Source organism: Adiantum capillus-veneris, chromosome 5 (genome assembly GCF_014529385.1).
Source record: "Adiantum capillus-veneris isolate H3 chromosome 5, ASM1452938v2, whole genome shotgun sequence".
NCBI classification, from domain to species: Eukaryota; Viridiplantae; Streptophyta; class Polypodiopsida; order Polypodiales; family Pteridaceae; genus Adiantum; species Adiantum capillus-veneris.
The window spans coordinates 170,408,412-170,552,590 of NC_140935.1; the positions used below are offsets into that span (position 1 = coordinate 170,408,412).

At 43.3% G+C, this 144,179-nt stretch overlaps 1 protein-coding gene across 3 annotated transcripts; it reads left to right on the top strand.

The window, feature by feature from the left end:
* Nucleotides 1–27,099: 27,099 nt before the first annotated feature.
* LOC147458546 (uncharacterized) lies at nt 27,100–104,859 on the top strand. 3 transcript variants are annotated; one of them, XM_086513201.1, is made up of 4 exons: nt 27,100–27,234; nt 71,061–71,274; nt 71,365–71,605; nt 103,996–104,859. In XM_086513201.1, the coding sequence occupies exons 2-4, from the start codon at nt 71,065–71,067 to the stop codon at nt 104,232–104,234; spliced, it is 690 nt and encodes a 229-aa protein (XP_086369327.1). In that variant the 5' UTR covers nt 27,100–27,234; nt 71,061–71,064; the 3' UTR covers nt 104,235–104,859. The 3 variants fall into 3 exon arrangements, with proteins under 3 accessions (XP_086369327.1, XP_086369325.1, XP_086369326.1); XM_086513199.1 differs by having other exon boundaries at nt 27,171–27,319; nt 71,053–71,274; XM_086513200.1 differs by having other exon boundaries at nt 27,172–27,319.
* The last annotated feature ends 39,320 nt before the right edge of the window (nt 104,860–144,179 follow it).

Here is a 144,179-nt window from a genome sequence, read left to right on the forward strand (position 1 = left end):
AACGCATACGAAGGCAAGAACTTGAAGATAAATTATTGCACTCTGCACGCACTGAATCTGCACTAGCACCCAAGAAAAACAAAATTAGCAGAAAAGCCTTCACTATCAAAGATTTTGATGGCACTAAAGATGCTAGCACGGTTCTAGCATGGGTTAGTCAACTAGATGACTATTTTCATGATGAAGACTTTCCCGAGAGTGAAATGGTAAAGTGTGCATCAAATCATCTCACTAGCAGCGCTGCATTGTGGTGGAACGCCACCAAACAACATGGAAGAAGACCACGCACCTGGAATGCATTTAAAAAAGTGTTTTTACCCCAATTTTTGCCCACATAGTACAAAGCTAAAGCACGACGTCAATGGGATTTAATTCGACAGGGTAGAAATGAAGATGTACAGGGTTACACTGACCGCTTTTGGAATTGTCTAATTCAATTGCAATCTATTGAACATGTTAGTCGCAGGAAACTGAAGCGAAAGTACATATCATGCTTGGCACTACAAATTAGTGCTGAGGTAGATATGTTCGAACCAGATTCTCTGTCAAAGGCCATTAATTTGGCTCTCAACGCAGAAAACAAGAAAGGTGGACATTCCTCTCACACTGATCAACCTGCTAACACTAATTGCAACAAGAGACCTCCTTTCTCTACTAACTTTGACAAAAACAAACACCAAAGCCGTACCTTTTTCAAAAGACATAGATTCGATAATTCTCCTAAAACTACTCAACCTCATACGAGCAACAACAACAACAACACCCAGCAACGAGGCAACCAAAATCCTTTCAACCAGCGTTCTCCTCCAAATTCTAATGGTAACAAAAAGGTGAAGTGTTTTAAATGCTTTCAGTATGGTCACTATGCAGATAAGTGCCCAAATGGTCATGCTAAAGACAATGGTCAATCCAATGGCCATTCAAATGGAGTCAACAGGAATTCAAGTAAAAAACCCTTCAACAACAACCGCCCCAACGGAGCTACTTTTTAACCTCATCGAAGATGCTACACCCGACGGCAATGAAGTGGAAGTTAACTACGGTGAGGGATATGATCCTGATTATGATAACGATGACAACCCATCCTCAGATACTCCTTGAAGTCGTGGAGCGGAGCGTGGATCGACTCACACACACACACACACACACACACACACACACACACACACACACACACACACACAGATACACAGAGAGCTTACACGGTACGCAGAGAAGTCGTTGAAGGGTTATATCCCAAAACCTTATTATCCACAAAAGTATAAGTGAGTATATACAAAGAGTTAGTGATAAGTGAGTTAGGCGGGCGGGCGACCATATCCGTATAAGAGGCCACTTGGGCTTTAATCCCAACAACCTCCCACTTAAAGTCCAATGTGGCACTTTAAGTAACTGTAAATCTATGAACATAAATGTACAAAGATTTACATGGCTGCCATCTATCCAATGCCCAATAACTCACAACAATGCACAAAGCCCTCTCCTGGAAGTCCCTTTGTGAGTAGATCAGCAGGATTGTCCTTGGTGTGGATCTTTAGTAGTTGTATCTGCTTGTCTTCAAGTACTTCCCTAATGAAGTGATATTTCACATCAATATGCTTAGTCTTCGAATGGAACACTGGATTCTTTGCCAATTGTATAGCACTTTGACTATCACAATATAACTCTGGCATATCTACTTTGATTCCCAAGTCTGCTACCAATCTACGAAGCCAAATAGCTTCTTTGCATGCCTCATTTGCTGCAACATACTCAGCTTCTGTAGTAGACTGCGTAACACAATCTTGTAATCAAGATCGCCATGATATGGCACCTCCAGCCAATGTAAAGACATAGCCTAATGTAGATCTCCTCTTATCCAAGTCTCATGCATGATCTGAGTCAGTGTATCCTCTGACACTCAAATCCTGACTACCATAGCATATGCGCATACTCTTTGTATGTTTTAAGTATCTCATGATACCTTTCACTGCCTCCCAATGTTTCTTACCGGGATTTGACATATATCTGCTAACCACTCCCACTGCAAATGCAATATCCGGACGTGTAGCAATCATTGCATACATCAAACTGCCCACTGCAGACGCATATGGAATCTTTTCCATTTCAGCCTTTTCTTCCTCAGACATAGGACAATCTTGTTTACTAAGTTTCACATATGGTGGCAATGGAACACTCAATGTCTTTCCCTTCTCCATATTGAAACGTTGCAAAACCTTGTCAATATACTCTGTTTGACATAACCAAATCAACTTCTTTGATCTGTCTCTCTCAATGCGCATACCAAGTATATGACTTGTCTCACCCATGTCTTTCATGTCAAACAATTTTGCCATCTTTGACTTCAAAGCTGAATTTTTTTCCAAGTGTTTGCCAGCAATCAACATGTCATCCACATACAAAATAAGGATCAGCCAATTGCCATCCATAGCGTTCTTTGTATACAGACAGTGATCGAACTCACTACGTTTGTAGCCTTGAGAAAGCATAAAGGTGGAACTTATGGTACCATGCCCTCGGTGATTGTTTTAAGCCATAAAGACTCTTTAACAACTAGCATACCAAATCTTCCTTGCCTTTCTCAACAAACCCTTCTGGCTGCTGCATGTAAATTTCCACCCTAAATCACCATGCAAGAACGTTGTCTTGACATCCATTTGGTGCAACACCAAATCCAATATAGCAACCAATGCAAGAAAGCATCTCAATGTAGTCATCTTGACCATTGGAGAGAAGACTTCATCAAAGTCAATGCCTTGTTCTTGCTTAAAGCCCTTGGCAACAAGCCTTGATTTGTACTTTGGCTGACTATCATGAGTGGTGATCTTATACCTGTAAACCCATTTACAAGGTAGAGCCTTTTTGCCCTATGGTAAGTTAACTAGCTTCCATGTCTGGTTTTTATGCAGAGCTGTCATCTCTGACTGCATGGCCAACTGCCATTTTTTTGAGTCAACCACTTGTAATGCTTCCTTGTAACAAGATGGTTCTTCGCAATCTGTGAGCATGACATAATTTAGAGATGGCACATAACAATCAGGTGGTTTGGAGACACGCTCAGAACGTCTCATCACAACTGATTCTGGCTCTCTAGCCACTATAGGCTGTTCCTGAGCCTGACCATGCTGTCTTGATGTGCTAGAACTAGGTCCATCTTCCTTGAAGACAACTCTTATGATCTCCTCTATCTTCTCTGGCTTAGGATGAAACTTGGCTTCATTGAAATACACATCATTGCTACAAATAACTTTTCTGGACTCAGGATCCCAAAGCCGATAACCCATCTCGCCCGATCCTCCGTAGCCAAGAAATATACAGTTCTTGCTCTTTGGTTCTAACTTATTCATGAACTCCTTAGGAATATGGCTATAAGCTTCACAACCAAAAAGTCTGAGATGCTTATACAAATGTGCCTTGCCTGTCCATAGCATCTCGGCCACTGCACTCTTATCCAGAACCCTACTAGGAGACCTGTTGATCAAATGGACTGCTGTAGCCACTGCTTCCACCCAAAATCCATCAGGCAACTCAGCATTTGACAACATGCTTCTGACCTTCTCTTGTATGGTCCTATTCATACGTTCTGCAACCCCATTCTGTGAAGGATTATATGGTGCAGTAAGTTCCCGCTTAATCCCTTTTGCTTCACAAAAGTCTTGAAAAGCTTTGGAAACGTACTCTCCACCATTGTCAGTTCTCAAGCACTTCAGCTTCTGACCACTCTGATTCTCCACAAGCTACAAGAACATCTTAAAGACCTTGAGCACCTCATCCTTGTGCTTCAAGAAGTAAACCCATACTTTGCGAGAATAGTCATCTATGAATGTACAAAAGTACGTTGCTCCCCGTAGTGACAAACTAGGCATTGGTCCGCATAGATCACTGTGCACAAGAGCTAATCGTTCGTCCCTACGATTCCTCTTTGATCTGTGCGGTTCCTGTGTTTGCTTACCATAAACACAATGCTCACAAAACTCAAAATCTTGAAATGAAAAGCCAGGAAAATAACCATAATGAGAAAGTATTTCCATTCCTCTTTTTGACATATGTCCTAGCCTACGATGCCATAGTGACACACTTGGCTGCTCAATCACATTAATTACATGGTTTTTAACCTCTGAAACATGTAAAGTGTACAGAGTTCCTGACTTGCTGCCATGTGCTACAGTCATTGAACCTTTGGAGATATTCCAAGCGTTGTTCCCAAAAACTGTCACATAACCCGCATCATCCAACTTCCCTGTACTGATCAAGCTCTTTCGGATTGCTGGAACATGTCTGACATTCTTGAGCCATAAAGAAGAGCCATTCTGAAACTTCAACTGCACATCTCCCACTCCAAGTATGTCACAAACCTGCTCATTGCCAAGTCTGACATAATCTTTAGTAGCCACATAGATGTAAACCACTCTTTGTGCAGAGAAACATGTAAAGATGCCCCTGAGTCGATAATCCAATCACTCATAGCATGTCCATCCTCTGCAGTCAAGAAAACAAGATCAAGATTGCTTGTGAGGAAGATGTCACCAGTTGCTATACCAGAATCACTGTCTGAACCAGATCCTGTGACATTCACCTCTTCAATCTTCACTGAACTCTTCTTTTCATCTTGCTCAGAACTCTTTGTTTGCCTTTTTCTTGTTTCCACTTCGTACAGTCTCTCTTCATGTGACCCTTCTTGCCACAATGGTAGCATTCTATGTCATCCTTTGACTTCGAGTCACGAGACTTACTTCGGTTTTGTGCCTTCTTACCCTTCTCTGTTGTCTCTCGGAACGCCGAGTGTGAATTTCCAAGCTCCGGATCCAGAATCCGCCTAAAAAGTGCGCGCGCGTGTGATTATACGCACTCAACTTGGCTCTGATACCAATTGAAGTCGAGGAGCGGAGCGTGGATCGACACACACACACACACACACACACACACACACACACACACACACAGATACACAAAGAGCTTACACAATACTCAGAGAAGTCATTGAAGGGTTATATCCGAAAACCTTATTGTCCACATAAGTATAAGTGAGTATATACAAAGAGTTAGTGATAAGTGAGTTAGGCGGGCGGGCGGCCATATCCGTATAAGAGGCCACTTGGGCTTTAATCCCAACACTCCTATATCTCCTCACACTTTGTTTAAAGTGCAAGGCAGTGTTAAGGGTGAAAATGTCACCATCTGTTAGATGATGGTAGTAGCCATGATTTCATTTCCACACGATTGGCACAGCAACTATCACTCTCTGAAATCTCATCACCTCACAAGGTCAAAACTATTTTTAATAATCAACATTTTAATTGTAAAACTCAAGTCACTGCTGAAGTTTGCATTGGTGAGTTCACTCAAGCAAGTACATTTTGGGTAGCACCCTTGCATGGTCCTGATATGATTTTGGGAATGCCATTTCGTCATGAATTTGACCCGTTGATTAATTATAAAACACGTACAATGTCTCTCACTCATAATAATAAAAATTTCTCCATCCAAGCAACACTGGCACATCAAAAATTTCCACTCCTCTCTCACACTCAAGCCAAACGAGCAATTCAAAAATAGGGGAAAACATATCTAGTGTTGGTAAATCAAATTTCTGCTGAAACAGAAACTTCACGTAACTCCACCCACGATGAATTTCTCTCACAATTTAAAGATTGTTCCATGCATGATCTGCCACCTGGAATTCCACCATCACGCCTTGAAGACCACAAAATTGACATCATACCGGGTAGTGAACCTCCTTGTAGAGCACCTTATCGTGTAAATCCTATCGCACACACGGAAATACAAACTCAAATCACTGATTTACTTGACCGAGGCCTAATCCGACCTAGTAGTTCACCATACGGAGCTCCAGTACTTCTTGTCAAGAAGAAAAATGGAACCTTTCGTATGTGTATCGACTACAGGGCTTTAAACAAGATCACCATTAAGAATAGGTTTCCTATTCTTAGGGTGGATGATCTATTAGACAAACTGAAAGGGAAAAACATCTTTAGCAAAATTGACCTTAAATCAGGGTATCACCAAGTCAAAATGTTTGAACATGATGTCTACAAAAATGCTTTCAGAACACAAACTGGACACTATGAATTTCTTGTCATGCCATTTGGTTTGACAAATGCACCAGCTACATTCACACGCATGATGAATCGAATTTTCATTGACCATCAAGATTTTGTGATTGTATTTTTGATGACATTTTGGTATTTAGTAGATCTGAAGAAGAGCATAAACAACATTTAACACGTGTATTCGATCTGCTTGCACAAAATCACTTGTATTTGAATCCTGAAAAGAGTTCATTTTTCCAATCTGAAATTGAATATTTGGGACACATTGTATCGGGTAAGGGAATACATGTCGAACCAAAGAAAATTGAAGCGATTCAATCATGGCCTAGACCCAAAAACTTGCATGAGCATTCTTCCGTTAAACACTCACAAGAACTTTACACCAAGCATGCTAACAAGCACCGCAAGGCACACCAATTCAAAGAAGGTGATCATGTTTTACTTCGCATCGAAAAACGAAGGATCAAAAGTGTTGATACTAATGTCTTTGTTAAGCTTGCTCCTCGTTTTTATGGACCTTTCAAAACTTTCGATGTCATTAATGATGTTTCTTTTCGTTTAGAACTACCTGCACATTGGCTCATTCACAATGCCTTTCACATTAGTCTTTTACGCCCATTCCAAGGACCCCTACCTACACACCACATTTATGAAGACCCACCTTCACTTGTAGACCAAGAAGAGCAAATCATCCCTGATAAAATAGTTGACCATGAGACCACCACTACACGCACTGGAATGGTTTATAACCGTTACCTTTTGACCTTCAAGGGCCACCCTAGAGAGGATGCCAAATGGATGCCTGAAAAGTTTTTTCACAACTTTCCCGCCCTTCTCCACACTTTCCATCACTCACGGTCCAGTTGATTTCTCTATTGAGCAACTAAGGACAGTTGCTATCCCTGGTGGGAGGGATGTTGCGAGACTGGGCACCCTCCTGTTATAGTGGTTAGCTGCAATTGGGATAGCTGGCGTAATGGTTAATTATGTGCTGTCTATTTATTTTACTAATTGAGTTCATGATGATTTTGTAGAGTGGAATGCGGGGAGTTGATGAAGAGGCGACGGAAATTACTCTTGGCCATTTTTTATTTGCACAGTATCTTAGAACATCATTGCAATAAGCCACTATGGCTCTGTAAATAGTTGTAGTGGGAACTCCCCTTATGGGTCATGCAAGAACTAATGAGCTTCACTCATTTACAAAAGTGAAGTGGTTGTAAAAAGAGGGGCCTCAATTTTTGGCACCTAAAACTCAAACATAATATATTACATACCAACTCCACAAGAGAGGTGCAGTGGAGTTTGGGGCTAGATTTAGGCCTTTCTCTTGTAGATTCTCTTCTCTACTCTCTTAAGCTATGGTTATTTGCTGTGTACTCTCTAATCTAGTCTCCATCTCTTACACATCTCTTACAATCATGTCTATGTCAATTTTATGTTTACTGTGTGTGTGTGTGTGTGTGTGTGTGTGTGTGTGTGTGTGTGTGTGTGTGTGTGTGTGTGTGTGTGTGTGTGTCATAGTCTAGGTGTGAGTGTGTGTGCTTGGAAATTGGAGAAGAGGTGGATAGGTTGATGGTGATTGCTTGGAAGCTTGTGTTGAATAGTTTAAACGGTCGATCTCCCCCTCTTCTCCCAACATTCAACTTTAACTTTTCTACACATGCTAATCCCTTTGTAATCTACTTCTAATTTGAATTGCAAAACCATTGAATGGTTGCTTTCCCATGGACGTAGCCCACACTTGAGTGAACCACATATATTGTGCTCTCTCTCTCTCTCTCTCTCTCTCTCTCTCTCTCTCTCTCTCTCGTGTGAAAATTACCTCTATCCATTAAGTAAGCCACTCTAATCTCTATTTAGCTACACCTTTATACCTAACACAAGAGTAGTAGATTGATGTATTACAGAGCTCTAAAGGCCTTTCATTTTTGTAAGCTTTGCAAAAATTAGTATATGATTCTACTTTTATTAGTACTAAGTAAATAATGTATAGTAGAGTGTTAGTACTAACTTAAACGGATAACTCTTAAATGCCATGTGTATCTTTGGAAACTACCTAGGAAATGGGAAAGAAACAAGTAGCATTAGCACATGGTTTTGGTTTTGTTTTTCCTAGTTTTCTCACACCCTTAACACTAGAATGGTAACAGGACACTTTTATGTCCTTGGACACTTTTGTGTCCTGTTAAGTGACCATTTTGCTTGAATTATTTGAAGAGTATGAAAATGAATTTCTAGGTGTTATATATCCACAAAGTTGCCTTATGAGCTGAAAAAAACTTAGTATTTTTTTTGGAGTATCGATCTCACCATTAACCTTATTCTTGCACAACATTTTTGAACCTAAACTGTGTGGAAAAACGGGTCCTGTTTTTGGCTTTTTTTCAATGTTTGGCAACTATACCACTCTAAACTTCATGTCTGTGAGGTTTAGATGGCTAGAGGTTAGGCCTTCATAGTTCTTAACATGTTTTGATGCTTGTAGGGAGAGCTAAGTGTTAAAATTGAAAGTTATAACCAATTTACAAGAATTGCATAATCCTGTTTTTTGGCCAAAATTAGCACTTTTATTATTTTTTTGGTGGCTTTCTTGATATCCAAATTCAATTTTGATTGTGTAAGTGTAATGTATAACATAAAGCTAATCTTCCTGGATTTTTGGGGGACCTAATATGATATATAGCATAGTATATGATGATGCTTGAGTTTCTTGATTGCTGAAGAATACGATACATTTTAGAGTAGCAAGTATAACTTTCTCAATATTGCTAGTTTCTTAGGCCAATTGTGTGTATTTTGTAGGTAGTAACCATATCTAATCATAGACTACAAACTTGGCTAGATATTGAGTAGTTTCTATGGGTTTCTAGAGGTCATAATGCTAAACCCAATTTTTTCATGTTTGCTGTATTTACCACTTTATCATTGCCCCCAAGGTTCCAATTGTAAGAGATCCATTATCCTTTTGACATGCTCCATGGATCCTTTTGAATCAAAAGGCCCAAAGGGAATTAAGAAAACATGTATATAGTATCTGTATTCAGCCTTGACTATAGAAACTTTGATGATAGGTCTGCAAAATGGCAAAAATGCAACTTTTTTGTACCTATTTTTTTTGCCCCAAAAAAAAATAGTGAGGTAAAAGCAACCATATGTTTTGGTCAACAACCCATTGAAGTTAACGGGGGATTTTATCTCATGTCCTACCAAAATCCCCACTCTTATTTATATGCAATCAACCATAAGAAATTGTTGTTTTGGGCAAAATGCACTGGTCCATCAACTTTGGAGGCTTGTAGTGACCAAGGGATGAGAAAAATTACAAGATTCTCATTTTTTCCATATGTAGTAGTTATTGAACTATAAGCTCATGAAAGGATTTTTCAAAATGAGTGGATCTACTATGGTTTTGAAATTTTTTCCCAAAACCCTGAAAGGACACTTTTATGTCCTGTTAGGTTACCATTCTAGTGTTAAACTATATAAAGCCCCATAGTTTGTAGTCTTATTTATTGTCTCTCTTAACATTCCACTAGTTGATTCACTCATAAGTAGGACTGCTCAAAACACCCAAGGCAATGAGGCCGCCCCTCCAAATAATCTACTTTTTTCTGAGGATATGTCTCAGAATTGGATTGATCCCTTATAATCGATAATGACTAGGAGCCCCCCAAGGACCCCAAGCACAAGGGAAATAGAACATTAATGAGGGTCGGGAACTTATTGTAGATTTCAAAGCAAGGGTATTTGGGCAGGTAACTCATGAGGGAGAGCAATAGGAGAAGAAGAAGAAGGATTTTTAGCCTTGTCTCCCCTTCTCTCATTTGGACTGGTGTCCACCTCTTTTTGAATGTATATTTTGGTTTTCAAATGCATCCCATCTACCCCAACTTCCCCAAAGTAACCCTTCTCTTGCCTCTATGCAATTAAAAGTCGTAAATTTATATATTCTTAAAATATATTTTTCGTTCATTTAATCTCTCTCTCTCTCTCTCTCTCTCTCTCTCTCTCTCTCTCTCTCTCTCTCTCACACACACACACACACACACACACACACACACACACACACACTTTGGTAGTACTAATTCACAATGATACAACAATGTTTGTTAGTACTTATTATCAAAAAGATCACAATTTAGCCAATAGCAAAATGAACCACAACATAGACACCTAGTCAGTGTTAATACTAATTCATCATGACAAAGCACAATAGAAATTTTAAAATCATTTAAAAACCTTACAAACTTTCTTCTGATGAACCTTTCAAAAGGAAATTTTGAAAAATCTTCCCCAAAGTCTAGGTGATTTTTCCTTTTCCTATGAGTCCTCTTCCTCTCAATTGGCACATTCCTAAACATTGCACAAATTGTCTGTTAAAATTCTTTGAAGACACCAAATTTAGAATTCCTAAACATTGCATAGAAGTGTCTCTTAATATCAGTTCTAAAGACACCCACTATTTTTCCTAATCTATGGTAATCCAAACTATGATGACTTCTGCTTGTTTGTGCCTTTGGCAATTCTCTGCAAACAAAAATATTTTTCACTTTTCAACACAGAAGGGTAGAGTAAGGGGATGGCTTTAAACCAATTGATTCAAGAGATTTCAAGATGATAAAGCTCTCTCTCTCTCTCTCTCTCTCTCTCTCTCTCTCTCTCTCTCTCTCTCTCTCTCTCTCTCTCTCTCTCTCTCTCTCTCTCTCTCTCTATGTTCTCTATCTATATCTCATGGTAGATTTACCGATTCTAAATTACTGGCCGTCTCCATCTACATCTAAATCTGAGATTAAGGGGTAGGACTGTTTAATTAGTAAATGATTCTGTGATTAATACCAAGCAAATGATGAAGCCACGAATTTCCACACCTGCCTACGTAGCCTATACTACGAGAAGTTTCCTATTAAAATAAAGTAATGTAGCACGTGCTTGCCTCCACGCTTTGTTGGCCAAAGTTACTGCAGATCGCAGATCGCAGATCGCAGTGACCCGTGTACTTGGTTTCAATTGCCACCTCTAATGGCCCCAAAACAATCTGCACTGCTGCGGATTATTTTGAGGGTTGTATGAGTGCCTACTAAAGCAATACACACTTCATGAATGGATCACAAAATGTATGCTCACGGCGCCCTGCCTGGATGCTCGTAGCCTTGATTTCAATTGCCACCTCTAATGACCCCAAAACTGTCTGCGGCACCGCGGTTTGTTTTGACAGCTTTAGGAATGCCTACTCAAAGCTTAATGAACAATACATACTCTTTTAATGCCTAATCAAATCGTTTAAAGACAGCAATTGGGCTGATTATTAATATTTTGGAATTAGAGAGAATCTACATAAGATTTGGGCAGTGAGCAAAGGTAGTAAGCTGGTTTTGCAAAGAGAGTAGGTGGAAGGCTTATGCGTCACCATCGTAGATCATGGAGCAGAAATTATTTCTACACTCATGCATGAGCACGTTGTCAAACACTTACATGGAGTGGTGAGGGTAACAGCTTGAGCTAGCTCAATGAAAGGTCTCTCCCTCTCTTCACATACACACACAATGATGATAGACGACATGAGTCTTCGACGGGAGGTGCAAGACAAACTATAACATCCGCATAGAACATCATTCATAGCCTCGTAAGAGTTGTAGCCCACAGCTTGTAGGAGTCACTTGTTGTAGGGCTGAGGGAAGCATGAGTTGCAGCTCGTAGCTTGCTCGCCATGTTGAGAATATTATGAGCATGCATGAGGTTGATGGTAAGGCACGCTGCTATGTAAAGTGTAAGGGACCCAATCATGAAAGTGTTAGGGTGGATATCAATTTGTGTGAAACTTACGGTAATGAGTTGGATAATCGTATATAGAGATTTCATAGCCTAGCATGTGTAGATGGAAAATTTATGAAGGTGAGGAGAAAAATGAATCTTGGGAATTAATAAAGTAATCTATATATAGATGAGCCCGTAGGGGGTGCAAATTTTGATAACTGGTCTAATTATAGGATAAAATTTTATTTTTATTCGAGAATTATAGGGAGTCTATGCATATGCAATGGCAACTACGAACTTGTAGTGGACTCGAAAGTGACAATGTTGTGTCGACAGTCACATGCCATGCATTAATCATCCAATTATTGGGACTAATGGAAGGTTGAGTAGGACCTAGAGAAGCCTCAAGCGCTAGCTATAACCTACTGAAACCTCAAGGGTGGTAGTGTCCCCAGAAGAAGGCTCGAGGGGATCACAATTTAAGAAGGTGGCACCCAATAGAGAGGCGGTAGGAATAGAGGCAAGGTTAGTTGAGGTGCTAATTATTGTGGTGCCATTTTTTTACTTAACTCACAAAATCATTTATTTCTCCATATCATACATTAACGTTAGATTAATTGAGTAATTTCAAGTATTGATTAGTAGTTTTATGCCTAGTATATAGTGTGTACCTAAGGGAAATTGTGGGGTTTTATGCTCTCTCTCTCTCTCTCTCTCTCTCTCTCTCTCTCTCTCTCTCTCTCTCACACACACACACACACACACACACACACACACACACACACACATCTGTGGAAGAGAGAGAGAGAGAGAGAGGTGGGAGGGGAGGAGCGAAGGGAAGAGCTTTGCAGCACAATGGCATGCATGTATGTAGCTATAGCTTTGCACACGAGAATAATTACAACGCCTCTCTTGCTTTGGGATGCTAGTAGCCAGCTGTGCAACTTTCCCAACTTAGCAAAGTCATGGGTATTTTGGGTTTTTTTAACTTTTAACTAAGCACATACTATCTCAACATGGGCTCAATGTAAGTGATGACCATAAAGTAATATTAATATTACATGCACTTTAGAAACTTAAATGGCATTATCAGTGCAAGTTGGTACATGAAATTTTTATCTTTTTAACCTTTGTGTTTGCACCTCTGCAGATAAAGTTTTTTCAAATATTGAACTTTTCAAATCAACATAAGTGGGAAAAAAAAGATGACACTACAAAGGCAGACTCATTTGCGTAAGCATTAGAGTTGATGAGAGAGAGAGAGAGAGAGAGAGAGAGAGAGAGAGAGAGAGAGAGAGAGAGACTTTGACTAATGAAGCTAAACATGGCATGAACAATACTTGTAAAAGAGAGAGAGAGAGAGAGGGTTATAGAAATTGACAACAGTTGAGGAACCGATTTATGTAGAGCCGGTCCCCCCTCCAAAAGGCTTTTGTATTATAGCTTCTCCCATAAAGAGAGACTTGGTACAATACAAGCTTTGTGTTCCTTGAGACCTTGATGGTGCAATGAAGATAGAGATCTTCATGACCTTTGGTCATATATACTCTTACTTTTCTATTTTTAAAAGGAGCATGAAGTAAATTATGAGATTTGACAATCTATTTTTTTCGCTTTCTTTCTTTTTAATATACCATAGATATTCTTTTGCCCCACGATAAAATTTCCCATCAAAATACCATAGTAAAGCTTTTCGTGGTTATATTACTAACAAAGAGCATCATCTTACGTCAATAGTGGTTGTAATTTTTAACATATTTTCTCAAGCTACACAACTATTCATTGATTTTCTTTCCCAATATAAATTTTAGTTCTCCTCTATGGATGTGTGCTTTGGATGGATTCCCTTAGAAATTTTCATGTTGTAGATTGAATTCTATCAATATATATATTCGAATAGAGCTGGCAAGTTTTCATGAATTCTTCACTTTAATTTTTATTGTTTTTGCTCGATTTTTTCTTTGTTAGGAAGATCTTGCTTGATCTTTGAAACTCCTCAAGTAAAACAATGGAAAAAGATTAATTGTGGCCTATATTTTCAAGGAAAAACTAATCAAAGAAGTAGGAATGACATAAAACGCCAACCTTGTTTTTGCTTAATACTTGACCTTGAAAATTAATGTCCAATGAACTTTTCATTGTCAACCCGGAAATCTACACTACAAATTAGATTTCTTAGTTATGTGAGCACTGAATCAAACAATTTGCTAATAAGGGTTTGTAGTCTTGTCTCAAAAGTAGCTCATTGGCCGACTCCTGGGGTTGTGAGCTTCAAAGATACTTAGCTTGCCAAGGTTTAAAGATAGCGTCTTTGCATGAATATAATTTGAGCCCCAACTTGCAGAGGAACCCATCATGAAGTGGATCCCTTGACCGCCTTTTTAAAAGGCACAAATGATTTCTGAGTTCTTGCATGACTCTTCTCAAAAGCACAAACCTTTCTCATTGCTTTAAGAACTGTCAACTTCAAGTGGCTTGTTAAACATTGTCTCCAAAATTCTTTCAAGAATGTCCTCCTCCTATCTATGTATGTAAACGAAGGGACAAGACAGTAGCTTCCTAAGGTCCACTTTTCTCTAAAGAGTATCATGTACACACAAATGATGATATCAAGCTCCTAACTCTCCCCATTAGAAAAAAATGGGGATATAGGTCTTTTCATGTTGCTATGTTGTTGAGTATAGGCACAACACTCCGTGCAACCTTGCAATGTGAGTTTTCAAACCTCAATATAAATGTCAAGCCCTACCCCTTGCTCCAAGAGCTCCCAAACAAGCTTTTGTGCCTGCTTTCATGTCCCATAAAATTGGCTTTTGTAAATGTTAGATCTGCATACATACTCTGACTTTTGCTTTAGCCCAACCTCAATATAGATTACACTCCTACAACATAATCCCAGATTTTACTCGCGCAAATAAAACTTGTGTTGGCATTATTGATTGGGGCATGATGCTTAGAACCCTAGACAAATGCGTATCAAATAATTTTGTGCATCTTGTAGCTCAATCCAACTTTGCAATTTTGGAGGCAAAGGAAGTAGGGGAACGAGAGCTCGCAAAGAGGCCGTGGATTGCTCTAGAAATATATGATCCACAGTGCGCAGATGCATACTCAAAAGCTAGCAATATTTATGCAGTAGGTTTTCTATTCGATATGTTGATTGACTTTTGGAGTGCAGCTAGGAAAGTGTACTTCCCAGAAGAAGTATTTTACCACCCCGACCAAGATGCCATGAGAGCTATTCAGCAAAGAGTGGACAACTGGATGAAATTAAGAGGGCGCAAAGCTAGAAGAAATGCATCTAATATTTTGATATTCTATAAAGAGCATTTAAAGACATACCCTAATCTGATTCAACCACCGCTCATTGAACTTACAACATCTTTTTATCCGGCTTGAACATTTTGTAACTTGCTATTGACTTGTCATCTGTATATTTTATTTACATTCAAGTCTATAATTTACATTTTGTAATTTTATTTACAATCAAAACATGTTAAATACAAGCTCTTGAATTTCATAATTGCAATCTTCATTCTTTTCTCAAGCTATGTTGAATCTGTGTAGCTATTGTCTTGTTTGAGTATTGTTGGTTTTCCTGTAATTGAACTTCCATATCTATTTTTAGGTTCTCTTTGATTTTGTCTATAGTGCATTGAGATACATCGACATTGAGCTCTTCTTCGTCTTCGTTTTCATAATCATACACCCAGCTAAGAATTTCTTCCTCGTAGCCAACACTTTTGATGTAATGCAATATCTTTTCATTGCAAAACATGTAAACTAATTTTTTCACTATGTCTGCCAATAATATATTTCGAATAGTGCTATGAACATACTTGTTTATACTCCAGTTTCTCTATGATCTTGAGTTTGTTGCACATTGTGCCAATACTTTCATTGCAAGAAGTAATGCTCTTCACCATTCATCATCCACCACTTCCATGCAAGTTGCCCTTTTGCCATTGGTTGTACAAAATTGTTTGCAAAAGGTCCTTCTTTCAGTCTGAATGCACTCATTTCTTTGATACAATCAATTTGCTCATGAACATTGGATTAAAACGTATTGACTACATGATAGAAATCGCTAACCACCTCTGTATTTGGCATCAAATTTGAATTCCAACACTCTGGATCGAGCATATAAGCCACACTATAGAGTGGACTATGAGCGCTCGTCCACCTTGTATGAAAGTACTTAGCCAAAATTCTTCCAGAGAATGGTAGTCGCCACTCCTTCTCTACTACATACTCTTTTAACTCCTCAAGATTTTCTAGACTTTGTTGAACTGACCACCAGGTCATTAGCACTTTTCCCATATTTGGTGCCTTCTGATCAAGGTTGCGAATCACAAACATAACGGGCATCATTACATGGTATGCATCTATTACACTCCTCCACCAAGTATGCTTGTTTATGGACCCACATAGACATGTAATTTTCACTTTCACTTTTTGGTAAGTTGCCATTCGTCAAAGATCATGCATTTGAAAGTGTCAATCACACCACACTTATTGCGTAGGAGTGATTCCAATGTCTAAAAGTGCGTGCAAAATCGAGTTTCAATAGGTAATTTTAACATATTTGACATGCGCATCCTGTATAAATCAAGCACTCTTTGTCGTTTCAAGATGAACTTCACAACTTGTCGTGTCATGTCAATTATTTTGACAAACCATGTGGTTTCTTCACTAGTATACCAATCATTTAGCACTGCATATTGCAACCATTGGCAAAAATGTGTGAAAAGCACTTTTTTTATTATTTTGCTACCATTTTTACAGTTCTTTGCATTGTCCATGACTACTTGAAGACATATTCGACATCAATTTCTTTAATTACATTAATCAAGACCTGTCATAAAATCTAATATTTAACCAACCCAACTGATTTTCTCATATTAAATTGATCATTTAATGTGGGAGAATAAACAAGAACAAGGGTTAGAATATAGATATGTGTTTATGGATATGTCTCAACACGGGGCCAAGGTTAAAGGGGTCCAAATGAGAGATGGTGTGTTAAAGAGAAATGCTACCTAATGGAGCTTGAAGACCTTAGGGTTAACTTCATTAAAGACCTCTAAAAGTTAGTGTTAAAAAGTCCTTTGACCTTAGGCAAGCTAGGGGTGACCTTGAGGTGGGAACCCTACCCAAGCATGAGGTGCTTGTCAGCTTGTTAACTAAAGTGCTTAAAGTGTTTGTGGGAACCTTGCTCAAAGCTTGAGGTGATTTTTATGCTTAAAATGACTAAGGTTCTTGAAGTGTTCAATTCAAAGATAAACTCTCAAGAGGCATAATCTGTTTCCATGCTTGATTGACTAAGTTCTTGAAGAGTTCAATTCAAACCAAATGACTTAAGAAGCATAAAAGACACATGGCCCAATTCTCCACATGTGGCCCTCATGATGTGCTTGAATCCTATTGGATAGGCTTTAAAGGGCTCCAATGAGAATTTAGATACATAAAAATAAATAATTAAGTTCTTTCCCTCAAAGAGGAAAAAGAGGACACATGTCCCAAATGATATAATTAAATATTACTATAGAGAGAGAGAGAGAGAGAGAGAGAGAGAGATGTGGACCAAGCATGAGAGGGGGGTATACTCTCCCACACACAAACATATACATGCTCTCATTGTATGGAGTGCAAAGTGCAAGAGCTCCATCTCCTTCTCCAAGCTTGTTGAGAAGTGGAGAGCCTACACCAATACTCTTGGCTATGGAATACAAATCCAACCAAGAGCCATACTTCAATGCTTAAGATTGCCATCTTCTTCATCTTCATTACTATGCTATTATGCTATGCTAAGCAAGAAGAGTGGTGATAAGTGAGGAACTATTTCTTTCTCCTATGGATGATTCTTCTTCCTCTTTCTTACCCTCATTCCCCGCTAGCTCTCTCCACCTTTGAAGTTGTTTGAGGCCTTGGGACTGAGGCTTGGGATAGTTAATGCTTTTTGCAAAGTTTATGTTATGCTCGTGATGCATGAAGCTTTTCATCTTCATAGCATCACCAAGGTCACAAGGAACACAAAGACTGTATTGTAACAAGTCTCTCTTGATGGGAGAATCATTAATACAAACACCTTTTGGAGGGGGGACCGGCTCCAAGTAAATCCCGTCCTCAATTATTGTCATGTTCTCTAATACTCTCTCTCTTGCAAAAGTATTGTTCATGCCAAGTTAATTAAGTACTATGTTTATGTTGCTACCATCAATTAAGTTCACCCCCTATGTTCTCAAAGTAATCTCACAAAAATGCTCACTCTAATTCTCTTAATTCCGCTATTCTCAAAGTTCATAGGCCATTTCCATTAGATTGGTATCAGAGCATTTGGTTTTTCTTTTCTTGCTTAAGAAGAGAGGTCCTTAAGTAGCCTATTAATGGTTGATTTTGTTAATTATATTAGGGTAAGTGGGACTGGGATCTATTATCGGTTTTGTTGAGCCCACTGTGTGGGATATGGTGCACACCTCGGGAGCTTTGGTCTTAACAATGGGGTCTTTTTAGACTTGCCAACGGTTTTACCATTATTGAGCCATAAGAAGTTTGAAAGGAGCTATTCCTCGACAATTTTTCTATGTTAGACCCACCCCACTACTTTTTATTATTAACCAATTCGAGCCGTGGGTGTAGATACTTAAGTGCTTATTTTCAAAGGCTAAGAGGAGTAGCAACTAAGGCTTTGAATTGCCAAAGAATACACTAAGTAAACACATAAGTATAATTAGCATGGCTGACAATAACCAAGAGAGTAGAATGAACATTGATATTTTGATTTTGCACATGAGGTGCTAATGATGATGCCCCCATGTTTATCAATTATCTTGTTTACTAGGTTGCATCAAGCTATGGGCAACCCTACTTTGCAAGCCGAAGTTACTCAACAACTTCGTGCTTATGGGATTTTTCTTCCTCTCTAAGAGGAGAGAGAGCTTGGGAGGCCTCTTGATGAGACCCCCAAAACAAGACTCTCTCCCATATGAGAGGAGGAATCCAAAGAACAAGAAAGTAATGAATCCCTAAGTTCCTCTGAAGATGTGGCTCCATGAAAACGGCGGTCTAGACATTGCCAACTCCTCCCATGAGGAAACGGTCAACACATAGTCCTTCTCCTCGTCACTCCGAAAGGGAAGAGAGGAAACAAAGGAAGAAAAGGTCAAGAAAGAGATCACACTCTTCTCCTTCTTCTTCACCTTCCTCCTCTTACAACAAAAGCTATGGCTATTCTCCCAGAGAATACAAGAGGGGAGGACATTGCAAATCATACCTTGCATGGCGAAGATCATCAAAGCTCAAGAAGTTCAAAGAGGGAGGAAAGAGTATCTCTTTTCTCACCTATGATGGCACCTTTGGTGCCACCGACAAAGTATTGGCCTTCATCCACAGCAACATGAGGATACTATCCTAGGAGCACCATGGTTCAATAGCATGGCTGCCAACATGAAGTTCCCTGAAAGGAGAATCTACTTCACCTATAGGGAAAAGAGCATGTATATAGATGCTAATGAGTCTGGTCGTACTATACCACTTGTAAATTCACCAGCTTTTGATAAGTCAATGAAAAGCTCGATTTCTACATACATGATTTTTTCAAGATGTTTTCATCGATGATATCCCTATGGGCTTACCTCCAAAACGAGGGGATGATGACCATCAAATTGAGCTCCTACCAGGAAGCTCACCCCCTAACAAGCCTCCTTATCGAGTTTCCCAAGCTCAACAAGAGGAAATCATGAGGCAAGTACAAGAATTGGTAGACAAAGAGATGGTGAGGCCTAGCTCCTCTTCCTTTTGTTCTCCAGTCCTTTTAGTGTAAAAAAAATATGGTAAATACCGTACGTGTGTGGACTATCGAGCACTAAACCATATCACTATCAAAAATAGATTTCTCGTGCCTCGGGTAGAAGATCTGTTTGATAAGCCAAGGCTCTACCTACTTCAGTAGGATTGACCTTAAAAGTGGCTATCATCAAATAAGGATAGTGGATAAAGATATCCTAAAGACCGCGTTTCGTACAACGTTTGGTCTTATGAATATATAGTCATGCCTTTTGGCTTGACCAATGCACCAGCCACATTCAATTATTTGATGGAGAAAATATTTAGACCCTATCGCAAGTTCACTGGAGTGTTCTTTGATGATATCATCATCTACTCCAAGTCCTTAGAGGAATACAAGCAACATCTCCAAGTGATTTTTCAAGCATTGAGGGAGAACAAGCTTTTTCTCAACAAAAGAAAAGCCAATTTTTCCTTCAAGAGATTCAATACTTAGGTCATATTATCTCTATCATAATAACTAATATCTAATTCTCCTAAATGCTTTTCTCATGTTAAACTGATCGTTTAATATGGGGAAGTGCCAGGGGAGAAAAAGCTAGAATATTGGTTAAGCTGGCAGACTGGCCACAATATGGATTCAAAGGAGGGAAAATAGGGATCCAAAGGGGGGGGGCCATCTGCAAAAGAGCAATGTGCAACAATGGGCTTAAAAGACCCTAAGGTTCAACCCATTAAGACTTCCAAAATGCTAAGGTTCCAAAATTCAAAGGTTGTGTCCAAAGGTCAAACATTAGGGAAATTGGATGCTTTGTGTGTGTCCCAAAAAGTTTTCATGCATCCCTACATAGGAGGGGGCGAGCTCTAGTTGTAGGAGATGAGAGAGAAACTCTCTCTCACACACACACACACACAAGCTCCCTTTACACAAAGGGAATGAGGGACACATGCCAGCTCCCTAGCCCAGATGCCCACAAGGTGTACTCAAATCCTATTGGATGGTCATGGAGGTGGAACAATGAGAATTAGGCTAGAGTAAACCTAGTTTAATTAATTAAAAAACACTTAATAAAAGAACCAATAGGAATTAAGCTCTCTAGAAGACTATTGGACAGTCTCCCAAGGGGTCCAATGAGCATTCAGTAGCCCAATGGCTTGCCTGATTCATATTGGCTAGTAGACAAAGGGGTCCAATGAGACTTTATTTGAATTAATGAATTACCTAAATCTCTCACAAAAGGGTAAAGGGGGACACATGTCAGAAGGCTATCACTTATGCTGCTTAAATTTCATTGGCTAAGCCTGGGGAGGTCCAATAGGGTGTGAGCATGAGAAAATAGCAAGAGGGGTCGACCAAGAGAGAGAGGGGGCTGATTTTTCAAAGGCATTATTGCATGCACACACACACACACACACACACACACCACACAAGTCTATGTGTGGAGTAAGAAGGCTCTCTCTCTCTCTTCTTCTCAAGCTTTAATGGAAAGCTTATCACCTACTCCAAGCTTGTGAGAAGGGAGGCCTACACCAACAACTCTTGGCTCCAACCAAGAGCCAAGCTTCAATGCATGCTCATCTCCTCTACCATGCTAATTACTAAGCTAAGCTATGCTAATATGAGTGATTATGTGAGGAGATGTACATCTTTCTCGTAAGACTCCTTCTTCCTCTCAATCTACTCTCATACCCCGCTAGCTCTCACCATCTTTGAAGGTGTGTGAGGTCTTGGGTATGAGACCGTGAGGGAATTGATGTTGTGTTTGATAAGTGTTTTGCTTAGTGCTTGAAGTTTCCATCTTCATTGCCCTAGCTAGTATTGAAGGAACACAAACAATTGTATTGTAAAATGTCTCTCTTGATGGGAGAAACCATAATACAAATCCTTTTGGAGGGAGGACCGGCTCCATGCAAATCCGGTCCTCAGTTGTTGTCAATTGCTTAATTTCTCTCTCTTTTGAAGTATTGTTCATGCTATCTAACTAGGTGTTATACTTTTTTTTTCTTTGTACACCCAAGCACTCTTGTTATTCTCATTAGGAATCTATTCTAATGAAATGCTCACTATGTTGATGCTATTTTCCGCTACACACAAGTTACTAGACCATTAAATGTTACAATCTCTCAAGATGGTATCCGTATGGGTCCATCAAAGTTAGAGGTAATCAAAGTTACAATCTCTCAAGATGGTATCCGTATGGGTCCATCAAAGTTAGAGGTAATAAAAGCATGGCCTAATCTAAGGAATTTGCATGAGCTAAGAAGCTTTATTGGTATGTGTGCATACTATAGATGCCTCATAGCAAAATTTTCTCAAATAGTAGGACCATTAAATGACTTAACAAAGAAGAATGTTAAGTATTCATGGACTGCTAAGGAGCATATAGCTTTTGACAAGCTTAAAGAGAGGCTTACCTCTCAACCAGTCCTCATGCTTCCGGATCTCTCAAAGGCATTTGAGGTCCAATGTGATGCTTGTGTTGATTGCCTTGGAGCAGTCTTGCTTCAAGAAGGGCATGCCATAGCATATGAGAGCCGAAGGCTCAATACGGATGAACAGGTCTTGGACATATATAGCTGTTCTACATGCCCTAGACACATGGAAGCACTATTTATTGGTGCTCCATTCATTTTACAAACAGACCACCAAAGTCTCAAGTACTTCATGATGAAAACCAAAATTTCCGATAAACAAATGAGGTGGGCAAATTATCTTTCATAATCTTATTTTCAAATTACTAACATTGCTGGTAAGCACAACCAAGTGGCCGATGCACTTTCACGACGACCAAAAGTCAATGCGGTATCTATAGAAACTCACAATGATCTATCTTCTATGATAAATGAGTATGCTACTGACCTTGACTTTAAAGATGTAATGCCAGCCCTTGCTTTGGGGAAGAAAGAGGAACCATTCACCTTGCAGAATGGTTATCTTCTCCATGGAAATAGGCTGTGTTACCCACTCCCTTCGTGAGAAAGTCATGTATGAATCCCATGTTCCTCTCTATGTGGGGCATAGAGGCATTCAACCTACTCTTCGAGGAGTAGAGACGTACTTCTATTGGCCTACCATGAAAGTGGACATACAAGAGTATGTTTCAAAATGTGTGGTATGCCAAAAGACTAAGTATGATAGAGGGAAGAAACCTGGATTACTCCAGTCATTGACAATCCCTAATTCACGATGTGAGAGTATATCGATGGATTTTATCTTTGGATTCCCCAAGTCTATCCATGGGAATATGGCAATATGGACAATAGTCGACAGGTTTAGCAAGGAAGCACACTTTCTTCCTGTCAAAAAGACTATTAAGGCACACCAAATGGCAACCATCTTCATATCTTAGATTTTCAAACACCGTGGATTACCAGCATTCATCGTGTCAAATAGAGATCATAGAATGACCATTAATTTTTTGGGGAAAGGTGTCTTTGAAAATCTAGGTACAAGATGAATTTCTCTTTGCCCTATCACCCACAAACGGATGGCCAAAGTGAGATAATCAATCTTACAATACTCAATCTATTAAAGACTTATGTTACAGAAGTAGATCAACGCTCACAATGGGAGAAGTACTTAACCCTTGTAGAGTATGCGTACAATATTACTACCCATACTACTACGGGAAAAGCACCTTTTGAGATCATAGAGGTAAGACCTAAAAGTCCCTTGCTACTTAAATTACATGGGAAGATCTTCGTTGCTGATGAGTATAGCCGTGACCTACAAGAATCTTTTCAAAAGGTCAAGGAGGCTATATCCATCTCTCAACAAAGGCAAAAAGCTACTGCTGACAAGCACAAAAGGGCATTAACGTTTAAAGAAAATGATTGGGTCTTACTTAAGTTTCCCAAAGCTCGAATGAGGCAAACGATGGGCAAAAGTCCTACGGGCCCCATCAAAAGCATTATGCTAAATTAGCAAAAAGATATTATGGCCCTTTTCAAATCTTGAAGCCAATCAATGACATGGCTTATCAACTCAAGTTTCCTAACCATTGGCTCATACACAATGCTTTTCGTGTGAGCCTACTTAAGCCCTACAAAGGAGAGTCACCAAGAGAACCAATTATTGAAGACCCTCCAGAAATCAAAGACCAAGAAGAGGTGCTACAACTCGAAGCTATCCTTCGGCATGAAGACAAGGTACTACAACATGGTAAGATTATCAGACGATATCTTATTAAGTTCAAAATTTATCCTTTTGAAGATGCTAGATGGATGCAAGGAATACAACTTAAGGATAGTATAAACCTTGTCAATGCTTACAATGCTGCACTAGGATAGGCAAATGTAAATGCTTTCTAGATGAACAATGTTTTTGTCTTATAAGAGTAATCCTCTTTTGTGCATAAATTTAAATAGTATGCATGCTTAGAATCATGTTTGTGATGAGGAAGTCACTAAAACACCAAGTAGAATTTGTCACTCTACTTTGGGAGTATGATATGGACTAAAGAGCAGACATGCTTGCGGTAGCTATGTCTCCCAAGCACCAAATGGACTAGTCATCCATTTTGGAATGATGTCGTAGGGTGAAAAGAGATCCTCTACCCACTAAGAAATGTAGACTAATGACTAAAACTTTATCTCTTCTACCTCATAGTCGAGGACGACTATGATTTTAAGAGAGAGGTAATGTCATAAAATCTAATATCTAATGAACCCAAATGATTTTCTCATATTAAATTGATCATTTAATGTGGGAGAATAAACGGGAACAAGGGTTAGAATATAGACATGTGCTTATGGAATTGTCTCAACACGGGGCCAAGGTTAAAGGGGTCCAAATAAGAGATGGTATGTTAAAGAGTAATGCTACCTAATGGAGCTTGAAGACTTTAGGGTTAACTTCATTAAAGACCTCCAAAAGTTAGTGTTAAAAAGTCATTTGACCTTAGGCAAGCTAGGGCTGACCTTGAGGTGGGAACCCTACCCAAGCATGAGGTGCTTGTCGGATTGCTAACTTAAGTGTTTGTGGGAACCTTGCTCAAAGCTTGAAGTGATTTTTATGCTTAAAATGACTAAGGTTCTTGAAGTGTTCAATTCAAAGCTAAACTCTCAAGAGGCATAAACGGTTTCCATGCTCGATTGACTAAGTTTTTGAAGAGTTCAATTCAAACCAAATGACTTAAGAAGCATAAAAGACACATGGCAAAATTCTCCACATGTGGCCCTTATGATGTGCTTGAATCCTATTGGATAGGCTTTAAAGCGGTCCAATGAGAATTTAGATGCATTAAAACAAATAATTAAGTTCTTTCTCTCAAAGAGGAAAAAGAGGACACATGTCCCAAATGATATAATTAAATATTACTAGAGAGAGAGAGAGAGAGAGAGAGAGAGAGAGAGAGAGAGAGATGTAGACCAAGCATGAGAGGGGGGTATACTCTCCCACACACACACACATACACATTCTCTCATTGTGTGGAGTGCAAAGTGCAAGAGCTTCATCTCCTTCTCCAAGCTTGTTGAGAAGTGGAGCGCCTACACCAATACTCTTGGCTATGGAATACAAATCCAACCAAGAGCCATGCTTCAATGCTTAAGCTTGCCATCTTCTTCATCTTCATTACTATGCTATTATGCTATGCTAAGCAAGAAGAGTGATGATACGTGAGGAACTAGTTCTTTCTCCTATGGATGATTCTTCTTCCTCTTTCTTACCATGATTCCCCGCTAGCTCTCTCCACCTTCGAAGGTGTTTAAGGCCTTGGGAGTGAGGGTTGGGATAGTTAATGCTTTTTGCAAAGTTTATGTTATGCTCGTGATGCATGAAGCTTTTCATCTTCATAGCATCACCAAAGTCACAAGGAACACAAAGATTGTATTGTAACAAGTCTCTCTTAATGGGAGAATCTATAATACAAACACCTTTTGGAGGGGGCACCGGCTCCAAGTAAATCCGGTCCTCAATTATTGTTATGTTCTCTAATCCTCTCTCTCTTGCAAAAGTATTGTTCATGCCAAGTTAGTTAAGTACTATGTTTATGTTGCTACCATCAATTAAGTTCACCCCCTATGTTCTCAAAGTAATCTTACAAAAATGCTCACTCTAATTCTCTTGGTTCCGCTATTCTCAAATTTCATAGGCCATTTCCACTACAAGACCTTAGCAATGTATTTACCAGTTTTAATTGCACCAGAATTGTCAATCATCTTTATGAACGTTTCTCCCCTTGGACAAACCAACATCACATTGATCAATGGTTTTCTTTGAACATTAGACCAACCATCACTCACAATTGTGCATCATGAAAGTGATATATTTCCAAGTATTATTTTGAAAATACGCTCTGACTTCAGTGTAACATTTATCCAAGAGATCATTTCGTATCGTGTGATATGAAGGGACTGAAAATCCTGGACCGAACTCACCCATTTTCTTCCATCCATGTTTCCAATGATTGCTGTCTACCATGACTAGAGCATTCCCAACGAAAAGAATTGCTTTGTTGAGTGCATAATCACACGAACGTGATCACGTCAGTGAAATCCCTGGCTGCGGGTGCTAAGGCCTAAGATAATCACGGTCATATATTTCGAAGCCTTGGAGGGGAGCATGGGGACAATGAGACAGCAATAAAATTACGAGCGTTTCGATCATCATTGATTTCAAAAAAATTGAACTTTTTAATGGCAACGACTGTTGTCAAATCCGCAACAATGCTCGAATTTATCATCGCCCAAAGTTGAGCAGCGAGAGGGGGGCATTGGAGAGTGGAAGAGTCTCTCGCACCTATCTACCCACAGTGCAAGAGAAGTCTCTCTCTCTCTCTCTCTCTCTCTCTCTCTCTCCTCGTCGGATAGATCTTTAAGGTCTCTTGGGATAGTTTCCTACGACGTTAAAATTCTCTTCTTCTTCTTCTCTCTCTCTCTCACCACGCGCCCAATTTTCCCTACAAACTTTTTTCTCTCTCCCATAAAAGGTAACTGTTGAATCCTAATAGGCTAGCCTCTCGAGATCTCCTACCACATTAACTTATGATAGGCTAGAGTCTTGAGATCTCCTGCCACATTTTGACCTCAAAAAACCAAAACGATGTATTGGCACATGCCTCCGGCAGTGCCACTCGTCCAGTGGACACCTTGTTTTCTCTTACCCTCGGACTCACTTCAATAGCACTCTAGTTTTTTTATTTAAATCTCTCCAAACCTCGCGTAGAGTTGCGTTCAATAGGGTAGAGGAGCCAGTAGGGAGACGGGTAACTTGGGGAGCTTCAATCTCTTTCCTCCGAGCTCGAATTCTTGCGCTTAGCTGCTCATTTTAATCGCCTTCTCACAAGCTTTCAAGAGAATTAATTTGGGGCTGGTTGGATTTGAGAGCCGATGGTTGCGGCACCATTTTCGGAATCATGTGTATAAAAAATCGGCATGAATAAGAAGATCAACAAAGACCAAAAGAGGTATAATGAGACCACGGAGGCTTAAACCCACACCCTGGCCAATGAAATGACATTTTTTCAAATCAACTAGCCGTCTTGGCTGCTCTTTTTCCTGCTTCTTTAGGTCATCAAGTGTGTTATATTATGGTTTTATTTGTCCTTCCTCTACCTACTACGATTTTGTGAGAGAGAATTTGGAAGTTTCGACACGTGATCGCCAGCCGTGCAAAACAGTTAAGTTCCTTGTCTCACGCACGCAGAGAGAGAGAGAGAGAGAGAGCGCTCAGCGCTAAGCTTTAGCCACAATCGACACGGCAGGTTGGACTTTTCTTCTTCGAGTTGTCTCTTTGTGCGGGGAGAGAGAGAGAGAGAGAGAGAGAGAGAGAGAGAGAGAGAGATTTTGACATGTTGCCAGCCACTATCTCTGCTTTTGAGATGCATCCTTGCGAGAGTGTTTTCTGCACTGTGGTTGCAGGTGCTTTATGCATGATATGGAAGGTTATATGCATGCACAGCCTTCCATTTCAACTGTATGCAGCCAATTCAATGGCTAGTGTAGCGGAGCAGCATCGTCAAGTTTCGTGAACTGTTGTCCGACTACATTCCTCACACCTCACAGTATCATAGAGTTCGATTACATGGCATTATTCTCCACCACCTTGCTTCACTCTACATGACTCCTAAGGGCACCTTGAGCCAACCCTGCATTATAAATAAATAAGTATATGCATGTGTGCGCGTTGAAGATGGTTTTGAAGAGATATCAAGTGAAGAGGATTTTCAAGAGGACAATGACGATTCTACATCGGATAGCAGTGGCTCTATGGAGGAGGAGATATGTCAAATCAATAGAAAACTTTATGGCATTTCTTTTGATGTCTTGGAAATATAAATAAATAAATAAATAAACATATATATATATAAACACACATACATACATATGGTAGATTTGTTCATCACCGACCCTGATATTGCAGACATCTTTAGCCAATTACAGAGTGGGGAGACACTATTCTGTATGAGAAGGCTATTTGATGCGAAAACCGATGTTGTGTGTTACACAACCGTTGAGGGATTAGGTTATGACAGAGTGCCATTGCTTACCTTTTTCGGGTCACTGCGGCATAGATACATACCACTTTGAAAGGTGTTGAACATTACTTCTATTGGACAAGGCTCAAAAAAGATGTGGATGAGTTTGTTCGCAGTTGTTTACTATGTCAAAAGGTGAAGTTTGACAGACATAAGGCACCAGGTCTTCTACAACCTCTATCATACCTTCTCGACCATGTGAAAGAATAACAATGGACTTTATTTTGATCTACCCAAGACTTAGAGTGGGCATGATGGCATTTGGACAATCATCGCCAGTCAGAAGCATGCTCACTTCATTCCAGTAAAGAAGACAGTTAAGCCGGATCGTCTGGCTAAACTATTTGTCTCGCAGATTTTTTGATTACATGGTATTCTTGAGTCTACTGTTTCAGACAGAGATTCCCGGTTCATAGGCACGCGGTTGTAGCTCTCATCCTCATTCCACCCATAGATTGATAGGCAATTTGAGATAGCCAATTCAGTGGTTTTGGACTTGTTGAAGTTATATATTTCATATCAAAAGGCTCGGTGGAAAAAGTATTTGTTTTTGGTGGAGTTTGCCTATAAGAACACAGTTGATACATCTATGGAAAAGACACCATTTGAGGTAATCGAGGGTGCTAAGAAGGTTCCACCTTTTCTAAGCACCAAAGATAAGATTTTTAAAGCAGATCACTACACTCGAGATCTGGACATTGCTTTTGCTAAGGTACACGAGACTTGAGAAGCACTGCATAAGAAGGCAGCGGACAAGCATCGACGTTACTTACAGCTGAAGGAGAATGATTGGATGCTTTTACGGTTTGAGAGGGAACGCTTACGGAAACGAAAGGGTAATGAGCGGCTTTTCTAAAGCTAAGTATGTGACCCTATGACCCTTTTCAAATTCAAGAGTTACAAGATACTTGGAAGATTCACAATGCGTTTCATGTGAGTCGGTTGATACCTTTCAAATGTTAGGTGCTAGTGAATAGAGAGTCTGAGGAGCAACTTGAAGTGGAAGAGACTGAGGAGATTCTTGTTCCAGAACAGATACTTGCTCACAAGGAAATGAAAGTCGAAGGTAAAGTGATGCGGCGGTTCTTAATCAAGTTTAAGAACTATCCAACATTGAATGCAAAGTGGATGGGGAAGAAGGACCTAGCAGATACTCCTCAGATTTTGGAACTTTATGTTGAGGCTTTTGGTTTAGCTTCGACTATTCCAAGAGTTCCAGATGATCAACGGGTTGAATCTGGTATAGCCAAGATTGCATAAGAGGGGAGTTATCCCGCTTCTTTGTCACAGATTACTCAAATGGAATAAAGTCACTGACTTCCTTTGTGATTTTAGGGATATTGACGGGTTGACATTATTTTGCTAAATGATTTTATGAAAGAAGTACTTCAACATGGAAATTTCTAAAATGATTCGTTATATGTGCTCTCTCATGTGTGCAATGTTTGAGTGCATGTTTGAAAGACGAAATGATTGGAGCATTTGATAGTAAAGAGATCGGTGAGATTTGGATGTGATTGCTAAATACGTTACAATAGATCATTATTCTCATCTAAGATCTCGACGGGGATAGTGATGTGAATGTTCAGTGACTGTCGTCTTTGTGCAAGTGTTGGATATGTGTTGTCTAGTGCGTCAGTGTCTATTGAACTAGTTTCTGACTTATGTTGATTTTGCAGGCATAATCGAGGGCGATTACAATTCTTTCAAGAGACGGGTATCACAAAGTGATGAGGTGACATGGCCGCTTGGATGTACTCCAGACAGAGGGAGGTCCAAACCTCAGTAAAAGATGCAGATAAAGTTTTACCAACTTACATGGCCTAGCGGAGCGGCCTAAATTAAAGAACTTGAAACTCATAAGTTGGCCAAGGGGCCTAAATCCTATTTTAAAAAAAAGCGAGATCCAATCACACGGGGATGCTGACGTAGCAGGCTGTACGGACGACCCGCGATTTGTGTTGACTATTGATGTGGCACGTGTACAGATTTTCGTGATTTACGTTGGAAGCTTTCGGCTCTAGGGTTTGGAGCCAAGATGCTTTTGAACCGGATGCTTTTGGGGCTTTGCTTTTGGGCATCCCTTGTTCTCTTTATAAGAGCCCCTGGGGCCTCACTCTACAGAGCATCTGGACGCAGAGTCTGAGAGCAGAGGACCCTTGGGAGTTGTACCTTGATGTGATCAATATTAAAAAATTACCGAAAGGGGCGCCAATCTTTGGGACCAATGCTTCGGGGGCGGAACTCCGCCGTGCCGTGTTGACTCTCTCTCTCTCTCTATTAAATTTCAATGATTTTGAAGTTTTTGTTCATGTGTTGCTATTGATTTCTCGCTTAAGAGTGTCCAAGCCTGTAACACCATGGGTAAAAACAACACTTTCCAAACATTGCACCCACCACATGGGTATACTTCAAGCAAAATGATTGCATCTGCATGGCTGTCAAATTAATTTGAAGCTAAGGTCATGACGGATTGGCACCAACTTACTACGGCTACTTGCAAGAGCCTACAGGAGTACGATCGGAGGTTTTGTAAAGCGTTGCTCTCAGTAACCTCCTACAGGTTTGTACAACTGACAAAGCAGATTGAGAAGTATTGTTATGGGTTGCCTAAAGGGTTTCGAGATTATTGTCCAATGAACAGAGTGGCTACCCTCACTTAGCTTATGGAAGTTGCCAACACTAGCCTTGCCTTGTTGAAGGGAGAGGACAGTGGGTTTTCGGGCAACGTGAAAGGGGGGCAACAAAAGAAAAATTCAGCAAAGAAGCCCTTTGTGAAAACGGCTCCTGAAGCGTCGTAGGGGTTAGAAAAGGTCAACAAGGACAAGGACTCAACAGAGACTTTTGGTGCGCAGACGCAAAGAAACAGAAAAGAAAGCCTTTTGTGCGTAAGTCGCTCGCGGAAAAGGTCTTGATGGCTGAGAATAAATGCTATATATGCGAGTAGCTTGGTCACTTTGCTACAGATTGTCCACAAAAGACCAGCTGACTCAGATGATAAAGAGGACAAGAAAGGGAAGACGCCCAAGCCTAGGGCAGGTTTAGTGCCAGACATGGTGGGTGAGAGAGCAAGCACGGATGTCAGCGAGTTATGCAGAGCATGGGGAAAAGTCAGACACCAGACCTCACTTATCTTTTTCGATCCAGGTGCCAAAGCAAACTTTATCTCACCAGAACTAGCTAAGAAGCTGGGCATCATAGCTGAAGAGATGGGTTACACAATAGAGGCAGGGTTGGCATGTCTTGGCTATTCAGAGTATATTACTCCCATCATTGGAAAGCTGCGTTTGCAGATTCAATCGTATGTGGACGCAAAAGAGTTTTATATCATGCCATTGGAAGGGTGCGATGCGTTGTTGGAAATCCCCTGGATGTTTCGAATACATGGCGTGTTGGATGTCTTCGACAAAAAGATCACCCTTCAACATAGCGGTAAAACTCATGTTTTGGATGTAAAGCTCAAAGGGGATTCTGTCCCTATTGTATTTGCTTCTACTATCACTTTTGTAATTAAGAATCATCTTTCTGCGTACTTGATTTTTGCATGTGATGTTTCAGATAATTGTCAGTTAAATTATATGTGTTAGCTTTCTCGGTTGGTAGCGCTCCTATGCCCAATTGGATGCCAAGTGAGGGTTTCAGGTGGATTCCCCCAGGGACTGCAGTTCGTTACTTGGGCTGTTAGGTTGGTTTGGACTTGTCTCCTGAGCAGCAGATTGCTCCCCTCCTCCTGTCTATCAGGAGGAAGTTGCTACATTTGAGCGTTGTAGTGGCCAACTAGATGTTGTTGGCTACTATGTGGTACATCACTTCTTGCTGGATCTTCTCGAGTTCTTGTATCAGCCAGATTGAGAGGCTGATCAGGAACTTCCTTTGGTCACGGAGTGACACTCAGATGGCCCGGGCCAAAGTGGCTTGGCAAGTCATCACTCTTCCTTGTTCTCGGGGAGGGTTGGGGATCATAGACCCAGCACAGGAGAGCAGAGCCCTTCTTGGGAAGTTCATCGTCAGAGGACTTCTTCTAGGTGAGGAGCCTTGGAAGGAGTTCCTGCTGCAGCGACTTCGTGCTAGGGTGCCTCTAGCTGGAGGCCCCTAGTGACCTTCGACCATATGCGTTTTCACAGAGATGCGCAGAGTTGGCTTGAGCAGGAGACTGGAGGACCGTTTCGCTGTGAGTTTGCTCCGATCTCGGGAGCATCTGCGGCGTGGCTTGGAGCAGTGTCAGCCTACTTGCATGGAGGAGCGCTTGAGACAGCCCCTGGTTTGGAACCCCATGGTTAGCACTCAGAGAGGCCACTTGGTTGGTAGTCGGCCTCATGTTTCCTGGGGTCCCATGGTAGAGGGTCCAGTACGCTCTTTAGGTGATTGGTTACAATTTTCAGGCTTGTCAGAGGAGCTTCAGGGCTTGCAGTTACAGGACATGAAAGGGACGCAGAGCATGTGTCAGGACATCTCAGAGGCAGCACCAGATGAGTGGCTCACACCTCTTGAGTCAGCAGCGCCCAGATGGATGGGAGCCTTCACGCGACTGGAGGTTCTTATCTCAGTTTAGGCCTGCGCAGAGACTGTACCCTCCCTGTTTTTCGAGATACAGGGTGAGGGACATTTACACCGAGTTGCAGTAGAGGCCCCGCAGATGGCAGAGTGCTGTTTTTAGAGGATCCGAGTGGTGGGCCTCTGTGGGAGAACTTGTGTCATCGATCCTCAACTCGAGACTAGACACTGGAGACTGTGGGCTTGGGAGAGCTGTCCACTGACACGAGTACAGTGGGACCCTGGAGAGTGGCTTTGGAGGGACCCTTTCTCCTATGTAGACCACCCTGGTGTCCCTTTCTTTCATTACACTATTCGATGGGACATCACATATTGGCAGCACAGAGAGAGGTTCGCCCTGCTGCAGCACCTCATTGGCAGGAGGAGTGTCTCACAGCTGAGTTCTTAGCAGCTTTTTGGGAGCGGTTGTGGGACTCTAGACAGTCGAGGCGAGTCACTTTGTTCTAGTGGCTGGTCGCACATAGAGCTACAGCAGTTGGGAGCTGGCTTGTACATAGTGGTCTCTCGGCCGCATGTGCAGCTTGTGACCATCTCGGGGAGAGTCAGCGTCATTGTCTTTGGGACTGCCCTTTGGCACAGCAGGTGTGACTTCGTGCTCTTCGGCTGATGCCAGCTCTTTCCACGGCTCGGAAATACACTTGGGGGGCAGCTTTTTGGTCCACTCTCACGGGCCCAACACTTCAGTTTGAGCTATCTTCCACTAGCAGGATGATAGTGATGCAGGGGGGGGGGGGGGGGGGGGGGGCGACCTACACTCCAGCTTGCCACAAAGCTTACTCCTCATGAGTGGTGCAGTGAGAGAGAGGATTGTTGGGAGCTTATCAGTGGCCTGACACTGTGGTTCATCTGGGGGGCCCGTTGCTTCCGCATCTTCGAGGCTCGCCCTGTACCACCAGCAGAGACTGTTTAGGATCTTTGGCTAGAGCTGATCCATGCTCTCAAAGGACAGCTCGAGAGACTCCAGGGCAGCTCTGACCGCATGCGGGAGCGCAGAGAGGCTTTCCTTCGACTCTGGCGTCCTGGGCCTTTCTTCACCATGGTCCAAGGTGTACTCCGATGGCATTACCGTCCACTTGTGTGGCTTTTCCCTCCTCCCATCTCTTGATTTAGCCTCATTGTACATATGCTGTTTTTTCATTGGGAGACTCTCCCCACCATGATTGTTGTAGCACTCTCTTGTAGAGGTGGTTGTAGCCCCATGGGCAGATTCATTAACTAATAGAAGGATCTTTTTATCGGAAATTTTTTTTAAAAAAATCTGTGTTAGATAAAGAAAGGTCAGCATTTTTGGGAGAGTTTAATGACTGTTTTTTTGATTCATTATTGTCACAATTGCTGCCAGAGAGGCTTGAGGACCATGCGATAGATTTGGTGCCAGTGTGTAGCCCATCAAACAAACCTCCCTACAAGGTTAGTGCAGCACAACAGAAAGAGATTATTGGCCAGGTTGTGGAGCTTTTAGAGAAGGGGCTGATTCAGCCTAATTCTTCACCCTTTTGCTCCTCAGTGCTCCTAGTGCAGAATAAGGATGGCTCTTGGCGCATGTGTATTGACTACCGTGCGTTGAATAAGAATACCATCAAGAACAGGTTTCCTATTCCAAGGATTGATGATATTCTTGACCTTTTAGAGGGTGTACAATTTTCAGTAGGATAGACCTTAAGTGCGGGTACCATCAGATTTGTATAAGGCCAGAGGATGTGCACAAGACTGCGTTTAGGATGACATTTGGTCTCTATGAGTTTTTAGTGATTCCACTTGGTCTTCCAAATGCTCCTCCTACGTTCAATAGGATGATGGACCGGATTTTCCACTCGCATCAAAAGTTTGTTGGCACATTCTTTGATGACATGATAGTCTATTCGAAGAATGAAGAGGAGCATATGCGTCACTTGATCATTGTATTCGAAGAGTTTCGTAGTCACAGGTTACTCGTCAATTCTAAGAAAAGTGAATTCTTCTCGGAAGAGATCCACTTTCTTGGCCATATAGTGTCAAAGAATGGTGTCCGGACTCCGAATGGATCCCACAAAGGTTGAAGCTATTAAGACAAGGCAAGACTTGAAAACTGTGCACGATGTTCGAAGCTTCTTGGGATTCTGCTCTTACTATAGAAGGTTTATCAAGAATTTTGCAGAGATAGCTTCACCTCTTCACGCTTTGCAAAAGAAAGGGGTCACTTTCAGATGGACCCAAAAAGAGATTTTAGCTTTCTGTCTCTTAAAGGAAAAGTTGACTTCAGATCCCGTGATTGTTTTACCTGATCTTAGGAAGTCATTTGTGGTCCAGTGTGACGCGTGTGGCAATAGCATTGGGGCAGTGCTAATGCAAGATGGTTGAGTAGTAGCTTACGAGAGCAGAATCTTGCAAGGTGCAGAAAATACTATGCAAATCTATGAGAGAGCTACTAGCCGTCATTCATGCACTCTCTAGCTGGAAGCACTACATGTTAGGTGCTGATTTTGTTGTCCAGACAGATCATCAGACCTTGCGATACTTCTTGACATAGTCAAAGTTTTCCGGAAATCATATGCGATGGGCAAACATTCTTTCTATGTTCCACTTCTAGATTATGCATGTGGAAGGCAAGAAGAATGTGGTGGCGGATGTGTTATCAAGGAAGCCACAAATTGCAGCTGTGTCAATTCCTTATCATCATGAGCTTGATGACTTGAAGGAACATTATGCTACTGATGAAGATTTTGCAAGGATCTTTGAACAATCACAAGATGGGCAACGCCATGAGCACTACCCCCTCAAGGATGGTTTTATGATGATACATGGTAGAGACTGTGTCACTAGGCCATTGCGACATAAGGTTATGGTAGAAAGCGATGTCCCACCATATGCAGGGCATCGTGGTATAGATGCGTCAGTGAAAGCGGTCGAGACATTCTTTTATTCACCTACTTTGAGGAGAGATATGGATGCCTTTGTGCGAGCATGCTGATTTGCCAAAAGGTCAAGTTTGACAGGCAAAAGGCACCAACGTTATAACAGCCACTACCTATTCCAGATAAGCCATGGGAAAGCATTCCTATGGATTTTATCTTTGATCTTTTAAGAACGCCGACATTGAATGATGGTATATGCAGGTTTAGCAAGCAGCTGTTAGAAACGGGAGTGCACACAAATAATCAACAAGATGAAAATAAATAATCTTTCAACTAAAGAGAGTTGAAGGAGAAGCTCGACATAGTATTTGGGACCAAAAGATGGGCTGGTCCCCCCCCCTTAAAAGAGAATCCTTTATTAGGGAGAATCTTTTTACAAACACAAGAACCTAAGAAAACCCTCCGTTCTATTCTCATACTCTACAGTCGTTCTTTTCCGTGAGGGAGATCCGAGAGACGAGCTCTCAATCCTTTTTCCGTCTGTATCCGGAGTCGAGGCTCCGCTGACAATTTCTGAATTCCGTTCTCGGAATTTCCAAGCGTAGGCCGAGGCCTTCCCGCTTTCTCCTTTGCGATGAAGTACTTGCAAATAAACACAAACACGGGACAACAATTCGTATGGCGAATCCACAATAGATACCCGTCGCTCTTTGCACGGGAAAAGCGACCTCCGTGCTTTGTAGTCTCGCGATCTCTTGCGTCTTCTGGCGGCAGAGTCTCCTCTTGCTGGCACTGGCAACTCCTCCTTTGAGAGAGAGCGTGTGATGCTTTTATAGCTCCCTGGCCACGACAGGAATAGTTGAAGGTTGACTGTCCGCGTAGAGATCGTTGGCCGTTTTTTATATTTTTATTTTCGTGCTTTTGCAAGAAAGAGGGAGAGAGAAAGCGTTGGCTGGTTTTTGGTGCTTTATTTTCCAGGTGGCTATCCACTTATGAAGTAGGAGGTCGGCGTATTCTAAAAATGGTTTGAATTTGCCCAAAAACTCAATAAAACCTTATAAGTTAAAAACAATGCTTTCACAGCACTTCCCAAGTGTCCTAGGATGCAACCACATGCACAAATGTAATGCAGACATAGATTCCTCGCAGGAAAGTGTCTGCTCTTCCCGGAAAACACATTAAAATATTCCGCTTTTTGAGAAAAGCTTCTCAGAACCCTTCTGTATTCTTGTGCTTGTGTCTTTACGTGTATTCTTTTTTCTAGTTCGGGTTTCTGCAAGACCCACCGAATATTCCCTTTTCGATGCTCTCGTCACCCATCACATGACGCATCACGAATATCCGTTTCCCGGTCTCTCCTACCGAACTAACAGTACAATCCCTTCGTGATGCTTAGTGTCACCCATCGTATGACGCATCAAAGTTTTTCGTTCCTGATGGCTTTTAATAATTCCAATAGATCTATAGTTCCTAATCTTTCGGTTCAAGTGCACATATTTAAATATCCTAATTTCAATAAAAAGAAATTACGCTAGAACTAAGAAAATAAGAAAATAGTCCATTAGCAACATCTCTCTGGCTTCTAAACAGTTGTCCTCAACTGTAGTGCTTGTACATATCCTTCCAGTTTTGTGGGATAGAGTGCTTATTCTTGCTCGGTTGTCCCTTGAGCATCCAAAGTGTAATCTTTCCAGACTTAAGTGTTCGGTCCTAATGATGGATGGTCTGCTCCGGTCGGAGTATCTCTTATGTAGTTAGCGTGTAGGTTCTCAGCAATGATTGCTGACTCCATCGTCCTGTGAAGGGTATTGTGAGGATACACCTTCACGCTCTTCCAAAGCTATGGTAGGAGACCCGCTTCGAATTTTCGCATCTTTTCCTCATCGGAAATCTTCATGAAAGGAGTAACCTTTAGAAGAACCGACCAATACTTGTCAACATAAGTGGTGACTTTCTCATGTTCTCTCTGGGCGAATCAATCCCATTCCTTCTGGATGTCCTTCTCGAAATCTGTCGGGAAATCTAACTGCCGTGCATTGCATAGCTAGTGTGGAACTGTTCAGAGGGAGTCCAGGCCTGAGGGCAAGAGAGCACTAAGGTTGGACAAGGACTATGGTTAGCCAAAGTGGGGTCATTGACTAGCCAGAGTGGAATCCTTTGCTACAGAGGCTACATTTCAGTTCTTGGTGTGGTTGCAATGTACAAAGAGGGTCAGATGACCTAGAAAGATACAATGGCAGCATCTCCTAAAATTTAGGGAACTGCTATTTTGGGACCTGAAAATGTGTTCGCGTCATTACCTCCGGAATGACAAGGGGAACATTTTATTACTCTTCCGTGAAGTCAACTGGACAACCGGTCGGGAGATTTTTAGGCGGCAACCCCGAAACGGGAAATAGCCTGTAAATGTGCCAAGTGGCACATTTCTGTGCACTTTCCTCATGCAGGAAGAAGTGGCGCTGATTTTAGGAGAAGGGAGGCTCATTTTCAGTCTATCACAAGTTGAGAGCTATGGAGTGCTTCCTTTCCCTCTTATGTACAGTGCGGTGCCATGAGTGATGCCCTGCACGCTACGCACTGCCCTCTCTCTCTCTCCCCTATGGCAGTATGTTATGCCCCTCTAGTGGGCTTTTCAATTGACCAATGTACAGTTGTGTGGGTTCATGCGTGATTGCCGAGGCAAGAGCCTCTTGCACAGGTACTAGATTAGCTAGCGGCTAATCCCCCGCAGGTACAGGTGATTCGGAGAGGTTTCACGTGCGAAATCTCGTCCGATTCAAAGGGCAAGTAGCCCTACAGGTGCGGGAGCTCGAGGACTTGCTACGGATGCGACCGGCACGCAAAACGGAGCCCGAAACAGTGAATTACAGCCTGCTGTGTATTTTCTCAGTTTTAGGGTTTTGGCCTTAAACGGACCCTAATACCCCCAGGAGGTTCGGGGACGCGAGGGGACCGCTGTACAGGCGATCTGGCGCATTTTCGGGGCAGAAAACAGAGAATTCAGCGTGCTGCAGATTCTCGCCAGGTTTTGCAAAGTGTTCGTATGCGTCGGGAAAGTCGTCCAATGCGTGGGAATACTAACTGTGAAGGGTCCTAGTACAGTTATGTTGCCGAAATCGGGCCAGAACAGTTGAAATTCAGCCAAGGTTGTGCTGGGCAGCTTGTAAGGAACCACAACGTTTATTCCCTCTTTTAAAGAATAAAGAAATACCAAAATGGCTGCCTATTTAGGGGCCAATCTGGTGTCAGTCTTCTCATACAGGTGCAATCTAGCAACCTGTATCCCTTTCCCCTTTGTTGTGTCTTGAAAGTACAAGTAAAGTGGGCGACAAATTAAATGGGTGAAAGCAAATAAGGTTTAAGTCTAAGGTCTACCGCCCTTTTTGGATTAAACAGGCCGGTTTCATGGTTCCATCGCCGGGATTAAGTCACTTTTTCCCATAGAAGTGAGCCTTGGTCAGTTTGGGCTTGAAGACACAGGGGATCATAGACCAGACACAGGGGATCATAGACCAGACACAGGGAATTGCAATTATGGCTGACAGACCAGATGATGTGGACTGAAGAGGTTTCCTCTTCACAAGGTCAACAGACACATGAAATGGGTGAGTCTTCAAGACCACCACAGACGGATAATGATATAGTCAGGATCCAATTGGCTACTGCTGTGGCTATGTTCACACAAGTAATGCAGAACCCGAGGTTTTTAGCCTTTCTGCAACCTCCTCTTCCGTCCCAGCAAGTTGGGTCACTGGATCATATTCAAAAGCCTGCTAAGGCTCAAGCACAGGTGATTCATACTGCAGAGTCAATGGAAACACCTGTACACTTGACGGAGAACATGTAGTCTCCACAACATGTGCCTAAGGTGCAAGAACAGGTGGCTAAAATGCCAGTCTTTCAAGCTGTATCAGTTCAGCCAGCCACCTTTCAGCAGCCTATAGCTGGTTCTAATGGGCAAGGAAGCAACTTACAGGCTATGCAACAAGTCTTCCCACCACCTTCAGTACACCTTGGCTATTTTGGAGGTGGATCGGTGTTCCAAAGCATGGCTGGTCATGCACCTAGAAATCAGTTTTACACGCCAGGAACAGTGTTCGGGGGTGCTCAAACAATGATGCCTAACCCCATGTATGGTGTCACGGGCATGCTACCAGGGTTTCAAAGCGCTCAGGGCCAATTTGGGATGCCACAGGCAAATTTTGGTATGGCTGGAATTACAAATCAATAGCCAAATATGGAATTTCCAGGTCAACTTAATAGCGGTCAAGGAACACAGATGAACCCTAACAGTGTTCCCATGTTTCAGTCACTTCCATATGACAACTTAACGCCGCTGGAAAAGCCAACTCCGTACAAAGAAGGTGGCAAAGGTGTGGCATTCACGACCTTTACAAGGTTTGATGACAGGAAGAAGGCTCTCTCATTCCTCCAGCAGTTTGACAAGGCCTATGCAGGGGGAAACTTTACAGAGGCTTCAAAGGTCCACAAGGCAGCCACTTTCTTGACAGGAAATGCGGGACAATGGTGGACAACTTTATTGCTTCAAGGGCAAGCTCCGTCCACATGGATTTACTTCAAGCAGATTTTTGCAGCAGCATGGTTATCTGATGACTTTGAAGCAGATGTCATGACAGAATGGCACCAGCTTAATGCTGCCACTTGCAAGAATCTGGATGACTACAATCGGAAGTTTTGGAAAGCTCTACTTCCAGTAACTTCGTATATTTTGTGCCATTGACAGAATAGATTGAAAAATACTGTTGTGGCCTACCCAAAGGATTGAGAAAGTACTGCACGAAGACCAAAGTCACTACTTTGACGCAGCTCATCAAGGTAGCAAACACTGACAATGGTTTGCTCAAGGGAGAAGATTGTGAATTTATTACTGGCGTCAAGGAAGGATCAGCCAAGAAAAATTCAGAGAAGTACGTTCCCAATGAGGTTCCTAAAGGGACTCAAGAGCCAGCCAACGCAGAGAAAGGCAAAGCTACGGCTGAATCAGAAAAGAACCAGTAAAGAAATGGAAAAGACGCTTTCCTCGCAAGTCGGAAGAGCAAAAGAAGGTCCTGAGGTCAGAAAACAAATGCTTTATCTGTGAGCAACCTGGCCACATTGCTTACAATTGTCCTCAAAAGAAAAGGCCAGCTGATTCTGAAGACAAGGAGGACAAGAAAGGAAAGAGGCCCATGGCTGGTCTAGTGCCAGATATGGTGGGCGACAAGCCAAATTCAGATGCAAGTGAGCTTTGCAGAGCATGGGGAAAGGTCAGGGGTCAAACAGTGCTTATCTTCTTTGACCCAGGTGCCAAAGCCAACTTCATTTCCCCAGAATTGGCTTCAAAGTTGGGAATCAGACCTGAAGAGATGGGGTATACAGCAGAGGCAGGTTTGGCATGTCCTGGCCATACGGAGGCTGTGACACCTATCATCAGAAAGTTGCGCCTACATATCCAGTCCTATGTAGATACTGAAGAATTTTACATCATGCCACTGGACGGATGTGATGTGTTGCTAGGTATTTCTTGGTTGTTTCGTGTACAGGGAATCATGGATGCCTACAACAAAAAGATCACTGTACAGAGCAGGGGAAAGACTCACATTTTGGATGTAAAGCTTAAAGGGGAGTCTATTCCCACTGTATCATCTTCTGCTATTACTTCTGTAATGAAAAAGCATCTTTCTGTGTACTTGGTTTTTGCACGTGAAGTGTCAGATTGTGATGAATCAAATTTATCTGTGTTAGATAAAGAAAGGTCAATGTTTTTACAACAGTATAGTGACTGTTTTTCCAATTCATTACCGTTTCAATTACCGCCAAAGAGACCCGAGGACCATGCGATAGATTTGGTGCCAGGCAGTAGCCCACCAAATAAGCGTCCGTACAGGGTTAGTGCGGCTCAGCAAAAAGAGATAATGAGCCAAGTACAGGAGCATACCATCAAGAATAGGTTCCCTATACCTAGAATTGATGATATTCTGGACAAATTAGGAGCAGTAGCTATGTTTAGCAGGATAGATCTAAAGAGTGGGTACCATCAGATCCGCATTAGATCAGAGGATGTGCACAAGCTTTAGAACGACGTTTGGCCTTTATGAATTTTTAGTGATGCCCTTTGGTCTCACAAATGCTCCTGCTACGTTCAATAGGATGATGGACACAATTTTCCGTCCACACCAGCAGTTTGTTGGTACATTTTTTGACGACGTGATAGTCTACTCAAAGAATGAAGAGGAGCATAGGCATCACTTGGCCATTGTGTTCAAAGAGCTATGCAGCCATAGGTTGCTCATCAATGCAAAGAAAAGTGATTTTTTTTTGGAAGAGATTCACTTTCTGGGACACATTGTCTCAAAGGATGGTGTCAAAATGGATCCTGCTAAAGTTGAAGCTATCAAGTCATGGCCAGATTTGAAGACGGTGCACGATGTCCGAAACTTCTTGGGACTATGCTCCTATTACAGAAGGTTTATCCGAAATTTCGCTGAGATTGCTTCACCTTTACATGCTCTTCAAAAGAAGGCAATCACCTTTAGATGGACACAAAAAGAGATTTCAGCTTTTAATCTCTTAAAGGAAAAGATGACTTCACATCTAGTCATTGTGTTGCCAGATCTTAGGAAGTCATTTGTGGTCCAGTGTGACACCTGTGGTAGTAGCATTGGTGCAGTGCTAATGCAAGATGGCAGGGTAGTAGCCTATGAGAGTAGAATCTTGCAAGGGCCAGAAAAGACTATGCAAGTCTATGAAAAAGAACTGCAGGCCGTCATTTATGCTCTCTTAAGTTGGAAATACTACCTGCTAGGTGCAGATGTCGTTGTCCAAACGGATCACCAGACCCTGCGATACTTCTTAACACTGGCAAAGTTATCTGAGAAGCATATGCGATGGGCAAATATCTTGTCCATGTTTCATTTTCAGATTGTGCATGTGGAAGGTAAGAAGAACGTTGTGGCTGATGCCTTGTCAAGGAAGCCACAAATTTCAGCTGTGTCAATTCCTTATCATCATGAGCTTGATGATATCAGGGAACAGTATGCAAATGATGAAGATTTTGCAAGGGTCTTCGAGCAGCTAATGGATGGACAACGTCATGAACATTATTTTCTCAAAGATGGCTTCATGATGATGCATGGCAGATTGTGTGTCACCAAGCCATTGCAACGCAAAGTTATGGAAGAGAGTCATGTCCCACCGTATGCAGGCATAGTGGTATCGATGCTACAGTTAAAGCGGTTGAGACATTCTTCTACTGGCCTACACTGAGAAGAGATGTGGATGCCTTTGTGCGAGAATGCCTAATATGCCAGAAGGTCAAGTTTGACAGGCAAAAGGCACCAGGGTTATTGCAACCACTGCCTATTCCAGATAAACCATGGGAAAGTATTGCTATGGATTTTATCTTTGATCTTCCGAGAACGCAGACAGGAAATGATGGTATTTGGACCATCATATGCAAATTTAGCAAATAGGCTCATTTTATTCCTGTCAGGAAGAAGATAAAGCGAGATCAGATGGCACGCTTGTTTATGAGCAATATTTTCAAGTATCATGGCATGCCATTGTCGATTGTCAGCGATCGTGATCCACGCATGACAAGTTTGTTCTGGAGAGGCTTGTTTGAGAATATGGGCACCACGCTCAAATTCTCTTCGTCATTTCATCCTCAAACAAATGGGCAGTCAAAAGAGGCAAATTCTACTGTCCTAGATCTGCTGAAGTGCTATGTGTCAGAGCATAAAGGAAAGTGGGAGCAGTATTTGCCATTGGTGGAGTATGCATACAATAATACAGTGCATTCATCAAATGGCAAGGCACCTTTTGAGATAGTTGAAGGTGACAAGAAAGTTCCTCCCATACTGCATACAAAGGACAAGATATTTGAAGCAGATAAGTATGTTCAGGACATGGATGAAATGTACAAGAAGGTCAAAGTGGCCTTAGAAAAGACTCAGGCAAAGCAAAAGAAAGCAGCTGATCGTCACCGTCGTGAAGTGGTATTTTCACTTAGTGATCGGGTGCTTCTACGCTTTGAAAAGGCAAGGTTAAAGAAGATGAAGGGCAAGGAAAGACTGTTTCCAAAGCTCAGCATGCGTTACTATGGGCCTTTTCAAGTATGCGACATAATCAATGATGTTGCATATAGGCTGAAATTGCCTGAGACTTGGAAGATTCACAATGCGTTTCATGTGAGTCTTCTCAGACCCTATGTGGGTGAGGTGCCAGAGGATATACCAGCTGAAGATCAACCGGAAGTCGAGGAACTTGACGAAATCTTGGTCCTGGAACAGATTTTGGCACATAAAGAAAGAAAAGTGAAAGGCAAGGTTGCTAGGCATTACTTGGTGAAGTTCAAAAACTATCCACCAATGGATCCTAAGTGGATGGAAGAAGGTGAACTTGCAGAGTCACCAACTGTGTAATCACTTTACCTTGAAGCTTTCGATTTGCAACCTACCTTGACCCCTTGAGTATCAAAGCTACATGGATTGTCAATGTGACAATGGCTTCTGAAAGAAATAATGTACATGTTATTTAAAGTGAGCTCAAATCAAGTACATGTTACATGAATGTTAGAGCTGTACAGATTGTCAGTTTGGCAATTGCTCTTATGGAAAGTCCAAAAGTTTGGTTAGTGCTATAGAAGTGAGTATTTCTTGTCAGTTTGTCAAGGATACAATAATTGCTTCTATTAAAGGGTACATGTGTAACTGCATTCTTAAACTGTCGGTTTGGGTGTGCTCGAAAGTATTACTGGATCCAACGTGTACTAAAAGACAGTGGCAAAATGCGTAGCTACCATTTTGTCATTGGAAAGTTAATGACTCAAAGTAATGGCAGAGTGCGAAGCTACCACTATGTCATTGGGACAGGGTTCACACGTAGGCAATACATTTGTCGACGAGGTGTTGAATACACGAGGGTTGACAATGAGTCGTACATGTGTCGACAGGTGTTGAACACACCAGTGTTGACTGTGAGCATGTACGACATAGATGCAAACGAGGACGTTTGAGATTTCAAGAGGGGGGTATGTCACCAACGTGTGACTACTATCTATCCTTTTTGTTGATTTCTTTCTTATTATTTATTCCTTTTCACTTTTTGGAAACACCCCTCGGGAAATCTAACTGCCCTGCATTGCATAGCTAGTGTGGAACTGTTCAGAGGGAGTCCAGTCCTGAGGGCAAGAGAGCACTAAGGTTGGACAAGGACTATGGTTAGCCAAAGTGGGGTCATTGACTAGCCAAAGTGGAATCCTTTGCTACAGAGGCTACATTTCAGTTCTTGGTGTGGCTGCAGTGTACAAAGAGGGTCAAATGACCTATAAAGATACAATGGCAGCCTCTCCTAAAATTTAGGGAACTGCTATTTTGGGACCTGAAAATGTGTTCGCGTCATTACCTCCGGAATGACAAGGGGAACATTTTATTACTCTTCCGTGAAGTCAACTGGGCAACCGGTCGGGAGATTTTTAGGCGGCAACCCCGAAACGGGAAATAGCCTGTAAATGTGCCAAGTGGCACATTTCTGTGCACTTTCCTCATGCAGGAAGAAGTGGCGCTGATTTTAGGAGAAGGGAGGCTCATTTTCAGTCTGTCACAGGTTGAGAGCTATGGAGTGCTTCCTTTCCCTCTTATGTACAGTGCGGTGCCATGAGTGATGCCCTGTACGCTACGCACTGCCCTCTCTCTCCCCTATGGCAGTATGTTATGCCCCTCTAGTCGACTTTTCAATTGACCAATGTACAGTTGTGTGGGTTCATGCGTGATTGCCGAGGCAAGAGCCTCTTGCACAGGTACTGGATTAGCTAGCGGCTAATCCCCCGCAGGTACAGGTGATTCGGAGAGGTTTCACGTGCGAAATCTCGTTCGATTCAAAGGGCAAGTAGCCCTATAGGTGCGGGAGCTCGAGGACTTGCCACGGATGCGACCGGCACGCAAAATGGAGCCCGAAACAATGAATTACGGCCTGCTGTGTATTTTTGTAGGTTTAGGGTTTTGGCCCTAAACGGACCCTAATACCCCCAGGAGGTTCGGGGACGCGAGGGGACCGTTGTACAGGTGATCTAGCGCATTTTTGGGGCAGAAAATAGAGAATTCATTGTGCTGCAGATTCTCGCCAGGTTTTGCAAAGTGTTTGTATGCGTCGGGAAAGTCATCCAATGCGTGGGAATATTGACTGTGAAGGGTCCTAGTACAGTTATGCTGCCGAAATCGAGCCAGAACAGTTGAAATTCAGCCAAGGTTGCTGCCCCAACGTTTATTCCCTTTTTTAAAGAATAAAGAAATACCGAAATGGGTGCCTATTTAGGGGTCAATCTGGTGTCGGTCTTCTCATACAGGTGCAATCTAGCAACCTGTATCCCTTTCCCCTTTGTTGTGTCTTGAAAGTACAGGTAAAGTGGGCGACAAATTAAATGGGTGAAAGCAAATAAGGTTTAAGTCTAAGGTCTACCGCCTTTTTTGGATTAAACAGGCCGGTTTCAGTATAATGAGAGTAAGATGGAGAAGAGATAGAGACATCCCTGCTTTCATCTAGCAGAGAGAGTTCCTTTTCCTTGCCTTTGCTCTTTGTAGGCCGTTTGTTCCGATCCAAAGATCCCTTGTGCGTATCGGTACCATCCTCAACATGTTCTCCTACGGTTTTTTACCACCCGCAGTATTTTCATAATGCCCACCGGCATCTGTTCCTTGCGTGTTCTTAAGTCCTCCAAAATCTTCTTGACATCTGGCAACGTGAGAAGTTGTTGCAATTCCGCAAGCTGAGCTTGCACTTGCTGAAGTTCCTCTTCAGCTCTTCTCCCTTGGCCTGACATGGTTATTCCCATTCCTCCCGGAATTGTCCTTCTTTGGAGAGAGAGAGAGAGAGAGAGGAATCCGAGCTCTGATACCACTGTCACAAACGGGAGCGCACATGAATAGTCAACAAGATGAAAATAAGTAATCTTTCAACTAAACAGAGTTGAGGGAGAAGTTCGACACAGTATCTAGGACCAAAATATGGGATGGTCCCCCCCCCCCCCCAAAGAGAATCCTTTATTAGGGAGGATCTTTTTACAAGCACAAGAACCGGAGAAAACCTCTCCATTCTATTCTCAGACTCTATGGTCGTTCCTTCCCGTGAGGGAGATCCGAGAGACGAGCTCTCAATCCTTTTTCTGTTTGTATCCGAAGTCGAGGCTCCGCTGACAATTTCCGAATTTCGTTCCCGGAATTCCCAAGCGTAGGCCGAGGCCTTCCCGCTCTCTCCTTCGCAATGAAGTACCTGCAAATACACACAAACACGGCACAACAATTCGTATGGCGAATTCACAATAGATACTTGTCTCTCTTTGCAGAGGAAAAGCGACCTCCGCGCTTCGTAGTCTCGCGATCTCTTGCGTCTTCTCGTGGTAGAGTCTCCTCTTGCTGGCGCTGGCAACTCCTCCTCTGAGAGAGGACGTGTGATGCGTTTATAGCTCCCTAGCTACAACAGGAATAGCTGAGCGCTGGCTGTCCGCGTAGAGATCGATGGCGTTTTTTTTATAATTTATTTTTATTTTTATTTTTATTTTCGCGCTTTTGCCAGAAAGAGGGAGAGAGAAAGCGCTGGCTGGTTTTTGTTGCTTTATTTTCCAGGTGAAAGTGGGCGACCGGCGTATTTTAAAAATGGTATGAATTTGCCCAAAAACTCAATAAAACCTTATAAGTTAAAAACAATGCTTTCACAACACTTCCCAGGTGTCCCTACATGCACAAATGCAATGCAGACATAGATTCCTCGCGGGAAAGCGTCTGTTCTTCTCGGAAAACACATTAAAATATTCCGCTTTTTAAGAAAAGCTTCTCAGAACCCATCTGTATTCAAGTGCAGATATTTAAATATCCTAATTTCAATAAAAAGAAATTACTCGAGAAAATAAGAAAATAGTCTATTAGCGACAGCAGGCACATTTTATTCCTATCAGGAAGAAGATAAAATCTGACCAGATGGCACAGTTGTTCATGTATAATGTGTTTAAGTACCACGGTATGCCACAATTGATTGTCAATGATCGTATCCTCGCATGACCAGTTTGTTTTGGAGAGGATTGTTTGAGAACATGGGCACTACGCTCAAGTTCTTGTCTTCGTTTCATCCACAAACTGATGGATAGTCAGAAGAGGCTAATTCTACTGTCTTGGATCTGCTGAAATGTTATGTGTGAGATAAGGGCAAGTGGGAACAATATTTGCATATGCTTGAGTATATGTATAACAATACGGTGCATTCGTCCATATGCAAGACACCTTTTGAGATTGTTGAAGGTGGCAAAAAGGTTCCTCCTATTTCGTCCATACGGTGCATTCGTCCATATGCAAGACACCTTTTGAGATTGTTGAAGGTGGCAAAAAGGTTCCTCCTATTTTGCATACAAAGGACAAGATCTTTGAGGCAGATCGATATGTTGAGAACATGGATGAAATGTATAAGAAAATCAAAGTTGCCCCGGAGAAGACTCAGGCAAAGCAGAAAAGGGCTGCTGATCGTCACCGATGTGAACTGTTGTTTTCACGTGGTGATTGGGTTCTATGGAGGTTTGAAAAGGCAAGGCTAAAGAAGATGAAGAGCAAGGGACGATTGTTTTCTAAGTTCAGTATGCGTTCCTATGGGCCTTTTCAAGTGCTTGATAAGATTATCGATGTTGCTTATAGGCTGAAATTGCATGACACTTGGAAGATTCATAATGCGTTTCACGTGAGCCTTCTAAGACCCTTTGTGGGTGATGTGCCAGAAGATATTCCACAGGAGGATCAACCAAAAGTTGATGAACTTGATGAGATCTTTGTACCTGAGCAGATTTTGTCACATAAAGTAAGCAAAGTTAAGGGAAAAGTTGCAAGACGCTATTTGGTGAAGTTCAAGAACTATCCACATATGGATGCAAACTGGATGGAAGAGTGTGAACTTTTGGAATCACCAATGTATTGCAGCTCTACCTTGAGGCCTTTGGGTTACAGCCTACTTATGCCCCAACTTAACGTATTCAAAAGAGGGGTTATGATGGAGCTAGCACATCAAATGTACATATGGATTCAGTGCAATAGAAGTGTGCATGGCTCTTCAAGTGTCAAAGGTATTATGCTCACTTGTATCATAGATAGATAGAAGTGACAAAAGTATGAGGTCTCATTAAGTCATTTTTATCTATGTGTTATGACCTTTCTTGCGGGTACATGCAATGATAAAAGGGTGCTAACAACACAAGACCATCAATGGCATGTATATATGGCATGCAATCGAGAGGGGGGTATGTCACGAGGCTGTGGCAACCACTAACCTTAGTTGTTGGTTTCTTTCCCTTGATTTTTATTTAATTTTTGGGACCCTCTTTCTGAAGTCACAAATGGCCGGACATTGTGTGGCCAGTGTGAAATGGCCGATGGCCGAGAGTTTCACCAGCAGTCGAGAAGGGTAGTCGCCACGAGATGGTCGGGCCAGTCGGCACTGAAATTCGAGCAATAAAAGGGTGTCTCGCTACACTTATAAGTTGGTGGGTTCTAGGAAATTAACTCAAAAGAGGCATACTGGACACATGACGGCTCCAGATGCACTTTCCCAGTCTGCATGAAGAGGGGGTGCCCATTTCAAGAGAGGGGGCTGATTTTTGCTCTTTAAGTGACTACAATGTGTGTGTGAGTAGTGGGTGCAGGTGATCACAGCTTTAATGGAAAGCTTGCCTTCTCCCTTGCTCTATGTAGCCCGACGATTTGCTCACGCATCTCTCTCTCCCCTTGGCAGATATGGTAATGCCCCACTAGTTGGACTTCTTAGATGACCATGTATAGTTCTGGGGGTTTTATGCGTGTTTGCCAAGGCAAGAGCCTTCTGAACAAGAACCGGATTAGCTAATTGCTAATCCCCCACAGGTACTCATAGTTCGATTGCGAAGGATTGCGAAAACGGAGAATTTTTTTGCGTGAAAACTCCTCTGTTTTAAAGGGGAACTGTCCCATTGTGTGCGGGAGCACTAGAGACACGCGTAAACGTGTTCGCTCTGCCCAAAACAATCCTAAACAGAAAATCACAGAGTGCTGTGTTTTTTTTCAGGTTTAGGGTTTCGTACCTAAGTTGCAGGACAACGTCAGGGGAGCCTCGGGAAAACCTCGGGACGCTTAAACAGGGCTTTGGGCACCTAAAAGTGTCAAAACAGGGAATTACAACATGCCGAAATCGACCTACAGCTCACTGGAAAGCTTCCTAACCGCAAGGGAAAGTGTCCTTGACGTGTACTGACCTACAGAGGGCTTTACCTTGTTATGTTGGTGAAATTGGGTCAAAAACCTGCAATTGCAACCATGTACAAGTTTGGACAGCTTGGTGAGATATAGGTGAAAGTGTTCGGGTCTATCCGCAATAAGATTAAAGAAATACCGAAAGGGGCGCCAGTCTTTGGGGCTAACAGGTTGTCAGTGTCTGCTTGGTATCGCTCTAGCTCCCAAGCTGTGTGTTCGAAGTGTTAATTCCAGTTTTACAGGTTTTATTTGCAAAATTTCTCTGTCCCCCAAACTCTAAAGTAAATTTTCGGGTGAAAGCCAAAGTCTACCGTCCTACGGGCCGGTTTCAAAGGCACCCTTTAAAATTCTCTATGGTAAGCCTTTGCTTCCATCGATCTTTGTAACTAAGGATAAGATTTTTGCGACAGATGAGTTTGTCTCGGATTCGGACACGGCCTACGGGCAAGTTAAGAGAGCAATTTTGCACGCTCAAGAAAAACGTAAGAAAGTTGCGGCCAAGCATAAAAGGAATCTGGGCTCAATTGGTCTTACTCAAGTTTGAGAAGACAAGACTAAAGAAACAAACGACTCATAAAGGAAGAGTGGTAAAACTTTCCAATCCTTATTGTGGGCCGTTTAAGATAATTGACCAAAGTGAACGATTTGACGTTCCAATTAGAATTACCATCTAATTCGAAGATCCACAATGCTTTCCATGCTGGTTTACCCAAGCCATATGTGGGACCGCGTGGAAGTCAGCCTTTTGCTGAGGAATCTCGTGAGGTTGAGGAAACGGAAGAAATCCTCCAATCGGAGGAGATCATTCATTGTCAGGAGCAGCAACTCAAATCCGGGAAGATAACTCGGAAGTATTTTGGTAAAGTTCGAGAATTATTCTACTCTAGATGCTCAGTGGATGACCGAGCAGAAATTAGCATCTTATCCCGAGATTTTGGAGGATATGTACAAGCTCTACAGTTCAGGATAACTATTTAGAGGCCAGAGGGATGTTGCTAAATGGACTATTTTCTTATTCTTTTGAGTAATTTCTTTGTATTGAAATTAGAATATTTAATTGTGTGCACTTGAACCATAAGGTTAGGAACTGTAGATCTACTGGAATTATTAAAAGCCATAAGGAACGTACAACTCTGATGTGTCATATGATGGTTGACATTAAGCATCTGTAGCGCGGATAATGTGTCGTGCTCTCTACAGTGTGGGTGACCCCCAGTGCAATGTGCGTGACAATCTCACTCAACAAACAGAAACTCTCTCAACAGAATGAAATACAAGAAACAATGGATAATAACAGAGACACAGCAGTAGACCAGAACATGTGGACTCGACTAACTCAAAGGACCTTGTACAGACTCTGGAGTGGCAGCACACTCAGCTCCAGCCCAGGACTCACAGGTACAAGATGGGGTGTCGAGGCTCAGATGTGCATGGATGGTGTAGCAGTGCTCTGTGTAAGACTCTCTAGATGACTACGTGCAAGATAAGCCCCCACTCCCCCAAAACGACTACTGATATGTACAACCATAAGAGCCACCAACGGCCCATAAATGTCCAGCCAGCTAAGTCTATCTCCAAACTGAGTGGTGGTGGTGACCTGGCCACGACGTCCACTAGACCACCGTAGGTACCCTGCCACGTGTCACTCCCAGCCAAAGGGTCCGTCCAGTGTGAACCAGACCAACTGTAGCTAACTGTCCAACTGCCTATCCTGTGAAGTGACACTGTAGCAGGCTACAAGTTGCCCGCCACAAGACTGGTCACCGTCTCGGTGAGCCAAAACTGAATGAAACTGCAAAAGTAACTATATGTACGATGAAAGATGAGGTAAGAGCACAGTCCTGTCACCCAAGGGAAAGGGTCGTCCCCACTGCTTTTCCAGAAGCTTCCGGATCGAGAGGAGCCATCAGATCAATAGTGTAACCATGCGGTTGTTGTCCTGTGCTTTGCATACCTTGATTTCCTGTGGTTGTAGCAGCCATCTGCTGCACAGCGGATGGGAGTACCTGCCCTGAAGTGAACTCCGGACGCCTAGTAACGCAACCATGGCGGTGTGCACCAGCAACACCGTCACAGCAAGGAACACTCTGGCTCTGCATGTGTGGCATCTGGACCTGAGACTCTTGTTGAGTGAAGTACTGGACCTGGGGTTGTGGGTAGTGTCCCATGAACTGCTGAGAGGGCTGAGAGGGACCTGCTGGGTAGTGTCCCATGAACTGCTGAGAGGGCTGAGAGGGACCTGCTAGGTAGTGTCCCATGAACTGTTGAGAGGGCTGAGAGGGACCTGCTGGCGTTGCAAAGGTAGCTGGACTCTGGACCTGTATCCCTGGCCTAGTCCATCCATATCCCACAGTAGCCTGGGTAGGCCTGTTATCATACATAAGCATTTCTTGAAATCCTTGCACCTGTGCTTTGAGGTCATCAATAATTCTCGACTTTATCTTCAATGCCTGCTGTAGTGCAAAAATGGTTGCATCTCGATCTGCGATGGCACTCTCGGCAACTCGCAGGGATCCCTCCATATCTGCGTATGTGGCGGAGTGATGCTGGTGGGTTGCAGCTAGCTGCTCCACGCCTAGCTCGATGGTGGCAATAGCAGCTCTGGAGTCCTGAAGCAACTTCTCTGAAAGCTGAAACAGAGAAGTGGAGTCGGTCCTACCTGAAGATCCCTCAGATGGATGTGATGCGGGAGGGCGCACATGTGGCACTCCCGGCGAGCTAAAAGTAGGTGCAGATGGTGGCACAACCGGCGAGCTAGAAGTAGGGACACTCGGTGTAGAAGGTGCCTCAGAGATTGTTGTTGTAGGTGCAGCGAGTGATATGTTGACCGGTGTATGAGTGAAGATGGGAGAAGAAGGAAGAGGATCCTGTAAGGGTGAAGTGACCATCCTGTCCTGAGGAGCGGCAGTAGACACTGGTGTCGGCACAGCAGAACCAGGTGTAGCAGTAGACGTATGACGCTGAAGATGTACCCTAGTCTGCTGTCTCTCAGAAACTGGCAAGGAGAGTAGAGACTTCACTGTATCCTTCATCACTTTCGCCTTGATCTTCTTTTTCTTGGTGACTGTGGGGTCTACTTGCATGCTCACGGGTTTCCTTTTCCCTTTCGAGGTTCCCTGTTCCTCATCCACTTCATTTATGTTAATAGATATGTTTATGATCCATGCCAAGAGAGGCGCCGCAAAACATCTAAAAGTTAACTACACAGACTGCACTTAGGCCCGAAATCTTTTAGCCCTAGACTGCAGAGAGCTGAAGAGAATTTGGTGGAATCCACATGGGATAGTGTGGATTAAACAGTATAGCCCGTCGCAGTGGGAGAATGTAGTGAGAATATGTGTTTGTACCTTGTCTTCTTTGGCATCCCGAGCCAGAAAGTAATACCTGAAGATTGCGAGAAGTCGTCTGTTTCGCTCATAATTTGGGTGATCCGAGCTCAATAGTGAATTGTCGCGTCCTTGGACAACAAAGAGAAAGTGCGAGTAGTAGAATTCACAGCTGGAAAGTTGGTCATACCCATGGCATGGCCAAGCCTTGTAGCTGTTAGATTGTGGCCCCGGACCTTTGGAAAGTTTTTTAGCAGTTGATGTATCAGTTCTGCTGGAATAGTATCAAGTAAATTTGCATCAGCCAATTCTGTGAGGCCCAGAGTCCGTAGCTGAGCCGTCGACAGCACCTCGCTGAGAGATGGTCGAGGTTGCTGCATATGAAAATGTAATGAAAATGCTGTGTGATTTTTTGAAGAAGCAGGCCTCTTGATTTGATGAGTGATAATTTGCTGCTTTTCTTTTTTCTGAGCCACCTTTGAGTGTTCCTCTTGATCACTGGATGCACCTAACTCAGAATTGACATCGGAATCATCAGATGCTGCTGAGTCTGCTTTGTAGCTCTCATCACTTGGGTCACTGGAGGTAAAGTCCTCTATGTCATGGCTGTTGCTGCTTGCAGATACTTCATCTGCTTCGCTCTCTGATTCTGCAACCAGAGCTTTCCTCCTCTTCAACTCTACCTTTTTCTTGCTACTTCCTTCTTGCTGTTTCTCCTGTTGCTTGCTACCCCCTGCCATGTTGAGGTCGGATGACAAACCGAGCCTCTGAGTAGTAGTGAAGTTGACAAACAGAGCCGTTGAGTAGGCAAGTGATGGAAAAGCACTCAGATACAGGCCAGGTTGGAAGAAAAGGCCAGGTTGGATTTTCTTCTGCAAAACGATTTAGGCTGGCAATGGAAAAGCACGTGATGCTTTAGTTTTGCTGCAAAACACAATTTAGGGCAGCAAATTCGAACCAGTAGGGCGAACCAGTAGGGCAAGTAGAGGGCAGGTCGAATGTGAACTTTGCGAGGGTATGGCGAGAGGGGTGCTGAGAGAGAGTAGGGGTGAGAGTGGGAGGTTAGGGGCGAGGGTTGCTGTGAGAGGGTAGGTGAGAGGGTGTGGGAGAGGGTAGGGGCGAGAGGGGAGGGTAGGGGCGAGAGGGGGTGTGGGAGAGGGTAGGGGGCGAGAGGGGAGGGTAGGGGAGGATAGGGTCGAGAGTTTAGGGTAGGGGGCGAGAGGGGAGGGTAGGGGCGAGAGGGGAGGATAGGGGCGAGAGGGGGTGTGGGAGAGGGTAGGGGGCGAGAGGGGAGGGTAGGGGAGGATAGGGTCGAGAGTTTAGGGTAGGGGGCGAGAGGGGGTGTGGGAGAGGGTAGGGGAGGATAGGGTCGAGAGTTTAGGGTAGGGGGCGAGAGGGGAGGGTAGGGGCGAGAGGGGAGGATAGGGGCGAGAGTATAGGGTAGGGGCGAGAGGGGGTGTGGGAGAGGGTAGGGGGCGAGAGGGGAGGGTAGGGGAGGATAGGGTCGAGAGTTTAGGGTAGGGGGCGAGAGGGGGTGTGGGAGAGGGTAGGGCCGAGAGGGGAGGATAGGGGCGAGAGGGCGAGAGGGGTGTGGGATAGGGTTGGGGCGAGAGGAGAGGAATTGGGCGAGGGTAGATAGTGGATAGGGCGAGGGTCTGGTATAGAGTAGGGGCGAGTGTGTTTGGGAGAGTTTAGGGGCGAGGGGGTGTGGATGTGTAGGTAGTGACGATGTGGTTGGGGTTGGGATAGGTAGGGCGCATGATCACACTCGGTACTTCGTACAAAGTGATAGCAGAAGCAAAGAGAAGGTACAAAGTGCTAATTTTTTAGCAGCTACAATTTTCGAGCAGATAAAAGGGAGGGTAATTTTGACTCATTGGGAGATTAAGGTTCCTGCAGTAAAGCCTATATTCTTCCCATAGACAGTATGGCATTGGGAGTCCCATCAAGTCAAGTCCTTGATTACACCTTGCTCATTATCCCAATTGCCATCTAAGCAGAGTCCCCACGAGTCCCCAAGCAGATTCTAGTTGTCAGACTGAACAAAGTCACGCAAGAAGCTTGACTGAAAGCAGTTCGGAAGGATCTTAATACTTAACTGCAAATAACACTGAGGATAGAAACCATTAGAGGAATTAGAAGAGTGACTGATTAGAGGAGTCGTCCAGTGAGGAGGAGTGACTCTTGCAGAAGTTCCCGATAATACCCAATTACCAAGAGGACTTAGTGGAGAAATGATATCTTAAGAGGAAAGGCGGAAACTTACAAACATAGCAAAAACTGAGACAGTAACAGAACATCTATTCTGGTGGAAAGCTCGAGGGGAGGAGAGAGATGGGCCATAGAACCTACAGATGGCGGAAAGTTGCATACCCTTTACTCAGAGGAGTAATAGCACTTGATTCTGGAGCCATTTACCAGTGGCAAAGGGACGCCTTCCAAAGTGACTAACTGGACAGCCCCTTGTGGCAAAACCTCATGTACTCTAAAGGGCCCTTGCCAAGCTGGAACCAGCTTCTTTGCTTTTTTCAAAAACTTGGCCTGATAAAGTAGCACCAGTGCTCCTTGTGTTATTTGCGGCTTCTTGAGATGGCGATCATGCCAGGCTTTACGATGAAGCTGCTCTGCTTCTAGAGCCAGTGAAGCCAAACCTCGGCTTTCCTCCAAAAGGAAAAGACGAGAGATTGCTGCCGACTCCAAATTTCCATTGGCACGAAGACTTCCCACTCGCGGGGACCCTGAGTTGAATTCGAAAGGTGCTATCGCTTCCAACCCGAACGCCAATTGAAATGGAGTGTGATTGGTTGTGGCTTTGAAAGAAGTTCGATATGCCCAAAGTGTACCGTGGATAGCTTGAGCCCAAGTTGATGGATGAAGATGACATGCTTTCCGCAGGAGTGCTATCAGAACCTTATTAGTGCTCTCTGCCTGCCCATTTGCTCTAGGGTAATAAGAACAAGATTTTCTGTGAAAAATCTTGTAGTTGGCCAGCAAGGTAGAAATTGTTTCATTCACAAAGTGACTACCCCTGTCACTTGTGATTTCCAATGGACATCCAAACCTGCACAAAATATTTTCATAGAGAAACTTGGCTACTGTAGTGCCAGTGCAGTCCGTTGTGGCAAGTACCTCTGCCCACTTTGTTGCGTAGTCGGTAGCCACCAAGAGATACTTCCTATTGCCGGGTTGGGCAGAGGGAGTAATTGGGCCTACAAAATCTATGCCCCACCTCTCAAAGGGTTGCCATGCCATAGAGACCTGCAGAGGACGGTTTGACTGTTTGCTTGGTTTAGGGCCACAACGCTGACATACATCACATACCTTTACATAGGCGATTGCATCGCGGAAAATATAGGGCCACCACAAGCCACACTGGAGAATCTTTTGTGTAGTAATATGGCCAGGGTAATGGCCACCAGTGGGACCACTATGGGCATCCTCTAAAATATACTCGACTTCGTGAGGGGAGACACACCGCCTTAGAACACCGTCTTGCCCTGATTTGTATAATTGGCCCCCAATGAGAGTGAAAGGTCTAGACTTTAGCAACAGGCGTCTCTTCTGTAGGGGAGAAGCATTCTCAGGGTAAAGGCCCCTAGAAAGCAGATGCAAAACATCGCCGTACCATTCTGGTGTGGTATCCACCTTAAAAAGACTGCTGTCCGGAAAGTCGTCAGCAACCCCTGTTGCTTCTTCACCAGTGTAAATGCGAGAAAGATGGTCGGCGAGGACATGATGTTTGCCGGGCCTGAGTACCACTTCGAAGTCGAACTCTTGAAATAAGAGTAGCCATCGCCATACTCTACCTGCAACCTGCGGCTTGTTGAGCAGATATCTGAGGGCATGGTGATCAGTAATAACTGTGAAGTGGACCCCTAATAAGTAGTGCCGAAATTTTTGCAGAGCATACACAATGGCTAAACCTTCCCTTTCTGTGGTGCTATAGTTACACTCTGCCTTGGTGAGTAGGCGACTTGCATAGTGAACAGGGTGATCCAGGTTATACTCCTTACTAGGCTGAGTCAGCACCGCACCCACAGCCAGTTGACTGGCATCTGTATGCACATGAAAGGTGAGAGACCAATCGGGAGCTACTAAGATAGGCGCTGCTGTGAGGCGTTTTTAAAGGTATGCAAAAGCTTCTGACTCTGCCTTTGACCATTGAAAGGGAACAGCAGCACTGGTTAGACGGGTCAGGGGTTGAGCCACCTGTGCATACATGCGTATAAACCTGCGATGATACCCTGTGTGGCCTACAAAGCTCTGTACCCCTTTTGGGTTGATGGGAGGTGGTAACTTTAAGATTGCCACAATCTTCTCTGGGTCAGGAGCCAACACCACATGGCCTAGAAGTGTGCCTTCAGTAACCAAAAAATGACATTTGTTAGGATTTAGCTTTAGACGCGCCTCTCTGCACCTGAGGAAGACAACAGAGAGCTGAGAGAGGTGTTCCTCTAGGTTTTCCACTGGGGTTGAACATTGAGCACCTGAGAAGGTCGAAAAATCGTCCATGAAGATGCGAAGATGATCCGTAAGCAGAGGACAAAAGATGAGATATACCGCCCTATTGAAAGAAGGTGGAGCATTTTTCAACCCAAAAGACATTCGAGTGTACATAAAAATACCCCAAGGAGTCACAAAAGCCGTTTTCAGTTGATCACCTGGATGGATGCCCAACTAATTGTATCCACTAAACCCATCCATGAAACTGTACAATACATGCCCTGCTACATCTTCGAGCACACGCTCGGTGAAAGGTGTTGGGAACCCATCTGGGATAGTTACCTTATTTAGAGCACGGTAATCGACGCACACGCGGATTTTGTTGGATTGCTTCTTCGGCGCTATCACCATGGGTGATAACCACTCAGAGTGCTCGACAGGTACTATGATCCCTGCCTCTTGCATTTTTTCTAACTCTGCCTTGACCGCCTCAGCATACTTCGGGTTGAGCTTGTAAGCTCGGCCTCTTACAGGCTTAGCCCCTTCGACCAGAGGTATAGTGTGGACACCCAATTCTGGTGGAATCCCCTCTAAATCCTTGTAGGACCAAGCGAAAACATCTTTAAAAGAGTGAATGAAAGAGACGACCTGATTGAGTAATGCGGGATGCTCCCATAACCAAGCTGCTATCAGTACGTGCTGAGGGTTGTCAGGATCTCCCAGGTTGACTTCTCTGACCGGGTCTGGGGTTGTAGCTGGAGAGGGTGCTTCTGAAGATGAGAGGTGAGCTGCCTCTTGGAGCTTCAAGACATCATGAGCAGGGGTTTGATCGATTGGAAACTCTGCATACTCTTCTTGTAGCCATCCCTGTGGGAGCTCCTCGAAGGGCAAATCTTCCGATAGAGACAACCTGACAGAGTGCTTTTGCATGGGGTCCAACTTGGGAGATGCTCTAGAAAGAGGGAAATCTTTGGCTAGTGCATGCAGAGGAGATTTCTTCCCCCTTCGGTGATGTGTGATAGGTTCCCCAAGACCGAGGGCTTCCATCGGCGGTTCATTCGACGCATGAGAATGTGGAGCTGACACACTTACTTCTTCGACTGTTGTACTATCTGCTGTAGGACTTTGGACATCGGTGTCCTCCTAAGGATTTTGAAGAGAGAGTGTAACTGGCGGCACAGGTAAATTTGGAGTAGAGACCATGTAACATGGCATTGAAGTGGTAGCTTCCAATTACTGTAGCAGGTCCTCGTCAGGCCCGTCAGGTGCGATGGGCTGCTCAGGGTCAGGGTTGGACTGTACTGTCAGTGAGCTGTGTTGGGCCACTGGATCCATCCCTCCTTCAAGCCGGATTGGTTGCATTTGGGAGCCGGGAGTGGATATCCACATGGCGTCGTTTCCCCAATCATGAAGTGCCTTAGTATGCCGTAACCAGGGTCTACCAATCAGCAACGGAAATCCTCCCTCCACCTGAGGAAGACACCACAAAATCCAAGCTAAAGGTGAAGTCTTGTACCTTCAAAGGTACCTTCTCTATTATGCCCACAGGATAGACTGTCCGTTGGTTTGCCAATGTAACAGTGAACGGAGCAGGGCGAGTAGGCTGCAGACCTAAGGCTGACATGGTAAATTCAGGCATTAGGTTGATTCCAGACCCACCATCCACTATGACGCCTGAGAACGACTTCCCTAGAATAGATACAGTAAGACGTGGACTTTTATAGTCGGTGAGGGGAGCAGCCGGATAGGAAATCAAATACGACTCTGAGGGCTGTACAGGGAGGTGCCCGCCACTAGGCCGAGCCCCCGGGTACAGAGACTGAATGACTGACAGGGTGTCACTTCTAAGTGTTACGTCGAGCCTTAGCATGTCGTATAGTGACACCTGCTGAAAAGTATTTTTCAAGATGGCTTCTGCTGTGGGCTTGGCACCTTCGAACTGGGCTCCTTTTGTGACCTTAATCTGTTCCAAGTCAGCCACTGCTTCAAAGAAGGCTCCATCAATGTCAGATAACAAGGAAGTTGGTTTGCTCTGAGCAATTTGGAAGGACTTGTCCTTTGGGTCAGGTAGACCAGAGTGAGGAAGTGGAGACTGGCGAGGTGGACCTGTGGGTAGACTGAGACCAAGAGCTGCTCTTTGTGCCCGAGTAAGGACACCAGTAGGCTCCTCCACTTGCAGAGGCTTAACCACATGAGTAGCAAGTGAAGGTTGAGGCACGGTGTTCACAGTGATCAAATTTATCTTCGGAAAGGTGAATTCGGGCTGGTTCTGAGTCGAGCCTGAAGACGTGGATGCCCTTTGCTTAGGACAATCCTTACTGTAGTGATCCTTCGAATCAGGGCAATGACGACAAGGAGGGGACCCCTCGGGTAAAGGACACTTGCTCTGATAATGCCCATATTCTCCGCATCTGTAGCAGAGTATGGGCCGATTGGAAGGACGAAACGGGGGACGAGGTGGTTGCTGCATGGAATTGGAGGCTGAGGTGTAGAAACTTTGGGGAACTGAGGGAGTACTAGCATGATAAAAACTATGGGGTGCAAAATTGTTGTGCATACCTTGCTGCATAGGGGGTGTTGTCAGCAGAGGAGGCAACTGGTTTTGATGGCCGTAGGGTGAGACCATGTTGGATACAGGTGCTAGCCCTTGTTGGAGAGAAGGACCAAGATTTTGCTGTATTTGACGCAATCCCTTGAGGTAGTAACACTCTTTATCCTCATGTCCAGATTTTTCACAGAAGTGGCAGTAAACGCAAAGGGGGCATTCCTGTGGGGGGTGCCCCGGAGAGCGGCATGAGATACACCAAACCATAGCCTTAGTCTCTTGCTGACACTTGAGCTCTTCTAACTCGCGCTTAATCTGTTCCAATGCCTCATTATGTGTAGGCTTCTCTTGTCTAAGAGAGAAGGACCTCTCCTCTTGAAGAGCTCGTTGTAGCTTTAGGGCTTCCAATTCCCTGCGTAAAGAAGTTAAAGGATCGGTAGGACTACCTTCTGAGAACACAGAGGGAGTATCTATTTGAAGAGAGTTGTTGAAGAGCTTCCTAGCTCCCTCTATTCTAGTAGCAGCTGCGATGAACTCGTCGAGAGTGGCGTCGGGTCGGAGACTCTCTCGGAGTTTTTGCTGAGAAGTTTTGGGAAGCGCCTTCTCCACCCACTTTTTAACCATAAATTCACCGGGTTGTTGGGGAAGCTTGGCCACCAATGACTTAGTTTTAGTCATAAGCTCCGCAAAAGTCTCCTCAGGCTTGAGCACCATGTTGGCCAACTCATCCAACACCTTCTCCTGGTAGTCACCCGGCCTGAAGGCTGCACAGAACTGCTGTCTTAAGGCTGCCCAAGTTGCAAAATGGTTCTCTGCAAATTGGCTGTACCATTTATCTGCTAGGCCATCCAGGGTGGATGGAAATAGTACCAAGTAAGCATCTTCTCTGTTCAGCCCACGTCCCCTACAGAGAGATACAAATCTTCTTGCATGGTCGTCAGCATCTTCTGAGGACAGCCCTTTGAAGGTAGGGAACTTGATGTTCACCTTGGCCAAAACACTAGCTAGTGGCTCCATGATTCCTTGCTGAGAGCAAGTCTGTTGCACAATAACTTGCTGTAGCAGAATAGGAGAGAGCTTTTCTGGAGAAGGTGATCGCGAAGATGGGGAACCTGATGACGAAGGAACAGGTGATGTGATATGTGGAGGTATAGGTGATGAGGTTGAAGGATTTCTACACGGCGTCAAAGGTCGTCTTCTGTGATAGTACTTCAGAGGGCTCAATAGTGGGCTTTGACGCTCAACTGACCTCCTTGTATGTGTCATGCAGTGACCTCCAATCCAACCAAGCTTTGGGTAAGAGAACCTTGAACTGGCTGAAGACTGGTCTAGACTCTACTAGACCAGACGAGTGACTAGACCAGCTGGACCAGGGACGAGGGACGAGGAGGACTAGACCAGGGTCGAGGGGTCTAGACCAGAGACGAGGCAAGTTGGACCAGGGCGAGAGGGGACCAGGCCAGCAAGGCGAGAGACTAGACCGGCTAGATTAAGCTATCAAGGGTGAAACTGGACCAGACCAACAGGCTGCACAGGCGAAGCGAAGAACCCAGCTACTCAACAGAGTGAGACTTCAGTTGAGGTCCCACCGTGATCGCCAAAATGAGAGCACCTGTAGCGCGGATAATGTGTCGTGCTCTCTACAGTGTGGGTGACCCCCAGTGCAATGTGCGTGACAATCTCACTCAACAAACAGAAACTCTCTCAACAGAATGAAATACAAGAAACAATGGATAATAACAGAGACACAGCAGTAGACCAGAACATGTGGACTCGACTAACTCAAAGGACCTTGTACAGACTCTGGAGTGGCAGCACACTCAGCTCCAGCCCAGGACTCACAGGTACAAGATGGGGTGTCGAGGCTCAAATGTGCATGGATGGTGTAGCAGTGCTCTGTGTAAGACTCTCTAGACGACTACGTGCAAGATAAGCCCCCACTCCCCCAAAACGATTACTGATATGTACAACCATAAGAGCCACCAACGGCCCATAAATGTCTAGCCAGCTAAGTCTATCTCCAAACTGAGTGGTGGTGGTGACCTGGCCACAACGTCCACTAGACCACCGTAGGTACCCTGCCACGTGTCACTCCCAGCCAAAGGGTCCGTCTAGTGTGAACCAGACCAACTGTAGCTAACTGTCCAACTGCCTATCCTGTGAAGTGACACTGTAGCAGGCTACAGCATCACGAAGGGGTTGTACCGTTAGCTCGGTAGGAGAGACCGAGAAATGAATTTTCCTGATGCATCACGTGATGGGTGATGGGAGCATCGAAAAGGGAATATTCCATTGGTTTGGTAGGAAACCCGAACTAGAAAAAGGAATACGCGTAAAGACGCAAGCACAAGAATAAAGATGGGTTCTGAGAAGCTTTTTTTAAAAAGCGGAATATTTTTAAGTATTTTCCAGGAAGAGCAGATGCTTTCCCGCGTTGCATTTGTGCCTGAGAACCGCATCCGGGGACGCCTGTAATGTGACTGTATAGCATCAATTTTCAGCGCACTCAGTTTTATTGAGTTTTGTCTATGTTCACATTTATTAAAAAAAAGTGATCGACAGCCTACTTAAAAATAAAAGCAAGGCCTCTTCTAAAAAAGACCAGCGCTACCCATCAGGCTGAATTTAATGCAAGCGATCTCTCTCTCCTCACGCCAAATGTGTGGCCATCTCCTCCCCCTCTCTAGCGCTACCTCTTGCCTCTATTCCGGCCGGCTCCGCACCTCCGCACCGGTTATTTGTCACAAATTGATGACGCGGCATGACCCATGACATTAGAAAGGCTATAAAGCTGTTCCAACTTATGGGCAAGTGCCGAGGGGCCAAAGGGACACAAAGGACTAAGTTGTGCAGAACCTGTTGACGTGGCTGGCTGTACGGACGTTGCAAATTGCACTGGCTGCACGATGGCTGCTTTTGGGGCGACTGCTTTTGAATCGAAGGCTTTTTGTGTAACTGCTTTTGGGACTCTGCTTTTTGCATCCCTTGTAGAATAAAAGGAGCCCAAGGGCATTACTCTACAGGGCATTTGGACGCAGAGTCTAAGAGCCGAGGACCTGCGGGAGTTGTACTTTGCTCAAGCATTAATATAATAAAGTAATATCCAAAGGGGCGCCAATTTTTGGGGCCAATACCTCTAGGCACGGAACTATGCCGGGCCATGTCGACCAAATTGAATTGTGATTTTGAACTTGTGAAGTATTTTCAGTGATTCTCTCGTGTGTCGTGCCAAATTTCGGACTTGGGGTGCCCAAGCATGTGATAGTGGTATCAGAGCATCAGGCGTGTGCTTTTCTGAAAGCATACCGGTCCTATCAAAGAGCAGACAGGGCACTTGGGCACTTTGGAAATTGTTATTGAAGTATCTTCGTGCCCCCACCCCGGACTTATTAGCCACTCCCACCCTTACTTCATCACGCATCGGGCGCGCTCCCGTCTTCATCGCTTTGTCTTACAAGGCATAAGCCAAAAAGAATCCCAGATTACACACGGGTTCTCGTGGAGAATCTAACAAAGGTAACACCTTTCAATGGGAAGGCAAAGAAGAGTTGAAACCCAGCGCGGGAAATGAAGAAAAGAATGAAGATTTGGGCAAATTTTTTGGTTGGAGAAGTTTGCCAAAGTGAAGTACAAGCATCAACTGCAATGTGTGAAAAGGTTGATCAAGTACTTCAGAGACCCGAGATTTGCGAAACACTTGAAGAATTACCCGATTGATGAGATTCACTTGAGATGGCGTAACGCCATTGAGTCTCCTCTCAGGATGGGGTTGAAAGCTTAAAGGATAGACGAGTGCAGAAAAGCGGAAGCTGTACTCGCAAGAAGAGCTGGAATAGAACTGTTGACTAGAAGATGAACCAGATACTGCAAAGGACACTAAAAGGGATATTGATGTACTGACAATCTGGTTGTTTGTGATAGATAACCGGAAATAGGAGCGAGGAGCTCGCATCTGTATAGATTGGGAAGCATGGAGCTGGACATTCACTCTTTTGCAACGAGGTGAGCCATCTCCTTGCCTGTTTTGCAGGTGAAATCGAGAATGAGATGGTGAGATCGAGAGCGACGGAAGCTCAAGAATGGATCTGTCGATTCAAGAGGAATTTCCCAAGGTGAAATCCATGATAATGGATGACGAATTCAGAGCAATGACAGCTCCCGAATGAACTTGACAGCGATAAGTATCATGATTTTTGAATGAAACTAATGTTTTATAAAAGATCCTGCTATTTGTAAACAGATAACAAAATTAAGAATGAGATGATGATTTTGGAGTAGTGACAGCTCCCGAATGAACCTGAAGTGGAAGAGAGCGAGGAGATACTCGTTCCGGAACAGATACTAGAAAGGAAAGAGAGAGGTTAAGTGAATAGTGGTTCTTAGTTAAGAATCATCCGGCATTGAATGCGAAATAGATGGAGGAGAAGGACCTAGCAGATACTCCTCAGATTTAGAACTTTACCTTGACGCTTTTGGTCTAGCATTGGGTATCCCAAGAGTTCCTGGAAGTCAGCAAATTGAATCTGGTGCAGGTGGGACTGCACAAGAGGGGAGTTACCCCACTCCTTTGTCACAGATTACCTGGATGGAATAAACGTTGCAAATTGCGATGGCTGTTGACGTGGTAAAACGTACGGATTTTCGTAAATTGTGCTGACAGCGTTGACGTGGCTCAGCTGTACGGATTTCCTCAAACAGCGCTGGCTGCTTTTGGGCCGATTGCTTTTGAATCGTAGGCTTTTTGTGTAACTACTTTTGGGACTCTGCTTTTTGCATCCCATTTTAAGAATAAAAGGAGCCCAAGGGCCTCACTTTGCATGGCATCTGGACGTAGAGTCTGAGAGCCGAGGACCCGCGGAGTTGTACTTTGCTCAAGCATTAATATAATAAAGAAATACCGAAAGGGGCGTCAGCTTTTGGGGCCAATAGCTCTGGGCACGGAACTACGTCTAGTCGAGTCGACCAAATTGAACTGTGATTTTAAAGTTATGACATATTTTCGGTGATTCTCTCATGTGTCGTGCCAGATTCCCGACTTGGGGTGCTGAAGCCTGTGACATTATTCCTGCCAGGTGCGGGTGCCAGCACTTCCGGCAGAGAATCTGCAAGCGATTAAGAGAAGCCGCTCGCTTTACTGCACTCGAAGCGACAGGTACCAATTGTGAATTTGTGATACAAGTTGTTTCGTGTTTTTGCTTTTGCAGATACTCCATCACGGAGAAGGAGCAAGGAGGCCTCGGCCTATGCTCGGAGATTCCAAGAACGATATTAGGAACGGTCTGTGGGGCTTCACGCTCTAGGTACAAACGGAAACCGAATTGAGAGCTCGTATCTCGAGAATTTCCCGCACGGGAAGGAATGGACCATCGAGTCTTATAATTTAGAACGGAGGGGTCACTCCGGTTCTTGTGCTTGTAAAAAGGTTCTCCCTAATAAAGATTCTCTTTAAGGGGGGTGACCAGCCGATCTTCTGGTCCCAAATACTATGTCGATCTTCTCTCTCATCTCTTTTGAGTTGAAAGTTTATTCATTTTCAGCCTGTTGATTATTCGTGTGCGCTCCCGTTTGTGACATCAAATGAGGCCTTTGAGGTTGACTTCCACGAGAATCTCGGGGAGTTGTTTGTTGTGGTCGAGGATTCTAATTTGTTGCCGGAGTCTCTTTTGTGGTATACTCGAGCTTTCCTTTCATAAGCTTGTAACCGACCGCAACATGGTCCATAAGTTCTTGCATTGTTGTACTTGATTGGAAAGACAATACTCTTGTAACGATGATGGTAGTCAAATTATATATTGCTCGCACTGGTCTTTCAAGGGAATCAACTTGAAGAAAGACACCGGAAGGTAGACGTTGATGAGGAACCTTTGATTGTAGTCTTCCATGGTCCCCGTGGGAAGCATTTTCAAGTTTCCCCATTCCGACAAAATCTTGACTTTGAACAGGGAGGTCATGTAATTGCGTGCAAAAGGAGTCTTGAAAGCTTGCTAAGTCCTTGGGAGCATGCGGTTGGGTAGCGATTGAACTCCACTGCTTAGACACTCCAAGCGGGAAATCAATAGCAACACACGAACAGAAACTTCAAAATCATTGAACTTTAGCAGAGCGAGTCGACATGGCACGGTGGAGTTTCGGGCCCAAAAGACTAGCACCCCTGTTGGTATTTCTTTATTATTGCTCACTACAAAGTACAACTCCCGAGGGTTCTCTTCTCTTAGACTCTGCATCGAGATGCGCTGCAAAGTAAGAGGCCCAAGGGCTCTTTTAAACTTATAATGGATGCCCAAAAGCAGCGCCCCAAAAAGCTTCAGTGCTAAAAGCACATTAACCCAATAGCATCTGCTCTCAAAAGCTAGCGTTGGGCTCTCCAAAAGAAGCCATCATAATTTGCGAAAATCCGTACAGCCTGCCACGTAGCACCAACAACGCAAATCGCGGTCATCGTCTGTACCAATTGCCATGTCAATGTCAGCTCGATTTACGAAAATCTTTTTCAGAGTTAAAGCTTCTGTCTTCTAGGGTTTTGCGACCCACGATCGATGCTCGTAAGTTCTTCAAGTTGGTCGGTTCAGTTTCTTTTGTCCACTCGGCCATTTCTCTTCCAGTTGGTCATATCACATCATCACTTTGTGACATCCACCATTGCATAGCATCATCTTTGAGGAATCCAGCACTTCGACAAATCTTCGATTCTTCAGTGTAGTTCTCCAAAGCATAAATGTTGTGGCAACGGCTGTGGCAGAGACGGTTGCACGGGATCTAGGTGAGATGGTTGTACGATATTCCTAAAGACTCCCCTGATTGGAACAGAACGGTGAGCAGCTTGTCCGTTGGAAGCTCTTGTACTTTTTGGTGCCGGAGGAGGTGGTACTACTTGGGGCATCAGAGGGGGCGACATGTAATTCAGAAACTCCTAGAAACTTTGTAGCATCGGGAGATTTAGCTGAGGATAGTGCGAAAGTATGTTGCGAAGCTCGTGAGGAGAAACTGCAAGTACTCTGTAGAATCCAGAAATGCCATTGTACTCCTTTTGTTCTTGAAAGGACCGGTATGCCTTTAGAAAAGCACACGATTGGAGCTCTGATACCATTGTAACGGGAGGACACCACGTGCCAACGGAAAAGAACAGATTGAACAGACTTTAGACGCTTCAAAATAATTGAACTAAAAAAGATGCATGACACACGAGACATGGAGTGGCCGAGTTCCACCCCAAGAGAGCACTTGCCCCAAACCCTAGCGCCCCTTTCGGTATTTCTTTATATTGCTTCAACTCAGTACAATGCCTGCAGGACCACTATGCAATCTCAACGTGGAAGCATGCCGGAGAATGAGCCCTGGGCGCATATTTAAAGGGCCCTTGGCCATCAAAAGTAGTTGCATGAAACGCTTTTAGTCTAAAAGCATGTGATCTCCAAAAGTTAGCGCCCCATGGGCTGTCCATACAATCTACCACGTCAACAACTATAAGCGTAAAACGTGGTGCGATTTGCGGAAGGTCCATGCAACAGCCACATCATCGGCCTTTACCCGATTTCGTGGAGGTGTCAGTGAGTTCTGCATTATTTTATTAATTTGGGTCCCATCACCGGTCATTTGTGGACAAACGCAGCTCATTGGTTTTATAGAGTACGTTCAAAGCATCGATGACCTCTATACAAACCTGCACCTATTCTTGGGCACTGACGACGTGAGTAGGAATGTCATAGCTGTTGTCCAAGCTATGCATGATCTAGGTGATAATCTTATTCTTCTTGTTTGGACAAATAACGAAGTTGAGGTCACATATTGTCAAGTTTGGATCTTTGTACTTCTTTGGTTATTTCCAACCTCTTCTTCCTAGGTTTGTAGTAGTATTCATTTCTAGTAATTTGCTTAATTAGGACTTAAGAATTTGTTCCTTTAGAAGTTGTTGTGTGGAGTCTGATTTCTAGGATTAATTCTTTGAAAAGTCTTATCCTTTTTAGTTTAAATTTGAGTACTTGTTTCAAGTTTTAGCCAAGTAAGCTGCTTCAACTAATGTTGCGTATGCCTTTTCTAAAAACATTTCTAAGTAAATAATGGTTTGTTTTATCTAATTTTGTTTTTAGTAGCAAATAAAATGATTTAGTTTTGTTTTCTTATGTCCCTTTCTTTTGTAGTTTTATGAGTGTTTTATCCCCTCTTATAATTCGTGATTTCAGACTATTCTGAACTTATGAAGGTATCTACCTTTTTCGACGACGTCATCGTAATCTCCAAGAGTGAAGCAGAGCACAGACGTCATCTATTACAGGCTTTTCAAACATTACGGAAACATAGATTGGTGGTCAACGGAAAAAAGAGAGTTTTTTTTGCTAGAGATACACTTTTTGGGGCACGTCTCTTTAGTGGACGTAAAGATGGACCCGGCCAAAGTCAAAACTATCAGAGATTGGCGAGATTTGAAGAATGTACATGAAGTTCGCAACTTTTTGGGCTCTCTTACTACAGACGGTTCATTCGAAAGTTTGACCTTTTACGAGATTTGCAGATACAATTTGAGGTTTACTCTGATGCGTGTGGATGCAGTCTGGGGCCGGTCTGGGGGCGGTCTTAATGTAGGAGGGCCATGTTGTAGCTTATGAGAGTAGAATGTTCTCGTGACCTGAGCGTGTTGCAGAGATTTACGAGAAGGAGCTATTGGCAGTCATACATGCTCTTACTCAACGGCGCCATTTTGTACTCGGAGCAGACTTTACAGTGTTCATCGATCACTAGAGTTTGAGATACTTCTTGTTGCACGAACAACTTTCGGATAAGTAGATGATATGGGTAAACATTTTGTTGCAATTTCTCTTTTAGAATGTCCACGTTACGGAAAAGAAGAACTTGGTGGCAGACGCATTGTCTTGAAAGCCACAGATATTGGCTATTTCGGTGGTACACTATCAAAATTTCGAGGATATGATTGATCAATATGCCATAGATTCAGATTCCGCAAACACCTGTGACCAGGGAGACAGTTGTAGGCTATGCTCTAAAGGAAGGCTATCTAATGCGGAAGACAATGCTATGTGTTACACAAGTATTGAGGAACAAGGTTTTGACAAAGTGCCATAATCCACCTTTTGCTGGGAGCTTGGAGGCTTTGGAAAAGTCTCAAGCACGGCATAAGAAGGCAACAGACAAGCATTGACGTGACTTGTAGCTGAAAGAAGATGATTGGGTGCTATTCAGGTTTACAAAAGCGGAAGGGTAAGGAGAGGTGTTTTCCAAAGCTAAGTATGTGCTACTATGGCCTTTCCAGATACAACAGAAGATAAATGAAGTATCCTTCAGAAGATTGCACTTGTCAAGCTCGATCTTGTGTATGAGGTTCTTCATAGGTTTATAGTTGACAGCGGCATGGTCCATGATTTCCTGCATAGTAGTTGCTTGTTTTGAAAGGCAATTATCTTGGAGTGGGAAGGAAATCCAATAGGTTAGCGCTTGCACTGATCCTCGAGGTCAAATTTTCGAAGAAAGAAATTTGGAAATATACATCCTTGTATCTTTGATTGTAATCCTCCATAATGGTAGTGGCTATCATCTTCAAGTTACCCAATTTTTCTACAAATTGCACCTCAAATGAAGATGTGAGGTAAGTCTTGCCATGTCCTTGGAGCGTGAGGATGTGTGGATAGAGAGCTCCACGATTGCATAACATTGTCCTTGAGGAATGCGGCTGCTCGAGAAGTTTTGGATTCTTCAGTATAATTTCCGAGTGAATCAATTTTGTCGAATTGTTGGAGGAACTGTAAAGCTTTCTTCTCTAGAGAAAGCAAAGAACTTGACTATAGATCCTTCTTCCTTCAAATCCTTTTGGTGGATCTTACAGGTAAGCATAAGGGTTCCAACTGTGGAATACAACAGGGCTTCACATGACTTTTGTTTGTGGTAATTGTACTACTGGCTTTGTTGTAGAAGCTGTGGGTTAAGGCTTGCCTTATGATGATTTTGCATCAAAGTAGTCCTGTCTTAGATTGGACAATGTCGTTGGCACTTGCTTTAGAGGCATGACTGCTGGTTCTTGCCCAAGGAACATCTTCACACACTTTGGATAGTATGCATAGCTATGTGGCTGCAATGAAAAAGTTTTAAGTATCCCCGAGGTGAAGATGGGGATTCATTCCTGATTTCCTGGTAGGAATGGAGGTTTCCAGTGAAGCCAGGCCTGCTGCCACTCTTGTAACTTGTTCATGTGCAGCCTGCTGACGATGAATATATGTCCCAGCTTAGCGGGTTGTACTTTTGTAATTAATGACTGAGGATTCCCATCTAATATAATGGTAATCAATATTGAAATTTACAGTTTGAGTGGATTTGTACCGTTCATGCTCTCTCTCATTCTTTTTTATTAAGCCTTTCCTTCCAAAATCCTTCTTTCCTTATTCTAAAATCTACTTGTTCCTAAAGGTGTTTTGACTCATATATTGGAAATTCTTTAAAACTTGTTAGGTACCTAGCTGCATCTCTTTGGGCAGTTGGTCATGCTGGCAAGATTATCAAAAAATTCTTATGGTTACAGTCATGTGCAGTAAATCCTCACATAAAAATCTTTGATGGTTTGCATGTTTAAGTCACTATTCTATGATATTCTGATTTGCTGTTTGTAACCTGTTAACTTCATGATTACGCATTATCTGGCTACTTAAAGGGTGGAATAGCACAACAAAGTTGTTTTGTGGTTTTGTCTCTAGTCTCATCCAGATGCAGTTGCAATATACTATACTTCTTGTTAGTAAAAATGTGTTAAGAGTTATGCCATGAGCATTTTGACTTTATGGTGTGTAAATCATCATGATGATCATGTCCCTCAACAAGGGGGTCAAGCTCTCACTTTGTGCAACTTTGGAAGCCCGATGTGAGGTTTCAAGTTGTGGAATACATTGGTATGCTTGTTATGGTTTATTTTCTCTTGGAGTACATCTTTGATGCAGGTCTGAATGTGAAATTAGTTGTACAAGGGTTTCCTAACTAGCTGCATGCTTTCTTGGGAAAGGATAACAGGAGCATGGGTTCTTGTATACTCTTGGTTATCTGCTCGTGTTATTTCATCCTCTCAGGTCCAGAAAATGTTTCAACCTCAGAGGATTTAAATTCTACACATAGGGCCTCAAAGAAATTTCAAAAGCATAGACTCTCAAAGCCAGAGTCTGCAAATTATGCTCGAACTACAAATTTTTCGAGATCAGAGATATTACGATTGCACAGAAGGTTTCAAGTAAGTTTCTCAATTCACCTGCAAGAACTGGTTGGACGAACATGAAAGAACATGCTGGATTCTCCCGTGTTGACCATCTTGTTTTAGCAGAGCATGACCAAAGGTAAAGATGAGCTCACCTTCGAAGACATTGGAAATATTGAAGAAATGAAGGCAAACCCCTTTGCCCACCGTATCTTCGAACTGTTTAGTGAAGATGGCAGTGGGCATCTTACATTTGATAAGTTTCTGAACATGATGGATGCCTTTTCTGATGATACACCATCCGAGGTGAAGCTGGTATGGGCTTTTGCCATGTGGGATTATGATGGAGACGGTGTCATTGGGACTGGTATGACTTCTTTCTCTCCCCCTTCCATTTTGTGGGCTGATAATGTGTGCGAAGCAAATTTGCTGGCTAGTAAGGCATTACAATTTGCTCCAATTAGAGACACAAATCATGGCTTAGCCATGGAGATGATATTTCAGCATTCAGATGGCCAGCCTGGCTTGGCGCTCGGATGCCCTCTCTCTCTGCCGATCTGCTCTGCTCATGCTGAATGATGGATGCATATAATCTGGCTAGTGTGTGTCCAATCATGATAGTGCGGTAATTCCCAGGGTCCCCAGATTTGAAAATAGATACAATTGTGGACAGGCTCCAAGTATGAGGGAAACCCTCACACATAGCTGTATTAAACATCAGTGCAAGAAGATTAGCCAAAAGATCCTTCGCATGTATAAATGCTAGCTCCCAAGCCATCATGATCATATGCTCTCCCAGTCTTCATCCTATCGATAGCCTTCTTTACCATCTCCGCAGTAGAGAAGGGCAAGTGCGTGGGCATGCCTCTGGTGGATCTGGCAATGATCGCTTGAGAAGTAGCATACTCACCCCATATGTCTATAGATGTAATAACTGGTGCTCAAGAGTGCTCACGAAACAATCTCCAAGCCTCACTTGAGCCCTGGCTCAAGAATAATTGATATAAATCTCTCCAACTGAGCCAGGTAAGCTCTCTTCTTTCGTCGCCCAAAAAGTAATCCGTGATTGTCTATGAGTGATGACGCTGATGAGCACCTCCCTCCATAGTTTGACTCTCGTCTCTCTACACTTCTCATCATACCAACTGTTCTGGGGCATCTTCCAAGAATGAGGTCTCTCTGAAGGGTGGCTATGTGGGAAGGCCTGTGCTGCTGCTTCATGTAGTGTCTTTGTGTCAGAACCTGTGTGAGCTCATGAAGGGAGCGCCATTGTTCCTTCACATAGAGGCGCATGTATATCTCATCAATATAGACAGAGTGTCTCTCCCTTGTAAATATATAGCAAGTGAGACTGGGTGCCTGCGATGGGACAGTTATATTGTAAGAGATCATAAGTGTAAAGGTTAGGAGAGCATGATCCACTACCATCCCAACTGGCCTAGGGCCCACCACAAAATCGTCAATACATGGAATGAACTAGGTGTAGTCATGACATAATCCACTATACTAGATCCATGAAGATGGGGGAAACAAGTAAAACTGCTCGACTCAGGGAATCTCTCGATACCATTCAAGATGGCTAAATCATGTGTACTACCCATCTCAGCAAGAAATCTGCCATCCCAGGTGCTATTGGCTACTATGTGCTACATCACGTCTTGCTCTATTTTCTCGAGCTCATGCATCAGCTAGCTGGAGAGGTTGATCAAGAAATTCTTGTGGTCAGGGCAAGACACATAGTCAGCCGGGCCAAGGTCTCTTGGCAGGTCATCACTTTACCTTGCTCTCAGGGAGGGTTGGGGATCATCGACCCAGCACGGCAGAGTAGAGCCCTCCTTGGGAAGCTCGTGGTCAGAGGACTTCTTCCAAGAGAGGAGCCCTGGAAGGAGTTGTTGCTACACTAGGGGATCCCATGGTAGAGGGTCCAGCCCGCTCTTTTGGGGACTGGCTATAGTTTGCAGTACTTTCTGAGGAGATTCAGGGCATTTAGCTGCGTGACATGAGGTGGGTGCAGAGCATGTGTCAGAATATTGTATATCTGCAGAGGGGTACACCCTTATGGAGCCGGCAGCTCCCTGTTGGATGGGGCTTTCAGGCGAGTTTAGCTAGGGCTTGCTCAGACAGAGGTTCCTGCATGTTCTTCTAGGTTCAGAGGGAGGGCCGCCTCTAGAGAGTCACTACCGAGGTACTAGAGGTGACTGAGTGCCTCTTTCAGAGGATTAGAGTTGTGGGCATCAGTGGGAGGACTTGTGTCATAGACCCCAACCCGTCAGATCTTGAGTCACGACATTGGCGGCTATGGGCTTGGGAAAGCCGCCCTTTGGTGCGAGTGCAATGGAACTCAGGGGTGTGGTTTGGCGCGAACCCTTTACTCCAACTGATCACCCGGGGATCCCTTTCTTCCAATACACAGCTCGGTTGGGTTGCCACATACTGACAGCACGGAGAGAGGCTCGTCTTGTTGCAGCAATTCACCGGCTAGAAGAGGGTCTCACGTTCGAGTTCTCGGCAGGACTTTGGGAGTGCTTGTGGGACAGCAGACAGCCGAGGCAAGTCACCATGTTCGAGTGGCTAGTTGCACATCAAGCTACTGCGGTCGGGAGTTGGTTGGTGCACAGTGACCTCTCGGCAGTATGTGGCGCCTGTGACCACCCACTTGAGACTCAACGTCAATGTCTGTGGGATTGCCCCATGGCACAACAGATTTGGCTTCAGATTCTTCGGCTGATGCCTGCACTCTCTACAACCAGCCAATACACTTGGGGTGTTGTAGCTTGGTCCACACTCTCGGGCCAAGCACTTCGTTTGGATGGCTTCAGTTAGTAGGATGATCGTGATACAGCAGGGCCCGCCTACACTCCAACCAACCACCAAGCTAGTCCCGTAGGAGTGGAGCAGAGGTAGAGAGTGGTGTTTGGAGCTCATATGCAGCCTGACACAACACATCTAATGCCATGAGATAGGTGGGTGTCCATGTCACAAAGTGATGACATGGCGTAGCCTAAAGGACGGAACCTGGCCGAGGGGCCTAGAAAAGAAGCAGAAGTTGTTACAAATTACAGGTTCCGGCCAAGTAGCCCAAAAAGGGAGAGGCCTAAAAGCCTAATCTTCCCAACTTAAAGAACTTGGCGGAGGGGTCCTAAAACTGATTAAAATAAAGCAGGACTCCAAAAATTGCGTAGAAGTGTTGACGTGGAAGGCTGTACAGACGTTCTGCAATTTGCGCTACTGACGTGGCAAGCCATACGGAATCCTGCGATTTGCTCTGGGAATATTGGAGCGCCAATTTTTGTTTCTATAGCTTTTAGAGCTCTTGCTTTTCATTGTAACTGCTTTTGGATAGCCAGGGCCTTTATAAGTGTGCCTAGGGCCTTAGTCTTGGCAAATTAGCTTCGGAGCATCGTCAGAGAAAGGACCCGGACATTGTACTTTGCAAAGCATAATAATAAAGAAATACTGAGAAGGGACGCCAGTCTTTCATGCCAGTGCATCTAGGGACGGCGGAATTCCGCCGTTCCGTGTCGACTCTCCTCTTTTCAAGTTCGGTTCGGTTGCTTGCAGTTTTCTCACGTGCGCTACTGTAGATCTTTGGCTTGGGGTGTCCAAGTCTATTACAATGGTATCAAAGCTCAGACGATTCTTCTTTTGCAAAGGATCTGATCCCTTTTTGCGCAACACACATGGATTCCGACATGAAAATGGTAGGGAGGAAATTGTTCCATCTACTTGCATGAGTGAGGAGACCAATGGAGGTTCCAGCGAGTGTCGGCCTCTTTTCAAGTAATCGGGAGCCCAAGTATGGCCCGACCTCGGCAAGATGGAATCCAAACGTCAACTGCAAGTTGACATCTGCGCCAACGAGTGCTCGAATACGCCAAGAATCCACACCATGCAAAGTTTCCGAAGAATCATCCACTTGACGAGATCGATTCAGAATGACACGCGGCCATTCACTCACCTCTCAAGTCGCCAATGAAGCAGGCATCAAAGCCGAGTGTAGATAAGCAAAAACTGTACTCGCAAGATGAGTCTGTCAATGCGATAGAGCAACAGGTCAACAAAGTAATGAAGACTTTGAACAGCTCTCGAAAGAAAAGTCGTGCAGCAGATTACCTCGGCTACCTAGGTCGGAAATCTATATTCAAGGCAAGTAGTAGATTGAAGAAGCGTGTACGCTTTGCGGATGATCCTAGTTCGTCTTCACCTTCAGATAGCTCGGAGAGTTTCTCTTCCTCCGACTCCAGTGAAGAGGACGGGAAGCACAGGAAGCGGAGAAAGACTCAAAAGAGCAAGCGGAGCAAACGAACCAAGTAGAGTAGATGTCGTAAAAGGTCCTGGAAGCATCGAAAACATTCTGACAATTCTGACAAGGATACTTTGTCCTCTGATTCAGATGAGCCAATGTTTGGAAAGAGGTGGCGACACGAGTACCGATTTTTGTGACGTCCTTTTGGGAATCCCTTGGTACCACAAGAACTATTTCGTGGTCTACTATCGGGCAAGAAAGGCCATGTTGGAGAATGAGGAGGGCAAAGCCATTATTCTTGATGTGAAATTAAAGGGTGAGTTTGTCCCACTTGTATCGGCTTCGGCTGTTTCAAAATTAATGAAATTTAGCCTTTTTGTCTACTCGATTTACTTGAATAATCGAAATGAAAGTAAGACATCAAATATGCCAGACTTCGAGAAAGAACGACAAGACTTTTTGCAAGCTCAAGCCGATTGTTTCTTTGAGGGTTCTCTTGGATAGCTACCTCCTCAACGACCTGAAGATCACACGATTGATTTGATTCGTGGCAGCACGCCTTTGAACTGACCACCTTACAAAGTAAGCAGAGCCCAGAATGAGGAAATTATGAACCAAGTGAAAGACCTTCTTGAAAACGGTCTAATTAAGCCAAGTACATCACCTTATTGTTCGCCAATGCTTCTTGTATTAAAGAAAGATGGATCTTGGAAAATGTGCATTGACTATAGAGCTCTCAACAAAATCACCATTAAGAATAGGTTTCCATTACCCAGGATCGATGATATACTGGACGGTTCTACATGCTTTAGTAGAATCGACCTGAAAAGTGGCTATCATCATATCAGGATTACTCCCGGAGATGTCTACAAGACCGCGTTAGGACGTCCTTCAGATTGTACAAGGATTTGGTGATGCCTTTTGGTCTCACAAACGCCCTTGCAACGTTCACTAGGATGATGGATATGATTTTCAAAAAGTACAGGTCATTTGTGGACACCTTTTTCGACGACATCATCATGTTCTGAAGCAAAGCACAAACATCATCTCTCATAGGTTTTTCACGCATTACGGCAACATAGATTGGTGGTTAATGAGAAGAAGTACGAGTTTTTCTTGCCAAAGATACACTTATTGGGACACATCGTCTCTTCAGAGGGTGTAAAAATGGACTATCACAAGACGGGCACCACGTGCCAACAGAAAAGAACATATTGAATAGACTTTTAGCACTTCAAATAACAACTGAACTGAAAGAGAGACGACACGTGACACGCAGTGGCAGGATTCCACCCCAGAGAGTATTGACCGCAAACCTTGGCGCCCCTTTCGGTATTTCTTTACATTGCATCAACACAGTACAAGCAGGTACTCCAGGCTCTGCACCTTCTGTAAGAAGCATGCCCGAGAATGAGCCCATGGCCTCATATTCAAAGGCCCTAGGCCCCAAAAGCAATTTTACATGAAAAGCCTTCAAACTCAAAAGCTTCTGGTCCAAAATCAATGCCCAAAAGCTGCCAGCGTAAATCACAGAATTCCATACAACTGCCACATCAGCCCTGTTAGTGCGTTTTGCGAAAATATGCCACGTCAGCATTGTGAGCGCAAAATCCGAAAACTGCCCGTACAGCTGCCACGTCATCAGTTTTTGGCGCAAGTCTTTCTTTGTGTGTGTGTGTGTGGGTCCTGCTTTATTTTAATCCTTTATGTCACTTGGGGCCCCATCGGATGGGGTCCCCATAAGTTGGTAGGACTTCTTCTTTTGTTACTTGTTCCTCTTAGGGTTTAGGTCCCTCGGCCGGCATCTGTAAGTTGGCTCCATTCTTCAGGGCTTTGACACCTCAGCAGTTTGTGACATGGACTCAATCAAAGTAGAAACTATCAAAGTTTAAAAAAACGTACATGAAGTTCACAACTGTTTTGGGCTTATGCTTATACTATAGGTGGTTCATTCAAAAGTTTGTGGAGATTGCTTCTCTCCTATACATTTTAACTCAGGAAGGAGTTCCCTTTGCTTGGGGACCATCAGAAATTGCTGCATTCAAGACTCTTAAGGGAAAATTGACAATTGGTTTTGTGTTAATTTTACCAGATTTGCAGAAACAATTTGAACTTACCGTGATGCTTGTGGATGTAGTCTTGGGGCGGTCTTTATGCAAGAGGGCCATGTTGTAGCCTATGAGGGTAGAATGTTTTTGTGACCAGAGCGGGTTGCACAGATCTACAAGGAGTTGCTAGTAGTCAAACATGCTCTTACCTAGTGGCGACATTTCCTATTCAGAGCAGATTTTACAGTGTCCACAAATTATTAGTGTGTGAGATACTTCTTGTCCCAGAAACAACTTTCAGATAATTGAATTGCCATCCCCCAAGAGTCTCAAGGAGGTCATTTCATTCATTCAAAAGGTGAAGTGCCAGTGTTCACAGATTACTAGAGTGTGAGATACTTCTTGTCCCAGAAACAACTTTTGGATAATTGAATTGCCATCCCCCAAGAGTCTCAAGGAGGTCATTTCATTCATTCAAAAGGTGAAGTGCATGTCATATGTCATTCCTTTATTCAGAGTTACTTCATACCTTGCAAAAATTGACACAATAAGTAGAGTTTGCATGGTTTGATGAGCTTGAGGAATATTTTTTTAACATTAAAGTCATTTTGTGAGAACTACCAACACTCATGCCTCCTTGTTGGGAGTACACATTCCTTGTTAACTCGAGTGTTGGAAAGGAAATAATTGGTGTTGTTTTGTTACAACAAGATCCCCACAGTACCAGGATGCAACCCATCTACTTTGTTAGTAGGGTCATGAATGCTTTCAATCAAATGAGATAGGCAAACATTTTGTCCCGGGTTCACTTTCAAATAGGCTGTGTTACGAGAAAAAAGAATTTGGTGGCAGATGGGCTGTCTTGAAAGCCTCAGATATGGGTTATTTTGGCAATACACCATCATAATTTTAAGGATATGATGGATCAGAACACCACAGATCTAGATTTCGCAAACATTTTTTGACCGGTTAGGCTATGCTTCAAAGGAAGGTTGTTTTATGCGAAAGACCATGATGTGCGTTGCACGGGGGTTGAGGAACAAGGTCGTGACAGAGTGCCATAATCCACCTTTTGCTGGGCATAGAGGTATTTAGAGCACCTTGAAGGGTGTGGAAAGTATTTCTACTACCTCAGCATCCTGTCAGCGCGTTTTACGAGCGTCTGTACAATGAGCCTGCCAGCGTGTTTCACGGACAATCCATACATTCATCCTGTCAGCGTGTTTCACGAGCAGTCCGTACAATCTCTGCCACATCATCACACCTACCCGCGGGTGGTCATGCCACATCACCATTTTGTGACATACCCCCCTCTTGAAAGAATTGTAATCGCCCTCGATTACGCCTGCAAAATCAGACATAAGCCATAAACCAGTTCAGTAGACACCGACGTACTAGATGACACAAATCCAGCACTTGTACAAAGACGACAGTCACATCACATCATATTTAGATCACATTCAAAGCACATCACATAGAATCTAGGACAGTGATTCCTGGCAACGTATTTAGCAATCGCATCTAGATCCGTACCGGAGCTCATTGATGTCGATTTAACTAATTCCATATTGCGATCACGTCCATGGATTCCGTTCTGATCTAAGACCATGATTCTTGGAAACGTATTTAGCAATCGCATCTAGATCTATCCCAGATCTCATTGATGTCGGATTGACTAATCCCATATTGCGATCATGTCCATAGATTTTTGCACTCAAGCACTGTCATGTGCAAGTGATCATTCCTTCTACACTTAAGCATTGTCGTGAGCGAGTAATCATTTCCGGGGATCCCAATCCATCACTAAGTTCATATTGAATAGAGTGGTTCAATCATTCAGTTCTAGCTATGCAGCCATCTCACCCCGCAGGAACTCTTGATGCGCGCACGACAATTCCATTGAATCATTCATGATTCAAAATTGGATATCAGGTTCATTCGAGAGCCGTCACTGCTCCAAAATCATCATCATCTCATTCTTAATCCTGTTATTCACAAATAGCAAGTTCTTTCATTAGTTTCATTCAAAATTCATGATACTTATCGTTGTCAGGTTCATTCTGGAGCTGTCATTGCTCCGAATTCGTCATCCATTATCATCGATTTCACCTATTATCTGCACACATCTAGCAAGTTCTTCTAGAGAACATTAATCTCATACATAGATCAGAATCATCTTTGGAAATTCCTATTTTAAAGTTCTTCATTCACACACTTAGTTCATGTAACAAACTTGGACACTCCAAGTCGAGAATCTACCACGACACCATAATAAATCACTTCAAAACAGTTCACAATTCACAATTGATTCGACACTGGCCCGACGGAGTTCTGTGCCTAGAGATGTTGGCCCCAAAGACTGGCGCCCCTTTCGGTATTTCTTTTTGTATTAATTTGTTGCAAAGTACAAGCGAGTGGGAGGCTCTCACTCTCAAACTCTGCGTCCAAATGCTCTGTAGAGTGGGAGGCTTGCCCTCTTATTTAAAGAGTTTACAAGGGATGCCAAAAGCAGCCTTGCCAAAAATAAAGCAAAAGCTTTTTGTCTCTCTCTCACAAGCTCTCTCTCTCTTTTAGAGAAGTAAAGCAAAAGCTCTCTCTCTCTCTCTAATTGCGTAGCCAAAAGCTCGTAAAATCTGCCGCCAAGACTGATCTGCTTTTCCATACATTGCTGCCACGTCACCTTCCCGAAAAAGGCGCCGCAAATTCCGGGGTTGTCCGTACGGGCTTGCCACATCAGCAAGACAACGCAATTTCAGCCAGCCTCCATTCCATTCCATGCCCAGAGAGGATGTGTGTGTGTGTACTAGGCAGCTACGTCACCAGTTTGTGACATACCCCCTCTTGAAAGCATTGTAATCGCCCTCGATTACGCCTACAAAACATACAGAAGCCATAAACTATCTTAGCAGACATTGACTATTAGTACCGATGCTTTAGGAACACACATCTAGCACATGTACCAATCGACAGTCACATCACACGACATCACAGGACATCACTTGACAAATCACATTCAACATTCATTCGGATCTCAGACCATGATTTATCGGCAATGCAATTAGCAATCGCATTTAGATCCACTCAGGACCTCATAGATGCCCGATTGACTAATCCCTATTGCAACCATGTCTATCGAGATCATTCTGACCAAAATGTTGCAGTCATTTCGTCAATCAATTTGTGCACTTACACAAGTCAAGAACAAATCAGTATCATATTTTTCGGAATTCCATTTCATAAAGTCATACAGCAGAATACTGTCAGCTCTCAGTATCCCTGAAGCTCAAAGAGACATCAGTGACTCTAGTATTGAAAATTCGAAGCATCTGTTGACAAAGGAGCAGAGTAACTCCCCTCTTGTGCAAACCCACTGCACCAGATATCCGGCCAAGCTGAATTCGAGGTTCCAATTGGAATATACTATGCTAAACCAAAAGCTTCAAGGTAAAATTTCACAATCTGAGAAGTATATGTTAGGTCCTCCTCCTCCATCCACTTCGCATCCAATGCAGGATAGTTCATGAATTTAACCAAGAACCGCCTTCTTACTTTACCCTTAATCTTTTTGTCCTTGTGTGCCAATATCTGTTCTAGAACAAGGATCTCCTCATTTTCTTCCACTTCGGGTTGCTCATCAAGCTCCCCATCTTCGGGCACATCGCCTTTAAAAGGCTTCAAGAGACTCACATAAAATGCATTGTGAATCCTCCAAGTATCGGGCAGCTTCAGTCGGAAGGAGACATCATTGATCTTTTCGGAGATCTGGAAAGGTCTGCAGTATCGCATACTAAGCTTTGGAAAAAGCCTCTCCTTTCCCTTTTTCTTTCTCAAGCGTGCCTTCTCAAAACGTAAGAGCACCCAATCATTCTCCTTCGATTTCAAATCGCGACGATGGCGATCTGCTGCCTTTTTCTGTCTTTCCTGAGAATTCTGCAAAGCCTCGCGGACCTTGGCAAAAGCCATGTCCAAGTCGCGCGTGTACTCATCGGCTTCAAAAATCTTATCTTTCGTGATTAGGAAGGGTGGAACCTTCGCAGCACCTTCAATAACCTCAAATGGCGTCTTCCCCGTCGAAGAGTGTATCGTGTTATTGTAGGCAAATTCCACCAAAGGTACATACTATTCCCATTGAGTCTTCTGATCCGAGATGTAAGACTTCAATAAATCTAAAACCACTGAAGTGGCAATCTCAGATTACCCGTCAGTCTGCGGGTGGAAAGATGACGAGAACTGCAACCGCGTGCCAATGTTCTCCCGAATTGCCTTCCAAAACAAACTCGTGAATCTGGGGTCCCTCGTCAGAGACAATCGTCTCAGGCATGCCATGTAATCTAAAGATCTGGGCCACAAACAGTCTCGCTAAGTGATCTGGCTTGATTGTTTTCTTCATTGGAATGAAATGAGCCTGATTGCTAAATCCGTCAATAACAGTCCAGATACCATCGTGACCACTCTGTGTTCTCAGGAGATCAAAATGAAATCCATTGCAATACTTTCCCAGGGGCGGGTGGGTATGGGCAAAGGCTGTAACAATCCTTGTGCTTTATGCCTGTCAAACTTGACCTTGTGGCATACCAAGCAACTGCGCACAAACTTGTCCACATCCTTCTTGAGTCTCGGCCAAAAGAAGTACCTCTCTACCCCTTTCAAGGTGGTAGCAATGCCGCGGTGACCCGTAAAAGGAAGGGATAGTGGCATTGTCATAACCTTTTCCCTTAACGGCTATGTAACGCACAACATGGTTTTCCTCATCAAGTAGCCATCCCGAATGGAGTATCCCACTACTGTCTCTCCATCCCATATCCGTTTGAAAATGTCTGCAAAGTCTGTATCTATGGCATACTGATCGACCATATCCTCGAAGCTCCTATGATGTATCCCAAAAATAGCCAGAACCAACAGCTTCCGAGACAAAGCATTTGCCACCAAATTCTTCTGTCCTTGCACATGGACAATCTGGAAGTGAAACTGTGACAAGATGTTCGCCCACAGCATCTGCTTTTCCGATAGCTGCTTCTGTGACAAGAAGTAGCGTAAACTCTGATGGTCTGTAAGGACAGTAAAATCCGCTCCGAGTAGGTAATGTCGCCACTGAGTAAGAGCATGGATAACTGCCAAAAGCTCTTTCTCATAAATCTGTGTTGTCAATTCCGGCCTTGAGAACAATCGGCTCTGGTAGGCAATGACATGGCCTTCTTGCATTAAGACCGCACCCAGACTACGACCACAAGCATCACAATATACCTTAAATGACTTCTGCAAGTCCGGCAAAGTCAAAACTGGTCCTGTAGTCAATTTCTCTTTCAATGTCTGAAAGGCAGTCACCTCTGTGTGTCCCCACGAGAAAGGGACTCCAAATATGCAAAGGGGAAGCACACTCTGCAAACTTTCTAATGAACCGCCTATAGTACGAACACAATCCCAAGAAGCTTCTAATTTCATGGACATTCTTCCAATCGGGCCAATCACGGATAGTCTCTATCTTGGCCGGGTCCATCTGTACTCCTGTTGTTGCTGAGACAATGTGTCCCAAAAAGTGTATCTCTGGTAGGAAAAATTCACTTTTCTTCGCATTAATCACTAACTTGTGATCTCGTAATGCCTGAAAGACCTAAAGCAAATGTTCTGTATGCTCTGCCTCATCCTTGGAGAAAACTATGATGTCGTCAAAGAAAGTGCCAACAAATAGTCTATACTCTCGAAAAATCCTGTCCATCGTCCAGTTAAATGTCGCAGGAGCATTGGTTAAGCCAAAAGGCATCACCAAAAACTCAAATAACCCAAAAGTCATCCGAAAGGCTGTCTTGTAGACTTCTCCCGGCGTGATTCGGATCTGATGATATCCACTCTTCAAGTCAATCCCGCTAAAGCACGAGGATCGCTGTAACCTGTCGAGTATATCATCGATTCTAGGAATCGGAAATCTGTTCTTGATGGTGATTTTGTTGAGAGCTCTACAATCGATGCACATTCTCCAGGATCCATCTTTCTTCAAAACCAACAACACTGGAGAGCAGTACGGTGAAGTACTAGGCTGGACAAGACCCTTTTCCAAGAGGTCTTTCACTTGGTTCATAATTTCTTTGTTCTGGGCTTGGCTCACACAGTAAGGTGGCCGGTTTGGTGGTGTGCCCAGGTATCAGATCAATGGTATGATCTTCAGGACGAGCGGGTGGTAACTCGCTTGGCAGGCCCTCTGAAAAGCAATCGGCATGAGTGTGGAGAAAATATTGGCGTTCTTTATCAAGTTCAAACATATTTGTCCTATTCTCATCATTTATCTCTCTCAACAAGATCGAGTAAACAAACAGACTGGATTTCATGAATGTTGAAATGACTAAAGCCGATACAATAGGGACGGACTCGCCCTTAAGTTTTACATCGAGTACAATAGTTCTGCCCTTCTTTGTGGTCAAAGTCGCTTTCCTCGCCCGATAGTCGACCACGGCGTTGTTCTTGTGGTACCAGGGAATTCCCAGGAGGACATCACAACCTTCCAAGGGCATCCCACATGGCAGGGATAGGGTGGTCTAGTGGACATCGTGGCCAGATCACCACCGCCACCCAGTGGGGATAGACTCAGATGATGTTCTTTATGAGCCGTTGGTGGCTCTTGATGATGGTACATATGAGTAGTCGTTTTGGGCCAGTGGTATGATCTTGTACGTAGTCGTCTAGAGTGGGTCTTTACACAGAGCACCTCTTCACCATCCCGGCACATCTGAGCCTCGACACCCCCATTGTACCTGTGAGTCTTGGGCTAGAGCTGAGTGTGTTGCCACGCTAGAGTCTGTATCAGTCTTTGAGATAGTCGAGTCATATGTTCTGGTCTACTGTTGTGTCTTTGTGAGTTCTGTTGATGTCTATGGTTTTCTTTTCTGTTCAGTTTGTTTGAGTGAGATTGTCACGCACATTGCACTGAGGACCACCCACTGTAGAGAGCACGACACATTATCCGCGCTACAGGTGCTCTCATTTTGGCGATCACGGTGGGACCTCAAAAGAAGTCTCACTCTTGTGGAGATAAAATCTTGAAGCTAATCGGTTGTTACCTGGCTCCGCACACTTGCTTACACTGTGTAGTAGTCTGCAAGTCTGGTCCTCTCTCGTCCTAGTCCTCGTCCCTGGTCCTTGGTCTTTGGTCCTAGTCTAGTCCTTGCCGTGGTCCAGCCCTCCTCGTCCTGCCAGCTAGGTGGTCTAGTCACTATCCTCACTTGTTCTGTGTTAGACTTGTGTGGTTCACTGCATGACATATACAAGGCGGTCAGTTGAGCGTCAAAGCGCACTACTGAGCCCTCTGAGGCACTATAACAGAAGACGCCCTGTGATATCTAGTAGAAGTCCATTAACCTCATCAACCATACCTCCACATACGACATCCCCCATTCCTTCATCCGGTTCCACATCTTCCAGATCACCTTCTCCAGTAAAGCTCTCTCCTATTCTGCTACAGCAGGCTATTGAGCAGCAGGCTCAACAAGGAGCCATGGAGGCGTTGGCTAGTGTATTGGCCAAGGTAAACATCAAGTTCCCCACCTTCAAAGGACTCTCCTCAGAAGATGCGGACGATCCATGCACGGAGGTTCGTATCTCTCTGTAGAGGACGTGGTCTTAACAGGGAAGATGCTTATCTGGTACTTTTTCCATCCACCTTGGATGGCTTAGCAGACAAATGGTACAGCCAGTTTGCAGAGAATCATTTTGCAACTTGGGCAGACTTAAGACAACAGTTCTGTGCAGCTTTTAGGCCGGGCGACTACCAAGAGAAAGTGTTGGATGAGTTGGCTAACATGGTGCTCCAGCCAGAGGAGACTTTTGCAGAGCTTATGACCAAAACCAAGTCTCTGGTTGCCAAGCTTCCCCAGCAACCCGGTGAATTCATGGTTAAGAAGTGGGTGGAGAAGGCGCTTCCAAAAACCTCTCAGCAAAAACTCCGGGAGAGCCTCCGACCCGACGCCACTCTCGAGGAATTCATCGCAGCTACTACTAGGATAGAGGGGGCTAGGAAGCTGTTCAAGAACTCTCCTCACATAGATACTCCCTCTGTGTTCTCGGAAGGTAGTCCTGCTGATCCTTTGACTTCCTTGCACAGGGAACTTGAAGCCCTCAAACTACAACGCGCTCTCCAAGAAGAGAAATCAATCTCTCTGAGACAAGAGAAACCATCGCACCTTGAGGCTTTGGATCAAATCAAGAGAGAACTAGGAGAGCTTCGGTCTCAGCAGGAGACTAAAGCTGTGGTATGGTGCAGCTCTTGTCGCTCTCTTGGACATCCTCCACAAGACTGTTCCCTTCGGGCTTATTGCCACTTCTGCGAAAAATCTGGGCACGAAGATAAGGATTGTTACTATATCAAAGGATTGCGGCAAATATAACACAGTCTAGGTCCTTCTCTCCAACAAGGGCTAGCACCTGCATCCAACATGGTCATTAGGCAAAATTTGGACTCACAAAGGGGCCCTTTAAGGAGTTTGACTTTACCTCTCTCTACCAAAACGGACGCATGGATAAATTTTTGCAAACAAACTCTAAAGTTGGCGGAGGTTTGACAGTTAGAATGTCCTCTTCAAGCTCTATCTACTGATATATAGCACGCCATGAGATTCCTCATATTTTAGAAGATTCTTTTTTTGATTCACCTATGATGTGACAACTCTGTCGGAATCTAAGTGAATCAAAAAAAGAATCTTCTAAAATATGAGGAATCTCATGGCCTGCTATATATCAGTAGATAGAGCTTGAAGAGAACATTCTAACTGTCAAACCTCCGCCAACTTTGGAGTTTGTTTGCAAAAAATTATCCATGCGCCCGTTTTGGTAGAGAGAGGTAAAGTCAAACTCCTTAAAGGGCCCCTTTGTGAGTCCAAATTTTGCCTAATGCTCACCCTATGGCCACACCAAAACCCGTTGCCTCCTCTGCTGACAACACCCCCTATGCAGCAAGGTATGCACAACAACTTTGCACCCCCCATCGTTTATCATGCTAGTACTCCCTCAATTCCCCAAAGCTTCTACACCTCAGCCTCCAGCACCATGCAACAACAAGAGCAGCGACCACCTCGTCCCCCGTTTGGTCCGTCTAATCGGCCAATCTTATGCTACAGATGCGGTGAATATGGCCATTACCAAAGTAAGTGTCCTTTACCTGAAGGGTCTCCTCCTTGCAGACATTGTCCGAAGTCTAAGGACCACTACAGTAAAGATTGTCCCAAACAAAGGGCATCCTCATCTTCAGACCGGAATCAAAATCAACAAGAGTTTACATTCCCGAAAATCAATCTAATCACAGTGAACACCACCCCTCAGCCAGCACCTGCTACTCATACAGTTCAACCACAAGCAGCAGAGCCTGCTCGGGTGCTCACTCGAGCACAAAGAGCAGCCCCGGGTTTAAGTTTGCCAACGGGACCATCCTGTCCAACCCTTCCGCAACCTGTTCAAAATGTCGCACCCGTAAGTGGTGCAAAGAATAGGCCAATCTCTATCTTTCGGACATTGATGGAGCCTTCGTGGCAGCAGTGGCTGACTTGCAACAGGTCAAAGTTTCCGAGGAGGCCCAGATTGTAGGAGCTAGGCCCACAACGGAAGCAATCTTGAAGAACACCTTTCAGCAAGTGTCTCTTTATGAGATGCTCCTGGCTAGATGCAACCCTTAGAAGTGACACCCTCTCAATAATTCAGTCTTTGTACCCTGGTACAGGGCCTAGTGGCGGGCACCTACCTGTGCAACCGTTGGAGTCCTACATGATTTCATAGCTCCCCTCACCGACTATAAAAGTCCACGTCTTACTGTATCTATTCTTGGGCATCAATTCTCGGTGGATGGTGGGTCTGGAATCAATCTAATGCCCGAATTTCCCATGTCAACCTCAGGTCTGCAATCTACTCGCCCTGCTCCATTCACTGTTACATTGGCAGACTAGAGGACAGTCTACCCTGTGGGCATAGTAGAGAAGGTGCCTTTGAAGGTACAAGACTTCACATTTAGCTTGGATTTTGTGGTGGTCAGTGTAACTAAGTCAGACTTTGTAAATAATTAATTTATTTACGAGAAAAGAATTATCTAATTAGTTGTGTGCACACCAGAATAGACCTAGCAGTTCTAAGGCCTCAGGTGAGCCTAAATGCGGGCTAGAACACCTCAGAGGGACCTTAGCAGAAATTACCTTGAAGCCCTAGTGATTGGGAAATCGGGTCTTCAGAAAGGGGTAAGCAGTAGCCTCAGGTTTTAGGCTCAGAAAAATACGCGCATCAGTACAAGCACATGAATGAGATGGGGTCCTTAGAACAGTGACCCTAAGGCTAATAAAGCTAATAAAGCCTTAGGGTAAGTTTCGTTAAATTAAATTTAACGGTCCATGCTCGGGCGGGCGGCCGGACAAGTGTGAACAGGTAAAGGCAGTGCAATGCCCGTGCGGCATTGCGCCGGCAGACCTTTGGTGTTCTCATAAAAGAATCATTGGTAGCATTTGTTAGTTAGTTGCACATTTTTAATTAATGAGCTAGAAGTTTTTAAAGTCAAAAGTTGAATGGTTTTTAAGTTTTTAAAGTAAGTGTGCCAAGTGGCACACTTACCAATGCAAACTAACTCTCTCTCACTCTCACTCTCACCCTCTCTCTCTCTTCCTAGCGCCCCCTCTCTCTGATGGCTATTTAGGAGCCCCCCTCCCCCATTTTCAGGGCTGGCAGTGCACCTACCCCCCCTAATGTGAGCATGCTCTACGCGGTGGAGCCCTCCATTGAAGCTTAAGAGCAGCCCCTTGCGACATATGTGGTAGCCTTGTGCTCCCATTGTCAAGAACAAGGGATCTCACAGTCATAGACACCTTCTGGTGAAGTTTCATCGCGAGAAGCTGCCGTAGACGCTCTCTTAGCAGAGTGCGGCTGTTGTAATTCTCTGTTTTCAGCCCCTAATCACCTCGATTAGGGCTGTTTTCAGCAGATCAGCCATAGAAATTCTCTTCTCTCTCCTTATCCTAAGTCTACATCAAGTTTTGCGCGATTCCATCGCGAAGAAGACCTCTGTTCCGGCGTAGGGGTGTGCACAGGTAAGAATTTCAGGTTATGTGCAGAAAATTACAGCAAGCATGTGCGTGTGCATTTTGCTTGTTTCTCTTTTGTGTTCGATGCATGAATGAATGAGCATGAAGGCAACACATAACGGAAGATGGACTCTCCTCTGTGAGAGCTTCCGATGAGCTGTTTTGGAAGATAGACTCTCTTTTCGAGATCTTCCATCCAGTCTCGCAGAAGAGGGGAAATCCCCTAAGCAGAAAGAAAGTGGAAACACTTTCTCAGTCAGTAGTCAGAACAGAACAGAAGAAAGAATAGAGGACGGGCGTATGCCCCGTTCGCGTGCTTGTAAAGATTTTCCCTTAGTAATAAAGATATTCTCTTTATGGGGGGGGGACCAGCCCATCTTCTGGTCCCCAATGAAGTGTCAAGTTTTCTCGCTCCCTCTAATTCTCTTGAGTATTTGAAGTGCAATTAAACGTCAGTTTACGCTTCCATATTTTTGTGACAGTGGTATCAGAGCAAGGTCCTCTCTCTCTTCCTGAAGGGATTGACGACTATTGGCAGACTGCAGAAATGGGAGGACGCGAGATAGAGTTCTCTCTCCTTCAACAGCAGGTGGAAGAGTTGCAGAAAGCTCTCTCCCATCCAGAAGTCCAAAAGATTCTCCATACTCTTGAAAAAGGGAAGGAGAAAATGCCAATGGGGTCGGGAGAAATCCCGCAGAACCCAAAGGCGCCACAACCAAGAAAAGATCCTTTGATTGGAACTTCCCACATGCACGAGAGGCAGAAGAAATCTCCAGAATGTCATGTGCGGTTTAATCCAAAAGTTCAAGAGCAGGATCTCCCTGATTCCCCTCGGTTCTCTTTCATGAAGGATCTGGAAGACATAGATTCTCCGGAAGACATGTTTCTCGACGATTCGTCGCAGCAAGAAGTACATTCAAGGGAAAGGACTCCTGTCCCCAAGGAGTCTAAGCATCGAAAGAAGGAGCACCATAAGAAGAAGCACCACAGGCAGAAAACATTCAAGTCGGGAGATAAAGATGTGAAATTCGACACCTACAATGGACAGCGTGATAATGACAAAGCTTTGGCTTTCATCCGCCAATTTGAAGTTGCATTTGTTGAAGGGAATTTTAAAGAAAGATCCAAGCTTCGCCATGTTAGTTTGTACCTGAAAGGCACCGCCAGCAATTGGTGGTTAACCCTTATCCTGGAAGATCGCAAACCCCAAACCCCAAGATTGGACCGCTTTTAAGAAGGAGTTCTACGCACAGTTCCTTCCTCCAGACTATGAGGAAGAGGTAAAGAAAGAATGGGATCGACTTTCACAGTCAGAGAACGAAATTGTTCCACGCTATGTGGATAGGTTTTGGGACGTTCTCTTGAAAGTCACTCCATTCAAGAAGATTGACGATTCGGAGAAGATGTGCAAGTTTGAAGCAGGTTTGCATGAAGCCTTGCAAAAGGCTATGAAGCTTTACCCTCGAGGTAACTTGCAGATACTTATGGAATCAGCCCACATAGCTAATGGAATACATGACAAGGGTACTCCCAGGAAGATGGAGCAAAGCACTTACCATGCCAAGCAGAAGGCTCTCCATGAGCAGCCTACCTCTTCTACTTCTTCTCAAAAGAAGAAAAGAACCGCCTCCGAAGCAGAAGCAAAGCCAAATCAGCCCAAGAAAGGGAGATATCTCTCTCCTGCTGAGTTGCGAACCTACATTAGTGAAGGAAGATGCTTCAAGTGCGGACAAGTTGGTCATATGAAGGGTGACTGTCCAACCAAACCTCCACAACCACCCTCTTCCAATGCAGTCCCAGATGTACAGGGAAATACAACCAAGGATGGAAAAGAAAGAGCTCTTCTCAAAGCATGGGGTAGTATCAACAACCAGCGGGCTCTTATTTTGTTTGACCCTGGTAGTACAGACAACTTCATCTCTACCAAGCTAGCTGACGACCTGAACTTGCAGCCCAATCGTTTTGGAGTCTCTATTCAAGCGCAATCTGCTTTCAAAGGGCAGAACTCAAACTCTACTCCAATCATAGGGAAGTTGAATCTAAAGGTCGACGACTACAAGGATCAAGAGTCTTTCTTACTAGCTTCACTTGAAGGATGCGATGTTATCTTAGGAATGCCTTGGCACTACAAGATGCATCCCATTCCTGACTATGTTCAGAAAACCTTATCTTTTGCTCATAAAGAAAAGGAGTATCTTGTACTTGCAGATGCAGGTGATTGGCGTATTCCTATCGCCAACCACATTGCCATCAAGAAAGAAATGAAAAAGTGTGTTTCAGCGTACTTGATTTTTGCAAGAGAGAGAGATATGTCTGTTTCACAACTTTCTTCCTCTTTAGAGCAAAAAAGACTTAAGTTAATAGAAAGTTATAAAGATTGTTTTGCAGATGAACTTCCAAATGAACTCCCACCTTCGCGACCTGAGGATCATATCATTGATTTGATCCCAGGAAGTTCTCCTCCAAATCAGCCCCCTTATCGAGTTAGTCTAATGCAGCAAGAGGAAATTCTCAAGCAGGTTAACGAACTTTTGGAGAAGGGCTTAATAAGGCCTAGTACTTCTCCATATTGTTCACCTGTCTTGCTAGTACAGAAAAAGGATGGCACATTCCGCATGTGCATAGACTATAGATCTCTAAACAAGATCACAATCAAGAATCGATTTCCAATCCCTCGGATTGACGACATTCTTGATAAGTTACAAGGAGCCAGTGTCTTTAGTCGTATAGACTTGAAGAGCGGTTATCATCAAATCCGCATAGCTCCTCAGGATGTGCATAAGACTTCATTTAGAACAACCTTCGGGTTGTATGAATTTCTAGTGATGCCTTTTGGGCTCACTAATGCACCAGCTACATTCAACAGAATGATGGATAGAATCTTCCACTCATACAGAAGCTTTACAGGCGTTTTCTTTGATGACGTCTTAATCTTCTCAGAGACGGAAGACGAATACTATAAGCATCTCGCCTTAGTGTTTGAAGAATTACGCAAACACAAATTATTTGTGAATGCTAAGAAGAGTGAATTCTTTTTAAAAGAAATCCACTATTTGGGCCATATAGTGTCTCACAATCAGGTGAGAATGGACCCTGATAAGATTCAAGCAGTTGTAGAATGGCCTACGCCAACTACAGTACATGATGTACGAAGTTTCCTTGGCCTCTGTTCTTATTATCGGCGTTTCATTCGAGCTTTTGCCGCGATAGCAGGTCCCCTCCATGACCTGACAAAGAAGCGGATTCCATTCCATTGGGGGTCTGGACAAAAACAAGCTTTCGAAAAGCTTAAGTATCTACTCAGTCACGGACCTGTTCTCACCGTCCCTGATCTTCGCAAACCTTTCGAGGTATACTGCGATGCATTTGGAGATTGTGTAGGAGCAGTTTTGAACCAAGAGGATCACGCGATAGCCTATGAAAGTCGGCGCCTTAAAGATGCAGAGTTGCATGCCTCCATATACGAGAAAGAGCTAATGGCAGTAATTCATGCTCTTTCCATTTGGAAACACTATCTATTAGGAGTTGATTTTATTATCAAGACAGATCATCAAAGTCTTCGCTACTTCCTCACACAAAGAAAGTTATCAGAAAAGCAGATGAGATGGGCCAACTTTCTTTCAATGTTTCATTTTCAGATTTTACACACTTCTGGAACGAAGAATGCAGTTGCAGATGCTCTCTCCAGGCGTCCAAAGATCAATGCACTAACAACAATTTATCATGAGGAACTAGAATCTCTCAGCGAGATGTATCCTCAAGATCCAGACTTTGCCACAATTTGGGCAGATCTTCAAGCTGGTCATTCAAAGCCACCTTATTGTATCAGGGATAATACACTCTATCGTCAACAAGCAATATGCATAGCTCAGCCCTTACGACAAAAGGTGATGGATGAAGCACATAATTCTCCTTATGCCGGGCATCGGGGAATTGCTTCCACCACTAGTGCCCTCGAAAGGTATTTCTTTTGGCCAACACTCCGTGCGGACATTGCAAAACATGTACGTGAGTGTTTAGTATGCCAAAAAGTGAAATATGACAGACATAAAGTTTATGGCAAACTTCAGCCGCTCCCCGTGCCTAACACGCCATGGGAAAGTATTGCCATGGATTTTATTACGGATCTTCCTCGATCCAAGAATGGAAATGATGCAATCTGGACTATAGTAGACAGATTCAGTAAGCAAGCCCATTTTCTTCCAGTAAAGAAGACGATCAAAGCTGATCACATGGCTAGAATATTTCTAGCTCAGATTTTTAAACACCATGGATTGCCAAAGACTATTGTCAGCGATAGAGATCCCCGCATGACTAGTCTATTTTGGCAGGCATTGTTTGAAAACTTGGGAACTAAGCTTGATTTTTCATCAACTTATCACCCTCAAACAGATGGTCAAAGCGAAATCGCTAATGCCACTGTTTTAGATCTCCTCAAGTGCTATGTTTCGGAACGACAATCCGAATGGAAACAGTACTTACCAATAGTTGAGTTTGCGTATAATACTACCATACATTCCTCAACTGGTAAAGCCCCCTTCGAAATTATTTACGGGAAGCCACTCTTACTTCCTATTATGGTGACCAAAGAAAACATCTTCGCCGCAGATGAATTTGTGCGCAATATTGATATTGCCCATCAACAAGTAAAGCAAGCGATTCTTCGTACTCAAGAGCAACAGAAGAGAAAAGCAGACAAGCACAGAAGGAATCTCAATCTTGAAAAAGGACAATATGTCCTGCTTCGGTTTGAGAAAGCTAGATTGAAAAAGCGGGTCGGCAAAGGGAAAGTTGTCAAACTTTCCCATAGATTCTACGGCCCTTTCAAAATTACAGATAAAGTCAATGATGTGACTTTCAGATTGGATTTACCTTATAATTGGCGAATCCATAATGCTTTTCATGTCAGTCTCCTCCGACCCTATGTTGGACCTCCTCCAGTGGCGCCCGTACAAGAAGATCCTCCAGAAGTCGAAGAGACTGAGGAAATCCTTCAACCTGAACAGATAATACACCACTCGGAGAGACAACTCAAGTCGGGGAGTCTACATCGAAAGTATTTAGTCAAGTTCAAGAATTACACTCCTTTAGATGCAAAGTGGATGACTGAGTCCGATCTAAAGGACTACCCTGACATCTTGCACAGTTATGTTGACGCTCTACAGTTGAGGTCAACTGTTTAGAACCAAGAGGGATGTAACTAAGTCAGACTTTGTAAATAATTAATTTATTTACGAGAAAAGAATTATCTAATTAGTTGTGTGCACACCAGAATAGACCTAGCAGTTCTAAGGCCTCAGGTGAGCCTAAATGCGGGCTAGAACACCTCAGAGGAACCTTAGCAGAAATTACCCTGAAGCCCTAGTGATTGGGAAATCGGGTCTTCAGAAAGGGGTAAGCAGTAGCCTCAGGTTTTAGGCTCAGAAAAATACGCGCGTCAGTACAAGCACATGAATGAGATGGGATCCTTAGAACAGTGACCCTAAGGCTAATAAAGCTAATAAAGCCTTAGGGTAAGTTTTGTTAAATTAAATTTAACGGTCCATGCTCGGGCGGGTGGCCGGACAAGTGTGAACAGGTAAAGGCGGTGTAGTGCCCGTGCGGCATTGCGCCGGCAGACCTTTGGTGTTCTCATAAAAGAATCGTTGGTAGCATTTGTTAGTTAGTTGCACATTTTTAATCAATGAGCTAGAAGTTTTTAAAGTCAAAAGTTGAATGGTTTTTAAGTTTTTAAAGTAAGTGTGCCAAGTGGCACACTTACCAATGCAAACTAACTCTCTCTCACTCTCACTCTCATCCTCTCTCTCTTCCTAGCGCCCCCTCTCCCTGATGGCTATTTAGGAGCCCCCCTCCTCCATTTTCAGGGCTGGCAGTGCACCTACCCCCCCTAATGTGAGCGTGCTCTACGCGGTGGAGCCCTCCATTGAAGCTTAAGAGCAGCCCCTTGCGACATATGTGGTAGCCTTGTGCTCCCATTGTCAAGAACAAGGGATCTCACAGTCATAGACACCTTCTGGTGAAGTTTCATCGCGAGAAGCTGCCGTAGACGCTCTCTTAGCAGAGTGCGGCTGTTGTAATTCTCTGTTTTCAGCCCCTAATCACCTCGATTAGGGCTGTTTTCAGCAGATCAGCCATAGAAATTCTCTTCTCTCTCCTTATCCTAAGTCTACATCAAGTTTGGCGCGATTCCATCGCGAAGAAGACCTCTGTTCCGGCGTAGGGGTGTGCACAGGTAAGAATTTCAGGTTATGTGCAGAAAATTACAGCAAGCATGTGCGTGTGCATTTTGCTTGTTTCTCTTTTGTGTTCGATGCATGAATGAATGAGCATGAAGGCAACACATAACGGAAGATGGACTCTCCTCTGTGAGAGCTTCCGATGAGCTATTTTGGAAGATAGACTCTCTTTTCGAGAGCTTCCATCCAGTCTCGCAGAAGAGGGGAAATCCCCTAAGCAGAAAGAAAGTGGAAACACTTTCTCAGTCAGTAGTCAGAACAGAACAGAAGAAAGAATAGAGGACGGGCGTATGCCCCGTTCGCGTGCTTGTAAAGATTCTCCCTTAGTAATAAAGATATTCTCTTTATGGGGGGGGACCAGCCCATCTTCTGGTCCCCAATGAAGTGTCAAGTTTTCTCGCTCCCTCTAATTCTCTTGAGTATTTGAAGTGCAATTAAACGTCAGTTTACGCTTCCGTATTTTTGTGACAATTAGTCTTCCTCAGGTAGAGGGAGGATTCCCTTTGCTGATTGGTAGACCATGGTTGCGGCATACTAAAGCACTTCATGATTGGGGAAACGACGCCATGTGGATACATACCTCGACCTTTTTTTGTATCTGCTTTCTACTGGCCTCTACCCAGAGAATGCTTCTCCCCTGCAGAAGAGACGCTTGTTGCTGAAGTCTAGGCCTTTCACTCTGATTGGGGGCCAGCTATACAAATCAGGGCAGGATGGTGTTCTGAGGCGGTGTCTCTCCCCTCATGAAGTCGAGTATATTTTAGAGGATGCCCATAGTGGTCCCACTGGTGGCCATTACCCTGGTCATATTACTGCACAGAAGATTCTCCAGTGTGGCTTATGGTCCCTATAGTTTTCGCAATGCAATTGCCTATGTAAAGGTATGCGATGTATGTTAGCGTTGTGGCCCTAAACCAAGCAAACAGTCAAACCGTCCTCTGCAGGTCTCTATGGCATGGCAACCCTTTGAGAGATGGGGCATAGATTTTGTAGGACCAATTACTCCCTCTGCCCAACCCGGCAATCGGAAGTATCTCTTGGCTACAAACTACGCAACAAAGTGGGAAGAGGTACTAGCAACAACGGACTGCACTGGCACTACGGTAGCCAAGTTTCTCTACGAAAATATTTTGTGCAGGTTTGGATGTCCCTTGGAAATCACCAGTGACAGGGGTAGTCACTTTGTGAATGAAACAATTTCTACCCTACTGGCCAACTACAAGATTTTTCACTGAAAATCTTGTCCTATTACCCTAGAGCAAACGGGCAAGCAGAGAGCACTAATAAGGTTCTGATAGCACTCCTGCGGAAAGCATGTCATCTTCATCCCTCGACTTGGGCTCAAGCTATCCACGGTACACTTTGGGCATATCGAACTTCTTTCAAAGCCACAACCAATCACACCCCATTTCAGTTGGCTTTCGGTTTGGAAGCGATAGCACCTTTCGAATTCAACTCAGGATCCCCACGAGTGGGCAGTCTTCGTGCCAATGGAAATTTTGGGTCGGCATCTGTCTCTCGTCTTTTCCTGTTGGAGGAAAGCCGAGGTTTGGCTTCACTGGCTCTAGAGGCAGAGCAGCTTCGTCGTAAAGCCTGGCATGATCGCCATCTCAGAAAGCTGCAAATAACGCAAGGAGCACTAGTGCTACTTTATCAGGCCAAGTTTCTGAAAAAAGCAAAGAAGTTGGTCCCAACATGGCAAGGACCATATAAGGTGATGGAGATTCTACCCCACGGAGCTGTACAATTAGCCACTCTCGAAGGAGTTCCGCTACCTTTAGTCAATGGATCTCGGATCAAATGCTATCATGCTTAAGCTGCCGCTCAAGGGTCGAACCGAGCTACAATCAAGTGTTGAGCTTCGCCGATTCCTGAACCTTTAAATAACTTCAGAATCACTATCTTCGGCATCTTGTTGTTCCTTTTCATCTTATCTCATACACCCTCTCCTTCTGCAGACTCTTTAAGCTCAATGGGTTTGATTCTGGAATTGGATCAACTCTACCCTTCACTCTCTGTCTTCAATCTCTGTCCTCTGTAAATCCCTTGTGTTGTGTGTGTAGGATTGATTCTAGTCTGGGCATAACCTATTCTCCTCAACCCCAACTCAGGCCTTTTTCAAAGCACAGAATTCTTTGATCTATAGCGTCTCATGACACTTAGGTCTCTTACTATGCATTAATGCACCAGTATTCTTGAGTGGGGTATTTATGAAGGTTGTTGTACCCGTACCTGATGTGTATTGCTTTTGCTGTCCTCTCACTCCTTCCCTTTGCTTTATTCTTCTTTCGGCTTGTGAGTACCTTGAAAATACCAGTAAACCCTAACCTAACCTAACCCTGATGAATTGTTGTCGTAACGGTCTTTCTATAACCACTTGGGGAAGATTGGCTTTGCCATTTCCTTTTCCTCTTCAAAAACCCTCCTCAATAGCAGGTCTTGCGTTCAACTCCTATGCTTGATCTTTTTGATCTTTGAATAGTTTCTTGCACGTTAAAACTCTCTTCTTCTTCCTCTACCACCCTCTCTGTTTTAAACCTTAGCCCTCCCCTTTCCCTCACCCTAACTTATTCCATATTCCCACGCAACTCGCCATGTCCCATGCCCTCGCCCTCGCCCTTGCCCACCCTTCGCCCTCGCCCTAGCCCTCCCTTATCCACTATCCCCTCGCCCTCGCCCTTTCCCATCCCCTCGCCCCTCGCCCCTAGCCCTATCCCTCGCCCTCGCCCTTTCTCATCCCCTTGCCCCTAGCCCTAGCCCTCCCCCTCGCCCTTGCCCCTTATCCCCTAGCCCCTCGCCCTCGCCCCCTTACCCCCTATTCCCTCGCCCCTAGCCCCTCGCCTCTCGCCCTAGCCCCCCCTCACCCTCTCTCCCTCGCCTCTCGCCTTGTCCATCCCCTCGCCCCTAGCCCTAGCCCTCCCCTTCCCCCTCGCCCTCGCCCCTAGCCCCTAGTCCCTCGCTCCTCGCCCTTCCTATTTCCTCGCCCTCGCCCCTAGCCTCTAGCCTCTAGCCTCGCCCTAGACCTAGCCCTCACCTCTAACCTCAACTGTCCCCTCGTCCTAGCCTTCCCAGTGCCCTCGCCTCTAGACTCTTTCAAAAAACAAAAATAAAAAGCAAGCGCCACTTATCCTGCGAAAAGTAATTCACAGCAAGGGCGGTTTCTCACTTCCCAGCAAGAGCTGTATTTTACCTGTAAAAAGCAAAAGAGAAGAGGAGAGAGCGTTTTACCTGCGAAAAGCATAAGCGAAAAGCAGAGAGCCTTTATTATAGCCTTGGTACTCCATTCAGTCAGTCATCCAGTACCGAATTGGGTCTCGCCCTTGCTCCTGCTACAGTGGGACTCATCAATCAGTATAGATTCTCAGGTACAGTTTATCAAGATGGTTAGAACTCGAAATAGAGAAAAGCATCTGCAATCAGAGGAAGAGTCCTCTGCCTCTGGGGATAGCTCTGACAGTAAATCAGACTATACTCCTAGTTCAGAGCAGATTTCTGAGGAATCTTCAGAGGAAGATTCGCCCCAGTCAATCCACTGCTGACAGGGTCACCACTCTCCAGGTGCCTCGCCCGTCTGGTGCCCTCTCCAAGGTACCTTTAGTAATGATATATCATTTACAGGCTCCGAATCCAGCACTCAAGGATGTGTTCTCTCAGCAGCAAATGATACACTTGGGTCTTCAAAATTTGGCTCAGGCCGATTTGTCCTGCAATATCTCTACTACCAAGCTAAGTTCCCTCTTGCTCACTTTTCCAAAGCTGAATGGTACTGCACTTACAGTGGAGGATATCGGACAGGCTATGGGAATATTGACTGTGCTGGCACCTCTGCCCGCAACCAAAACCTTCTCGAATCTCTCACCAGAAGAAACTGCAAATGCTTGTCAGGAACTTTTGTTGGACTCACATCCAGACTATCATAGGAGTCAGCAGCTGTGTTCAGTGTTGCACTTTTATTTTTTACTGCGCGCACCGGAAAGAACAGGGGTTCCATCTTCTCCAGGTTCTCCAGCAATATGCGATGCTCTTTTTTGTTTCTACCACTGCCTGCCGTACCCATTTCACCATCTGTTGTTTAAAGCGCTACAGGACAGGGCAAAGCGTTTTCGGACTCAGCGTAAAGGGAAAGCGGAAAGGTTCAATTGCTATGCAGCTCCTATTATGTATTGGGTGGTGCAGATTATGCAGCAAAAGGCAAATACAACAGCTGTTCTCACCCTTCAAGATGACCCAAAAGAACAAAACCGTTCCAAAATGGCCAAAGGAAAAGGCATCTTGCGCAAGAGGGCAAAGGTACAAAAAGATTCGTCTGAGCAGCTAGCAACACTACCCTTCTCAGAATCACAGGTCAAAATCTCTGACGTCCATACTCCAACTCCAACAGTGCGTATGTCTACTTCTGTGGCCACCTCAACTTTCACACCACCTCTTGTGACTAGTGTTGCAGTCACTAAAACACAACCTCCAGTTGTGTCGTCAGCACCACGTACTACTCTTAGTGCAGGGACACTTAGGGATACTGCAGGGGCATCTAGCTTTGGGACACCTACATCTGAAAAGCATGACATATATGAGACTTTTGCGCCTCAGGCCGACAGACTCTTAGACGGTATGTATCGCGCTTGCTATGACGGTATGACAAGGGAAGTGCAAGCTCATCTTCAACGAGCGATGGATAGGGACAATTTCATTGCTACAGCTCAAGATCGCATAAGAATCTTAACTCAAGAGGTAGTGGACCTCAAACATATTGTCCACACTCAGCAAAAACAGTTAAAAGAGGCAAATGATATGACCGCAGCAGTTCAGGACCTCTCTCTTGTGGTACATACACTGTGTCCCTCATGTGCAAAATACCAAGCTGTAGCCATTTCACAGACAGTTCCAGCTAGAGCTACAGCTACAACTACAACTACAACTATAACCCCGGTTTCTCCGCAAGTTCCTGCTATGGCGACACAGATACAAACACAGACGGACATTTCCAAACACATTCAGGGGATTCTCAAACTCAGAGAAAGCAAATCCTACCAATATGGAGTCTAAGCCAGCAGGATCGGTATCATCACAATTTTATGGACTCTCTATGGCCTCCCCCTCCCAGTCCGCATCCTTTTCTCAGTACTTCTACGGCTTCCCTGATTCCAACAACCTGTTCCACCCTCGCAACCTGCCCTGTCTTTTCCTGGGTTTCCACCAGCTCCACCTACTCACCCTCACCCGACGCAGCCTGCTGCTCATGGGGTGGCTACTCCATACCCGATGTACCCTCCTCATGGCCACTACCCCTCACCATACACTTGGCCTCCATCTCCTTACCCACCTTTCTATCAACCTCCTCCTCCTCCTCCATCATCCGACCACCAACAGTAGATCGCCGATATTTCAGTTCTTCAGTTCCGCTCTCCGGGACAAGCAGCGGTCTTGTGGTGGGCAACCTGTAGCAGGCTACAATGTCACTTTCACATGACAGTAGTTACAGTTGGGCTTTGGTCAGTTGGTCTTTGGTCTGGTCGGTTCACGCTAGACGGACTCTTTGGGCAGAGACACGTGGCAGGGATAGGGTGGTCTAGTGGACTTCATGGCCAGATCACCACCGCCACCCAGTGGGGATAGACTTAGATGATGTTCTTTATGAGCCGTTGGTGGCTCTTGATGATGGTACATATGAGTAGTCGTTTTGGGCCAGTGGTATGATCTTATACGTAGTCGTCTAGAGTGGGTCTTTACACAGAGCACGCTTCACCATCCCGGCACATCTGAGCCTCGACACCCCCATTGTACCTGTGAGTACTGGGTTGGAGCTGAGTATGCTGCCACGCCATAGTCTGTATCAGTCTTTGAGATAGTCGAGTCATATGTTCTGGTCTGCTGTTGTGTCTTTGTAAGTTCTATTGATGTCTATGGTTTCCTTTTGTGTTCAGTTTGTTTGAGTGAGATTGTCACACACATTGCACTAAGGACCACCCACTGTAGAGAACACGACACATTATCCGCGCTACACCTGCCCACTTATTTAAAGAGTTTACAAGGGATGCCAAAAGCAGAGCCCCAAAAGCTGAAAATCAAAAGCTTTTTGTCTCTCTCTCACAAGCTCTCTCTCTCTCTCTCTCTAATTGCGTAGCCAAAAGCTGGTAAAAGCTGCCGCCAAGATTGCCCTGCTTTTCCGTACACTGTTGCCACGTCAGCATCCCGAAAAAGGCGCCGCAAATTCCGGGGTTGTTCGTACTGGCCTGCCACGTCAGCAAGACAACGCAATTTCAGCCAGCGTGCATTCCATTCCATGCCTAGAGAGGATGTGTGTGTAATGGGCAGCCATGTCACCAATTTGTGACAGTTCATACTGAACACAGTGTTTCAATCTAGTCATCTCATCCGTCCAAAAGTCTTGATGCACCTAGATCCCTGTGTAGCCATCTCATCGCGCAAGAACTCCTGATGCGCTTACCACAATATCCGGTCATCTCATTCATATGGGAATCTTGATGCACTAGAATCATTCAACATGTGTCATCATCCATTCAATCAAATGCATTGAATCGACAGATCCATTCTTGAGCTTCCGTCACTCCTGATCTCACCATCTCATCCTTGATTTCACCTGCAAAACAGACAAGGAGATGGCTCACCTCGTTTGCAAAGAGTAGATGTCCAGCTCCATGCTTCCCAATCCATACAGATGCGAGTTCGTCGCTCCTATTTCCGGTTATCTGTCACAAACAACCAAATTGTCAATACATCAATATCCCTTTTAGTGTCCTTTCTAGTATCTTGTTCATCTTATGGTCAACAGTTCTATTCTAGCTCTTCCTGTGAGTAAAGCTTTCGCTTTTCTACACTTGTCTGTCCTTTCAGCTTTCCACCCCATTATGAGAGGAGAGTTAATGGCCTCACGCCATCTCGAGCGAATCTTATCAATTGGGTAATCCTTCAGGTGTTTCGCAAATCTCAGGTCTTTGGAGTACTTGATCAACCTTTTCACACACGTATCATCTTGCAATTAACGCTTGTACTTCACTTTGGCAAACTTCTCCATCGAATTTCTTTTTGCTTTTTCAGTTTTTGCACCGGATTTCAACTCTTCTTTGCCTTTTGTTATCTCTGTCAGTTTCCACGAGAACCCATGTGTAATCTGGGATTCTTTATGGCTTATGCTCTGTAAGACAGAGCGATGAAGACGGGAGCGCCCCCGATGCGCGATGTAGTAAGGGTGGGAGTGCCTAATAGGTCCAGGGTAGGGGCACGAAGATTCTTCAATAACAGTTTCCAAAGTTGTGTCACCTGTCTCCTCTTTGATAGGACCGGTATGCTTTGGGAAAAGCACACGCCTGATGCCGTGATACCATTGTCACAGGCTTGGGCACCCCAAGTCGGAAATCGGGCACGACACACGAGAGAATCACTTAAAATACTTCAAAACTTTAAAATCACAGTTCAATTTCAGTCGACAGCCCAAAGTAGTTCCATGCCTAGAGAGATTGGCCCCAAAGATTGGCGTCCTTTCCGGTATTTCTTTTATATTAATGCTTGAGCAAAGTACAACACTTGAAGGGGTCCTCTGCTTTCAGACTCTGCGTCCAAATGCTCTGAAGGGTGAGGCCCCTAAAGGTCCTTTTATTCTTACAAGGGATGCCAAAAGCAGAGTCCCAAAAGCTTATAAACTTAAAAGCAAATAGTCCCAAAAGCAACTGGTCAAGAAGCTGTCCCAAAAAGCATCAGCACAATTTGCTGAATTCCGTACAATCTGCCACGTTAGCATCCTGTCAGCACGTTTTACGAGCGTCCGTACAATCAGCCTGTCAGCGTGTTTCATGGGGAGTTCGTACAGTCAGCCTGTTAGCGCGTTTCACGGACAGTCCGTACAGTTGTCCGTACAGGCTCTGCCACGTCATCACACCTACGCGCGGGTGGTCATGCCACGTCACCAATTTGTGTCACCATTTTGAGAGGATCAACTTTGCCTTCTGTCACATATCCAAATTCTCAACCGTTGAAGAGATTTTTAAAGGTCTTCTGGTAAACTTCTCGTGTCGGGTTTCAACTTTTTTTTGCTTGCCCACCGAGAGATGTTATCTCTATCAGATTCTCCGTGAGAACCCAAGTGTAATCTAGGATTCTTTATGGCTTATGCCCTATAAGATAGAGCGATGAAGACGGGAGTGCGCCCAATGCGTGATGAAGTAAGGGCGGGAGTGGCTAAAAACTCCGGGGCCAGGACACGAAGATACTTTTGATATCAATTTCCAAAGTGCCCAAGTGCCCTGTCTGGTCTTTGATAGGACTGGTATGCTTTGAGAAAAGCACACGCTTGATTCTCTGATACCACTGTCACAGGCTTGGGCACCCCAAGTCGGGAATCCGGCACGACACACGCAACTGGCTCCAAAATCTGCTAGTAAAAGCTTTCAGCACAAAAAGCGGAATTCTGTACAATTTGCCATGTCAGCAGCTGTCAGCGTTAACACGGGATTCCGTACAGCCATGTTAGCAGCCTGTCGGTGCGTTTTACAGGATTCCATACAGCCAGCTATCAGCAGTCAATGCGAAATCCGGGCCCGTCCGTACTGGTCTGCTGCGTCTTCTGTCCGGGCAGACACTGCCACATCATCATTTAGTGACGCATCCGCTGAGGTCTTGGAGAGCCCCATCTCTTTGTAGTCTAGCTCTCAACATCTCCTCGGAAGTGTCAAAGAAGGATGCCTGGTGACAGGATCCTTTTCCTTCATTCAATATTTCACTCGCTGTCCTAGCATTGTAATCCCCAAGTAAGATGACATTCCATCCCTCGAGAACTCCCAAATATCCTCATCTAGTATCGTGTACGTTGACTGCCCCTTTTTTCGAAGATGTGCTAGGAGGGAAGTAACATATGTCAATGTAGAGAAATGTGCCCTCCACTGACAGTGAACCACCTGGATGATAGGGTGTACTGTACTATCAACGTCTGCTAAATGACCTATGAGACCAAAAGTTACAACCATTGGCTGGAATAAACGTGAATAAAAGATGACCTAAGAATGAGGAAAATGAAATATATGCAGCAGGTGTGACTAGGGGCATCCAACCGTGACGTGAGACTACAATACAAGTGATCAAATTGTATAGGAGGTTGAGGATACACTGAGAGAGAGAGAGAGAGAGAGAGAGAGAGAGAGAGAGAGAGAGAGAGAGGAATCTGTTTATTTCAGGTGACATAAAACATGGAGTAGATCTTATGACACATTCTGGTCCTATAGTACAACCATCAATGCACATGCTGGACAGAGTGGCTTCTAATGCTGCCTTGGATTCAGAAGAGCTTGATTTGATTGTTAAGCATGTTTGTCAAGAGGTTGATCCTAATTGTAATGGATTGTCATACTTTGATTTCAGAAGAATACTGGCCAGGATGCCGGACTTTCTTCACAATTTTCACATTTCGATCTAGCTGCCAACATACAATCTATGAGACCTAGCAAGAATATATATAGGTTTGACATGTAGTGACAAGCATACTCAAGTTGATGAGACGTTCCACAGCCATCGTCAAAACCTCAAGTAAGAAACCATCATCCCAGCAGTAAAAGCGTTTACATGGTTTTGCAACTCAGACTGCCAGGAGCAATAATTGAACTTCTCAAAGTCTGTCAACTAATGGGTTCTACTTCTCAAAGTTGTCGCTGAATCTATATTATGGCCTTACTCTGTCTCACATACTTCACTATAAGCAATGGCTTGATATCACTGATCACGTTTCCCCTCTTTTGCCCCACAAAAATAATACTATTCAGTGCTTTCCTTTTTGTGATTCCATCCCATGGATCTTCCCATTGGAAATTTAAATACTTTTATTATGGTAAGGAGGACGGAGAGCCATGCAGACACTGTTGGCGCAATCAGCAAAAAGAGCATGATGGAGCTACCCATTTGAAAGCCTTATATCCTCCTACTATAGTGCTGATGGTAGCCACATGGACATTGTTGTTGCAGCTGTTCCAAGCATCATGTCCTATGCTTTGCTGATATCTAATGAGAAAGAGAAATCTTAATAAATAAGTTACATTTCTTTGCCAGCTAAGCATTATGAACCTAGAGCTGATTTTCCAACCAAAAGCAATAAACTTTGCACGTTGTCAATGTGCCTCCTTTGTCAATTGACCTCATTGCTTTTGCCTTCGACAACTCCTTCGCAACTCCACGCCTCCTTTATACTTTTGAGGGTCAACCTACAAGGCAACATTTGATGGTTTTCAAATCTGCCATGAATTTTATAACTGCGTAAAAAATAGCACATAGACTTATGGCATAGATTGGCTGGTTAGGCTCATGTCTTTTAACCGTGATGAGTGTAAAGTTTAATCCCCACCTTAATCCTTGTTATACAACATAATAAGTGGCTTGGTTTAATTATTGAACCATGCATCAAAGCATTTAAATGGCAAAAGAAATTCACTGAAGGGTTGTGTACTTTTTACCTCGTTGGAAGTCTGTCCATGCCGCCTGTTCAACTGCTCATGCACTTGCATCCCCCCGGGTGCCCCCCCCCTCCCCGCCCCCAATGTGGTAAATTGATTATCCTAGTTTCCTCATTGAATAACACCTCTTGAGTTCAAGATGTGAATATAACTTCTGGGTCTTTTGCCATAGTCGTTTGATGTTCCTCCTATACATATCTTGGTGTTGTATTCAATGGACCTACTTTCACCACGAGAGGTGCTGGAGAGGCGAGATTGACGAGGGATACACAACATTGGGAGGAATAGAGAGTTCATAGGTGCAGTCTTCGGAACCACACACTAAGTTGTTGCTATTTGACACTCCGGTCACTTCCACCATTCTTTATGGAGGGGCCACATCAGGACACACATATGATGGATGGAGATTCAAGTAGAGATCACTTGTATCCATGTTCTCCAAGCTGACCAAGGCACACCACACGTTTTCGAGTCACACCTGCATTGGGGGATCCTTCTTGATCAAGCCATCTAACTTGGCCGCTCACAACACCCGAGGATGCAAGGATCTCCACATCGTAGACGAGGTCTACATCGGAGGCTTTGGAGCATCGTTGAGTAACATTGTGCACATCCCCTAGAGGGGGCTGACTATGGAGGACATTGAGGCCATTTTGCAAAGACCCATGAGAGAGTTCATGGGATATTAGCATTGTATACTTTCTCCATTCTTAGCCCTCATGGGACTCAGTTCTAAGTGGACTCTTGAGAGAGCATAACAGCAACCTTTGAAAGATAGGCACTCCCACCAAAAGCTCACTCACCAATTGCATACGAAAGACCAAAACTACCACCGGTGGTGATGAGAACATTTGCTCAATGTCGGCCAATGCCCGCCAACTGGTGCCATGGGCTCTCTCCCTCTCTCTCTCTCTCTCTCTCTCTCTCTCTCTCTCTCACACACACACACACACAACCAACAGCCAAGGTTGCGGCATAGTACGTAGTCTTCCCCATTCGTTGCCTACCATTCTGTGTAGCCTCTCCCCACTTCGGCGCTGCTCTCAAACCACCTTCCTTCAGCTCGCAACCCCACCCTTTCTTATATTAAGTGGACCAATGCACGGGCGGGTGCAACCCTTTCTCTATGTGCTCTTTCAAAGCATAACTAGTGTGGCCGGCGGCACCTCTCTCTCTCTCTCTCCCCCTGTGTGCGCACTGTCCTCACTGTAGCCGGATAAAGGAAATTGCGACAAGTGGCACTGGAAAACCAGTCTCCTTAATATATAGTATAGATATCACTTTTCATCAAAAAGAAAAATTTTGAACTATTATATCTCCTTTTTACACTATATTTCCCGTGGAATGTTCCTTTTATATATTCAAGAGGCCCTATTGTAAGAGAATACCTTGTCTGGAGCACTCTTTGGCCTACAACCACATTCCACTCACGTGGCCCAACTAGACTCATGGCCATGCCTTCTTTTAAGGATTTTCACACATCCATGACCCACTGTGAGCTTTTATAATGCTAAACATATTATAATTTTCTTTTCCCTTATATCACAAGCCACTGTGCTGATGCATGGCCCCAATTATGTGGTTGCAGGCCCAAGTTGACTCACGATCGACTATGTGAGCATTTTCAAAACTTGAGCCTACAACCACAATATCTCGTGCTAAGCGTTCGATTTTCAAAGGGGAGGAACCCAAGTTCTAAAGAAGTAGGTGTGGGACTTCATTACACTCAAGGGGTAAATATAGTGCTTAGTGTATAAATACCCTAACCCATAGCACCCCCAAGTTGGGACCACCATGGAGACTAGAAATGGAGCTTCTCATTAAGAATGCAATCAACAAAGTCAAGAAAGGGATGAACACTGCATTGAACGTGGCTAATCGGCACCTCACCAATAAGAATCTATAGGTAGAATTTATTGCATTAAGGTTCACTGGTGAACCGGGATGATATGATCACAAAGCTCAAAATCGACTCAGAGTAAGCGCTAAAAGGTCCAAGGTTAGACTTGATAGAATAGTTGAAGAGTGAACAAAATAAGGGGGGACATGCTCAACCTACAAGCAAAGGAAGGGGCAACCCTTGGGTGGAAATAATAAAGAGAGCACAAAATAAATATAGGAGGTTAGAAGCACTACATGTGAGGGTGATAGGGTTGAAGCCAAGACAACCATAGAGGAGGATGCAATTGAGACTAGCAAATGGCTCTTTCAAAGCCAATGCACACAACCGCTTAGAGGCCAGAAAAGAGATGTGTCACCTCAACTAAGAATGTAGAAAGTTCCAAAGATGGAGCTCTTATCCTACACTTCCCCATAATGAAGGTAGGATAGAGTTCATTGCACTAAGGATACATTCAAGGGCATATACATGTTTAGGTGGGTGATCTTACTCCAAATCAGGTAGTTCATGTATGCGAGTACATGCTACGCATACTGGTATTCCAAGGAAGAAAGGGAAGATAACCTATGTAGGTGGGAGGGCTCTCATCCTTGACCAATTGTCCAATGATGGCTTAACTGTAAGACCACTATGAATTTTTTCGAGTGGAATTGCAATGGGACGCTAAGATGAGGCAAGCAAGTTTAAGGATAGTCTTAAAGGAATGAGGGCATCAATTTTTACACAAGAAAGCAAGTGAAATTAATGGGGCTTTGCTTATCCTATATGGAGATGAGAATCAGCTTGTAGAAAAGAAATACGATCATGTGGGAATAACACGGGTTTCATAATACGTGTAGCAAGAGGATTGGCATCGTATTATCAAGGTGGTAAGCAAGGATAAAAAAATATATGTGGGATTTGTGTAAATAAAGGGTTGTAGACTACACTTTCTAGTTTTGATCCATTACATCTCATCACATTTCTCTACGATGAGGACACTTAATGTCATAAAATCTAATATCTAACTAACCCAAATGATTTTTTCATAATAAACTGATCATTTAATGTGGGAGAATAAACGAGAACAAGAGTTAGAATATCGACATGTGCTTATGGATCTATATCGACATGGGACCAAAGTTAATGGGTCCAAACGAGAGATGGTCTGTCGAAGAGCAATGCTAGCTAATGGAGCTTGAAAGGCCTTAGGGTTAGCTTCATTAAAGACCTCCAATGGTTAGTGTAAGAGTCGTTGGACCTTAGGCAAGCTAGGGATGTGCTTGAGGTGAGAACCTGGCCCAAGCTTGAGGTGTTTGTCGTGCTTGCTAACTAAGGTGCTTGAGGTGCTTGTCGTGCTTGCTGGCTAAGGTGCTTGAGGTGATTAATGACTAAGGTGCTTAAGGTGCTTCATGACTAAGATACTTCAGGGGCTTAAGGTGTCCAAAAGTCAACAATGATCCCTACATATGGGAGGGCGGTTATGTGGCTACCGCAAATTAAGTTCACCCTCTAGGTTCTCAAAGTAGTCTCATAAAAATGCTCACTATAGTTCTCTTAATTCCACTACTCTCAATGTTCATAGACCATTTCCATTACATTGGTATCAGAGCTATTGGTTTCTCTTTCTTACTTAAGAAGAGAGGTCCTTAAGTTTTCCATGAAATGTTGGACCTGTTCATTGCAATAGGGTAAGTGGGACATGGATCTATTATCTTGGTTGAAAAGGACTTAGTTCGAGGTACACCATTGGGAATTATACTCTCAATAATGGAGTCTCTTGGGGCTTGCCTTTGGCTTAAACATTATTGAGCTACTAGCAAGCTCAACATGAACCATAATTAACCGAGCAATGTTAGACCCTCTCCACTAGTCTTTGCAATCAATCTCTAAACCACGGGTGTGGTTGCTTGAGAACTAGTTTTCAAAGGTAAAGAAGAGTAGCGACTAAGCTTTTTGAGGGTACCAAAGCACAACAAAATTTATACATAAGTTTAATTAGCATGGCTGACAATAAAAGAGAGTAAAATGAATATTGACAATTTGATTTTTCACATGAAGGTGCTAATGATGATGCCCATGTTTGTTAATTATCTTGTTATTAGCATGCAACAAGCTATGGGCAACCCTGCTGTGAAAGCCAAAGTTACTCAACAACTTTGTGCTTATGGGATTTCCCTTCCTCTCCAAGAGGAGAGAGAGCGTAGGAGGCCTCTTGATGAGACCCCAGAAGAAGACTCTCTCGAGGAGGAATCCAAAGAACGAGAAAGAAGTGAATCTCTAAGTTCCTCTGAAGATGTGGCTCGACGAAGATGACGGTCTAGACATCACCAACTCCTCCCAAGAGGAAACAGTCAACCCATAGTCGTTCTCCTTGTCATTCCAAAAGAGAAGAGAGGAAACAAAGGAAGAAAAAGGCAAGAAAGAGATCACTCTCTTCTCCTTCTTCTTCACCTTCCTCCTCTTCCAATAAAAGCAACAGCTATTCTCCTAGAGAATACAAGAGGAGAGGACATTGCAAATCCTACCCGCATGGAGAAGGTCCCAAAAGCTTAAGAAGTTCAAAGAGGGAGGAAAGAGTATCTCTTTTCTCACCTATGATGGCACCTTTGGTGCTACTAACAAAGTATTAGCCTTCATCCAACAATTCGACGTGGCCTTTGGACAAGAGGGCTTCACAAAGTCCTCCAAGCTACGTCATGTAGCAATGCACTTCCAAAAATATGCTCATCAATGGTGGGCTAGCCTTCGTGGCAACGACGAGCCCCAAAGACATGGAAAACTTTACGAGTCTCCATCATGAAGCAATTCCTTGCAAGCGATGCAAAGGACAAAGTGCTTACCGAATGGCGGAGTTTAAAGTTTCTCTCCAATGAGTCTATCCACAAATATGTGGACAAATTTGGGAATTACATCTCAAGGCTACTGTTTTTCGAAAGATAGACTTCGCCGAGCAAAAGCAACAATTCTGTGTGGGATTACGTGAAGAAATGGCCGAGTATGTCAACTCCCAACAGCCTAGTTCTATCACCAAAGTAATCCACCACACTATGGTTGCTCTGCACATCAATTTCCAACAAGGGTCTAAAAGGAATGCCAAGCCCATGGAAAACAAAGATTGAAATGATGCAAAGGGGAAGAACAATGCCCAAAACTCTTCCCAAGGCAACTCCAACAACAATTGGTCCAAGGAGAAGGGAGTTTACAAAGGTAAAAATAAACTCTTCTGTGAAGAGCTAGAATCTTTTTGTAAGGACCACAAATGCTTCAAGTGTGGGGAGCAAGGACATGGCTATCGTTCTTGTCCCAAAAGAAATGCTTAAAATGAGACTTCTAGAGCTTCCACAATCGAAGCTCCAAAAGAGGATGCTCATTGCAAAGGATCGCCTCTCTTCTATGCTTGGGGAAAGGTAAGGGAGCATGATGCCTTCATCTTGTTTGACCTTGGCTCTACTCACAATTTCATATCCATGGACTTGGCCACCAAGTTAGGCATTCAAACTCATGAGATGGGAGATGTTGTTGTAGGTGATGGAGCCTTCAAGGGGCAAGAAGCCGTAGTTACTCCCTTGATTGGAAAATTAAGCCTTCATATCCAAGGCTATGTTGACAAAGAAGATTTCTTCATCTTTCCTCTCCAACGTGAAGATGTCATCCTAGGGCATCATGGTTTGACCGTATGGCTGTTAATATAAAGTTCCCTGAAAGAGGGTTGCATTTCAAGTACAAGGAAAAGAACATGTACATAGATGCTAATGAGCCTGGTTGTACCATACCCCTTGTAAATTCTCTTGCTTTTGACAAATCAATGAAAAACTCAGTTTGTGCGTACATGTTTTGTCAAACAATCCATAAAAAGTCCTAATGTTTTATTAAATGAAGATGGTATTTCCAAAACGAGGGGATGATGACCATCAAATTGAGCTCCTACCAGGAAGCCTCCTTCTCAAGTTTCCCAAGCTCAAAAAGAGGAGATCATGAGGCAAGTACAAGAATCAATAGACAAAGGGATGGTGAGGCCTAGCTCCTCTCCCTTTTGTTCTCCAATCCTTTTAGTACAAAAGAAAGATGGTACATGTTGGGATGATGGCAATAAGCTCAAGGTGGCTTGAAGGTGAAGGCAGCCATAGCTCAGACAGTTAGAGAGAGAAGAATACCAGCACTTTTAAAAAAGGTGGACTCAATACAAAAAAGGGGATAGCAATACTTTTGCATAGTGTATGTACAGCATAGGCTTGGGTTTTATTTATGCATAAAGTTGGAGTGGCTATCCGGCTGATAACTCTCCATGTAGCCCTTCTTAGAAGCTTACAACTCATAGGACAAATTCCAATAGCAAATAGTATGCACATGTAGAGATGTTTCCCATAGTCGCTGAAGAAGAAGGACATGCCTATCTCAACAATCCTCCCCTTAGGCATGGACTATACTGAAGCAAGCTGGGTTGAGACTCAATGCCACATAGGCAAGCAATCACACAGATTGGGGTAGCCACACAGACTAAATCATGGTCTCGAACAGACATGGTGTCACACAGACTTAAGGATTCCTCCCCTTAAACATGAACGGTGAAGGATAACCATATCTATAACTGTCAGTGTCTACTCTTAGTAGCACCTCCCCTTGCTCCTAGTCGTCTTTATCATCTGATATGGTTTATCTCTGCCACCGCTGCAGCCTGTGCATTTTTTGTCGATAATAGGTTCACCTTTGGTTCTCTTCTTGACAAAAATATTTAGCATACATAACAGCGTGCAAATGATGTGAACACGAGGGATTCTTTTGAGGAAGGTCTTACCTCCATATATAATTGGGGTAGTGCCTAGTCCTGTCACATCTCTTGTAGATAGTTTCGGCAGACGTGATGAAAGACAAGGCTTTGTTATCATGCCTTGAGTGCAGTAGAAAATAAAATGCATAATGAGAAGTATACAATGCTTTTGTACAGATGCAAAATAAGCTTGTGCAATGCTTTCGAAACAATTGAGACTTGAGAGAATGTGCAAAGTCGAAAGGTTTTGAAAACCTTTGAAGCTCGATTGGTGCCTCGAGTCGAAGCTTTTAGCCGTGAGTACTTTGAAGTTGAGAATTAGACTTTGAAGCTTTGTATGAATAGTCGCTTTGCAAGCTTTGAGAATTGAAATCCTCGTAAAATTTGAAGTTCTCGAATGCTTGATACAATATTGTGCAATCTGTATACGAATCTGAGGGCAACTTGTTATCAAATTTGTAGGTTGCGCACAGTCTGAGCTTGCGAAAGTGTGAAACTCCACTAGTTCATCTAAAGTAAAGGAACACCTTTTTTAAAAAAAACCTTTATACTCAAACTGAGAAATGGCGAGTGATACAGAAGTAGCAGACGCCGTTCAAGAGAAGCTCAAACCATGAAGAAGTTATCATGTGATCGCAGAGTGCAAGAAGGGACGCCCACCTGCTACAAATGCATCCACCGAGTCAGATCGGAGGCTACAGTTGTTGATCAACTGGCTTGTGTGTGTGTGTGTGTGTGTGTGTGTGTGTGTGTGTGTGTGTGTGTGTGTGTGTGTGTGTGTGTGTGTGTGTGTATCAAAAGAACATTACAATATTGAACTATCGATTTTCATTGATTTGCTTCAAGAGGAGCTTCAATACCGATTCTCATTGATTTGCTTGATGGCAACACAGAGGAGCTATAGCCAAGCCAAACTGCACAGGCTACTGGCGGGGCTGATTTGTGTATATATATATAGATATATACATAAAACGATACAAAGCTTAAAAGAAATCAAACCCAATAGCATTTTTTGATAATAATCAAAAACAAAGAGAGAATAGGTGCCGTCAAATGAGTGGCGAGTTGAATTTTTTGCCTTCTCCTCGATCAGAGCTTGCAAGAGGGGGCGCTTGGCTTTCTCAATTGCATTTGTACAAGCCGATCGGCATGATGTTGAAATCGGGAAGAGATGCCGAAAGACAATTGACACCGTCCAATTTGCGTAAGAGATTTGATCTTTAGCTATGGAGCTCTCAAAGCATAAGAGAGGGTCTGCCTCGATGTGGGAAGAACATCCGCGAGCTCGGATTTGATTAATTTGATGCAAGCTTGTCGATTTGAGGCGATTGAAGACGCCGATTTGAGCTATTAATTAGCTCGCAATTAGCTATTAATTACTAGAAAAAATATTGGGGCTTCCTAAGATGTGCACGATCTTGCTAGGTTTGGGGTGGTGCTCACTAGCTCTAATACCAATTGTTGGGGCTGATGGCAATAAGCTCAAGGTGACTTCAACGTGAAGACAACCATAGCTCAGATAGTTGGAGAGAGAAGAATACACACACACTTTTAAAAGAGGTGGACTCAATACAAAAAAGGGAATAGCAATACTTTTGCATAGTGTATGTATAGCATACGCTTGGGCTTTATTTATGCATAAAGCTGGAGTGGCTATCCAGCTGATAACTCTCCATGTAGCCCTTCTTAGAAGCTTACAACTCATAGGACAAATGCCAATAGCAAATAGTATGCACATGTAGAGATGTTTCCCATAGTCGTTGAAGAAGAAGGACATGCCTATCTCAACAATCCTCCCCTTAGGCATGGACTATACTGAAGCAAGCTGGGTTGAGACTCAATGCCACATAGGCAAGCAATCACACGGATTGGGGTAGCCACACAGACTATGGCAGTCACGCAGACTAAATCATGGTCTCGAACAGACATGGTGTCACACAGACTTACAGATTCCTCCCCTTAAACATGAAAGGTGAAGGATAACCATATCTATAACTGTCAATGTCTACTCTTAGTAGCACCTCCCCTTGCTCCTAGTCGTCTTTATCATCTGATATGGTTTACTGCTCTGCCACCAGCCTGTGCATTTTTTGTCGATAATAGGTTCACCTTCGGTTCTCTTCTTGACAAAGATATTTAGCATACATAACAGCGTGCGAATGATGTGAACACGAGGGATTCTTTTGAGGAAGGTCTTACCTCCATATATAATTGGGGTAGTGCCTAGTCCTGTCACATCTCTTGTAGATAGTTTCGGCAGGCATGATGAAAGGCAAGGCTTTGTTATCATGCCTCGAGTGCAGTAGAAAATAAAATACATAATGAGAAGTATACAATGCTTTTGTACAGATTCAAAATAAGCTTGTGCAATGCTTTCGAAACAAATGAGACTTGAGAGAATGTGCAAAGTCAAAAGGTTTTGAAAAACTTTGAAGCTCGATTGTGTGCCTCGAGTCGAAGCTTTTAGCCGTGAGTACTTTGAAGTTGAGAATTGAAGAATTGTATGAATAGTCGCTTTGCAAGCTTTGAGAATTGAAATCCTCGTAAAATTTGAAGTTCTCGAATGCTTGATACAATATTGTGCAATCTGTATACGGATCTGAGGGCAACTTGTTATCAAATTTGTAGGTTGAGCACAGTCCGAGCTTGCGAAAGTGTGAAACTCCACTAGTTCATCATAAAGTAAAGGAACACCTTTTTTTTAAAAAAAACCTTTATACTCAAACTGAGAAATGGCGAGTGATACAGAAGTAGCAGACATCGTTCAAGAGAAGCTCAGACCATGAAGAAGTTATCATGTGATCGGAGAGTGCAAGAAGGGACGCCCAACTGCTACAAATGCATCCACCGAGTCAGATCGGAGGCTACAGTTGTTGATCAACTGGCTTGTGTGTGTGATTGTGTGTGTGTGTGTGTGTGTGTGTGTGTGTGTGTGTGTGTGTGTGTGTGTGTGTGTGTGTGTGTGTGTGTCAAAAGAACGTTGCAGTATTGAACTATCGATTTTCATTGATTTGCTTCAAGAGGATCTTCAATACCGATTCTCATTGATTTGCTTGATGGCAACACAGAGGAGCTATAGCCAAGCCAAACTGCACAGGCTACTGGAGGGGCTGATTTTTGTATATATATATAGATATATACATAAAACGATACAAAGCTTAAAAGAAATCAAACCCAATAGCATTTTTTGATAATAATCAAAAACAAAGAGAGAATAGGTGCCATCAAATGAGTGACGAGTTGAATTTTTTGCCTTCTGCTCGATCAGAGCTTGCAAGAGGGGGCGCTTGGCTTTCTCAATTGCATTTGTACAAGCCGATCGGCATGATGTTGAAATCGGGAAGAGATGCCGAAAGACAATTGACACCGTCCAATTTGCGTAAGGGATTTGATCTTTAGCTATGGAGCTCTCAAAGCATAAGAGAGGGGCTGCCTCGATGTGGGAAGAACATCCGCGAGCTCGGATTTGATTAATTTGATGCAAGCTTGTCGATTTGAGGCGATTGAAGACGCAGATTTGAGCTATTAATTAGCTCGCAATTAGCTATTAATTACTAGAAAAAATATTGGGGCTTCCTAAGATGTGCACGATCTTGCTAGGTTTGGGGTGGTGCTCACTAGCTCTAATACCAGTTGTTGGGGCTGATGGCAATAAGCTCAAGGTGACTTCAACGTGAAGACAGCCATAGCTCAGATAGTTAGAGAGAGAAGAATACACACACACTTTTAAAAGAGGTGGACTCAATACAAAAAAGGGGATAACAATACTTTTGCATAGTGTATGTACAGCATAGGCTTGGGCTTTATTTATGCATAAATCTGGAGTGGCTATCCAGCTGATAACTCTACATGTAGCCCTTCTTAGAAGCTTACAACTCATAGGACAAATGCCAAAAGCAAATAGTATGCACATGTAGAGGTGTTTTCCATAGTCGTTGAAGAAGAAGGACATGCCTATCTCAACAGTACATACCGCATGTGTGTGGACTATCGAGCGCTAAACCATATCACTATCAAAAACAAATTTCCCGTGCCACCGGTAGAAGATCTTTTTGATAAGCTACGAGGTTTGACCTACTTCAGAAGGACTGACCTTAAAAGTGGTTATCATCAAATATGGATAGTGAATGAAGATATCATAAAGACCGCGTCCGTACAACATTTTGTCTTTATGAATATCTTGTCATGCCTTTTGCTTTGAGAAATGCTCCAGCCACGTTCAATCATTTAGTGGAGAAAATTCTTAGACCGTACTGCAAGTTTACTGGAGTGTTCTTCGACGATATCATCATCTACTCCAAGCCCTTGGAGGAACACAAGCAACATCTCCAAGTGATTTTTCAATCTTTGAAGAAGAACAAGCTTTTTTCAATCAAAAGAGGAGTGAATTTTTTCTTCAAGAGATTCAGTACTTAGGTCATATTATCTCTCAAGGTGGTATCAGTATGTTCCATCAAATTTGGAGGTAATAAAAGCATGGTGTGATCCAAGGAATCTACATGAGCTAAGAATCTTTATCGGTATGTGTACATACTATAGACCCTTCATAGCAAAATTCTCTCAAATAGCAAGATCATTGTATGACTTAACAAAGAAAAACGTTAAGTACTCGTGGACTGCTAGAGAGAAAAATGCTTTTGACAAGCTCAAAGAGAAGCTTACCTCCCAACCAGTCCTTATTCTTTTGGATCTCTCAAAACCATTTGAGGTCCAATGTGATGCTTGTGGTGATTGCCTTGGAGCAGTATTGCTTCAAGAAGGACATGTCATAGCATATGAGAGCCGAAGACTCAATGCCGATGAACGAGTCTTGGGCATATACAAAAAAGAGATTTTAATTGTTCTACATGCCCTAGACACATGGAAGCACTATCTATTGGGGACTCCATTTATTTTGCGAACGGATCACCGAAGTCTCAAGTACTTCATGACGCAAACCAAGCTTTCCGCCGACAAACAAATGAGGTGGGCAAATTTTCTTTTGCAAATTTATTTTCATATTGCTCACATTCTTGGTATGGCATAATCAAGTGGCCGATGCACTTTCACGAGGCCCAAGAGTCAATGCCATGTCTATAGCAACTCACAATGATCTATCTTCTATGATAGATGAGTATGCTAATGACCCTGACTTTAAAGACATAATGTCAGGCCTTGCTTTGGGGAAGAAAGAAGAACCATTCACCTTGCAGGATGGTTATCTTGTCCATGGAAATAGGCTATGTATTACCCACTCCCTTTGTGAGAAAGTCATGTATGAATCTCATGCTCCTCCCTATGCAGGGCATAGAGGTATTCAACCTACTCTTCGAAGAGTAGAGACGTACTTCGATTGGCCTACCATGAAAGTAAACATACAAGAGTATGTTTCAAAATGTGTGGTATGCCAAAAGCTCAAGTATGATAGAGGGAAGCAACCTGGGTTACTCCATCCATTGACAATCCCTAAGTCACCATGGGAGAGTATATCCATGGATTTTATCTTTGGATTACCCAAGTCTATCCATGGGAATACGAGAATATGGACAATAGTCGATAGGTTTAGCAAACAAGCATGCTTTATTCCTATCAAAAAGACTATTAAGGCACACTAAATGGAAACTCTCTTCATATCTCAGATTTTCAAACACCGTGGATTGCCAACATCCATCGTGTCAGATAGAGATTCTAGAATGACCAGTAATTTTAACCTCTTAAGTTGGTCGACACTCGACACAAGCAATATTAATAATAATTTTAAAAAAAAAAATTGGTCGCCCATCATCCATAGCCTGCGCATGCCAACCTCAAAATCCTTCGGCCATCCACTCTTCGCCGTCTCTCTGACCTCCACTATAGTTTCAAGGCAATGCATTAATCAAAGATGTATATATATATATAGATATATATATATATATATATATATATATATATATATATCACTCTAGTTGGAGCTCTTTCAACCTTGCCTTGTCCAAGATTCCTCAAGCTACACAAATTTCAATTACCCTGGATTTCGTCACTTGACATTACTCAACCGAAGATAAAACCAGATGAGGGAGATTGGATGCCGAAAATTCAATTGACTTGCCTCCAACTCACTCAATCGCTCGCCATTTTTGACCTTGCCCTACTACTGCACATTTCGATTGGACACCACCATCGATCGTCAAGCTAAGTACCAGTTATTTTGTTATTTACTTTAATCCCTCATTGATTCCGCATATTGAGCATATATCCATTACTACATAGTTATTTTTTAATTAAAAAATAAAAAAAGAAAAAGAAAAAAGGGAGAAAGAAAAACACGCAATCATGGCACACCTTCCACAGCCACCCACAATTGTTTGAACAGATTTCTAATCTGCAACAATCTCTCACGTATGAACGCATGCGAAGGCAAGAACTTGAAGATAAATTATTGCATTTTGCACGCATCGATCTGCACTTGCTCCAAAGCAAAACAAAAAAGTAGAAAAGTCTTTACTTTCAAGGATTTTGATGGCACTAAGGATGCTAGCATGGTTCTAGCATGGATAGTCAGTTAGATGACTATTTTCATGAAGAATTTTCCGAACGTGAAATGGTAAAGTGTGCATCAAATCATCTCACCACCAGTAGCGCTGCATTGTGGTGGAACGCCACTAAACAGCATGGTAGAAGACCACGTACCTGGCATGCATTTAAAAGTTATTTTTACCTCAATTTATACACACATTATAAAGCTATAGCACGGCGCCAGTGGAATTTAATGACAGGGTTAAAATGAAGATGTACAAGGCTCTCACGTATGAACGCAAGCAAAGGCAAGAACTTGAAGATAAATTACTGCATTTTGCAGGCGTCGAATTTGCACCTACTCCAAAGCAAAACAAAATTAGTAAAAGAGTATTCACTTTCAAGGATTTTGATGGCACTAAGGATGCTAGCATGGTTCTAGCATGGATTAGTGAGTTAGATGACTATTTTCATGATGAAGGTCTTTTAGAACGTGAAATGGTAAAGTATGCATCAAATCATCTCACCAGTAGCACTTCATTGTGGTGGAACGCCACTAAACAACATGGTAGAAGATCACATACCTGGCATGCATTTAAAAAATTATTTTTACCTCAATTTTTACACACACAGTATAAAGCTAAAGCACGACCCTAGTGGAACTTAATTTGACAAGGTCAAAATGAAGATGTATAGGGCTACACTGATCAGTTTTAGAACTGTTTAATTCAAATGCAAGCTATTAAACATGTCAATCGCAGGAAATTGAAGTGTAAGTATATATCTAGCTTAGCACTACAAATTGGTGATGAGGTAGATATGTTCAAACTAGATTCCTTGTCAACGGCTAGTAATTTGGCTCTTACTTGTTGGAATTAAGGTTTGCAAGAAAACACCCATAGCTTGGAGAAGACGGAGGCAGCTCAAGTCACACAACAATGAGTGTATTACTTAGTGTGCAATGGAAAGATAGATAGCCCTAGAATGATGGGCGTATATACAATGCACGGGGGAAAAAACCTCCTAAAGAGGGTTTCTACTTGGTTAGCATTGTATGAAACAAATGCATTTTTGAGAGAAAACTACCAATATGCTCCTAAAATTTTTGGGAATTCACAAAATACCCTTCAAATTTCAAGAATACCAAGAATACCCCCCAAAAATTTTCAAAATGCCCTTTATCTTTTTTGAAAAATCCAAAAATATGCCTTGTTATTCTTGTAAACACCTCCAAACACTTTCCTTTTTGCAACAAAATGGAATAAGTGAAGAGTGAGATTAGGAAATGAAAAGACCCATAGAAGTGGAAAGTCAAAAGACTTTTTCTGTTTATAAAGAGAGAGACGATCGAGTGCACATTAGTACATTTGTGTTTTTTTTGGCTTAAATTTTTTTAGCGTTTTCTTCTGTTTAAAGTGTCCTTGTTTCCTTCTCTTTAGAGTTTCCTTCCACTATGTAAGTAGTGAATATATTTAGTTTGAAGCCATTAGGGGACGTCTATTAGTAGACCGAGTAGTATAATTAGTGTGGAATTAGGATTTTGGATGGCATTGTGGGTCCCTAGTTGAAATGCCTTGTTATATTGCTAAAAAGACTCAACTTTGCAAAATTTGGAGCAATCTATCCAAAACTAATGCAAAGGTATTGTGGTGTGTGGCCGTTTGGCCAGACAAGCTAGTACAGTATTAGTGTGTAATGATTGGTGCCTACCTGCCAAGAAGATCACAATCGGTTGTAGCTCCATGATTCTCAATATAAGCAGTTGCTGGCCTAGATCAATGCACACCGAGTCTGGTCCTAATCCCGTGTAACCCACATTGGTGGAGGCGGTGGGCAGTTAGGGTCGTTTCTTGTTTGGGTTTTTTGCGCTTCTTTCACCTAGCTATGGCGTTCTTGTTTGATAACGTGTAGAGAGAGAGACAAACAGAGAGAGAGAGAGAGAACATGTTCTCGTACACACTCTTCCTTGTACGTGCACAACTGGTGGAAGCTCCCAGTTCGACATCAAAAGCATCTCTCGCCCTTCACATTCACCTTGCGGCAGAATTGTGGCCTTTCTAACTAGCGCTCGCTCAGAGCTCCCTCACCCATGCATTGACCATCATCCACGCCTTTCACTTTCTCTGTTTCAAAAGGAGACCTTACACAAGTTTTACTTGCACCAAGTAGTTTTCTCATCGTTTTCCTCTATGTGCTCCCGGTGCTTCCCTCTTGCTAAATTGCACGGAGGTGTTGTTACCCTCAGTTGTGGTCTCTTCTTGCATGCACTGCTACTGCTTATGTTTAACCCTATTCCCTCCCAAGACACCCTTTCCACTTTCTTTTGCAGTCCCCTTTTCACACTAAGCCTTCAGAAGAGCTTCTTGTTGATACTTGTTTATGGCTACTCTGCACTCTTGATGTTGCAGCTTTTGTTCCTCACGCTAGCTATCATGATCTCATCTCCCTGGTTTTCGTTGATGTGTTGTTCTAGCCTCCCTACCCATCCACCTTTCACAATTGAGATGAGGTTGGTTGTCAAGTCTACAGCAACAATAGCGCGGCAGCGGAGAAGAAGAGGGGGTTGGTGGCCTCAAACAACAAGAATGCCACTAGAGAAGCTACCAACTTCACCTATCCAAATTGACGGACGCTCTGGCAAGGAGTTTGAGCAGGAGCCCAAGTTTTTAAAGAATGGAGATGTTGGTTCTGCCAAGGTGGTTTTGACCAAGCCCATGATTGTGGAAACCTTTTCTAAATATCATCCACTTGGAAGGTTTGTTGCTTGAGACCTAAGGCAACATGTTATTGTGGGGGTCATCAACATTATTGAGAAGAAGGATGCCTCTAGTGCAAAGGCTCATGAACTTTGCGTCATCATCACAATTGTTGTCTGGATACACTACAACAAAAGTTGAGTAGCGCCAAAACGATCACATCAAAGCATTGTGACAAAGGGAGTTTCTGCAACGTTGTTGCAAAGGTGCCCATTATTTTGAGTTGTAGTGGCAAGATTTCTTAGTAATCATCCTTTTACCTTTAGCATTATTTAGCATTAGTTTTGGCCGTTTAAATGATCATGATCCCACCAATCCCCTTATGGAAATCAACGTATGTTGCAAAAATATCACACCCAACCCTCAGTTTGTTTTTCCTCGTCTTGTCCATTACATCAAGATAGTGACCTGATGTTGTTCGAGTTCCATGCCTCGATGATGATCGGCATGATGACGAGTCTAGCCCCCAAGCTGAGTCCCTTAGCCCCCACTACAAGAACCCGCTTGAATTTCGACGTCAAATTATCGGCATCAAACGCGGGCATCGATTATGTGTAGATAAATCTGGAGGGAGATCAACTTTTCAAAATTTTAAATTTTTGAATTTTCCATGTCTCTATCGGCGGCTATTCCGGCGCCTATATCAAGGTACTTTCCGACACCTATACCGAAGTTTCTTTCAACGTCTTTACCGGCACCTGTACCGGCGGGTCCTACAAAAAAGGAACCTGCAGGTCTTTCCCTGTGCACTTTCCTCATTCTCCACCTCTTCTCTTGCCCTCCTCCTCCTCACCTACTGTAGATCTGTTGCCCAACGAGTTGCCGGAGGTGAGATTCTTGCTTGTGGACTGCTCCCTAGCATCAAGTGAGATTCTTTTCAAGTTTGCTTGTAGGTTTGTGTGTATGTGTGTCCAACATAGTGTGTGTGTTTGTGTGTGTGTGTGTGTGTGTGTGTGTGTGTGTGTGTGTGTGTGTGTGTGTGTGCATTTTTGCAGGTTTGAAGACATTTTTAAGACCCTTTCTTGCTCAAAAATAGGCCGCATATGAGTGCTCAAAAGTTTTATGCATTTTTATTTAATTTAAAATTATATTGTATATTGACAAAATAAAATTTCATTCATTAAGCTTTCAATGCTTTAAATTTTTATGCAATTTTGTTTTGAAATTCTGCTTTGGAAAAATTTTGTTTTGAAATTATGCTTTGGGGTAATTTTGTTTTGAAATTATGCTATGGAAAAATTTTGTTTTGAAATTATGCTGTGAAGTAATTTTGTTTCAAATTATGCTATGGAGAAATTTTGTTTTGAAATTACGCTACCATCTCATCATAATCATGCGATTGATGAGGTTTAGGTTATAGGTTTCGGTTAGGTTTAGGTTTAGGTTATAGGTTAGGTTAGGGTATACGTTATATCTTAAGTTATAGGTCATAGGTTAGGTTAGGTTATAGGTTAGGTTAGAGCTAGCGACAACAGTGGAAAAAATGCAAACGAACTTCAAAAATGACTCATGTACTTCAAAAACACGAACAGACTTCGTTTAGGCTAGGTTTAGGTTTTAAGTTAGGTTATGTTATAGGTTAGGTTAGATTTAGCTTATAGGTTAGGTTTAGGTTATAGGTTGGGTTAGAACTAGCGGCAAATAGTAAAAAAAATGCAAACGAACTTCAAAAATGACTCATACATCAAAAAACGCAAACGAACTTCTGTAGGTTAGGTTTAGGTTATAGGTTAGGTTTAAGCTATAGATTATAGGTTAGCTTAGGTTATAGGTTATGTTAAGTTAGGTTTAGGTTATAGGTTGTACGTAAAAGGCTAGGTTAGGTTCTAGGTTAAGTTAAGTAATGTTTACGTTATAGGCTAGGTTAGACCTTGCAACAAACAGTAGAAAAAACGCAAACGAACTTCGAAAATGACTCGTGTACTTCAAAAAATGCAAACGGACTTCGATTAGGTTAGGTTAAAGGTTATAAGTTAGGTTTAGATTATATGTTAGATTAAGTTATAGGTTATGTTAGGTCAGGTTAGATTATAAGTTAGGTTAAAGCTAGTGGCAAATTAATAGTAGAAAAAACGCAAATGGACTTCGAAAATTACTCGTGTACTTCAAAAAACGCAAACGAACTTGGATTAGGTTAGGTTTAGTTATAAATTAGGTTATAGGTTATAGGTTAGGTTAAGTTAGAGATTATGTTAGATTAGGTTTAGGTTATAAGGTAGGTTATAAGTTAGGTTAGATTATAGGTTAGGTTAGAGTTAGCAACAAATAGTCGCAAAAATGCAAACGAATTTCAAATATGCCTTGTGTACTTTGAAAAACGCAAAAGGACTTCGGTTATGTTATGTTATAGGTTAGGTTATAGATTATGTTTAGGTTATAGGTTAGGTTTAGATTATAGGTTTCAAAAGCGTAATTGGACTTCAAAAGCTCACACAGACTTCAAAAACACTAATATAAAGTCTTTGACCAATAAAGACGAAATTATTACCATGTGGTCCTAATCTCCATGCACCTCTAGACCGAGATGTGCGGAGATCGGGTATGGCTAGAGAATGTGAGGTTGTTAGAGCTAGCGGCAAATAGTTGAAAAAATGCAAACGAACTTCGGAAACGACTTGTGTACTTCAAAACGCAAATGGACATTGATAAATGAAGTAAAATAACGCAATCAAACTTCAAAAGCGCACACAGACTTCAAAAACCATAATATATAGTCATTGATTAATAAAGACAAGATTATTACCTTGCGGTCCTAATCTCCGTGCACCTCTAGACCGAGGTGTGCAGGGATCGGACCTGGCTAGAGAATGTGAGGTTGTCATGTATTGTCATGTAGTTAGTAGTGTATAGTTATAACAAGAGTGTTTTAATTATATGTTGTATCATTGGTAGATAAAGTATGGACAATAGGATGGCGTGTCCTTGTGCGCATTGCAAGCATCAGATCTTTCGAAACAAAAATTTTGCGGGACCAGCACATACGCAATCACGGTCTCTTTTCGATAGAGCAACTACAAGACCTGCGTTATCGATCTCATGGTCCAGAGACAATAGATCAAACTCCGCAAGTAGATATTGCTTGAACTTCATCCCAGAGAAGACGATTTTCAAATGAACAGCCATCGGCTGAGTCCTCCCAACCAATACCTGATTTGGCATTTCAAGAAGTAGAGATGGAGCAGATATTAAATTTGTTCTTTGACATGGATCCCATCATTGAAAACATAGAAGACGACAACAGTCAAGGCAATACTGCCAACCAATCTCAGCCATCCCGTCCATATCGACGGCATGAGAGCAACGATAAAGAGGGCGAGATGATGCAAACTCTTCCATGCATGCCACTTTACAATGGTGCAAAAATCTCAGTTCTCCGTAGCGCTTTGACAATAGTTAATTTACAATTTGTCTATGGGTGGTCTGATGCCTCCGTCACAGAGCTTTTTAGGTAAATACATTGTATCCTAAGGATGATAAAGTGCAAGTTACAGCTCAATAATGTGATCAAGGGGCACACTTGTTCATGTAGCGATAGGTTGCTCAACGTGTAAATCTTACCAGAAGGGAATCACATGCCCCCTACCCGTCTAGCCGCTAAAAAGCTTCTTACTAATTTAGGCTTGGATTATAACAAAATACATTCATGTCCTAATGATTGTATACTTTTTTGCAATGAGTATGAAAATTTGGAACAGTGTCCCAATTGTGGATGAAACAGGTATAGAGAGGATACATAAGAAAAAATTATCCCTGCAAAGGTCCTTTGACACTTTCCTATCATTCCAAAAATAAAGAGCATGTTCAGGTGCAAGTCTATAGCCGCTTTGATGACACGACACTCAAATACTAGATCGATAGATGATGTGACACGGGTACCTGCTGACTCTCATGCATGGAAGCACATAGAGGAAAGTTGGCCTACATTTAAGAATGAGCCTCGATGTATCCGCTTTGGTCTGGCAATTGACGGAGTAAACCCATTCGGATTATGGAGTTCGTCATGGAGCACGTGGCCTATTTGTTTGGTTAATTATAATCTTCCACCATAGCTAGCTATCCAAGAAAGCAGTAACAATGTCTGATTGATGTACATCCCAACCAAAATGAGCTGCCAATGCACATAGAAAACGCACAGTAGTCATACGACAAGTGGGAGCAAAAGTCTCTTCATAATCAATGCCTTTTTGCTGTGCATAATTCTTTGCAACAAGTCGAGCCTTATGGCGATCGATCTCACCATCCGGCTTACGGTTTAACTTGTAAACCCACTTCGTACCAATGGCCTTTTTGCCAGGAGGCAAATCACATAAAGTCCATGTGTCATTTTCTATAAGTGCAGCAATCCAATTTTCTGAATTCTGTGCTTCATCAAAAGACAAAGGCTCCACAACATCGTAAGCTAGACACAGCCAAAGCATAATAATCTGATGCATAAGATGCATGGCGAGAGCCTGAATGAGTACGACTAGACAAAGGTGCATCCAATTAACTGTCACGCAAAGTGTGCACCAGCCATTTTGGCATACCTCTAGCCTGCTCATTTTCAGCCCTTTCCTCATCAAGTACATCATGTACATCTGCATCAGTAATAGGCTAATCTAAAACGTTTTCAATAACCCCCATATGTTGTACATTTGCCTCATTGGAACTTACAATCGTATTTCCACCACTGAAAAGAGGCAACAAAGTGTCATAAATGTCATGTGAGCTTACATTACTGTCTCTAGTACATGACAGCAAGGGCTGAACAGAATCTTCCACAAACACTACATCCCGAGAAACCAGAGTATGTTTTGTTTACGAATGATACAACTTGTAACCTTTGCTTTCAGCACTATAACCAACAAAAATACATTTGACAGCCTTATCATCCAATTTTCTGTGCTGCACTCGTGGCACCAAAGCATATGCCAAACAGCCAAAAACACGCATGTGCTCAATAGAAGGCTTTCTATCATGCCATGCTTCATATGGAGTAATAGACTGCAAAGCTTTCGTAGGACACCTGTTTAGTACATACGTGGCACACATGATGGCCTCAAGCAAAAAAGAATGCGGTAAAGCTTTGACTTTTGACCATACATCGTGACATTTCCGTTAGTGACCTGTTTTTCCTCTCAGCAACACCATTTTGCTGAGGTGTATAAGGCACTGTACATTGGTGTTTTATCCCACGACTAGCCAGAAATGCATCAAATTCGTGAGACATATACTCCCCCCCTCGATCGGAACGGAGGGTGCCCATAGTACATTTCGAGACATTTTCAGCCATAGCCAGAAATTGTTTGAAGCACATAAAAACTTCGGACTTCGCTTTAAGTGGAAATACCCATGCATGCCTGGAGTAATCATCAATGAAAGTCACGAAGTACAGGTAATTGCCCAAGGACGGAGTTCTCATGGGCCCACAAACATCACTATGCACAAGCTGCAACCTGCATGTGGCCCAAACTGAACCATCCTTTGGAAATTTAGAATGCTGCATCTTACCCAAAATACATCCTTCACAAACATGTTTGACAGGTGCTTCAAGAGGCAGCAAAGAAGCAACCATATCAGATTTCTGCAAATGCAGTAAACTGGCAAAATTCAGATGACCAAAACGTGAAAGCCAAAGTTTTGCATCTGAAATAGCCCTTGAATCTACAACAACATTTGCAAAATTTTGTCCACACTTGTCATACAAAGTGAGCTTATACAGCCCACGGCACAAAAGGCCAGATGCAGCAATTTCATCACCAAAACTGAGATCATGAACTGTACATCTGTCATCCACAAATTTGACTACAAGTCCAAGTTTAGCAATTGCGGATACAAACAAGAGATTCTTCTTGATCCCAGGTACATAAAGTGCATCAACAAGTGTGAAAGAACTTCCATTAGCAGCAGTAAGCACAATCTTTCCAACTCCTTGAATTGGATAAGAGGCATTGTTGGCACAAGTGACTAAGTTCCCATGAGGGACAGACTCGAGAGAGGTAAACAATTCACGATGTGAGGTAATGTTATTTGTAGCACCACTGTCGAAATACCACACATGTGAATCTGCAGCAAACTGACAAGCATGCATCATGGACAGCAGGATTGTAAGTGCACTCTGCACTAAAAGCCCATTCTGCATCAACATCAGCATCACAGTCTCCTTTCACAGAAGACTCAACAATGGCTGCATTTGTAGTGGAACCAACATTTGTAGTGGAACCACCCTCTTTCTTCTTAGCCTCTTTGGCCTTCAACTTAGGACACGACTTGATCAAGTTATCATTGGCTTTACAATAATGGCAACCGCATCTTCTTTTTGCCCTTATCACCAGAATTTCCAAACGAATTGCTGCCAACAGAAGCATTAGGAACAAAAGTTTTGCCACTCGCAGTAGAACCATAAGAAGTGGCTGCATTGTTGTTACCACCTTTCTTTGAGAAGCAATAAAAGCCTGTTCAACTGCACGCTGGCTAGTCCTTTTTTTATCTGGAAAGTGACTCTTGCAACAGCAATGTGCATAATGCATCAAACTTGATAACTTCTGGATTTTCTTGGGTCATAAGTCTCCAAGTACTAGCAAAAGTCTGGTAGGAATCTGGTAAGGCATCAAGAACAGTCTGCATAAGGGAACTGTCTGAAATGACTTCACCTGCAGAAATAAGCTGCTCATTGATATCCTTCATAGTAGCAAGGAAAGTGTCCATATCATCTTTCTCATGCATAATCTTCGACTCCAGCTCTTTACGCAGCAAAGCAATTTTAGCCTCATTGTGACTTGCATAAAGACCAGCCAAAATATCCCAAGCATGTTTTGCACATTTTGTTGAACGGATGTGAAGAACAATGGTGCGCTTCACAGAGAGCTCAATTACTGCATGAGCCTACGCATCCTTAACATCCCAACAAGCTTGTTCTGTCATAGGCAAAACAACTCTAACAACAGCAATCCTTGCAGCAAGACCTGCAACATCCTCAACATCGCCTACATCTTCAGAACTAGGACGTACATCAATGCCCTGCACAATGTTCCAGACGCCCTTTGACACAAGAACATGTTGCATCATATAAGCCCACATAGGGTAGTTGTCCCCATCCAACCTGTCCTCAGCAACAAACATCTTGAACACATATGTGTTGTTGTTGTCAGCCATGGTAAATGTTGCACGTGATGTGAAAACTGCCCGAAAATAGGAGAAACGGAGCGGGAACAACACATGCTATATAGCACAAACCGTAGAAGACTATAAGGCACCTGTTATGCAGCAAATGGCACTGACAGAAATTCTGCACAAAATGACGAAATAGCATGTGCACTACTGCCTGTAGTGGAAACGGAGGCCGAAATGAGCCCAAATCAAAAATCTGAACAGACCGAACTCTACGAGCTCACCCGAAGTATTTGTCGACTTGCGAACGCTCGCTAAAGCTCACTCAAATCGGAGAAAGTGGGCAGGCGTGTACTGGAGCAGTTGGTGACTAAGCCCGGGAGGACGCAACCTGCTTTAATACCAATTGTTGGAATTAGGGTTGCAGAGAAACACACACAGCTTGGAGAAGACAAAGGAAGCTTAAGGAACACAATAGAGAGTGTAATACTTAGTGTGCAATGGAAAGATAGATAGCCCTACAGTGATGGGCGTATATACAATACACGGGGGAAAAAACCTCCTAAAGAGGGAAAAAATGCCCCAGCGGTCCTAGTGTGTTCACACACATCACTACCGCATGTATATGGTAACAATGCCGGAAGTCCAAAGCCGGCATGATTGGACGCAGAGGAGTGGGCAGGGATTGCACGAGAGACACAAGACAGTCCTAGCAGATTTCAGCAGCAGCAGAGAGATGCAATCAGAGCACGTTTAGAGTCTACTGGAGCGTTACATCTTGGGAGTGGAGGCTACGACACACTTCGACATGAGTTTGTAAGTATTATACGTATGCTTTGCATTGTTGAAAATATATATGTTATTTGAATATTTATCTCATGACTAAACATAATTTTGTTGGAAGTTGCCGTGAAGCGCCTTTTCGACACGTCGAGAAGAGAAGTATGGGTACAAGCATTGACTTGTGGCCCTTTTGATCCAGCTGCTGGCAGGAGAAGGGAGAGGACGTTGACTGGGAGGCATTACCATGAGGGTCTTTTTGATACAGTCTACTCAGTCATCTTGATACAGTCTTCTTGGTACATTCTTTTTTGTAGCTATGGTCTTCTTGATACAGTCTTACTCAGTGATTGTTTATATGTACAGTTTTGTAGTGCTTATGTTTATGGTTTTGCATTCCGTTTGAGATTATGATTATGGTATAACCATTAGGTTATGGTTATGGTTTCGCAATTATGGTATGGCACAAAGGTTATGGTTATGGTATGACACAGAGATTTTGGTCATGGTTTGGCAATCAAGTTATGGCTATGGTTTTTCAATGACGGTATGTCAATCATGGTATGGTTAGGGTTTGGCAATCAAGTTATGGTTATGGTTTTGCAATGATGGTATGGCAACCATGTGATGGTTATGGTTTGGCAATCAGATTATGGTTATGGTTATGGTTATGGTTATGGTTATGGTTATGCAATGATGGTATGGTTGTTATGGTTATGGTAGTTAAGGTAATGGTTATGGTATGGGAAGTGGGTTATGTTTATGGTTTTGCAGTTTTCGAATCATGTTTTAATTAGGGCTATAAAATCTTTATGCCGTTGTGCCTATGGTTTGGGAGTTGACGTTATGGTTATGATTTTGAGAACTTGTCATGATTAAGCTTTTGATTTTGTGGTTTTGTTCTTTTTACAGTTTTGCTAATCTGTATACACTCGCTCTTTAGCGTCAACTTGTAGGTGGAGTGCGGTTGCTTGTGCACTCTTCCTCTGGACAGAGAGGGCTGTTTTCTATGGCTACAATACATGCAACATCAATTCCCAACCCTCTCTGCCCAAAAAAAAATTTGAAGGTTTGGTCGTCGGTAAAAAATTCGGTACACGCGCCGGTAGGGGCCTCGGAACAACCGTCGGTATAATAAAAAAATATCAGCGCATGTAACCACATGTGTTTCGGTGCATGTAACAACGTGCATTTGGACGGTTTGTATCGGTGCATATACCGACGACACGATACCGACGTGTATTCCGATGTTTATTCCAGTGCATTTTACTTTTAAAAGAATCTTTGACTCATCAGTCTCTGTGTCAATTTTTGCGCGATGTGTTGTAGTGCCTAAGCTGTTGTATGATCACTCCCCCCAGATGAAACGCTGGAGTTGATCCCTCTTTTGTCGAGTTCCTTCTCCGACCAAAATTGTAAAAAAGATGTCCCTCTTTTTTCTCCCTAAGGGGGGTGTGGTGTGTGGCCGTTTGGCCGGACAAGCTAGTATAGTATTAGTGTGTACTGATTGGTGCCTACCTGCCAAGAAGATCACGATCAGTTGTAGCTCCATGATTCTCAATATAAGCAGCCGCTGGCCTACATCAAGGCTTGGTTATTTTTGAAATTTGAGGCATATTTTGGGAATCTTCCCAAATTTCAAGGGTATGTTTGTAACTTCCTATTTTCAAACACCGTCATTGAGATTATTATTTTTATTTTTATTTTTTGGGGGGGAGGGGGGGGGGGGGGGGGGGGATATATGTGAGACCTTGATACTTTAGGGAAAATAGATTGACAACCAAGTTAATGAAAAATGAAATTGGCTAACTTATTAGCATGCATTAGGGTGAAAATCGAATGCGGCATATAGACAACTGAACTAGAGTTCGTATTATGCAAAGTTTGCTACACGGTATAATGGAACATTAGGGTGGAGAGAATATACAAGCTATTGTCACAAGGCATGTGAACTCTCCCATCACACAAGCCTAAACCCCACTATATGCAGCTAGCCACCCATATAAAGTCTATAGCTCACTGCACCTAGCTCTCTCTTATCTTGTAGGGACCTTCCTTTAAGCCCTCTTGAGCTATCAATAATACTTTGGATGTAATTTTCAAGTCCAGTGCTTAGTATCAATATCGTCTAAGTACACTAGCACATGGAATACCTATAGAAGAATGAGACAAGGGAGGAGGATATCATGCCTAAATTGGAGCGGATGTCTAAGGGGGAGGAGAAGCCTAAGAAGGATAAGGATCTCAAAGAGAGGGGGTAGAGATTTGTAGTCTCTCCCTATATCGTTCATCTACCAAAGCCATTGCAGTTCCACATTGCCTAAGATGGGGTGATTGTGGACGACATCAATTATGAATTTGGGCTAGAGATGTTTTGGGCCACCACCTATGAATTTAAGCAGTATTTGACAAATGGATGGCCATTGAGGCAAATCACTACTATGAACTGCTCATGGAGATCTACCACGGCATGGTGGGTGAGTTTCTTGCTTAGTGCCCACTCCTCTGGTGGTTCCCCTTTTGTTTCGCATCCCCTATTGCCTTGATCCTTTGTTTCCCACCCTCTATTGCCCTACCCCTTTGTTGTCCCCTTTAATGACCACTTTGACTTTCTGGCCTTGCTGATCCGTGATCTGGTCAGATCCATCCTCCCTGAAAGTTGATAATAGTTCATAAGCTCTCTGGAAATCTACTCCACATGGCTCTTGATCGTAGAATTCTCAATTCTCAAAGGCCTAACCTTCCGTTTGCTTCTTTTGTTGCTGGCTTCGCGGCTAGAGCATAAACTTCTTTGGGTTCACTGGTGAGTAGAATTGCATGGATGAGATATCAATAATGGCTTTACAGAATTAACTTGGATAGGAGCGCAATTTGGGTACGGCACCTTGAATGCAAGCACTTAAGTCAATTAATTCGCTTACCTTGCCTAGCAGAGCTTCAAGGGATACTTTTATTCATCTCTCTCTCTCTCTCTCTCTCTCTCTCTCTCTCCACTCTTTGGTTGCTCTCTCTCCCCCGGCGCCCCGCACCCCTACCCCAAGGAGTGCATACAGGTGCAGACACACTCATGAGTGACAAGGTATTACTTGTGTTGTCTGGAAGCGAGGGCCAATATGGGCAGTCCTCAACACCGCCAATCAGCCTCTCATATAATCATGCGAGCTACAGTATGCTGGCAATCCAGATGCCAACGGATAAGCAAATACCAGAGAGAAAGAAATGCGTTTGATCTCTAATTACCATCTCATTGCCACCAATAATTGGGTATTCCGTCGACGGTGGGTGGCGGCCGCCGTCAAAGATGGCGATCAGGTTGCTGCTACTGCCTCGCCTTATTCGTAGGAATGCTAGCAGTAATAGTAATAATTGTGGGGCTGGCAGCCCTTGTGTTGTACCTAGCGTTGAAGCTTAAGGCGCCCAAATTCTTAGTCACAAAGCTGCTGAAAATCAAGCAGCTCATCAATGGCCTCCATCCTCTCTCATCCTCAGATCTTTGGTTGTAGGAGCTTGTACGTAGGATGCTTGTAATTTAGTGCAATGCCCTTGAGCGTAGGGGGGTGATGTATATGGAGCCAACCCTTCTACATGAGCAATGAATCATCAGACTTTGTGGTCAACGAATTAATGGAAGTGTTGGAAGAGGAGCTGGCTATGGCTTCAAAGTCGACTCTATGAAAGTCTTCTGCATTGGAATGTAGGTTTCCCTCAAACAAGACAAGGCAGCCAATAAGGACCCAGATGTAGCTTTTAAATTTTTAGGCAAGTTTGCTCCAAGGATTGCAATGACTAGGTTCTTTGAGGATGACAGATGGAAGATGGGACATAGGAACGTCAATAGATCATGGGAGATAGCAAGGTTGATTGGATGCTTTTATTGATGAGGAGGTCATTGGATGAACTCAACAGAAGAAAATGGTTAGATGGAAACCGGCCTAAAGTCTCTACAAACTAGGATCCGAGTGTTTTTAATACCAAAATTATTTGATGATGGACGTCGATGAAAATATTTTACTTATGGACAAAGGTAGAACCCTTGAATGGGTGTGTGATATGATTGCTTTGTTATTTGTGGGTTATCACTAGTTTGGTACCAAAACAGAACACTTTAAGTGTCCTTTTTTAACAAATGTAAATTAAATGCTTCTTGTATTAAACGGTTTATTTAAGAGAACCCTCTTGACATGCTTTAATATGTTAGCTAGAGGGTCTTTTAAAAATATAACCTTGCATTTTAGAATCTATCATGATCAAGAACCATACTCATCAAGTTGACCCTTGTAAAAATGCGATTGATGCTTTGAAGAAATCGCCTTTATAAACTCAAGAAAAAATGAAGCGATCTTGTAGAAAATTTTAGGTGACTCTTCCACAATTTTGCTATAGATAATTGAAAGTCTCATGTGCAAAAAATTTTGACTTTGGAGTATATAAAATAATGGAAAGTTCCATGTGTTTGATATGGTCATTTCAATCATATCATTGTATACAAAGGAAAATATGTTTCTGATGTATTTGTGAGTTTTAGAAAGTGATACATTTCTTGCCCTTTCCATTGAGCACTCAAGGTGGCAAGTAGAAGGGCTTTGGTATGCAACAATTATTGGATCATTTTAAATATTCAAAACTGCATAAGAGAAAACTTTCATAATTTCATTCTTGAGACATAAGCATTCAAAACCTCAAATAATCAAACTTTCCATGTAGATCAATTAAATGTATCAAAGTATGTGATACATACACAATTGGGGTGCCTAAACCTTGGTTTCAATGCTATTATGGAGAACTCAAGATTTTCAAGAGTTTTTGCACGATAAAGAATTCAAGATAGAGTTCAAGCAACGAGATTTTATTGAGTTAGGGAGCCCAAAAAATAGGTAGTCTTTTGGTTTAAACATATAAAGTCATTTGTAGTTGTCAAATTGCACTAGAATAGTACCAATTTCATGAGGGGACCTTTGGAAGACCAAAATTATGCCCTTATTCAACACGTGCTCAAGTATGAAATTATCTCTATAGCTTGCATGTAACTTGAAAAACTTATCTTTGAAGTGCATTCCATTGTCTTGTAACACTAAGTTGTAACACTTGGCTTTTATAAACATAGAAAGGCCATCTCTACAAAAAGATATAATCATTTTATAAATTTTGACAAAATAGCTTGAAATTTCACTAAAATTTATGTCTTAGAACTTACCAGAATTCTCTCCATACAGATTGTATTTTGATATGGAGAAAAATCCAGTGTTTTCTTTCCCTCATAACCAATCTATGGTAGAAGCAAGGTGTTAAAAACTTCTTTCTAGCTTGACAAATAAATTGCCAAAACTTGGTAGAAAAACAGGACACTTTATTGTCTCAGCACACTTAAGTGTCCAATTACAAAACTAGTGGGTGGCTAATTGTCAGACCTCTAGATAAAACTAGTACTCTTTTTAGGCAAGCCCTTACTATTCATATCTATGCTGAGAGTATTGTTGTTCGAAAGAATAAATATGTTGATACTTTAAAGCAATTAGCACAGCTGTGAAAATTTATGATAAGCAATGTCAAGCCACATGACAGCAGGAAGAAGCGCCAACTGGTTCCAAGAGAAGAGTAGGCTTGAATACTCGTAAATGCTAATGGAAAGGTTTATCATTGCAAACTACAATGCAAACCCTTATACTACCATTATTGAGGGATTTTTAAGGGAGGAATTTGAGGGAAATTTACCTATTATCTTTTACTTGTCAACAAGAATACACATTTCCACAAGTACTCTTTTATTTTTGCTGATTATTTTGAAAGAAGTGTCTTTCTTGAGAGAGAGAGAGAGAGAGAGAGAGAGAGAGAGAGAGAGAGAGAGAGAGAGAGAGAAGGGGGGCTATGCATATTTGGATGGAATCTTCAAATGTCAAACTATCTAAATTTAGTGATTCATTTGGTTTTTAGAGAGAGAGAGAGAGAGAGAGAGAGAGGAGTCCATCCAAAAAATGTAAAATTATATACAAGATAATATAGATACAAAGAGACTTCCAAAATGTGTGTGTGTGTGTGTGTGAGTGAGTGAGTGAGAGAGAGAGGCTTTTTGGGAAGAGAGTGGTTGGAGGAGATTCTGTCATGTTGGTCAAGCTAGGAGGAGAGGATAGCAAGGACCATCGCTCTAAGAGGTGTGTCTTAATCATTTGGATCATGTCTTTAGATTGAAATATTGAGTTAATAGGACCAAGAGTAGCTTTAAAGAAAATGCAAGCATGCTTATTGATTTGAAGTAGCTCTAAAAGAGACCTTGACCTTTGTTCTTTGAGTGGCTTTGCTCGTTATCTTCTTTGCTCGGAAAAAGTCGCTCGATGTTAGGTAAAACTAGTTTTTCTTGGGGTCAAGGTGGAGCTTGCAAAGACTAAAATCCACAGTTTGGCAGAAAATTATTTTTCTAACCATACACGGAAATTTTTGAAAATTGAGCTATTTTTTCATATTCTCGTACTTTAAAAATTTGAGCTACTATTGTTTGCATATTTTTGACACTATTTTCTTTTAGGGATCCTTTTTTTTTTCACGTAAAATCGACAAAAGAGTGCCGATGAGACGCCAAAGAGTACCTGTTGAAGGCACCTTGTAACCTAAGCATTCAGCAGCAAGCTCTAGCAGTAAAAGTTAGAGAACCGCATCTCGAAGCTCATTGCTTGATGCGTCGGTGTGTGCGCTTCGTCTCGCGTGGAATGCTTGGCGTTGTCGCGTAGCTCTCCTCGAGCCTACAGCAATGGTGCAGTCGGATCTCCAATGTGTTGAGCGAGCCGGGCGTAGCAAGAGGATGAAGCTCACGCTCACTCTCTTTCTCTCTCACACACAGTAGACGGCAGCGCTCAGTTTTGATTATGATTAAAGTCCTCCTTTACAGGTACCTTATATACGAAGGCTACCTTAGGTTTAACCAAAAATGGGGTTGAAAGGGTCAAATGGCTTTGTATTTACAATCTGGAAGTGCCATTGCACCCCGGCTTCTGAAACTAGAATAACTACTCATTACAAATGACGTTTATAGCCATAATCCGCAGCATTTCATAACTCGCAAAAGATAAGACTTTGGTACGAAACTTGAGTTATGTCGTGTTGTTGACCCAGCGGTAACCATTCCCCCCTTCCGCGTTCATGTCGTCCCCGACATGACGTGATTGTCGATGGCGATGTGGTCTTTGCTGTCGTTTTGGCTTCATCTGTTGCAATGCTTGTAACTTTGTCGAACCACAACAAGAACTATGATCCATTAGAGCGGACATCTATCATCATAACCATTCATCTTTTGAGATCCTCTGATTACTGTTATGTCTGCTCTTCTTCATTGGGGACTTCTTTGTTCCTGTGCAATCATGTTGTTAGTGTTGTCTGCATCTGTGTCATTGTAGGCCATTCTTTGACTCGCCATTGAGGAAAAGTATGCTATTATCTGAAATTGGTGCTCCAATTCATTTGTCAATTGATTTGAGTAGCATTTCCTTATTGTTGATGTAGAAGAAATATGTACAAGAGGATGGTGATAGGTGTCCTTAGATTAGGGTCTAAAACCTAGATGACCAAAGGGAAAAAACCCGGTGGGAAAAAAATGCCTTTGGTATACGCTCTTATTGGAGTTGACCAGTTGAACGTGAAGTACATGTTCATGAAAGGTGAGTGCTTGGGGGTGTTGAGGTATAAAGCCCAATGTGGTCGCCCAGGTCAGTGGGCGGGCCACCAGGTATGTACACATATTCTTTTGTTAAAACCTAATAAGAACTCACTATGCTCTACACATTACAGTAGAGCGAGTTCACCATATCATCGTGCTCTTCTTCTCGCACTCTCTCTCGCGTCGCACTTTCGCTCGTACTCCTTCAACTGGTATCAGAGCTCAAATCGAGGCTCGGGGCAGCACTGCAGGAGGCTAGAGTCACTAACTCAGATTGGAGTGAAATTCGACAGGTGAAGACACGGCCCCAAATCTCAGAATTGGTGTGCTCAGAATTTCATTCTAAGGTCATCTCGATTACCGTTCAGCTTCGACAAAGTTCTGCGCAGGCCTTTTTCGACTACGTGGTCTCGACGGGTGCAGATCCGACTCTGCAAATTTGGGGTTTTCGGCCTACGACTGCAGGTGCTGAGGATATCGACACTCCCAGAGTGTTGATTTGTGGCTGTCTACACATCGAAGGACGGCTCACAGTTCTTGGAGGCGTGTCACATACGACACGGGCGCATCTACACACAGACTGTAGGCGACATCCACTAGTTCATCAGGTAGCTTGTGTTTGCTGCTTGATATTCCAGATTTCATCCTGACATTGCAGGTACTTCCACATGGGATGTATTGTTAGAGATGATGTATGTCTGTTGAGGGTTTGCTGGCTGTGAGTCACGCAGCAAACAACCGCCGCAGCGGTTACAGCATACAGTGGGAAATTTGTGGATGTATGACTTTGTGGAAAGTCTATGTACTGTCAGATTTACTAAAGCCTTTGTTGAGGGTTGAGTGAGGTTTTATTGAGTTGGGGGATTCTCCAATGTTGAGATCCTTTCGGTGATACAGGTCTTGGAGCGATCCCTCGAGCACCCTTAGATAGGCAGCTAGGATGTATTGACTGTGAGTAAGACAGTTGGGATTGCATCTTTGCTTTACTGCCGTTGAGGCATTGTCGCAGTCTATGCTTATAGGACAATGACAGGACAATGAGAGACAGTACAGGTGCAGGACAGGTTTACCCGGAGCTTACAGTGTCAGAGAGAGTGTTTTTTGAGCTGTTTTTTGGTCTGTTTTTTAGTACACTAGAGCCATTTTACAAAGGAGACTCTGCCAAAATTTCTGCAGAATCTGAAGCTTTCTTGGTTCATTTGACAGGTTGATATTGGTTCAGAGGTCAGTTTACAGGGGAAACTCTGCCGAATTTTTCCCAGAAAAGTAAACTACTGTGAAGCGTAGCTATGGCTGGATCACAGGACACTGCTCTTTACAATATCAAGAAGCTGGATGGAACCAATTTCCCATTGTGGAAGAAGAATATTTGGCACGTGTTGGTACAAAAGAAGCAGATAAAACCTATAAAGCTCAAGAGGATAAAACCTGAAGATATGGACGAAGATGAATGGAGCGAAATGGATGAATTGGCACTTTCTACCATTATGCTGACTTTGGCAGAAAGCGTTTACTTCAATGTAGCAGACGAGATGTCGGCTTATCAAGCATGGATAAAGCTGAGTGATCTTTATGAGAAGTAGAGTGCAGCTTCACAGGTATACTGGCTTAAGAAGCTTGTTGAATTGAAGATGAAAGAAGGGACCCCTATGTCCAATCATCTGAATGAATTCAACACAATCTATAGTCAGTTGTAACCTCAAGGTGTCAAGTTTGATGAACCTGTTAGAGCTATGTTCCTGTTGATCACATTGCCGGAAAGTTGGGACACTTTTCGCACAGCTTTGAGTAATTCTGCACCTCCAGATGGTTTGAACATAGCAGGTGTAGAAGGAAGTCTGCTTACTGAAGAAACCAATAGAAAGACAATGGACCAAGGCAAAGGAACAGCCTTAGTTGTCAGGGGAAGGACCAAAGAAAAGTACAAAGGTGGAAAGAGGAATCAGTCTCGTAGCAAGTCCCGCAGTGCTAAAGGCAAGAGTGACATAGAATGCTACCATTGTGGCAAGAAGGGTCACATGAAAAGAGACTGCAGAGAATGGAAAGCAGAAAAAGGCAAAGAGAAAGCTGAAGACCATGGTGAGAAGAACAAGTCCTCAGTGAAGATTCAAGAAATAAATGTGACAAACACTATTGCAGAGGATGACAGTCTAGTGTCAGGAGACATCTACTTCTTAAAGAATACAATGGACTCAGCTCTTCTTACAGCATCTGATGGAAATGCACTGAGTGACTGGATTATAGACTCAGGGGCATCACTTCATGTGTCTCCAAACAAGGAGTGGTTTACCTCTTATGTGACCACTAAAGATCATGTTCGGCTAGGCAATGGGCAGACATGTGAGATCTTAGGTGTTGGAGATGTTCAATTGAAGTTTTAGAATGGCTCTTCTTTCACACTGAAGAATGTGAGACATGTTCCCGCAATTACAAAGAGCTTGATCAGCACATGTTTACTTGATGATGTTGGCTACGTCACCACTTTTGGACAGAACATGTGGAAGATATCCAAGGGTTCTATGACAGTAACACATGGAGTAAAGTCTGGAGGACTTTACATGATTTATGTATCAAATGTCTCTAAAAATGTAATCAATGTAACCGAGCAGCCGAATGTTTCTTTGTGGCATAGCCGGTTAGGACATATGTCCAAGAAGGGAATGGCAATCTTGTCTCGTTCTGGTTATTTGCCTGGCTTTTCATTTCATGATTTTGAATTCTGTGAACATTGTCTGTATGGTAAGCAAACACAACAGCCGCATAAGCATAGAAGCAGTAGAAGAGATACACAGTTGGCACTTGTTCATAGTGATTTGTGTGGACCTATGCCTAACCTATCTCTAGGGGGAGCTTCTTACTTTATGACATTTATAGATGATTACTCGAGGAAAGTATGGGTTTACTTTCTCAAGCACAAGGATGAAGCGTTTAGTGTTTTCAAAACGTTTGTGACACTTGTGGAGAATCAGAATGGCAAGAAGATTAAATGCTTACGCACTGACAATGGTGGAGAGTATGTTTCAAAGGCCTTTCAGGACTTTTGTGAGTCAAAAGGTATAAAACATGAACTTACTACTCCTTACAATCCTCCTCAAAATGGTGTTGCTGAGAGGATGAATAGGACCATACAAGAGAAGGTCAGAAGTATGTTGTCTAATGCACAGCTGCCAAATGGGTTTTGGGCTGAAGCTATATCAACAGCTGTTCATCTTGTAAATAGATCTCCTAGCAAGGTTTTGCAGAAGAATTCAGTGCCAGAGATGGTATGGTCAGGCAAAATGCCCTCATACAAGCATCTCAGAGTCTTTGGTTGTGAGGCATATACTCACGTTCCAAAGGAATTTAGGAACAAACTTGAGCCAAAGAGTAGACAGTGCATCTTTCTAGGCTATGGTAATTCTGGTGAGATGGGGTAAAGACTTTGGGATCCCGAATCCAGAAAGGTTGTCCGCAGCAATGATGTTCACTTTAATGAATCCAAATATCATTCTAAACCAGAGAGGGTTGAGGAGATTAGAAGAGTTGTCTTCCAAGAAGATGGACCTGCACATGCAAGACAAAATGTTAGGGCTCAAGAGGAGCAAGGACAGGATAGAGTGGAACCACAGGTTGTGGCTGAGCCTGAGCCACCTATTGTGCGTAGATCTGGACGTGTCACGCGACCTCCTGATAGGTTTGTTCCATCTATGAATTATGTCATGTTGACTGATTGCAATGAGCCTTCATGTTACAAGGAAGCAGTGCAAATGAAGGACTCCGGGTATTGGCAATTGGCCATGCAGTCAGAGATGACAGCTCTGCATAAAAACAAGACATGGAAGCTAGTTAAATTACCACAGGGAAAAAAGGCTCTACCTTGTAAATGGGTTTACAGGTATAAGATCACCGCTCATGATAGTCACCCAAAGTACAAAGCAAGGCTTGTTGCCAAGGCCTTTAAGCAAGAACAAGGCATTGACTTTGATGAAGTCTTCTCTCCGGTGGTCAAGATGACTACATTGAGATGCTTTCTTACATTAGTTGCCATATTAGATTTGGTGTTGCACCAAATGGATGTCAAGACAGCGTTCTTGCATGGTGATTTAGATGTGGAAATTTACATGCAGCAGCCAGAAGGGTTTGTTGAGAAAGGCAAGGAAGATTGGGTATGCCAGTTGTTAAAGAGTCTTTATGGCTTAAAACAATCACCGAGGGCATGGTACCATAAATTCCACAAGTTTATGCTTTCTCAAGGCTACAAACTTAGTGAGTTCGATCACTGTCTATATACAAAGAAGGCTAAGGATGGTAGTTGGCTGATCCTTATTTTGTATGTGGATGACATGTTGATTGCTGGCAAGCACTTGGAAGAAATTTCAGCTTTGAAGTCAAAGATGGCAAAATCGTTTGACATGAAAGACATGGGTGAGGCAAGTCATATACTTGGTATGCGCATTGAGAGAGACAGATCAAAGAATTTGATTTGGTTATCTCAAACAGAGTATATTGACAAGGTTTTCCAACGTTTCAATATGGAGAAGGGAAAGGCATTGAGTGTTACATTGCCACCATATGTGAATCTTAGCAAACAAGATTTTCCTGTGTCTAAGGAAGAACAGGCTGAAATGGATAAGATTCCATATGCGTCTGCAGTGGGTAGTTTGATGTATGCAATGATTGCTACTCCCCCAGACATTGCATTTGCAGTGGGAGTAGTAAGTCGATACATGTCAAACCCAGGCAAGAAACATTGGGAGGCAGTGAAAGGAATATTGAGATACCTAAAAGCTACAAAGAGTATGCGTATATGCTATGGGAGTCAGGAGCTAAGTGTAAAGGGTTTTACAGACTCAGATTATGCAGGTGACTTAGACAACCAAAGGTCTACGTCAGGGTATGTCTTTACATTGGCTGGTGGAGCAGTATCATGGCGTTCTAGATTACAAGATTGTGTTACTCAGTCTACTACAGAGGTTGAATATGTTGCAGCATCAGAGGCATGCAAAGATTGCAAGATTATCATGGCGTTCTAGATTACAAGATTGTGTTACTCGGTCTACTACAGAGGTTGAATATGTTGCAGCATCAGAGGCATGCAAAGAATCAATTTGGCTTAATCGACTAGTAACAGATTTGGGAATCAAAGAAGAGATGCCTGTGTTATATTGTGATAGTCAAAGTGCTATACAATTGGCTCGCAATCCAGTTTATTACTCAAAGACAAAGCATGTGGATGTGAAGTATCATTTCATCAGGGAAATGCTCGAGGATAAGCAACTTCAGCTTGTCAAAGTTCACACCACAGAAAATCCGGCTGATCTACTTACAAAAGGACTTCCCTCAGAGAGCTTTGCGCATTTTCGCAAGCAGTTAGGTGTAGGGTAGTACATCACTTCTCTACATCTCTTGTATATTAGCTTGTATAGTAGCTTCTCTCACACTTAAAGTACCACATTGGACTTTAAGTGGGAGGTTGTTGGGGTATAAAGCCCAATGTGGTCGCCCAGGTAAGTGGGCGGGCCGCCACGTATGTACACATATTCTTTTGTTAAAACCTAATAAGAACTCACTATGGTCTACACATTATAGTAGAGCGAGTTCACCATATCATCGTGCTCTTCTTCTCGCACTCTCTCTCGCGTCGCACTTCCGCTCGTACTCCTTCAGGGGAAAACACGGAAAGAGTGCCTGATGCAAGTGCCAATTATGGGACACTCTATATGCATATGAGAAATTTTGTCAACAAAAGCATGCAATGTGAAAGAAGGAGATGATGGGTGTTTCGAGGAATAAATGTAGCACATGTGACATCAAAAGATGTCTCAATAGCTTCCACCTTTCCAAGAAGGGTTTTCGATGTAGAAGTTTCTCCACTCATATCTTACTGTGCTCAGTACGTGAGTGTCTTTTGGACCTTCTCCTTCACTTCACCAGACGTAAGTACTTAGACTTCGACTCTTTTGCCCACCTATACCAGCATGAGCGACACAACGTAAATATGCTCAACTCTTCCAGCTTGAGCAATACTTAGAATAGCTAAGACGCTTAGACCACAGAGAATATTACTTGAAGCTTTGGGACTAACACCTCACTCATTTTGTGGCTTAGCTACTCGACTCTGACTTGCATGACTTGTCGGTTGCCTATTGACACTGCTTTGTGACAAGTTCTTCGGCTGTTGTAGTGGCTGCTGAGACATACTTCATGAAGTTTCATCGTTTTCCTGTACCTTCTTCTCTTTGTAGTGCTCAGGCCTCTTGTCAGTCTTTTCTCATGTGGATTATGGATTTTTTTATTTTTTCTTAATAATAAACAAAGAAAATCTTAAAACAACTCAACAAAAGAAAAATCATTCAAATAGAAATCTAAATGCTATGTACACTATACACATGTCCTTAGATGCTCATATATGGATTTTGTCCCCATACTCCTTTGTAACACTACTATGAGGGCATATACTCTAAATTTCGTCAAAAAATTATCACAATAAAATGCAAAAATTCAATGCATCTCACAAAACATTGCCCTCTAATAGTCATAATGTTAGGTCCGCATTCAGAATGCCTCCCCCCTTCCTATTTGGAGTCATCCTTTACGACAGGATATCGCAAAGGGTATGTGTTGTGCTTGGGCAATTAAAAGTTGTGCCTATGCAGGCCTTGTAATGTAGCCCTATTATGCATACACAGTCAATGCATGGAAAAGATTTATGTTGTTCAAGATGTGGGTATAAGCAATTTGCTTATTGGCATTTGTTGGCGAGGCTTCCTATTCTAAGCAATGTAATGGTCTTTAAAGCTCCTGTATCTTTGCTTGATTGAAGCGACTTGCTCTCTTCTAACTGTATTGTAATCGTAGGAAGAATTGTAAGAATTCAAGCGGCGATGCACTGACAGCAGTTTTGTTGTTCTTCTTTGGGACCCATTTCTTTGCGAAAATTGGTTGTTTTGTTGCTGACGCTCGTTTGGGAACCCATACTTGCCCGTGCTTCGTTTGTGTTTGAAGAGACTTCTTTGGGATCCACCTTTTTGTTGTGTGAGTCAACAGTGTTCTTTGCCTTAGCCCTTGTACGCTTGGTTGGTGACGGGATTCAGGCTTTGGAAGTTGATACTGTGGTTGTTTTGGAATCCAAATGAATTCCTGACTTTTTCGTGCTTGAATCAACTTCTTTGGGGCCCAAACCTGAGTTGTGAAAGCTTGCGACTTTGTGATATTCTTACCCGTTCGTGCACGCTTTCCTTGTTTTTGTTTTGGTGTTGGATCTTGTGCTTTGTCATTAGAGATCTTTGTCTTCTTGATCCATATCTGTTTTTGGCCGATCTGGCTTTTTGGTATCCAGATTTGTCGAGCTTTTAAGCTTTGACTTGTTGTCATGTTCTTTTGACCTGTCATGGTTGTTGTTGAAGGGGTTGGTGATAGTGATGGTCTGAGTTGATGATAGGGGATGTCGTAAGATTCATCACTATCGCTACTATCCTCAACAAGGTTGACTTCTTGTACTTTCCATTGATTTTTTGGCTGGTAGTGGAAAGTTACTGTCTG

Bases quoted from the DNA above. Each gene is read 5' to 3' on its own strand.
- LOC147458546 (XM_086513201.1), top strand. From the start codon at position 71,065: ATGGGTTCTTGTATACTCTTGGTTATCTGCTCGTGTTATTTCATCCTC. The intron at 71,275-71,364 runs GTAAGTTTCTCA...TTGTTTTAGCAG, and splicing joins GATTGCACAGAAGGTTTCAA to AGCATGACCAAAGGTAAAGA. The intron at 71,606-103,995 runs GTATGACTTCTT...TGTTTATTTCAG, and splicing joins AGACGGTGTCATTGGGACTG to GTGACATAAAACATGGAGTA.